The 144,179-nt window shown below is 42.4% G+C and overlaps 1 protein-coding gene across 1 annotated transcript; it reads left to right on the top strand.

Moving 5' to 3' along the window:
• Positions 1-39,612: 39,612 nt before the first annotated feature.
• LOC136392002 (mitochondrial calcium uniporter regulator 1-like) lies at positions 39,613-101,017 on the top strand. The gene is made up of 4 exons (XM_066363961.1): positions 39,613-39,696; positions 63,244-63,348; positions 90,364-90,555; positions 100,191-101,017. The coding sequence occupies exons 1-4, from the start codon at positions 39,613-39,615 to the stop codon at positions 100,980-100,982; spliced, it is 1,173 nt and encodes a 390-aa protein (XP_066220058.1). The 3' UTR covers positions 100,983-101,017.
• Positions 101,018-144,179: the final 43,162 nt, after the last annotated feature.

The raw sequence follows: 144,179 nt of genomic DNA, 5'->3' as shown, positions 1-144,179 counted from the left end.
TCCGTCTCCCCAACTCTCTACAAGGTTACCATTAACTCACACAATTTGGGAAGCTCATCACTTCTCATAATGACATTTCTTCACATTCATTTCTCTGTGTTTAGTAGCATCCACACGTATCACTCAGGTTCCTACTGTTACGGCCATGGCCACCAGCAAACTGTAGATGATTTAAGATGGACAGGACCAGAGAGACTTCCATTTGACTTTTAGGAGACAGGAGCTTCTTTTCTAAACAAAGCGCTTTCTGCTCTGGATAACACTCGCTGGAAAATCCAACAAGCAGTCTGAGAGTAGGAATGAGTCACAGAGAATGAACTATGTTCTCAGTTCCTAACAGAATTCCTTTAAGGCAAATGGGAGCTTCCTAAGATGCAAACCTTTAAAGTGAAGAGATATCTTTTTCTTGCTCGTTGGGGCTTCCTTCCCCATTGTCATTCCCCAAATATCAGCTGACACTCAACGTGTCCAGCAGCCTAAAGCACAAAAGGATCAGGACAGATAGTGTGCAGCTGTAGACTATTTGCTCAACCTTCCTCCTCCCCCCAGAGATGAGCAGGCTACTTCTAGAGAAAAGTGTGCTGGTGATCCCTGTCACCAGTGCTGTCCCTTCCTTGTGTCCATTATCTCAGGGAGAAATGCATGAAAAAAACAACAACAACAGTGTGCCTCAGAGTCCATTTGGAAGAGACTGCTATTTGTCCACCATCCTTTCTGTCTACATCATCAAAATCGGTCAGTTTGATAATGCTTTCTATCTTTTACACATTGTCAGGTAAGATACATTGCAAATGTATGTGGCTTAACAAATACATGGTAAATAAGCATTTTTCCTGTCCTTTCTATTGATAAAAGATTCTGTGGAAAGTCGAAGGCGGAAAGAGAGCAGCTTTGTAAAAATGATAGATATGGTATAAAACGCCATAGCTTATACATCTAACTTGCGGAGTTTTAATGGGCCTGTCATCACTGGACTGTTAGCTTAACTTATGAAAATCAAGAAAATGCCTTTTTGCTGCTTCATAAATCCTGATAAACAATAGTCCGACAACAGAAAACATGCTCTGATTTGGGAATGATTGCTTTTTGTGTATCGCCAGTAATGAAGTATGAAGGAAATCGAAGACTTATTGCTTACAGATATTAGCACAGACCCAGATGGCTCTATTTTTTTTTTACCATAATAGATAATTCTTGAATTATGTGCCTAACAAAGACAAATTCTAAAACTAACGGAAGGCATTTATTATATTAACAAGTGTGTTTTCGATTCCTTCAAAACAGACTGTAATTTAATCTCGGCTTCAGAGACAGATTGGAAATGTTAAATGTCTGCTGTGCAGAAGTGATTTCTGTAGGGAGGAACGTATTCACCATAAGCTCGGGCTCTGTAACTGCAGGGAAGGATGTTCATCTTCACACCACAGAAAGGGAGAAGTTGTGGAATTTCTTCCCATTTTGTTTTTCATTTTTAAAATATAGAGCAGATTGTATATATATATACTAGTTCTTCCCCAGGGCAACTTCTGCCTTGCTAAACATAACATATTCCACTGTGAGAAAGAATAATTATCTGATAGTGATGGGGACCTTTCTTAGTGTTCTGTGCATATAAATGAAACCCCGAGACCTATTTGTTACTCCAGGGACTCACGTGGATGTGGCTAGGGTCAGGACTGGAAGTTTGAGATTTTGGAGGACTACCTCAATTAATAATTATCCTGTAAAGGATGGTTGAAGCTATGGAAGGTTTAGAAACTGCACAGCATGAGAAATAACAGCAGGATCTGAGATTGTTTGACTTAGAGAAGAGAGACCATCTCAGGTGGAAGAGTGTGGGGAGATGAAGGTCATGGTAGGAGTTTGTCTCACATGGATGGGGGCATGTGGTCCAGCAGGCACACCAGGACCAAAGGTCTACATATCACTAGATGAAATTTACCTACTTTAAGGAACATCCCACTCATGTTCTGAAGGAGAGAGCATACAGGGCGTTGTGTTCTATTAAAGGTTCAGGGACTGTGACTGGGTATGGAACAGGGAGGATAGGGTCAATGGAGATGTGAAAGATGGTGTCTGGGGTGAATCTGGAAGTGAAAGTGGGGCAGTCAGGAGTGGGAAGAAGATGGAAATCTGATACAAGGCAGTGGGCTGGAATCAGGGGGCTGCAGGACTAAGCCAATGACTTCGGAAAGGAATCAAGGGATCCCAAGTGTGAAGATTTTCATCTGTGTTTTGAACACAACTTGGGGGTTTATCGCAGACCATCTATAACCTCACCTGTAGGTTGGAAGGGAGCAGTCAGGGTGTTGAGCTAATTAGGATGAGCAGGAACTTGTTAATTGTTAGAAATGCCAAAAGAGATAATTAATGGTCTTATGAAGAGGTAGTGTCTCCATATTTGCTCCTGTTCACATGGGGGCCACTTGCCTATATCTGGGAGGGTTGCCAGGCTTGGGTGAAGGTACTTGTCTGGATGACTTCTGAGGTCCTGCCAATTCCAAGTTGGCACAAAAAACATCTTTCTTACCACCAAAATCAATTCATTCAATATCTTCTTATTAAGCATCTATTATGTTCTAGCCAAAGTGCTAGGTCTTGGAGACATGGGGGTCAATACACAAGCATAAACACTGCTCTCATGGACCCTCCTGCCTAGTGGGACAGAGCAAGAGTGAACAACAGTTACAGGTGTGCTGGCTGTTACGAAGAAGTGCAGGTGCTACGGAATGTGTCGTAGGTGTATCATCTGATACCATGAGAGCAGACTGCGTGGAGGAGGTGATTTTAACACTGACCGAAATGTGAGTAGGAGTTAGTTAAGGAAAAGGAGGAGGGGAGATTGGGGGTGGGGGAGAGAGGAAGGAGAGCAACATGTATGAAAACATTGAGAAAAAGTGGCAAATCCCACCCATGTAATTACTGTATAGCTTTGATGTCTGGACAAAATAAATCAAAGTACTCAGGAAGAACCTTATAAACTTATCTGCACAACTTAATTAGTTGTGTTTAATTAAATGTTGATGAAGGGGAGGGCAGAAAAGGAATGCATGCATTTTGGTGTGGATTAGAGTGATCTGGAAGGGATTAAAAAATGAGGATTGTCTCTTGAAGGCAGAGTTTGAGTGAATAAAGCAGTGGGGTTTGGGGAGGTGGCTAGAGAAGGCTAGCTTGAACCAGGGCATGCTGGGAGATATCCAGAGGGGGTGAGGCACAGAAAGGCAACAGAGAGGTGAAGAGCCCTCTCTCTGTCCTCAGCCAATAAGAAGATGCCAAGACTAGAGTTCCTCCCTCGAGTTCTCTCCAGAGCATAACTCTGTCCTGGGTGCCTTTCAGGCATGGAGCCCCCTACTTGGCCAACCTGCCCTCATGCTTTTACTCAAGAATATTCTAAAGTACAGGTGAATTGGGGATTTTAGGAGGAAAAATCTCCGTGCTTTTTGAAGTATCCCAACACTTTACAGCTTGTAAAGTTTTTCACATACATTTGAAGGGAGTTTGGTTATCTTTGTTCTATAGGGACGATCTGAGATTCAGAGATGGGAAATGACTCACCCCACTCACAAGGTCACTGCTACATACTGTGACAGAATGACAATGTTTTTGGTTAATGATTCTTACTCCAACATCCAATTCCCATTGCCAGTGCGTTAGAAACAATGGTGTTTTTTTTGTTTGTTTGTTTTTTTCCTAAGAAAAAGTCCCTGAAATGGAAATAAGCAGAGTAGAAAGAAAGACTGGAGATAACTTCTCTCCAGTGCCGCCAGATGCCCTTGGAGAGAGTAACAAAGAGTTTTCTGAGTGAAGGAAAAGCAAGGGCCCACCCATAACAATACTTCAGAATGACTGATAAGCATGTGCTCTTTTATTCTGGGTCTTTTTTTCCTTTTCTTCCCTGTTTCTTCATTGCATTGCTTGGTGTTGAAACTGGCTGAATCAGCACTGAATCATTTAGCAGGAAATGATGAAAACTGTCATTTTCCTCTGTCTGCACAGTAACACACAGCGGAGGGAGCCGAAGATGACGGAGGGGCTGCCTGACAATGCCTGCGGCCTCAGATTGGATCGAGGGTGGGAAGAGCCCGTGGTCTAATCAGTAGTCGTTCCCTGGGGTGGGTCGGGAGTGTCAGTGTGCGCTTGTTCCTGCAGCAAGGACACCTCGTTACAGACACACAGAGATGGCCTCGCTGGTATGAGGGGCAAAAAAGACAGTGTACAGATCCCATGGGAAATCTTGCTCCAGATAACAGACATCCTGATGACGAAGCGACCCAGGACCCTTTGGGTGCCCACTGTAGCTATACGCAGGCATGCCAGCCACGAGGGCTTCCGTGATAGGCGGAGTCTTCCTTGGGTTGCAACAAATAACAGGTAGCTTTGCTAAAAGGTTTTTCCATAACCTCATCCAGGGGGTAGATGCAAACTGTTTTCCCCATTTTCTCATTTTACAATGCACTCCGCATTTGTCATAAAGCAATGTGGCTCTGTCATGTTTAGCTGTTTTTCCCTTTGAGCCTCAGTTTCCTCTTTTGTAAAATAGAGCTACAGCAATAGCATTTTGGGGCTGAATAATGACATAATGGTGGCACTTTGGGAAGAGCACATCATTAAATTATTCAGACTCCAGAGCCTCGGGGGCACTGTAGAGCCCTTATTCCAGCACTCATCACAAGCAAGCAGATACACACCTCTCTCTCTCTCTCCTGCCTCCTCGTCCCCAGCCTAATGGTTTTAATGCAACTATGGACATAACCACTGACCTATGTGCTCCAGTTTGGGAGGGGAATTAATGGAAATGAGATAGTCCCCCCCCCCCCAAATCCTGAATTGCTTCTGCTTTCTTTTGAGCTAAGAGAGCTACAGCTATGACTCAGTATCTTTTGGTATCCAAAAGAGAACTGAGGGCCCTGGCCGGTTGGCTCAGCGGTAGAGTGTCGGCCTGGTGTGCGGGGGACCCAGGTTCAATTCCCGGCCAGGGCACATAGGAGAAGCGCCCATTTGCTTCTCCACCCCCCCCCTTCCTCTCTGTCTCTCTCTTCCCCTCCCACAGCCAAGGCTCCATTGGAGCAAAGATGGCCCGGGCGCTGGGGATGGCTCCTTGGCCTCTGCCCCAGGCGCTAGAGTGGCTCTGGTCACGTCAGGGCGATGCCCCGGAGGGGCAGAGCATCGCCCCCTGGTGGGCAGAGTGTCGCCCCTGGTGGGCGTGCCGGGTGGATCCTGGTCGGGCACATGCGGGAGTCTGTCTGACTGTCTCTCCCCGTTTCCAGCTTCAGAAAAATACAAAAAAAAAAAAAAAAAAAAAAAGGAGAGAGAACTGAGCAACATTGTTAACCATCCACATGTTTCTAAATGTCCAGATTTTTGGCAGCATTCATATGACAACTTAGAAACAATGTCCCAGAAGTGAGGGAGGATAAAGCAATGGAAATCATGTTTGCTATTTTTTTTTTAAATTGAGCAGCAGATGTACAGTCAAAGTAGCTACTAAGAAAAGATGATGTGATATTAGAGAACATGGCAGGCCGGTGGAAATTCTGGGTTCTCAGTGGGAGATTATGCAGTTGAAAGATTTTGCTAGAGCGAAGCTACATCCACTCACGATGATCACTCCAGGGGAGTTCTGCCCATCCAATTTTTCTGTCTCATTCATAATTTAACAAATATTTACCCAATTTCTGCTACTTAAAAAAGTTTCTAAAAGATCATTTTAGTTGTTGTGTAAGGAATGAACTTTGAGGAACAGGAATAGAAACAAGGGCCAGCTGGGATGCTACTGTTGTTGAATTCCGATGATGACTTGAATTAGGGTGGTGACAGTGGAAATAGAATTGAGACATCTATTTTTCATTAACAAATAGCTTAGTGTGACTTCTCACAGATGAGATATATGGCGAGAGAGAGAAGGAACCAAAGATGGTGCCTAAGTTTTGGCTTCGGTAAATGGAGGTATCATTTACACAAATGGGGGAGACCAGGGAGGGACAAATTTTGGAGGACAAAGCATAATCAAGAGCTCTATTCTGGATATTGGAGATTTCTGCAAACCATTCAATTGGGGATACCAAGTATGCAGTTGAATATATGTTTGGAATTCTGCTGGGAGAGAAGTCATGGCTAGTCAGCACTTAGGTATCTACATCTAGGGAAGTGAATGGTATCACTTAGTGAATGGGTCTTGATACAGAAGGAGATACATGGGTGTCATTTCAACATTTAGAAGATGAGCAGAAAAAGGGTAACCAGAAAAGAAGTGGAGAAGACATGGCTAGTGCAATAGAAAGAAAACCAGAGGAGTGTGAATAATTGTAAAGGTTCCTTTTAGTGCAAACACTCTGTGATTCTTACTGCTCTTTGCATTACATTTCTCTTCCTGATTGCACAGGTTGATAAGTCCAGGAACTTGGACTTCTGCCTGCCTCTGGAAGGGGGCCCCAGGCTGTACACAGTAACAAATTATCTGTTTATCAGAGTTGACACGACTACCATTCTACTTTATTATTTCTTACTATCGTTCTCTCTGAATTTTGGGAAGCTGGCTGCAGCCTTTTATCTAGAAACTCATGCTCTGTCACCGCGTCACCAATTCCACCACCTCCCTCCCACCTTTCTGCTGTGGCTTCCCTGCCATCTCTGCCCAATGAGTCTTTATTCACCACATCTTGTTTATCTGCTTATAGTTCTCAAGGTTCAGTTGTTTCTCCATTGCTATTTGCAATTTATCTGATTTCAAACCTGACATTATATCTTGCTGCGATATACAGTTATCTGGCTATTGTTTTTCCAGTGTAAGTATATTATTTTGCATCAACCCCCACCACCACCACCCTTTCCAAGTTGAGGACTGTTTTATAACATCACTAAATCTGATGTCTGAAAATGATCCCCAGAACCGCAGAGATAAGACAGAATTCATTTACTATCCAGGTTACCCTCACTTGGGAGAATTTGGTTCAAATTACTTTGCCCTTGGATGACACCTCCCTTTAATTTTAAATCTGTTCTCTCTCTCTCTCTCTCCCTTTCTCTCCCCCCCCCCCATCTGCCTAAGACTCAAACATTTAACCCCACTCCTCACTTCCTGCTTCCCTGATTGGAAGACCTTTTGTGCTGATGGTGGGAATAGTGTAAATATTTTATTTTTGTGATTTGTTCGGCAACGTCTATTTGGAATGAAGACAGAATGCCAGCTCAAGTCCCTGTGTGTGAAGAACACCTTGTTCAGCCTTTTACTCCCAAGGCAAATTATTTGCTTAAGTAAGGGTTTCTTCCTTGATTAAAGCTCTTATTATTGAGATCATGTCTGAATTTCCCAGATGTGTGTTGAATCTCACAATCTTGCACTGTACTCCACAGAATTGGTCTCAGAAAATATATTTGCATATGCTCTCAGAGACAGAGTCCTTACCTTGACAAGTGGCCCTGGGAATATATGCGTAAACAGAATCATGGTAGCTGAGCTTGCTAATTATTTATCCTGGCTGAGGCCATTGGACAGCTGTTAACTATGATAGATACATCTAGTAGGTGTCATGTTTTTTTATTATTATTTTTTAAAGGAGATTGCTTCTCTTGATTTGCAAGATCCTAGAGGAGAATGAAGTGAATAGGTGAAAGTGGAATAAATTATATTTGATTCATTCATCTAAGAAACATACATTGAGTACCCATGGTGTGCCAAGCAAAGTGCTAGGCACGGGGATTCAAAAATGAACAAGAAATGTGCAGACAGCCTTTAAGGAACTCCATGTATAGTCAGAGAGGGAGACATGTAGACAAGCAATTATAACACTCTGATAAGCTCTCTGACAGAAGTCTCTACAAAACACTGTGGGAGCCTCAGAGATGGAGTTACAAATTGCCGAGGGGTACTGGGGACAGTGTGACAAAGACGAGCTTTCTGAGTGACTGGAGTGTGTCAGATAGAGGAGGTGGGGCACGGCACTCCAGGCACAGGCAGCTCGCAAGCGCAGAGCAATGCCAAGCGGCGCTGTGCCAGCAGCAGGGGTGTGAGTGGGGGCCCAGGGAGCGGAAAGTCCTCCTGGAAGGGTAGCTGGGGGCGGGGCCTGACAGCATCAGAGCTTCTTCTATGTGAAGGTCAGATGTCCAGTTCAAGATGCCCTCTGATAAAACAAGGACAGGGGAGATTGTGGACCCTCCAAAGGGGCAGCAGCAAAATATAGTGAATGAGTCATAATTCGTAATCCACATAATTCAGCCACTCTTTACATAGGCTGCTGATTTTCCCTTTTGAAAATATTTTACAGCTGATTCTCAGCTCAGACTTTGTCTCCTAGCTTTGCCATTACCGCTTGCCTGTCACTGATTTGGGACTTAACGATGGGCCTAGCTATTGACTTTGCTCCTCTGGAATATCCCTGTTTTGCTGCAGTGACCCTGCCTTTTTTAAATTAACTAATCTCTGCTGATCTACTTATGTCCTCTCTTGTATCCTCTTCCAGTCATTTGCCCCAGCTCAGCAGTGACCAGCGATGACAGTGCTGGGTTCCCTTCCAGGAACCAAGAATCAGACAGAATCGCCAGAGAGTTAGAGAGAGGGATAGACAGGGACAGACAGACAGGAACGGAGAGAGATGAGAAGCATCAATCATCAGTTTTTTGTTGTGGCACCTTAGCTGTTCATTGATTGCTTTCTGATATGTGCCTTGACCGCAGGCCTTCAGCAGACTGAGTAATTCTTTGCTCAAGCCAGTGACCTTGGGTCCGAGCTGGTGGTGAGCTTTGCTCAAACCAGATGAGCCCGCGCTCAAGCTGGCAACCTTGGGGTCTTGAACCTGGGTCCTCCACATCCCAGTCCGATGCTCTATCCACTGTGCCACCGCCTGGTTAGGCGTCAAAGTATTTCTTAATAGGGCCTATTGATATGTACTCATAAAAGGAAATGAGATGTGGTTTACTTAATTTCCTCAAAGATCATATTATTCTAGGATGAGCAGAAATGAAAGAGGTGAGGTAATTAATAGAAACTACATCTGAAAGGCCAGGTGTATATATTACCATGGACAAACAGCCTGAGACAGGGGGCTATTCCAAATTATAGCAGGTTTTAAAAATTACTGGATATAAATGGTATTCGGAAATTAAGTGGAATCGTTATGAGTAGCATGCAAGAGAAGTGCAAGGGAGGAAAATAATAACTTCGGTGGATTTTGATGCTCAGTTGTTTTTTTCCCTCGGTCATCTTTCCCCTCCTTCCAACCCCACGGTCAGAGCGAATGTATCCAGCGCAGGTATGCAGAGTGCAGGAAGAGGGTGGGACAGTGACACGCTCACTATCCCTGGAACTCAAAGCATGAGAAAATTTTAAACAGCCATTTGTTCACAGAGACAGAAACCAACTGTGGGGTGAAATTGCAACACTCGGGGAAAAGGCTGGGCTCGAGACTGGGGGTTTCAAAACACTAAAATGGCAGGGAGAGCAGGAGATGCCCCTCTGTGGGAATCGTTGAAGAGGACAGAAAACATTGTAGGGAACAGAGTGAATATAATCATGCTTAAGCCCGGAAAACAAGCTGATTTTATTCCCTTTTAAACAATTTTAACTAAAAATTTTATGTGAAGACATTATTAATATTTATTTTCACATAGTTGCAACCACAGAGTACTCTGTATTATGCTTTATCTTATTTTATTTTTACTTAACAGTATAGCATTAGTGTTTCCCACAGTTCTACCTGGTCTTCACAATTTTTTAATTCCTGTATCATATCCTAATATATTGTTGACTTATTAATTTAATATTGTTGGGATTAACTCTGTATGTCTCTTCCTGGACTAAAAGTTTAGTGTTTTGTGGCCTTCTTTAATCCCTCCATTCTATCCTAATTAGCCAACTTTTTCTTTCTTGAACAGTCTTCCGCTGTCCCTTACAACCACCAGCAGCATGCCCACTGAACCTCATTTCTGCTGATCTGTAGGTAGGAAACGTGATACAGTGGTAAAGGATTTCCTGTCGGGCCAGAAATCCACATTTCCAGTTTTTGTCACTAATTAGTTTGGGGATCTTGTGACTTTGACAAGTTACCTAGTTTTGTGAGTCTTAATTTCTTCTCCTGGAAACTGTATACGTGTAACACATACAGTTATTTGTTATATGTATCTTGAAGAATTGGGTAAGGATTAAACATATTTGTAAACTGCTTGCTACAGAATAGATGCCCAGAGACTGATTACTCAGAACCTCGTAGCGAAACCTTTCTTTGAACTTACTGTCCACTTTATACAGCCCTTATCACATCCTGCCTTGTATTCTAAGTCACATTGAGGGCAGGAATCTTATTTACTCCTGTATTTTTCCAGTGGTGCAGAGGGCTTCACACAATCCATGCTTATTGGGTGATCATATAGACCTTTGCTGAATAGCTGAGGTCAAGACCCACGTTGCAGCCTTGTTATATGATGAATGTGGGTGGAGGATGTTAGGAGCAGATGTAGTGCAGGAGCCAGGGCCGTCAGGAAGTGCCTTTCTCAGTTCCTGAGATCTGGCCTCTCCAGCCAGTGGCTAACAGATTCCAGAATGGTGGCAGCCCACGGCTCCACCTGTAAGAAAGATAATTCACAGAGGAAGGAACTGGCAGTTCTTGCAAACAACTACCTGTTATCAGAGGCAGCGTGGGCAGCGAGCATGAATATTCAAGGTGTCTTTCACGCTGTGACAATTATAGAGACCAGGTGCACCAATGATGCACAGGCGGATGGGAAAGGAAGAAGAGAAGGGAAGAGGGAACCACCCACAAACAGAGCCTCTTTCTCGGCTCTGCACAAAACATTAGCCTTTCATGACTACACAGATAAATCCCACAACAGGGAGTGCCGAGAGAGGGAAGCTGGCATACGAAAGCTTGCAGCATCAGCGCGCTGGTCTCAAACCTAAATCTTAAAAAGACCTGTAATCATGCTGCTCAGAATTAACACAAGTCCATTGAGTGTGGAGTGCTGGAGAGAGGGAGGGGCAATGATGGTGGGGAAGAGTCCTTTTTTTAAGTGAATTTATATTATTATAGGACCTGTCGCGTGTGAGTAATAAAAATGGCGATGCTAACTTAAGTCTTGCGTTATCCTGTTCGCTCAGATGCTGCTTATGCCAGCTGTAGCTAGCAGAAAGTACTTTTCAATTTATTTTTATGACTCTTCTCTAAAAGCATTCCATTAAAGGAATATTACCCTGTATGAAGTTTGGAGGCACCAATGGCAGTTTATTTGCTTGTTGTGCCGGGAAGGAATAAACCATTATCTGTGCTTCCTATTAGTTCGGTTTTGTCTTTCTCACACTCCAGTTAAGGGTCAAATACGGTCTCTGCTTTCCACTTTGATATTGAGTGCCCCTCCCCCATCATGTTTGGCTGAGTCTCCACCACATTTCAGTCCAGCCTGATTATCAAAACCGCTGAGTCTCAAGTTTGCAGCGTGCTCGGTTCATTTCCCCTGTCCCATCGGTGAGAAGATTCTTGTGCAGCCAGGCTTTATATTTGGAGGGACAAGCTGAGCAAGGCAGGGGGATAACTCCTAAGATAGCATCTGTTCTGTCTCTCCTACCTCCCTAAACCTGATTATTTGGTTCCTTTGGCAACATATTCCAGAGAGGCTGTGATGTTGAGAGCGCAGGTTTTGAGCCCTGTTGCCCAGGTTTGAAATCTAGCCCTGCCACGTGGTACCTGTGGTCCTAGGCAAGTTACTTAACCTCTGAGCCTCCTAGTTCCCTAAGGTATAAAGTGGAGATATAATGGTTCTCACCTAAGTAGGTTTTTATTTTTGAGTGTTAAACAAAATAATAGATGTAAAGTGCTTAAAGCAGTGCATGTCCCATATTAAATGCTATCTATATAATTATTAGTCATTTTATTACAAATATCATTGCTGAGATCTGAATGACTCTAAGGGGAGACTGGATTTCTGGCTCTGATTTCACTACTAACGGGCATATCAGCTTACACTCATCACTTAACTTCTCTGGGATAATAATTCAAGCTGTTTTCTCATTCATGGAAGGATATGAAGACTAGAAAAGAGCAAAAGTCATAATGTGTTAGTGGCCTTATGACTATTTATGATGTTTTATTAACCTAGATGGATAAGGTGCTAACTTATGGTGTCAGCGTGGTTCTTAATGTTTAAGCATATTTTGAAGATCTATTGTTAGGACATTAATTTCCTGGTATTGTAGATTTTTATTTAAGTAATAGAATCTCAGAGTTGGAAGTGATCTTGGAAGCCATGTACTTTTTATTTTTGGGCAGGAATTCCTTCTACAACCGTGGCTAGTCCCAGCCCGTGCTACAGTCAGCCCTGTGATTGAGTTCCCTTTCTTGTGGGCTCATCTTTCCCACTTCTAAATGACAGAATGCTCACCTTCTCAGGCATCTGAAGTCTTCCTTGCTGTAACTTTCATACAACGGATTTGGTTCTGCCCATGAACTTTTCTCGAAACAAGTCTAACTCCTTTCCACATAACAGCTTCCCAGTATTTGCAGGCAGTAGTTTTTATGTTTTTTCTATTTCTGGCCAAGTTCCTTCAGACATTCCTTTATGTGCCACGATGTCCAGACCCTTTGTCATTCTGGCTCCTCCGCATATTATTGCCACTATCTTTAATAAAATGTCACACCTAAAATTGACCACAGATTTCTGATTATTTCTGAGACTGATGGTGATGTCATCATTCAATCACTGGGACCAAAGATGGTTCTCTGAGTTTGACTGACAACCTTGGTTAAGTCACTGATACTCAGAGAGCACATTTCCCCTTCTACTTAGTGGGAACAGTAAAACCTGCCTGACGCAGTCTTCATAGTTTTGTGTGAGCCTCCAACGTAAATGGGTACATGCGGGTTTGAAATGGCATGTCGAAGAACATTTTGGTTTAATTTCGTCACTATTGTGCTTATATAGTCTGCTACAACCCTTATTTCCCTCCCATCCATACTGCTGTTAACCTGCAGCTTATCACTCCACAGTCATCACTGTACAGTTTCAATTCTTAATGTTCCTGTCATTCCAGTTTATAGAAATATTTCAGAATCTTGATTTTGCTAACCAGTTGACTGGCCACCATACCCTGCTTTGTGTTATCCAGGAGTTGTGAAAGCTTGGCTTCTGTGACTTTACCTAAGTGATAGGTACAGATATTGAAAATTTCCCTGTATGCAACTCCTTAGTCAGCTCCTCTGTACCCACAACATACACAACTAAAATAACACTGCTTCTTTCTTTTAGCTCTCATGGTTCTAAATATACTTTTCTCACAGAAGCTATCTCTCTTTTGTTTGAAAGATACTTGGATAAATACCTCATCTTCTTCTATAGATGATAAACTTCTCAAGAACTGAGAATGCCTTGTATTCACAGTTGTAGCCCCTAAAGACAATGTTTCAACCTGCACATAGTAGGCAATCACTTGTAAGGCAAGAAGATAGAACCAAAGGCAGAGTTTTTGATATTCCTCGAAGAAGGCTGCTAATTTATTATACCATTAGTAAACTCTTATTTATGTAGTTTATTTGATTAATACCCAAGGATATTATAATGATTATTATATTCTGTTAAATCCAAAACTATGATGGGCCTCAGAAGTTACCCTACCTGAAGGCTAATGAGGTAACTTGCTGTGCTGTGCATTGGTATATGTGAGTATACCAATATATATATACATACACACTAACAGAAATATCATACTTCTTTATTAGAAAGCGTATCACTTTTTTAATTCATAGAGCATCTTAGCATTGCTTCCCTGTGTCCCAATCAACCACAGAATAATATGACAAGGGCCTGATGTTACCTGTGCACACAGGAGGGTTTGTACCTGTGATATTGTGATTTAAAGTAAAATATATATATTTGGTCTTCCCCCTTATTTCTGTCACAAAGCTCCTAAAACCCTTGGAATGCCCTAAGTAATGAGAATGACAAAGGTCTTTCTTATAATGTTGATGAGGTGATTTTTGAGCCCTACCTATCCATGAAGACTGTAAGGTATTTTTCCCCCACCGAGAAGGAAGGAAGAAGCCGGAGCCACGAAGTGTGGAATAACAAAAGGCTTTATTGAGTACAGAGCACGCATCTGGGCCTGGCGAGGTTCCCTGGCCCTGAGGAAAGATGGAGGCCAGGGAAGTTGCAAGGATTAAACCGCGTGGGAGATATTTAAAGGGTCCCTAGGGTGGTCGAGCTAATATGACATGGTGAAATCTCACTGGGCTGGCAGACGGTCGCTGTTTTCCATAGGGTTCCTGGGAAGTTTCTTTCAGCGTGCTGGGTTGTGGGCAGTTCTAGCCAAAATCCCCGGGCCTGAGTTTTCCCCATTATCCACCGACCTTACAAAGACTTTCAGTCCCATCCCTCTGACCACTAGGGAGGGGAGAAGCCCTGGAGGCTGAATCAATTACCAAAGGCCATGATTTAATCAACCATTCCTATGTAAGAAAGCCTCCATAAAAACCCAAAAGGACAGGGTTTGGAAAGCTTCTGGGTTGATGAACACATGGAGATTGGGGAAATGGTGCACTCGCAGAGGGCATGGAAAGTCCCTATTCTTTGAGTTATGCATCTCCTGTATCTTACTGTTCCTGAGTTATAGTCTTTCATAATAATCCAGAAATCTAGTCAGTAAAATGTTCCTCAGAGTTCTGTGAGCTGCAAGTTAATCAAATCTCAGGAGAGGGCTGCTGGAGCCTCCTGTCTATAGCTGGTTGCTTAAAAGCCTAGGTGACCACCTTAAAATAGGATATGCTTTAAAATGGCTGTAATTGATAAGGGCTACAAGGACTATCACAGAGATAGTAAAACCAACCCCCAATGAATGTACGGCTTAGAACCAGCAGAGACCAGCTCAATCTAACATGGAGGCTAATTTCACCTTAATCTCTAGCCTCATTATATGCTCACTGTAATATGTTTAATATGTTAGCATACTAAACGACACCCCTGGAGCCCTATGATCAGAAACAAAAAGTCCATTAAAAGGTTACAGAATGACCAGTGGGGTCTTCCAAGAAGTGTCCATCCTTTCCCCAGAAAAATACAGAATATTCTTCCCCCTTATTGAATGCCCTCCTCCTCGATTAAATAAGCATCAATAAAGTAAGTAAAACCCACTAGGGGGAGGCTGCTCCACCTGTGGAGCCTTCTCTCTGTCCCATTGCTTCACTAATAAAGTCTCTTCCACTAAACTCGAGGCTGACTTGTTTTTGACTTCTTTCTTGCACAAAATCAAGAGCCCACAGTGATTGTGAACCCTCAGATCCACAAATCTCAGGAGTGCCTACATCACTTGGTATTGGATTGTTATCTAACATGTTAGGGAACAATAGAATTAAGCCCTTAACTTGTGGTCTCTGATGCTAACTCCAGGTAGGTAGTATTGGGCTATTCCGATGGTGCCACAGAGAATTAGTTGATGCGAGGAAACCCCTCCAACAGTGTTATTGGGTGCAGAAACCTTATTAGCACAGAAGAGGAACCCAAAAATTATGAGACGTGGAGTTTTAGAGGATGTCTGGCACATTTATACTCAGTTTAATCCTGAGAAAGAGAGAAAGGGAAAAGGGAGAGAGAGAGAGCCTCTTTGAGGAGAAGAGAATTAACTATCTACTTCACTTTCTTAGAATTTAAGAAAATAAGAAAAATAGCTATGAGGGAGACGTATCTTTATATCTCTCTGGAGTAATGCATTATCTCTAATTGAATGTTTATCATACAATCATCCTTTTGACCCAAGTTGCAGTACTTTTACTTAGAAACCCTGGACCATGCAGAATGGTGAAAACATTTATAGAGATTTGTCTGCCAATCTCTTCTTCAAAGAGGCCAATTTCAGTGGCCATATACTTACTCACTCTAAAAATATTACCAATGCTCAAAATCTTTCGTGTTCCTGTTTCGGGATGGCCTCAGACCTGCTGTCACATTATTTTTACTTTGGTAGAGGTAAATTCTTTTGCTTGGAGGGAATCACCAGTAGTAATTTTTGAAGTCAACAAATTATTTACCAGTGGGTAAATAAAGCAGCCAGGTTGAGTAAAAAAAACATGTAAGTCAAAAATAACTAATAACAGCCTGACCTGTGGTGGCGCAGTGGATAAAGCATCAATCTGGAATGCTGAGGTCGCTGGTTCGAAGCCCTGGGCTTGCCCGGTCAAGGCACATATGGAAGTTGATGCTTCCTGCTCCTTCCTTCTCTCCCTGCCCCCCACCCTCCTCTTTAAAAATGAATAAATAAAATCTTAAAAAAAGTAACTAATAACAAACATTATAATTGACAGTCGACAGATACATTCTGAAAAAAGAACATAACCAATATTGTCACTTAATGGTACTATTATATAATATTTCTGGTGTCTTGTCCAGCATTCTGTTTGGTAGGTGTTGTGGAAAAAACAAAAGAAACAGTATTACTGGGTCTGTATGACTATTTCAATTCATTTGGGAATGTTACAATATAACAAAGAATATGAAAATAAATTTACGCATAAAATAGAATATGTGACATAATATAGGATATATAGGTTTGGAGAGGGTCAGTGTAAAGAAGGTATCAGGCTGGTTTTACTAGGAAAGAATGACTAATTGGAGACTGAAGGAGCAGGGTGCAGAAGAAACCCATGTTGGGAACCTTTTCCATTTTCCAAGAGAATGAAGAAGGCCTTCATTTCGTATGGCATTACTTTTTCCAAAGTTTCAAGATAGATTTGAGTTTCTACTTTGCCCTGGAGCAAGCTGTTACTGAGACAAGTGGAACATGGAAATTTTGGTATGAGATTAAATAAAGGTTAAAAAAAGCAGAAGGTAGGGGTGATGGGAGGGTCATAGGAGAATAGAGTGAACCATGAAGAAAAGCAAACAGAAAGAATCAGAGAATTGTGGGAACTTCTTTTGCTGAGCCTGGGTGGGACATAAGTAGGCTTACAGTTGTTTGTATAGAAAATAATATAATAATTAATAAACATTAATACAAGAATAAACTATGTTTTGCGTACTCACAACTACAGACCGACTTTTGCCCCATGCTGCCTAAGGTGCTGGTTTGTTCAGATCCAAATAAAAGACTACTTACAGTCCTTGCTGTCCAATAAAAGTTAGGAGTGCATGGAGCAAGTGTTTCTCCCCAAACCTTTCGATCCCTTCATGGTCGATTAGGTTTCGTTGTTGTTGTTGTTGTTGTTGCTGTTCGTCTGCATCGCTGTCACTGTATTTACAAGGAAGCTCACACAATTGGAAAAGGAGTCTGGAGATTCATCTCCTCTGGACTGAAAAGATGACAAATCTCTCTCACCTCTTTGGTTAGAAAACACAATTAAGTGGACTGGAGTGGGCTCTCTCCAAAGAAAATTGGCTGGATTGAGATGTGAGTATCCTAGAAGCTGAACCAATAAAAATCAATCATTCTCATCCCCCGGGGAAATGACACTGGAGGAGAAGTTTGTTTTGATGTCTCTGTGCTGTGGATAAAATGTGTGTGATTCTCAGCCAATCAATAGAAATCTCTAAAATAAAAGATTGAAGCCGTCAGGAGTTGTAACGTCTCTGAGATGAGAAATATTTGTGAGAATTGTCTCTACTCAGTGCCAACCCCTCTCCCTCAGCCCCCATCTCAGTGCTTGCAGAGCTGGGGAGGCAGTGTGTTGTCTATTTGCTCAAGGTAAGAAGGCTCAAGGAATCTCCAAGTCTGTATTAGACACTTTAAAATTGACACTACAGCACGTAGCTAAATGACCTACAGGATCCTAAGGCAGGAAGGGGGATGTAGAGTGATGGCATCTATTCCTTGCTTTTATCTTATCCTAAGATGTGATTCTACCATGTGCCTAAATATTTCCAGACAAGATCATGCAGTTCTTGACGAGCTCAGTGCCAGGATGAAGAACTCGCACTGTGAAGACATTTGTTCTTACTTTTAGTTGTGCTATTTAATTTCTTCATTCCAATTATAGGTGCCTTTTCCTCTGATGTCATGCTGGGACCAGAGGTGGCTATTTGCTGTACTAAATGTGTATTTCTTGGGAGGATGAATGAATTTGCCACCTAATCCATGACATCGTTTTGTTAATCCCCATGTCTTTGTTTCAATAAGGTGTGTCATAGCATAAAAATCAGCAACCACACACCTGTAACTTTTTTTTTTTTCCTAATGCTGACCTCTTTAGAATGATTTTTCAAACTGCACTGAGTGAATTCTAGCTGGGTCTCGTCCACCTCCTCGCAACAAACCCAACACAGAGCAGGAGAGCTTGCATTCAACTTCCAATTTTATGCTTGGCCAACTATGTTTTAAAAAATTGTAGTAAAATAAACATAACATGAAATTTACTATTTAAACCATTTATAATTGTTTTCTGTTATATTTATTATGTTGAAACACTGTAGTTGTTTCCTGTTATCATTTTAACTATTTTTAAGTGTGCAGTTCAGGAGAATTAAGCATATTCACGGTGTTGTGCAAGCATCATCACCATCCATCTCTAGTACTCTTTTATTTTCCCAAATTCAAACTCTGGCCTGACCTGTGGTGGTGCAGTGGATAAAGTGTCGACCTGGAAATGCTGAGGTCGCCGGTTCGAAACCCTGGGCTTGCCTGGTCAAGACACAAATGGGAGTTGATGCTTCCAGCTCCTCCCCTCTGTCTTTCTCTCTCTTTGTCTCTCTCTCTCTCCTCTCTAAAATGAATAAATAAAAAATAAAAAAATAAAAAATAAAAATAAAAAAATAAAAAAAATAAAATGAATAAACAAAAAATAAAAAAAAAATAAAAAAAATTCAAACTCTGTACCCATTAAACATTAATTTTCCATCCACCCACCCTGTCCCTTAAAACCACCATTCTATTCTCTATATCTATGAATTTGACCACTCGAGGGATCTCATATAAGTGAACACATATAATATCCTCTTGTAACTGACTCATTTCTCATGGTATAATGTCTGCAAGGTTCATCCATGTTATAGCATGTGGCAGAATTTTATTTTTTTAAGCTAAATAATATTTTATTATATGTATATGTATCACATTTTGGTTATTTATTCATCTGTTGGTGAAAATTTGGGTTGTTTCTACCTTTTGGCTATTGTGAATAATTATGCTATAAACACTGGTGTACAAATATGTTGGAGTCCCTGCTTTCAACTCTTTTGAGTATATATCCAGGAGCAAAATTCCTAGATCATAATATAATTCCATGTTAAATATATTTGAAGAGCTGCCATAGTGTTTTCCACAGCGACTAACATTTTACACTCCCAGGGGCAATGCACAATACACAAGGATTCTAATTTCTGTACACACTCACCAATACCTATTACTGTACTTTCTATTGTTTTTTTTTTTTTATTATATATTTATAATGGTCATCGTAATGGTCAACTACCCTTTTACTTATGGGAATTCACAAAATCCTACTGTCTTTTTCTTCTTTGATTTTTTTCCTATTTCTTTTTTCTTTATTATTATTATTATTTGAGAGAGACAAGAAGGGAGAGAGAGGAAGGAGAGAGATGAGAAGCATCAATTTATAGTTGTTTCACTATAGTTATTTATTGATTGCTTCTCATATGTGCCTTGACTGGGAGGCTCAAGCTGAGCCAGTGACCCCTTGCTCAAGCAGCACCCTTGGGATCATGTCGATGATCCTGTGTCCAAGCTGATGACCCCTCAGTCAGGTCAACCAGCAACAAGCCTGCACTCTATCTGGTGACCTCAAGTTTCCAAACTGGGGCCCTTAGCATCTCGGACCAAGGCTCAATCCACTGCTTTACCACCGATTAGGCTGGGTTTTTTTTTTTGGGGGGGGGGGTTCTATCAGAGAAATCTTATTTTCTTTGTCAGGTCCATGAAAAGTTCCCCCTAAATTGCCTGTCCAGCCTCAAGCCCTCACCTGGGAACATTGTTTAGGAGCAGCTCTTGGTGGCATCTTCAGGCAACAAGGTCACTGTAATGATACCTCCAGTTAATTTCCTACCCCATTTTTTTCAAGTTTATTTCTGCATTCCTTTTGTGATGTTCCCTTATCATCTCAACATGCTTAACATTGACCTCCTTATTCTGTCGCTGTCACTCACTTACCATCTCTGTGACTTTAGGCAAGTGAATTACCCTGAGTCTTGGTTTTCTTGATTATAAAAGAAAATAATAATGCCTAAAGCACAGGGCTTCTGTGAAGAGTTAATGAGGCAGGGTCTGTAGAGTACTTGATGAAATGATTGACACATAGTGATATTTTAATAAATGATAGCCGTTATTGTTAACTTTTCTCCTGAGTAACTCTCTTTATTTTTTTTCCTTTTTGAAAAGTTGATGATGCCAGCATTCCCTAAGTAATTTAGGCTATACACCTCTGAGTAAACCTTTTAATTCTCGTTCCTAGCCACCCCACCATTTCTTGCTTTATAATAACCTTTTAATGGATTGATACTTTAGCAAGAGTTTGCTGAATCCCTGAGACATGGACTCCAGCCCCTTTCTTCCTTAGTTTATCCTGTACTTCTCTAATAGATGTTTTTTCTAAAGTAGTCTTTTCAACTGACCATTCCTATTTTTAAAAACATTTACTGACCTCTGCTAACCACTATTCTCTGGAAGTAATGCACATAGTCTGTCTCTCCAATCACAGCAGAGGCTTGTTGTTGTTGTTGTTGTTGTTATTGGTTCTCTGATCTTAAGAAAAGAGTTAAGGCCTGACCTGTGGTGGCGCAGTGGATAAAGCGTCGACCTGGAATGCTGAGGTTGCCGGTTCAAAACCCTGGGCTTGCCTGGTCAAGGCACATGTGAGAGTTGATGCTTCCTGCTCCTCCCTTCCCCTTTTCTCTCTCACTCTCTCTCCTCTCTAAAAATTAATTTTAAAAAAGTAAAAAAAAAAAAAAAGAAAGAAAAGAGTTAAGGTTTTCCAGTTCTTCCCCAACCCCCACCTCTCATGCAGATTTAGTGAACTCTGAGTTATTTTCCTGTCATTTGAAGTAGCCAGCCAATCATTTTCTTGGCTTTGTGAAACCATCATTTTAATGATCATCTTTTTGCTTCTGCATCATAGTATCCAGGACTCCGGGGCTCCAGCCTATAGTCACTATCGTGTAATCTCCAGTTATCTTTGGAAACCTAATGCACCTGTGGATGCTGTGTGGCTCCCAGGTTCCCACATCCTTGGAGAGAGATCCTAGGCCCTGAAAAGGAAGTGACAATGCCTTCCACTTCTTATCTTGACCACGCTCTGTTTCCAGGTTGTCCTTAAAGTAGCGGTGCCTATTCTCTTCTTACAGAACTCTGGTTGAACAACACAGTGGGAAAGAGAGGCTGTGTAGTATCCTGCTGAGAGCTTTGTAGTCATGGCCACATAGATCTGGGCTCTTATCTTGATTCCACGACTCACTGACTTTTGACTTTGGGCAAGTTACTTAAACTTTATATTCCTTAGATTCTTCATCTATAAAATAAGGGCAGGATATAAACCTTTTAGAGTTGTCACAGTACAAGAAATAAAAATTAATCAGTCATTGGTTATTGGGAGATAAAGTGCTCCGATAAATTATGTTGTTGCTGACATTGTTATTTGATAGATTTTTCTTCCTGTGTCTTTGGTATGGGTATGGTTGAGGAGGACAAGAATGACAAAATGATGTGAATGACATGAACCTTGTGATGGCTGAGACTGTCCTTTCCTTCCAACTTTCCTTTTGTGAGTGAACCCAGCTTCTGCCCGAACTAAGTGGAGAGAGGTAGTCCTCCAACACAAGGTCAGGGGGATATTTGACCTCCCTTTTTCTACTACATTTTCACCCATGACTAGTTTATTCTAAGTCCAAAGCTGGACTACAACATAAGCCCTTGCATGGTGGACCTCACTATATATATATATTTTTTTAACATTACTGGTAATTTATACTTCGGTGGGTTGATTAAAGTTTGCTTACTTTTACGTTTGAGGAAAAAAAGATGACATTATTGACTGGAAACAAAGCCACTTGATTGAATACTTGAAGAATTGATAATTGCTTAAAGCAGCATGCTGGGCATTGGAAGAGAATATACATTCTGTTTTACCTGAAATGTCATCCTATGTAACTTGAGCCAGTACTCATTTCTTCTTTGCTCAGTTAATGCGAGAAATTCATTATTTGTAGTAGCTCTTTGGTACTTAATTGAATGATTTGTACCACTGTCTATTTGTTTCTCAATAAATTACTTTTGCTTATAGACCCCCAAATAATTATAAGCTTAATGAAGATACTAAGAGTCATACTCCTTTATCCCTGAAGGAGCCAATGTGGTGCCCGACAATTGAGTTTCATTCATTTACAATATATTGAGGGCCTACTATGGAACTATGCCCTATGCTAGACACTGAGGATGCGACGGTGAGTGATATAGAGAAACTTACATTTTAATAGGCTCAGGATAAATAAATTTTTTCTTCTTTTTAAATGAGAGGAGGGGAGATAGTGTGCCTTGACTGGGATCCACTTGGCAACCCCTGCCTGGGGTTGATGCTCTGCCGTAGAGGCAGAGAGACTCCACAAGCCATCCTCAGTGCCCTTGGCTGGTGCATTGAAATCAATCAAGCCATGGCTGTAGGAGGGGAAAAGAGAGAGAGAAAGAGAGAGAAGAGCAGATGTCACTTCTCCTGTGTGCCCTGACCAAGAATCAAACCCAGGACCTCTACACACTGATTCAATGCTCTACCACTGAACCAACCAATTAAGGCCAATAATTCTTAAACTTATAATTGAAAGGGGGTTGTTAACATATCCTCAGAGTAGGTTTGAGGGAGTCACAAAGCTTTCAGGCCCAACAAAAATAGAAACATCTTGAAGCCTGACTATTGCAAACTAAGCCTGAGCTCACTCACCACTTGACTTATTTTCATTAATGGGCTTGGTGATTCTCTTGTCTTAACATATTTGAAAAGCTTTTCTCTCCCAGCTTCATCATATTTCATCATTCATAAAATATATGTGAAAATCAATGACATTAGATCACTGTGTCTTAGTCTTAAGAGTTTTCCCTGTCTCCCTAATGAGGTGGTGAATCAGAAAATAATTAAAAATCATTTAGGTTGCAACCTCCCTTTCTCTTCCTCTGCCTCACTTTTCCCCTGCTTGCACGGAACAGAGAGATTTATGTCTCTTCCTGCACCCTGATTGCCCTAGATAAGTCAGGACCACTTTTTTGGATGGGCACTCTGCCAGAACAAGTGCACCCAGCCTTGCCTGGACTCTCCCTGAGACAGTGTGTGGGTGCACAGTGGCGTGCACTATGAATAATCTTCCACCTTTGAGATCACTGCTTATTTTTCCTAACAGTAAGCAACAACCACAAAAAAACCAGAGATGACACTTTTATAGCAATTTACCATTTGCAGGATGCTTGCCCATCCATTATCTCAGTTGATGCTCACAAAAGCCTTGTGACAGAGACATTACTCTTATCCTGCTGAATATCAGCAAACCATGGCTTAGATAAAGCTGAGGACTTCTCCAAGGTCATTCTTCTTAGGAGAGGGTGGAAATGGGATTGCAAGTCTAAGGCCAATTCCTTTCCCTCCACGCTTCCTTCTCTGCAGAGAGAAGAGGATGGCAGGAGAAATGGAGATCAACAATGGTTAAGGCAACTGGGATAGGTTTCAGTCACATTTGGTGGACTTTTATCCACTTTTGGACAATTAGTAGGATTTTACTGCATTGTCCAGTCCTTTGTTCTATGTGAGCCAAGTGACAATATGAATTAAGATATCTACATTCATGTAAAATTGGCTTAAGCAGTATGAAATTTATTGGCTCAGATATAGCTATAGTTAAGACTAATTTCAGGGATCTCTCCTGACATCTCAGTGACTCATATTAGGGGACATGTGGGGGGTAGGGGTCAAATAACCTTTGGACATCTCAGACCCATACCTGGGGCTGAGAGTAGGGTCAACTTCCCTGAAAGTATTTGGCCTCTGTATTTGGGCTGAAGGTTGGTTTCTACACTAAATGTCCACCAAAATATCCAACACAGAAGACTCAGCCATTACTGACTTCAGCCACAGGAGCAGGACTGTTCATCAGTATTCATCATCAATGATTCCCAATCTTGGCCATGCAAAGAGGTCACCTGGGGAGATTTTAAAAATATTGATGCTTTGGCCCCACCCCTAGAAATTCTAATTTGATTGGTCTGGGATGAGCCTGGCATTGAAATTTTTAAAAGCTTCCCAGATTATTCTAATGTGAGGTCAAGATTGAGAACAGTTTCTATAGATTATTGCTACTCAAAATGTGGTTCATAGACCAGTGGTACTGGTATCACATGGGAATTTGTAAGAAACTCAGAATCTCAGGCTCAACTCTGGACCTACCAAACTGAATCAGAATCTGTAAATTATCAAGCTTCCCAGGTGGTGCCCAGGTGCACTAATGTTTGAGAATCTCGGATATATGTGTTCCTGACGCATGGCTGTACTGATTCTTAAATCCAGTTTGTGAGTCTTTGTTTAATGATATTTTTTGATGGGTAGTCCCCAAATATATGGTCTACTCCTTAGTCATTCCCAAAGGGGACCTTGTAAATCAGTTATTATTAATAATGTGTGTGATTCAAAATCACTTGAGAATTTTATTCTAAATTTACATTCCTGGTTCCTACTATTGAACAAGTGAAATAGAATCTCTGGGGATGGTTTTGAGCACATACATTTTAGAAAAAAAATCTTTGGATTCAGAAGGCTATTGTAGTCTGGAGTATGAGAAAACATTGTGTTTTCCCAAAGTGAAAATCAAAGGGAAATAAGCCAGTTGGGGATTTAATGATAATATAACAAAGAGTGTCCTACTGACCTCAATCTAGATGCTTACTCATTAATCTGCCTGTAGACTTGACCATGGAAGGGCCCCAGCAAAGAGGAGAAATCAGAAGCCCCAGCCCCTGGAAGCTGATCCAGAAGTGGGGTGGTGGGGATGATGGATGGGGTGCTGGTGCCACAGATAGTTGCTGCCTCAGCCCATCCTGCAGCTTACCAGTGTAATAAATCCGGTAGGGGACACCAATACATTCTTGATAGCAAAGAGAAGTCACTCTGTAATGTGGGCCTGATAATGTCACTGAGCCCAGTCTTTCTAAATTTAAATGATTAGTAGTGACCAGGCTCACTTCTGTTTGATGCATCGCTTAACCTGGTAATCGGGAAATCTATTCCACTTGCCTACTTAGATTGATGATGTCACGTTACACGGAGGCTTGCTTGCTCCCCATAATGGGAAAAGACCATGTTAGGATGCTGGCCTTAAGCATTCTGGCCTCAACATCCTGTCATGAATTTGATTAATATCACAGGCTTTATGGGCACATTTCAGAATTGCTGAATCTGGCATCTCCAGGAGGACTTTGTTTAGAAGAGCATTGGGATGTTACTAATGGAGTCTGCATTGGACAATTCTATTCATTTTCTGACTTCTGGACTTTGTGAGACTATCCTTTTCTAAGGAAAAAAAAGAGGTATGGATTTTGGTTGGGTCTTATCAAGTAGGCAGAACACAGGGTCTATTTCCTAAAGTAGAGTTTCCCACCTGTTGTGCTAAAGAGGAAATTCCTAACTAGCAGGCACAGAATGCTTTATAGGTTCTGGGGTATTTTCTGGGGAAGCTCAAAACTGGTGTTACCATAGGTTCCTCCCCTCCCTATGCAGCTACCTAACCCATGGGGAGTATAAAGAACACTGTTACCTTTCTCTTCCCACCTACCCCACTGAAAGATTTCACTGCTCCTTACCCTTTCCTCTCTCTAGTGACTCCAAGGGATATAAAAAACCCAAAAACTATAGCTTTATTTTCAGGTAACCTTTTCTTAGGAAACACCCAAGGGAGTCACTGGCAGTCACAAGGCCAATACAGGAGATGAAAAGAGGGAAGGGGCCTAAGTGACAAGCGATGAGAATGGAAGAATGGAGAAAAGTACCCTAAACGGGGAATGAGAAAAACCAGAAATGATCGTGTCAAAGAAAAGAAAATGCCTAAACTACAGAGGAGAAGGAAAATGGATGTTAGAATGAAATTCTACTTAAACAAATATTTATGATTGCATGCTCTGTATCAGGCACTGTACTAGGTGTTGAGGATACAGCACTGAGTAAGCCTGTTTCTTGCCTTCAAAGATTCACATTTTAAAGGAGAAATATCCATTCAACCAAGAGTGGCAATGCAGGGTGACAAATGCAACCGCAGAAATAGGAACAGGATACAGAGCAGAGAGACAAGGCTTCTTTGATGACATGATATCTCAGTTGAATTCTGTCATATGATCAGTTTCTAAGCGGATATGTAGGCATAGAATGAGAGACCATTGAGTATCTAACTACGAGATTAATTCTGCAAATAAACACTATCCCTTTAAATTTGTTTCTTCCTCGGAATTGCCAGAGAAACAAGTAGATGGCTACATCTGTGTCTTAACTGATGTTTTCCTCCAGACCGTGGACTTTGGAATGGGATTTATTTCATTACGTTCATATAATGCTGAAAACTCAAGCGTATCTTGCTGCCCATTTTTCTTTTAAGGAGTGTGGTTCATACTGATTCGTGGGTTCTCTGACAAGCAGGTTAACCAATACCCAGGGATCATTGCTTGAAGTCTCTTACAGATCCCTATGCCCCAAATATGCACATGACTATGAATAATAATTCTAATATCAGAGGCAACTTGGAGCCTTCCACGGACATAGGCTAAGATTCTTTTCTCTACCTAGAAAGAGGCTATCTTTTGGGACACTTGATCATCAACTCATTTCTCTGATGGCTTTTAAAGTCATTTGTGTATAAACTGTGGCCATTACCATCTTCAGGTGCCAGTGCTCCCCACTGCTCTGCCTGCAGCCCATTCTGGGAGGAGCAGGGTGTCTAGAGGAGAGCTGCTGGGCTCTTCAGGTGAGACAGAGCATCATTTCTGAGTTGTGGAGCGGCACCATTCTCCGAGCAAGGGCAACCCCACTGAGATCCCAGTGCTGTAGATTGAGGTGAACAGAGTGTCATGTAATAATGGAAACCACTGAAAAATACATGGAGGAGAGAAAGGTATATTCCCAGGTCGGAGAAAGATTGAAGGGTTAGAACCCAGGAAAAATATCATTTTAGAGGGGAAGAGTTTTCTTGGCTCCATGAATAAATCATTGGCTGGACAGAGACCACTCTCTTTTCCTTTCTTTATTTCGAAGCTAGCAAATTGCCCCTGATTTGGAACGGCTGTAAGAAGCATGGTGCCTGACTTGCGCTGCAGATAAATGAGGCAGCCATTTTAACTTTTCATGAAGATGTTTATTAAGCTCTGCACTGCTCTGGTCTAATGTTTCTTTGTTTGTGGCAGTTCATTTTTCCCCTTGTGTAAAGCATTGAACAAGTCAGATATAGCCATTCTTACTGTGAACGCTCAATTTTATTAGCAGACTGACCCAGTCTTAACCAAGGAGACGGGTGTCTTATTGATTGTTTTAATCTTATGTTCTGGAAACAAACTGTATCTTAGGACAGCCCCTATGCAGATAAGTGAGTATTAAGGTTCCTATTAGTGACCCAGGTGGCCAGAGATCTGTCGTGCCCCCTCAGAGCCACGAAGACCAGCAGCAACATGGTCAGCTGAGTTCCAACCTTCTTTCTGATCCTCTCCCTTAGGCAATGTCACTGTTTGTCATCAGCAATGAAACTCTGTCTTTGAAGGATGATGTAAATTGAAATATCGCTTTAGTCAACAATTGTTTATGATACATTTTTAATACCGTGTAACAAATGTGTTTGTATCCTTCTTTGTTTTTATATATCTGGCTCATTATTAAATATTTATGAGAATTACTGGTTACATATTTCCTGAGCCAGTGAAATATAGCCCATCACAATCACTAACACATTTCTATATTTCTCTTCTTTGAAGATGATGCAGCCAATTCCTGGTGCTCCCTTTCTCTCTTTAACTGTGAGGTCAGTGTGCAGGTGACTTACTGCTCCCAAGTCTAGCCAGTGTTGTCATTGCCTTTGAAGCCTAGGGTCATTTGAGATATAATGATATAACTCTACACCCTGTGGGGGGATAAATTGTGTTTAATTATATTAACCTAGTACAAAGTATACAGCCCAACAATCAAGCTGACGTGACAAAAAAATTTTTTTTTTTTAAATAAACCTACCATAAGGTCACTGGGACTTATATAACTTACAATTTTCTATTTAAAAAAAAAATAATCCATGCTTGAGTGCACTTAGGCTGAGTCACTACCGAAGTACAGTCCACTGGGTTTACACTAATGAAACTTTTGGGATTATCCTATTTTGTTGTCAGTGAGATAAGAGAAAAATAAATAAATAAATTCTTTCTGGGTATGCTTTACAATGCTAAAGAGCTGTTTATAATTGATTTTGCTGAAAGTCCATTTGAGGGTCAAAAAATGGGTGTGCTGGCTCATGTGAATCAATAGATCGGGACTTAAATGGATTTGCTCTCTGCTCCTCAGGAATACATCGACATGACGGACAGGGTGTATGTCACAACCAAGGTGCATATTGTTCACGCTGCATCTGAAGGTGCACCTTTTATATAGTCTTTGTTTTAAATGATGCCCCCTGGACTTGTTTAATATACAACATGCATGGCCTTTCATGACAATCCCAGTTAGATGATATTTCCTTCCCCCAATCAAGGCAAATGCTACAGCTCATTCAGCTCTGTAACAGCTACTTCCCTGCTGACTTTTAGTACTAGCATACCATGCTATCCACTGTCATCTGAGTTTCTAATCAGATGCCCCAAACTGACAGACAGGCTTTTGGCTACATCCACTCCATAGACATGTTTTTCTTGGCCCACAAAATGTTTTTAAAAAAGCAAACTAGTTGCTGATCCTTTAAAATTAGGAGATTTTATATAAAAATTTCTAGTTTCCAGCTTCATTTAATCAGGTCTGGCAACATGTCACCAGTGGGGCAACTATCAGAGATGAGGATCTGCTGTTCCCTTAAAAAGCCACACCCTTCTCACCCCAACATGCTCTCAATCTCCCTGCTGGCCCGGTTCCCTAACTTATGCTATTTACCTGTCCCCTGCAGCCAGCCTGGTAACCTGTGACCCCTGCATGATTTACCCCAAATTGGGTCCTTACCATTCTAGTCTTGGAACAATTCATTCTCATGGCTGTGGAGCATATGCTGCATTTCTTTAAGCAGCTCTCCATCTTCAGGATTCAAGAGTTCTTACTTGCATCGGCGCAACGGAGATGGAAGTAGCTGGCCTGGATCTACTGCTAATCGGATTCCAGAAAGCACAGCCTCAGCCTCTGGGAAACCTGTCATTGCACCCCAGTAGACTTTGGCTGTCGCATCTCAGCGCTGCTGCTGGTCCATAGAACAGCCTCTCCTGTGGCTTGTGCCTCCCCTCCAAGCATCTATTATCACCAGCTTCTGTTCTGAGTGGAGTGAGGTTTTAGTTTCCAAAATGAGAGTGAGTGGCACCCCCATGGAGAGCGACGCTCTAAGCAGGAAAACCAGTATCATACCTTCTGCTTTAATGAGTTTATCTTTGTGTCTCCTCTTCAAAAAATGAAATGCCCTTACCCCAAATCCCGCTCAGCATTGGCTTTGAGGGGCTCCTCTCCCCCTGTTCTGGTCTCATTAAATTAAGATTTCATTGATAACCTTTGGCCAGACCCATCTTCAGGAAGACTCTAATGCATGTTAATAAGCCAGACTTTAAAGGCGGCAAAGATCTCCCGGCCCATGGTCCCTTTCATGCCTCAGCAGCTTCTATGGCAAAAGGATGACACGACTTTTATCAGGGCTCTGGCTACATTCATTTCTCATGACATAGAATATTTTTAAAGCAGAATTTCAAAGAGTCTTCTTTATCACAATATCTTTAGTCTTCCTTAACAGTTCATATGGATATTTTCTCAGAAGTTGTATAATCAAAGTCATAAAGTCATTTGTACATTTATATAAATTTTTTTTTTATCTTCAGGGACTCACACAGTTGGGAGAATTGCGTCTTTAAAAGCAATTGCTGATATAAAGACCAGCTTCAAATCGGCCCTGACCTTTTTGTTCAACAGCTCCTCCTGTTATAGAACACATTCAAATAGCTATTTAGATATCGGTGGGGAGAAAAGTCCATTGATTTTCCTAGTTAGGGGGATTGGTTGTTTCTACAGAAAGGGGGGGGGGTGCTGTGTGGGGGTCTGGCCCTGGCTTTTCGCAGACCGCAGTCTAATTGAGGTGCCAAGCCATCATATCTGTGGGGTGGCACAGGCGGCTGCCAAGCCCTTTTGGTTCCCTCAGCTCCAGCAGAGGGGCTGGCTTGGAACAAAGTGCCCACAGGTGTATAAATATGCCTGGGCGTAAAAAGGGGACAATTTCAAGAGCTCATTAAACCTGATATGGCTGGGAAATGGGGTAGTATGAAGCATGGACGTTCTTGTATCCTCTTAGGATCCAGGCTGCGTGCTCCCAGGTTCCCACCGAGAAGTATCCACTCCACATTTCCTCCCTCTGCTGTCTAGAATGTGTAATCCAGCAAACTTCATTGAGTTCTTGCTGTGAGCTTGGCACCATGATCTACATTTTTACATGTATTATCTCATTTCATGCTTTACACCTGGCGAGGCAGCTGTCTATCTATATCGTATACTAATGAGCAAGCTGAGATTCAGAGTGGTGGAGAAACTTACCCGCCATCGGTCAGCCTGGGAGTGGCAGACATGAGTTTGTAACTAGGCCTCTTCTGAGTTCAGTTTTCTCACCAGATCATGTTTGGTTCAGTTGTGAAATTAACAAGTATTCTCTCCACATCCAAGACCTAGAGCTATGAACAAGCATATGCTTTGGATTAGTAGAATTTCTTTTGATCAGCTATTCTTGAGGCTGCTCTTCGCCAGAAAACCCTTACTAACATATCTACCAGTCAACAACCTAAGAGGTGTTGATCAAGTGCCGAGAAGAGTGCCCTGTTTCCTAGCTGACACATAATTTCGGTAATTACCACGGCTTTCTGGGTTCGTTGCAGGCACTTACACAAAATATTCACAGTTCCTTTAGCAACTGAGACAAGTTCTAGATACTGATTGGTCCATGATTCTCTGCTTCTTTTTTGCTAGTTAATTCTCATTGATTAGATAAAGCTTTCTTCCACTTAAATTTTTCCACGCGATACTCTTCACATATATTGTGTTATTTAATGCTCACACAACTTGTTAGAAAAGCATTTTTTTTTCTACCTCCATTTTACAGAGTAGAAAACTCAGAGAGCATAATTACCCAGAGTAAGCAGTGGTGCTAGGATTCAAATCGAGTCTGTTCATTCTAAAGACCCTAACCCTCAGTGGTCATCAGCTTTGCCAGGAACATGCTTTTCCCAGGTTCCAGGATTTGCTGTGGGCTTTTCATCTGCCTTAGACTGTGGGCTTGGGTCATAGACCAATGATCCTTAGATTTTGAGGCACATTGGAATCAGCCTGGAAGGTGCAGCTTCAAAAAAATATCATGCCTGACCTGTGGTGGCGCAGTGGATAAAGTGTCGACCTGGAAATGCTGAGGTCGCCGGTTCGAAACCCTGGGCTTGCCTGGTCAAGGCACATATGGGAGTTGATGCTTCCTGCTCCTCCCCCTTCTCTCTCTCTGTTTCTCTTTCTCTCCCTCTCTCTCCTTTCTAAAAAAATTAATAAATAAAATTAAAAAAAATATATCAATGCTCAGAAAATACCTTTCTTAATCCATTTGGGCTGCTTAAAAATAAAAAAAAAGTCACAAAAAACAATAAAAAAACAAACAAACATAGACTGGTTGGTTTTAACAATAGAAATTTACTTCTCATAGTACTGGCGTCTGAGAAGTCCCAGATCAAGGTGCTAGCAGCTTCGGTGTCCGGTGAAGCCCCCAGTCCTGGTTTGTGGATGTCTTCTTCTTGCATCCTCATGTGGCAAAAAAAGAGAGCAAGCAAGCTCTCTCCTGTCTCTTCTTACAAGGGCACCAATCTCATCATGAGGGCTCCACCCTTGTGACCTAATTATCTTCCCAAAGTTGCATCTCAAAATATCATTACTTTGGGGATTAGGATTTTAGCCTGAATTTTGGGGAGAATACAAACATTCAGCCCACAGCATACTGCCTATGGATCAAATGGTGGGGGTGGGAGCCAGGGACTAGTATTTTTAGAAGATCCCCCATTGATTCCAAGGTGTAGCAGACTTTGGGAACTGCTGCCTCAGACTGTCAGGAGTCCCTTACCTCTAGAACCCAAAGTCAGTTTGGACAGTTGTGGTCCAGTTCACACATCTTCAAAGAAGCTGGCCACCATGGACAGAAGAACTGTATTGAATCTAAGAGGAATCCCTCCAATTGGAGTGCAGGCTAATGAATTCATCAGAAGCTCCTAAGCACTCATTGTCTGTCAAAGCTTTCACACTCTACTGGAGGTGACTCTAACTCTGTCAAGCAGAGCCCAGAGGTGTAAGCAACAGCTGTCTGCCAAACAGAAGTGCCCTGCAGTTTGCATGGCAGAAAGGGTGGATCTTTGCTGCCACTGGGGGTGCATATATGAAGAGGCACGTGCACTGCTCCCATCCCTATACTCCAAATTCTCCTTTCTTTTACTGACTGTCACCATATGGCCTTTACAAATGATTTATACATCATACCCTTCATTAACTGATGGGAAAGATCCTCGTGGTAATTTCCTTCCATCAACTCTCATTCCTCCTAAGTTCCCCCATAATTTCACAACGTGTGGCTTTTTTTTGGTTAAGTTGTTAATGAAGCAATTGCTAATTAACATTAGGGGTGTCCTTCATACATACTCTTAGAGAATGGCAACATCTTAAAAAGCTCCATCATCATTAAATTAGTAAATTATTATTGCAGCCGCCTATGTGTGCTCTAACTTTTGATTTAAAAATTATCGTAGTGGGTTGATATGTTGTGTTTATCTTCCGCTAATTGAACACTACCTTGCATTTAATCACAGTAAATTGGCCTTTCCTCTAAATAGATCAAAGGGCTTTCTAACACTTGTTAACTCTCAGCAGCCCTGAGAGTAATGAGGAAGAGTAAGGAGGAGAGAAGGAGGCTCTGAAGGCAGAGTGGGACCCGGCCTAGCACCCTCTGCGCCCAGGCTCTGGGCTCACTGTGCCAGAGATGCCACCAAATGATCCAGCTTTTGGTTCTGGGTTAGATGTAGCCAGGAAATCCAGTAGGGCCTTCAAAAAACACAGGGATAATTTTTACTTTGGATTCGAGAAACAAACAAGAGGGCCCAGGGAGCTGCCAGGCATCAGAGTTGCTCTTGTCAGTGGCTCCTCTGAGAATGCCAGCTTGGAGGGCCTGCTGCCACTTAAGGGGTGACAGGGAATTGACTGGGAAGAGCCGGGCTGGTGGCCGCCACATTGTGTCCAGCGGGAGATGGTTGATTAGAGCTGGAGTGGGAAATGGGATCAGAGTGGAGTTTTCTGATGGGAGAGGACTTCAGAATGAAAATGTTAGTCTTTACCATGTCAAAACAGATTTGATTTTTTTCTCTTTAATGCGGTCCCTAGCTGCCTTGGCTGACTTCCATCTTTCCCTGTTGGCTCCCTTTTGCTGCCATGGCTGCCATTTCTATCTATTCCCCAGCCGCCGCTCCTGTGTGTCTTCCTGGCTGCAAGCTGCTGTTGACTCTGAGCCTGTATCACTCTCGTGCACTTTCAATTTCTTAAAGAAATGGTCACCTTGCCTTTGGGCTTCAGATATCAGCTAACGATGATGATGATGATGATAACAGCTATATTTTACTCAGTGCTTCTATGTGACCAGGCATGTATTATAAGCCTTTACATATATTTTCTCATTTAGATGTTGCTATTAATTTGGCCAAGGTCACACAGAGAATAAGAGCAACAACTAAACTCAGGCCTCCAGATGGAGAATAACCTGCATTTAAGGAGTCTTTTATAAGGACACTTTCTACTGAAGGATGCAATTCCTCTCTGCTCTAACCTGCCCTCTGGCCTGCTAATTCTCTTCCTTATCATTGTTATCACCATCATCAAACGCTTGGTGAGAACCTTTCTAAATAAAAATGCAAAGCTGTGAGATGGGGAGGTGTAGAAATGCATGGCATAATCACACAGTGCAGGAGGCTCTTGTAATTGTGATGAGAGAGAGAGAGAGAGAGAGAGAGAGAGAGAGAGAGAGAAGATGACGTTACATTGAAAAAAATTAAAAAGCCATATACTTTGACCCCACAAATCCACTTCTAAAACTCTATCTTAAAAAAAATATTGCAAACTGCAGCCTGAATTTTATGTACAAAGATTATTATCTAAGTATATTTATGATAGTGAAAACCTGGGAATACTCTAAATATTCTACTATCGGACAAAGGTTAAATCAGTATTTCCCAAACTCATGTAGAAAATGAATCCCATGAGATGCTTGTTTTAAAAAAGAACCAGCTATTAATACATTTGAAAATTACTACTTGCTACACTCCCTTTTTGAATAGTCAAAATCCACATTATTACTTTTTGAAGACTTAGAATTTGGAGGAAAAAAAATTATTTTAACTTGATTAAACCTATTAATAAATCTTTCATTAACATCCCATAGAATTATACTTGGGAAATACTAGGTAAAATTGAGACCTGAGGCACTGGCTGGCTTGCTCAATGGATAGAGCGTCAGCTCAGCATATGGACATCCAGGGTTCGATTTTCAGTCTGGGCACAGAGGAGAAGTGAATAGCTGCTTCTCACCCTGTCCTTCTCCCCCTTCTCTCCCTCTTCACCTCCTGCAGCCAGTGGCTTGACTGGTTCAAGTGTCACCCCGGGCACTGAGGATAGCTTGTTGGTCCAAGCATCAGATTCAGGTGCTAAAAATAGCTCTGTTGGTTTGAGCATTGGCCCTAGGCAGAGGTTGCCGGGTTGATCCTAGTGGAGCACATGTGAAAGTCTATCTCACTATCTCCCCTCCTCTCACTTAAAAAAAAAATGAAATCTATATGTATGTTAAAATATTATGCAACTATTAACAATGTGTTCAAGTAATATTTAGTGATTTGGGTTTGTGCTCATTACACCCTGCAAAGTGACAAAAATAAGATGCAAAATTATATGCAGTCTTATTTCAAATGTGTAAAGAATTATATGCAGTCTTATTTCAAATATATATATATATTTAAGGATCAACCCAAAGCTAACTGTGGTAATAGTCACATGGTATGCTATGACTATCTTTTACATTTTCCTGTCTTTCTATATTTTATAATTAGAAAAAGTTTTATAACGAGAAAAAGCTTTACTTTTAGAAACATATTGATAACATTTCAAAGAAGTGCATAGGCATATGCAAATCTCTTCTCCATGAGCTCTACAGTAACCCAAGCCAATCTGTGCTGCTTCCTATTTCTGTGTTTTCGCCTCATGTCCCACCTCTGTGCCATTGTTCAAACGCCTCCCCTTGCCCAGCCTTTACTTCCCCACTTCACTAATCTTCACCCGATATCTCGTGCCTCCTCCTCTCTCAAATTTTTTTATTGCTTTTCTACTTTACCTCTTTTATGATTGCTGATATACACTATTCATCTCCTTACCCAATTTCAAAGCATCTGGTCGGCGGGAATCACATGTTGCACTTTGTGGTAAAATTGAGGGCATAGAGCCTCACATCAGAGGGTACCCAATACCTGGCTTGAAATATGATGTGTTCAACAGCTGTAACTGGAGTGAGCTTTGAAGAATTAGTAGGGCTTAGGTGGAGACAGAGTGTTTACAGAAGGTGTAGCATGAGCAGGTCCTTGAGGTAGGAACCTGCATGTTATATTTGGGGAGTTGCAAGCACACATGTTAGGGTAGCTATAAGTGATAAGACTTCTGAAGTCATTGAGATAAAGTTGGAAACAAGGAAGAGAGGACAGATTTTTCATAAAGGGTGTTGGACAGGCCAAGTATGCGGACCCTTCTATAACAAAGCTCGCCCCCTTTTAATCACCTGCTGTGCTTTCTAGAAATGGAGAGCTCCAGTTACCCCCCCCCCCCTCAGAAGTTGTGATTTCGGTGTGTGGGTGGGGAGAATTGTCGTCACAGGAGAATCTTCTGTTGGGGCTTGAGCGCCACACCTGGAGAAGCATGGCTCTCTGGTGGCAATGGGAGGTGCAGAGAAATGCTACAGTGAAGACCTTGTTCTCAGAGGAATGGCAGTGTGGACTCCAGTGGGACACACAGGGCAGTGGGCAAAGGGCGATTGTGTAACACAGGCCCCTGGAGTGAGGATTACAGTTTAGACTCCCTGTGTTTCTCCCTCTCTGCTTCCGCCTAACTCCTGCTGGTGCTGGAAGACTCCTGTCTACCCCAGGCCCCGTGGAGGCACCATCGCTAACCTGAACAGACAGGGCTACCTTCCAAGGACAGAGAGGTGGTCATGTGGAGTTTGGTTTTCTTTCTCAGTCTTGCTCTGGGAGACTTGGCATACCCGGTGATGCTTGGGGAGAATTTGTGTCAAATTCTAGTGAAAAAAAAAAATCAAATAATTCTTGGGGTGAATGTTTGCATTCCACTTACTGCAGAATGCCTATCATCCATTTTCTCAAGGCAATGTATATGACATTCTGGACTCATTTGTGCCTATGAGACATATACAGACAGGACGGAGACCTGGCAAAGCGGGCTTCCCTGAGCCTCGTCCAGGAAGTGAGGCAGGTCCAAAAGAGGAGAGGAAAGCCAGTGGAGAAGCAGGTCAGAGGGCAGAGACTTGTTTCAGGTGAAGGTGCTTAGGCTGGTGACTGGAAGAAAGTAATTGATCCTAAGGAGAGCAACGTGGAGAACCTGGTCAGGTTGGAAAGAGAGACAAATTCAAATGACTAAAATTGGAAAAGCATCTAAGGCATCCTTGGGCCATGGAAGGAGTTTCTGGTTACTATTATTAGCCAATATTTATCTGTGTTAAGGGTTTGATTGACCTTTGCAGTTCTCACAGTAACCCTCTCATGCAAGAAGTATTGTTATTATCTGCACTGTGCAGATGAGGCAATGAGGCTTGGAGTGGTTGTTAGATGCACCCCGGTGCCTCGGCTAAGATTCTGGGTGGAAATTGGGGCAGGTAATGGGCATAAAAGGGAGGTTTAAGGACCCTTTAACAAAGACCCAGGGATCTGTGGAGATAACTTTTGCTTGGGACTGTGATGCGAGCCCCCAGCAGACAGGACTGTCAGAGGTACTCGGCCCTGCATGCTGGATACAGGGTCGATGTGAAGCGAAGGAGAGACGGCAAAATACAATGGGGGATGACTGATGGAAAGACCCAGACGCATGAGTTGAGGTGCATCCAATAAAGGCTGTTTGCTTCAACTTACCTACTTGTGTAAAGGAAGTGCCCAGCCATTTGTCACATTGTACAATAATAACATAAACTTGCATCCTTCCTGATTGAGCTGGCTTTATGCTCACCCACCATCCAGGAGCTGAGTGAAGGGGACAAGCTCAAAATTGCTAAGGTGCGGCTTAACTGGCCAACTCCTCAACCCACTAGGAGTGAGGTTTACTTTCATCACAGCCCCTTATTTTCAGAGACTCTTGCCTTCTGCTCCCCACTCAGATCCTCCCTAAGATGGGAGGAAGTGAAGGGAAGCTGTCTTCTCCTGGGTTCACCCGAGATCCCAATAGAGTGTCCTAAACTGCCTTCTCTCATTACGTTTTGCTATTAAATGGCCTTCCAATCACATGATGTTCCTCTCTGCCTCATTTATTGAAAAAAGAGTTAGGTAAGCTTTAAGCACAGTGGAAGACATGAAGATGGATAAAAAATAGTGCCTGCCTCCTGAAGACCCCCCCACAATGAGGCAAGCAGGTTGCAGTGCAGTGTACCCCCCCAATGAGGCAAGCAGGTTGCAGTGCAGTGCACCCCCCAATGAGGCAAGCAGGTTGCAGTGCAGTGCACCCCCCAATGAGGCAAGCAGGTTGCAGTGCAGTGCATCCCCCAATGAGGCAAGCAGGTTGCAGTGCAGTGCACCCCCCCAATGAGGCAAGCAGGTTGCAGTGCCGTGCAGTGCCAATTGTGATGCTACAAGATTCTACGATTCAGAGGAGGGGGCAATGAGCCGTGCACGGAGAAGCTTTGTCCAAGAGGAGGAGGCCACTGGGCAGGGTCTTGAATGACAGAAGATAAGTCCTGAATGACAAGAAGAGCACTTTCTGCAAAAGGACAGGCACATAGAAGCAATGAGGTTTAAGGGAGAAGGACATTTTCCTTTCTGAAAAAAGTTTCTATTTAGAAAATTAAATTTAATGAAGTAACATTGATCAATGAGAGTATATAGGTTTCAGATAAACATCTCTATAGCGTTTGAACTGTTGATTGCATTGTGTATCTATCACCCAAAGTCAAATCATTTTCCGTCATTGTATATTTGTCCCTCTTTATTCCCCTAAGCCCCCAAGCCCCTCCCCCTAGTAACCCCTTTACTTTTATCTCTGCCAATGAGTCTCAGTTTTCTATCTCGCCTATGTGTGGAATTATATAGTTCTTAGCTTTCTATCTTTTACTTATTTCACTTACTATATAATGTTCTTGAGGTCTGACATTTTCCAGATAGCAAGAAGTTAGATGCATCTGACTTTTAAAAATATTATATATTGCATGTGCACATGCCCAGTTTGTTACCTGGGACAGACTAGCTTCTGAACACCTAGCAGCTGTTCCTGCTGTTGTTGTTATGGGGTTGGCTTAGAGCCAGGCTGCCAAAGACCCTGCAGTTTGCCCCCCTTTCTTCGTGGAGACAAGTGAGGGTCGTGAAATTTTTTCCATGGGCTTCATGATTGCAGTTGGGAGTTTTTACAGTCGCATTTGCTTCCGTGGAAAAGCCACGGATGGCTTTTCAAGAGTATGTTTGGCATAGAAAGGCCAACTGAGAGGCTGTGCTAACTTTTCAGAAAAGCATGAGTAGGACTGAGAGGCAGAGGGCAGGGGGGAAAGTGAGTGGATTTTAGAAAACTTTAGGAAACCGAATTAACAGGACTCAGTGACTGCTTGGATAGGGAGTGACGGAAGGAAGTCAAGGACAACTCTCAGCTACTTCAGAAGTCGGGGTCCCCATAACCTGAGTTGAGGAGGAAGAACTGTCCTGTTTCTGGAGAGAGACTCGCCTGAGCAAACGAAAGAACATGAGCCCGGAGCCCCGGCCTGCCTCTGCTGGCTGAAACGCCCTGTTTATACGCGAGGGCTCTGACACTCTCCAAACCATGGTTCCAGCAGGACCACCCACGGGACAGCCAGGCAAGCAGCAGAGGGGGGCTGGGTTAACAGGACAGAGGATCCCAGAGAGCAGTTTGTTTATAGTCCAAATTTGCCCTGGGCTTGATCTAAGGTGCCGCCTGTCTCCATTTGACCTGTACCCCAATTGGACTCCAACCTCATCTCCTAGTCACAACTGACCTTTCCCCTCAGACCAGAATGGGGGGAGGGTATGGGGGAGAATGGAGGTACCCCATCGGTAGGAAACAGTGGGGAGTAAAAGTGATTTTGTACATCAAGTGACAGCCTGACCAAGACCTCCTAAATTGCATTCCCAGTGGACACTGAGAGTCTACTTGAGGCTGCAGATTAATTAACTGTGATGTTCAGATTGTTCCCGGCCGAGTAAGCATGACTGACAGCTCGGACAGCTCAGCTCCACAGGCCCTGGAGAAGGAGCTGAACACGGGGTCATGGGCTCAGCCTGGCACACAGGTGCACGTTAACTGACATATGCCCACATGAGTCAGGGAGGAGAGGGCCCACAAAAGGAGGGCAGATATTTTATTCTTGAAGCCTATTTGGGAGAGGAGAATTGGAAGCAGAGGAAAGAAAGGCAAGCACTTGAAAGTTTTCATGCCTGTGCATGAATTATAACAGAGCTTAGATTTGGAAGGGAACTTGGAGAAAATCTAGTCTAATTCCTTTATTGCACAATGGTCACAAGTTTTTCATTGTTAGAGATAGAACATAAACCCAGGCTTTCTGACTCCAGTGTCCTTAGACTCTAAATATGATACTTGGTCTCCTTCTCGAACTCAGGAAGTGGTGAGTTGAGCAACAGTCTGGTTGATTTCTTCAGAATCATTGTCCAACCCAAATAACAGCCTTCCAAAGCTTCAGAAACAATGCTTTTCCAGTGATAGCTGACTCTCACTCCCCAGCCTTCTGAATCTAGTTTCTCTGCTGGGAATCATTGAAATTATATTCATTATCAGTGACCCAAGCAAAAACATGGAGTCTTATCTCTTAGTCATTCCTTCTGAAGTTCTCCCAACCAGAAGTTATTTCTCTGTCCAATGTCAGGTCCCTGACCAGGTGAGCAACTCCCCATATCTTCTGAATTCATTCCCAGGCAACAGCCCATAGGTGGGCCCTTCCTTTTCATGCCTCATTCATTCCAAATTAACCTGCGCAGGGGTTTCTCTTCTCTGAGATAATCGTAATGGTGGAAAGAGAGATATAACTAATACCTGCCAAGATGTTAATAATGACCAATGATATCTTAGTACAGTAACTTTCAAAAATTTTTAAACAAATTTTAATTGCAAGGTCAAAATAGCCTGAACAGGTGGTGGAGCAGTGGATAGAGCATTGGACTGGGACATGGAGGACCCAGGTTGGAAACCCCGAGGTCACCGGCTTGAGCACGGGCTCATCTGGTTTGAGCAAGGCTCACCAGCTTGAGCTCAAGGTCACTGGCTTGAGCAAGGGGTCACTCAGTCTGCTGTAGCCCCCTCAGGTCAAGGCACATATGAGAAAGCAGTCAATGAGCAACTAAGGTACTGCAATGAAGAATTGATGCTTCTCATCTTTCTCCCATCCTGTCCCTATTGTCCCTCTCTCTGTCTCTCTGTCTTTGTCACAAAAAAATAAATAAATAAATAAATAAAAAAGAAGGGTCAAAATACACTCATGGTAAAAAAAAAAAAAAAAGTGGGTGATAGTACAGAAAAGAATACAGTGAGATGTTAAATGTATGCCCCAAACTCCACGTCTCAGTTCCAGGTAGAATGTTATGAACCTTTCTCAAAGGATTCACGCATACACAGTAGATAAGTGTACATTTTAAACATGTTTAGAACTAGCCCGTAATTCTTTCCTGACTTCTTCATTTAATGATCTATCCGAATGTGTTTCCACATCAGAACATATTGGTCTCTGGTGTTTTAAACAGCTTCCTCAACATTTCATTGTGTGGAAGCAGTATAATTTAGGATGATGGACATTTAAGCTGCTTCCAGTTTTTTCTTACAAATGATGTTTAACTTCTGAAAGTACAGTGCCTTTCCTGTAAAATCTCTGCATGGAGACTCCTAAATTTCTCAGGGAAAAACTAAACGTTCCTGTGACAGCGCTGGATGCATTGGTGAGTCTTGCCCCCTCTGGTGGGCCTGGGAAAATGTTCAGTGGAACTGTTGAGGGGTCCTGGGAACTCAGTGTGAAAAACCTTTGCTGTAATTATTTACTTTGGCACTGGTATTTATTTACATTTAAAAATAAGGTTTCTAAAGAATGAATTGCTAATGGTAGACTTTGAGGTACTACATCAAGCTGTTGTTACTGCTGACTTTGAGTGATGGTACCTTTCCTATGCTTCTTGAATCAAATTACCCATTAGACAGATTGGCCCTTTAGATAATTCTCCAATTCCCATTTCTTAACCACATCAGGGGCACGTAGTTTGCCGGTGGGGGACCCAAATGGAAAGAACCTGGAGTGGGAAAGGGTGTCAGGGCTCACACCTCCGCTTCTCCATGCTGACGGCATGTCCTCTTCCAGCCTCTGTCGCAAGGTGTTTAAAATAGCTCAAAAACCCTTGCCCCTCCACCACAAATCATAGCAAATATAGGCAAACTTTTTCATACTTTATCCCATGACATACAGATAAGAGATTCTTATTTTTGTTCTTGATCCTTGACGAATAGGAATTTAGGAGGGAAAATTAATTTGGAGATGAGAAGAAAGATTATGAATTAGACTTTGTATATCACGTTCTTAAGAGAATTTTTAGGTGTAGCTCCTAGATTCAGGAGTGAGATCATAGTTGGAACAACAGAAGCAGGAATCATGAAGCACTCAATACAGAAATGAATAAATAAATGCCTACTTAAATGAATGAATGGAAGAGAAAAATGGTGCCAGATTCTTCGTTAAAATAATCATTATTTTTCTTCAGCTTAGGGAAAACAAATCAGGCACATTTGACTCATTGTTTTCCCTGAAAGCAACTCTATGCCATCCAGAGTGGCTTTATTCTCCAATAATCAAGAGCCTGGGGGGGGGGGGTTTGCCTTGTTTTCTGAGGCTCAGAATCCTAACAATGCACTAAATGTTTGGACCTGGAGTCTTCCTCTGATTAACCTTCTGAGTGACTTGGTTTCTCTAGTTCTGGGATCGGCCTTGCTGTTGTCTTCTCTCTACATTGAACTTTTTCTCAAGAGTAGTCCTTCTTTGGGTGTTCTGAGACCCTATGTCCTACATAGAGAGAGCTGTTCCCACACCAACAAACAATTCTTATACACCAGCAAAGTTCAGAAACTCAACTCAACGCTGACAATACCTACCAGGAAACCTAGCACGAGGCTCCCCAGTCCTGCAAGACGGCAGCCCCCCCTTCAGACTTCAGTGCAGGTTGTCACCAGCTGCAGGACTCCCTCCTTGGTTTTGATTAATTTGCTAGAGGAGCTAGTAGAATTCAGGAAACATTATCCTTGAGTAGATCACTGGTTTAATATAAAAGGATGTAACTCAGTGACGGTCAGATGGAGGAGGGGCAGAGAGCAAATGCGGGGCGGGGCAGAGAGCTTCCACGCCACTCTCCCTGTGCTTCTGCACGCCCACCAACCTGGACGCTCTCGGACTCTGTCCTTTTGGGTTTTTAAGGAGGCTTCATTACATAGTTATGACTGATTAACTCATTGGTCATTGGCAATTGATTCAACCTCCTACTCTCTTACCCTCCCAGAGGTCAGAGGTGAGACTTACAGTCCTCTAACTACATGATTGGGGCTCCTAGTGACCAACCCCCATCTTTAGGAGCTTCCCAAAAGTCACCTTCTTAATATAACAGAAGACCCTTTTTATCACTCTCAACACATAGGAAATTCCAAGGATTTTGGAAGCCATGAGCCAGGAACTGTGGATGAGGATAAAATATGCACGCAAAATACATTTTGATCATCTGATGACCAAATATATATTTCTTATAAATCACAATATCACAGGTCCTCAAACCATCTACATCTAAATAATCAAAAAAGCTTGTTAAAAGTGTCCTGCCTCAGACTTAATAATTTTAAAAACTCCATTTTTTTAATTGTACTTCATGTAATTCTAGAATTTAGAAACAGCTATTCCATACAGCTGGGGACTAAAATCCTTATCCCTTTCTCAGACTCAAGGCCTTTTTATCATCCCTTTGTTGACTTCCTGTCTACCTACTTCAGGGGTCCCCAAACTACAGCCCTCGGGCCACATGCGGCCCCCTGAGGCCATTTATCCAGCCCCCGCTGCACTTCCAGAAGGGGCACCTCTTTCATTGGTGGTCAGTGACAAGAGCATAGTTCCCATTGAAATACTGGTCAGCTTGTTGATTTAAATTTACTTGTTCTTTATTTTAAATATTGTATTTGTTCCCATTTTGTTTTCTTACTTTAAAATAAGATATGTGCAGTGTGCATAAGGATTTGTTCATAGTTTTTTTATAGTCTGGCCCTCCAATGGTCTGAGGGACAGTGAACTGGCCCCCTGTGTAAAAAGTTTGGGGACCCCTGACCTACTTGCTAGTTTGGATCTTCATCTGTAGCCTGGGGCTGGCTGGCTGTGGCCACTGTTTCCAGGTAAAGGGTGCTGCTATCCAATGGGCTGTACCAGACCTCTTCCCAAGATGAGGAGCTGGATGCGTCCTTCTTTTTGTGGCTGGTTCCGCCTCAGTTAGTTGGCTCTTCTTAGGTTTTGACTCTGTTTAGTTGGCCCATTTCCCAGCCTGCTTATTTAGGACTTTAAAAAAAAAACAACACTATGGTCAACATGTGTTAAATAATTTTTATGTGTTATTATCTCATTTAATCATAACAACCTCACTGAGTTAGACTTTATTTTTACCTTTGGATATATCCTCAGAAGGGTTAGCATATGACCTTCAATTTGCCAAAAATGGTGTGTGACAAAGTGATTTTTCTTGCCGTGTGTTCCCAAATGGTCACATCTGAGTCCCATCTATTTCTTCATAATCAAAAAGCCTGCTTAAAATTGATTTGTAGCTAGCTCAATAAAAATGCTTTTAGAGAGCTTCTTGTAGATAGATAACCAGTGCTGGTCCGGGCAAAAGGCTACTGTCTATGAAATTTGAAATGGGTTGTGGACCAATGAGGATTCCCAGGTTTGGGTGTGGAGGAAATCGAAGCCAGCAGGGCAGCAGGCAGGCAGTCGGCCAGAGGGAAGGGTCCTGAGTTATGGGACTCTGAGCCCTGCCCCGGAATTCGGCAAGTCAATCCTTGTTGATGGACGTGGAGGCCCAAAGCAGTGCAGATTCCAAATTCTATAGAGACCTCGTTAGTCAGATTTCTCTTCTCGGGACAAATGCTTACACCACGGGATGTAACCACCAGAAGAGCAATGCATGACAATGAAGCTTCAGAAATACGTCTGAGTTATCAAACTTCAAGTTCAAGGACACTGCGCAACAGGCACCGAGCGTAACTCAGTGGGATCCTGGAGCGCACGGGGCTAGGGCTCTTTCAATCTCTTCTGAGGCCGGCATTTGGGGAGGCGGTTGGGATGATGGAGCTCGTAGCCGCAGCTATGCGGCATGAGGAGCTTCAAAGACTAGGCAGCCTAGGTTAGAGGCTTTGCAGTTGTAGCAAAGCAGGGCCCTTTGAGTTTTGTAAAAATCCACAGCAATTTCTTGACTTGCTTGGATTTAAAACCAAAATCAATTTGTATTAGATTAGCTGTATGTCAATGTAGGCCAGCTTTCAGGCTCCACCAGTTTTAGGTAAATTGAATTGGCAATTCAGTATCCTTCTCAGGTCTGAGGGTCACGCGGCTGACTCCTGGAAAAACAAAGAAGACAAACAAAACAACATACAGATCCAACAAGCAGGTGATGGAGTCAGAGGGCCCTGCCTTCTGAGGCGCGGACCAGTCGCTCCTTCAAGCGGAGTCCCTCAGAGGCCATCTTGTCCAGTCCCCTGCTTCCAGAAAGGACAGAGGCAGAGAGGTCCAGACAGCGGTGAAGTTAAGCTGTGTTTGCAGTTTGCCGGAAGGGGGCTGCCCTTTGACGCTGATTCAGACGCTTCTTGATACAACTACTGTCAACCGTTCGTGAGCACTTTCACTGTGTGGATGGTGTGCTCCACCTGTGACAGGTGTCACTTCCCGTAAGCGTCACCACACACATGGTAGGTACATCTTATCATCATTACAGGGGCGGAAAGCACGGGTTAGAGAGGGTAAGTATGTTACTCAGGCTTACCACCCAGCTGGGAGGTGGGGAAGCCGCATCTGGGACAGTCCACATCACTTGCCCACATCGCTCTGAAATTCGGACTTGGATACCTGGCTTCCTTTTGTGTCCCCTGTAGACATTCTTTTTTTCCTAGCCCTACCTTTGTCTCTCATTTCATCTTTCCAGAACTCTGGGTTGTTTGGGTTTGTTTGTTTTCTCTAGAAAAATAATATATTTTTCTTGGTTTAAGATTATTTTAACTATGACAAGCAAAGTATTTCCTAAACCAAATTTCCCTCTCTCTCTGAAAATATGGCTGTATCTCATCCCCAGATCCAGGGAGAACCAGCTGAACTAACTGGAGGCCTTTGAGCAGGGATTTCTCTGCAGTAAATAAGAGCACGGGTACATATCCCAGTGCCTCTTTCTTTTTATTCCTACTGTCCCACGCGCTCGGGGAGGCAGGGACTCAGCACCCATGGAGTCCAGAGTCTTCTCCTCCGCACACCGAGCTGCCTCTGAGCCCATCCCCCCTCTGCAAAGACTTCTGTGCCCTCTCATCAATTATTATTTCTCGGGCACCCACTGGGTGCCTGGCACATCAGAGAAAAAATGGATTGGCTCTGCTGTCAACAATCACCCTACAAACAGCCAAACAATTTTGATGTTCTTCAAACATATTATAATTAAAAAATTACATGCTGGGAGAAAAATTATAGGCATTTAATCAGAAGAGAGGGTCAAGCTGATGCAATTAGGGAGGGGGGGCTGGGCTGCCTTTTATCAACAGAGCCCGTTTCATCACTATCCTGGTGAAAGCAATTGAATCCGAGGCTCAGATATTTCCATCAAGTTACTTTTGAATCGAGAAACTATGATATCATTCTGTTTGTTCAGGAGTGTCTTTAACCTCCACACTACTCTTTGAGGTCACTTTCCTATTGCAATCCATTTACGTGGCTATCGCTTGATTCTCACTGTATATCTCCAGCCAGTTGTGGCCTAATACGTAAATGCATTAAAAAGAAACAAAACAAAACAAAACAAAAATCAGTTAGCCCCAGTAAAAAAAAAATTACAAATGCAAGGTAAGTGAAAGCTCCCAGGTGGCAACCACTGAAGTATTTGCCAGAAAGGAAATCTGTTAGTGAGCTGAAGTGCTTTTAAGAGAGTTGAATCATTCACTGACTCAGAAAATTGCCCAGGTCTTGGAGTCATGACTGAAAGACCATGGAAAACCAAAAAGAAAAGAAGCCTTTGTAAGTTCTCCTCCTGCCCCCTTTTACAGATCTCTCTGGGCCGCTGTACAGCAACTTGGTGGGCGAGTCGCAGGTGTTCAGAGAGGTCTGCTGCTTTCTTTTCTCTGGCTCCAGCCAAACGCCTCTCCCATCAGTCACTGAGATGGAGAGAAACTTAGTTGGCTGCTCTCTCCTTGGCGGAGGAAGTCCAGCTCTTCCACCCAGAAGAAACAGGAAGGCGGGTGGGGCTGGGAGAAGGACGTTTTTCCCACGCATGCCCCGATAGGAAGAGTTGCCTCCTGGCCCCTGTCAGTGTCGCTTAGGCAGCAGGACGGGGAGGGAAAGCCCTGGAATGGGAGGTTGGGGACTTGAGTTCTGATCATTAATAACTGTCTCCATTCCTAGAATTCAGCAATTTATTCTATATCATAGTAATACTTTAGTAAGGACAATGTTTATCTCTTTTGGTTTCATAATGCTTCATGAGTTCAAAAACTTCTTTCATCTTTACTCCCTTATTTGAGCTTTATCAAAACTGTGTGAGGTGGTTAGGCATATACTGTTATATATATATACCTGTGGTAACTTAAAAGATAGGAAGGTTAGAGGTATTACTCACCCCTATGTAAGAGGTGGAAGAAACAGAGGATCGGGCAGTAAGTGACTGGCTCCACGGTCACACTAGCAGAGAAGAACTCAAACACAACTAGACCCAACTGCTCTTTTCTAAACCCTAATGTACTTTTAGAGGATGATACCTGCCCTATATTATTACCCTTGTGAGACTCAAATGAAAAAAAAAAGTTTTTGAAATGTTTAAAAGAATGTAAACTCACTGTATAGTTTTAAGTGTTTAGGGTCCCTGACGGTGTGAGAATGTTCTGTTGCTATGTAGCCAGGTTCAGTAGGAACCACTGGCATAAATTTCTTGAGGCATCCTGTTCTCTTTTCTGAAAGCAAATGCTGAGGACAAGGCCTCTTCTAAAGATGAATGCCCAGAGAGAAAAAATACAATAAAAATGACAAATAGATATTGAGCAAAGACATAAATATGGCACAGCAGCAAATTGCTGCTGTCCTCCTCTTAAAAGAGAAAAGATGCTGAACAACAAAAGAGGAGAGGTTGGGAGGGTGGAGACAGATGTCAGGGACGGGGATGGACTCTCAGGCGACACTCTAGATTCGCATGGCTGATATAAAACAAAACAGTTAGGGAGATGATGAGCTAGAACTGTCGACAGCTGAAGGCAACCTCTCCTAGGCTGGCGTATGTTCCACAGCCTAGAGGAGTCTAGCCTAGGGATGAGCATCGAGGAGCAAGAGGGAGTCTGTGTGTGTTTATGCGCATGTGTGTGAGCTACTCTTCTAGCAATAATTTATTCCAGTTATTCCTATCTCTTCATCCTTTCATCATTGCCTCTGTGTGTTGGGCACTGGGCTAGCTACTGGGAATACAAAAATTAAATATAGGAGTCCCTGCCCACCTGAAGCTCTAGTCTAGTGAAGAAAAAAATAAATGAATGATCAGTACACACAGATACGCTGTAAGGTAGATAAGGGCAGGGTGCTATGGGTGCTTAGAGGAAAGCCATCAAAGCCACATTGGGGGAAGAGAAAGGGGATGGAGATAGAAAAAGCTTCCATGAGGGGCATAGATTATTCACTGGTTACTCATAGCATCTAGGGGCTTGCTTTTTTTTTTTTTTTTTTTTTGTATTTTTCTGAAGTGAGAAGCGAGGAGGCAGAGACAGACTCCCACATGCTCCCGACCGGGATCCACCCAGCCGCCCACCAGGGGGCGATGTTCTGCCCATCTGGGCGTCGCTCTGTTGCAACCAGAGCCATTCTAGCACCTGAGGCAGAGGCCACAGAGCCATCCTCAGCGCCCAGGCCAACTTTGCTCCAATGAAGCCTTGGCTGCGAGAGGGAAAGAGAGAGACAGAGAGAAAGGAGAGGGGGAGGGGGAGAGAAGCAGATGTGCACTTCTCCTGTGTGCCCTGGCCAGGAATTGAACCCCAGGAGTTCCATACACCAGGCCAATGCTCTACCATTGAGCCAAGCGGCAAGGGCTTGCTTTTTGAATCAGTGCCATCACCCAAGTATGAATGTGGAGGTTTCTCCAACCCAGACTGTGCTGATGGCCTCTTGCTTCTTAAATAGAAACTGTCCCTACTTTTGCCCCTCCTCCACAGAACTCTGTTTCACCAACAAATTAAAATAAAAATTTTTATTATTATTGATAATTTCAATAATCAGAAGCTTATAACAGCTTTCTCTAAGTGCTCTCTTTACTACTGCCCATTAACTCAAAGGTCTTCTTAAGAAATTTTTATTGAATTTATTGGGGTGACATTGGTTAATAAAATTATGTAGGTTGCAGGTGTACAGTTCTATAATACATCATCTGCATATTTGTGTGTCTGTCACCCAAAGTGAAGTTTCTTTCTGTCACCATTTATCTCCCTTTACCCTCTTCTCCCTCCCTCTACCTCCTCTTCCCTCTGGTGATCATCATACTGTTGTCTGTGTCTGTGAGAGTTTTTTATTTTTTTTGCTTAATCCCGTCATGTTTTTCACCCAGCTCCCCAATCCCTCTCCTCTCTAATAGCTGTCAGTCTGTTGTATCTATGGTTCTGTTTCTGTTGTGTTTGTAGGTTTATTTTGCTTATTAGAGCCCACATATAAGTGAAGTCATACAGTATTTGTTTGTCTCTGCCTGGCTTATTTCACTTAGTGTAAGAGTCTCCAGGTCCATCCATGCTATTGCAAAGGTAAGATGTCCTTCTTTAATACAGCTGAGTAGTATGCCATCAAAGACCTTCTTTTAGGACTCTGGCATTTGAGGCACCCAACCTGCCCACTCTGAGCCAGCCCACTCATCATATCATCATCATGGAATCATGAAGACCACTTAAAATATCTGTTCTGGCCTTGAGGGAAAGAGAACCCTTTCTGTTTTGGCTTTGGACACAATTTTGACATCTGGTCAAAGCCATTTTAAATTTGCAGGCACATTTTCTACCAAATAGCTATAGTCAGTGGCTTTTAGTTCTTCCTCTGCTCCCTAGTCTCTGTTCTTTGTATCTTGTATCAGTGATGTCTCCTGTTCCACCTCTGTCTCCTGCCTGATCCAGGGTACCCTGATGGGCTCTGTCTCTACATTTGGGATCTTCCATCTTAGATCCTTTTTGCTTTCCTGTTATTCTGTTACACATTCATCCTGAATTCTTTGCTACTTGATCCTATTTTACTTTTTCCTCTATATTTTCCCTTTGATCAATAAAAAAATTAAATTTTCTCAATTCTTCCCTTATCTAGTTCAGTCGAAGGACCCCTTTTTTCTCTGGTGTACCTCTTTTCATGATAATCATATATAATATATGACCCTCCATTATACATTAACAAAGCTAGAGCCCAATATTTGCAGCTTAAAAATATATTACTCTTTTCATGTTGAAATAGGATGATGACCAGTTTGCATAAAAAACAATTTGACTGAAACCAGTTCTTTCCATAATCAATTTACCTAGTTTGCCTAAAATTTACCTGTTTTTAAAGTCTCTTTATATTTACTTGAAGATCTCATTTTATAAAAATATTTCTGCTACAGATAGTAGTTTTTAAAGTAAGTTAAACCAATTTTTCAAAAGAGGTCTTTACAAGTTAATTCAATATTTTTGATAAGTATATATCATATTCACATAATTTTTTGAATAATAAAATTATTTTTGAGCTCTTAAGTAGAATTGTACACTGTTTTATTTTTATAAGTCAGAAAGATTTTAACCAGATTTCCTAAAGACTTATTTTTCAAAGTTTTATTTTCTCACAATAAATATAAATATATATTAAATCTGCACAAAACTGATTTTACATCAATTTTTATTAGTGATAAGCCACTGGTAAAGAAGTTCACCTTGCAATCATTTTGGGAAAAAATGTATCATTTTCTCCAGTGTATGGTACCAGGTATCCACTTTGCCACATGTTGTACGGGACCTGAAGTTACTTTACAAAGAGAAACAGACTGTAGTTTATGTGCGTTGGCCCATTTGTGGATTTTGGTCAGAGAGACCTAGACTAAAAGTTTAAGTCTGTTTCTGTGTACAGGAAACCAAATATAGGGACTCACAAAGAACTGTCCATGGTGAATATATAAGTTGACTGTAGAAATTAATCTTGCATTAGAGTAAGGTTAATTAATAAGCTTGAAGATATAGCTAAAGAAATTGGCACAGTGATTTATGGAGAGATAGAGATAAAAAATATGAATGAGAAGTATAAGGAGGAATAATTAAGATAGTATATAATCTGTGTATCAGAAATTCCAGAAGTAAGGAATGGTGGAGATGAAATAATCCAGGAGAAATTTCTAAACCTGAATAAATATGGGAGTTTGCAGATAGGAGAAGAATTTAGAAAAAGTGAGTAAATTAAACATCTCATATCTAAGCATATTGTAAAGGAATTTTAAAACATAATGGAAAACTCTTAAAACCAAATAGACAATGTTAGGTTACCTACAGAAAAATGATGATGTTTTAACAATATCCTATCAACAACAAAAGATGGCTGAAGACAATGAAATAGTGTCTTCACAATGTTGATTACCTTATTAGATACAGAAAACTATCCACATGTACAATGCAAGCTCTAGCAAACAGAATAAAAGGGAACTTCCTAACTTGACAACGGTGTAACAAATAAACAATATATTTTATGGAGAAGTTTTAGACAACACATTTCCTTTGAGATCTGGCATTCATAGGTCACTGCTATTACTAGTGGTCGTGATCAATGAGATATGGAAAGAAAATAAAAGAACTTAAAGAGTTAGAAAAAAAGAATAAAATTATTTATAGACAAGATGATTGCTTATATAGAAATACATTAAATTAACAGACAAAACTTTGTCATTAGGTGGATATTAAGCAAGATCAGTGTATAAAAAATCAGCTCATAACAGTATGTCTAGAAAATATTAAAATAAAATACATTCATAATAAAATATGAAGAAATCAATAATAAGTACACAAGATATTGATATGGAAAATAAAACTGTATTAAAGAACATGGAGTTCTAAAAATGCAGAAATTTATACTTTTGAATGAGATGTGATGAAAATTTTTTTCTTCACATTTTATTAATTTTAATGGGGTGACATTGATAAATCAGGGTACATATGTTCAGAGAAAACATCACCAGATTATTTTGACATTTGATTATGTTGCATACACCTCACCCAAAGTCAAATTGTCTTTTGTCACCTTCTATCTGGTTTTCTTTGTGCTCCTCCCCTCCCCCCACCCCCTCTCTCTCCTTCCTAGATGTGATGAAAATTTTAAGATACTAATTTTAAGTTCATTTATAAATTTAATTTAATGTTAATAAAAATTCAAACTGCATTGTTTAAGAATTAGATATATTTATTTGGAAATCTCACAAAGAGCTAAGGAAACTTTAAAAACAGCAAGAAAAAGAGATTTTTCTTGCAAGATATCTTGTAAGCACCTTGTACAGTAGTTATAATTGTTTTAAAGTCTTGTTTTTCAGTTGATTTTCATTGGACTGATTCTCTTTCTCTTTTGGCTTGCATTTTCTTGCTTATCATGCTTAATGACTTCCTTTTTCTTGCATACCAGGTACTACATACACATTTGACCTTGGACCCTAGATATTTTTGCACTCCTAAAATAGTACTGAGCTTTGTTCTTGAATACATTAAGTTACCTTGAAACGATTTGGTCCTTTTGGATTTTACTTTTAATCTTGGTTAGGAGCGACTGCAGCAATGCTGGTCTGGCATTCAATTTTCACCACTAAGAAAAGACCCTTTATGATACTTTACCAGAAGACTCAAGAATTAAGACATTTTCCAGTCTGGTTGGTGGAAAAAGGAACTATCTTGTATCATTGTGATTTTTGGTCACTGTTCCTTCCAGTCCTTTCTGGGTAGGTCTTTCCCCAGCCTTAGGGATTTTTCTCACATTCTGGCACATATCAGTATTCAGCTGAATACTCAAGAGGAACCCTCTAAGATCTGTGGAGTTCCTTTCTTGTCTAGTCCCCTCCTTTTTAGTATTCTGTAAAGTGAACTCTGGCCACCTTGCTCTCCCCCGACTTGTTTGCTTTACTCAGTCTGCTGAACTCTCCCTGGGTCCCACCTCCCTGTACCACCCCTGGGACTCGCAAGTCAGTGAGCTCCACAGATTTCTCACTTCATTCGTTTTCTATCAGGGATAACCATTCTTCATTACTGGCTGTCTAGTGGTTTGAAATAATGTTTCTTTTCGTTGTTGTTGTTTTCAGGGGGAAAGGTAAATCCAGTTATTGTTGTTCCATCTTGGTTGGAGGTAGAATTTGTGATATAATAGTATTAATATAATCAGATATAAGCTATAAGACCCTCTTTGAGGAAAGCATTCAGGAAGTGGTTTGGAAAATGAGGATTTTTTTTTAAGTGCTTCTTGACTTTTCCAAAAAAATTAAAAAACAAAACTAGGCTATAATAAAATTAAGTATTATTTAGACTGAGTAAGGTCATTACATAAACATTAAAGAAGCAATATACCAAGAAGTATGAAATCCAGAATATCAAGGAATTTCTGTCATAGATGATAAATTCCACAAAACAATACATTTTAAAAATTATTGACAAAAAATAGCCTCACAGAATCACCTAAAATATTGGTGCACGATCTGGGAATTTGAAGATAAAGACGGATGTTTGAAGATCAAAGGATTAATATTAAAAATATTTAAAAATTTGCATAAATGGATATTAATACCATATAGGACAATAAGCACAGAATTTAACAGACATTTCAAAAAAGAAGAAACCTAAATGACCAGTAAATGTGAAAATATGTTTGGTTTTATGTTAAAAAATGTAAATTAGAGCAACATGGTTCTCTGGTGTACCTAGCATATCTGACATGTGAAATAAAATTTTTAATACTCTCCTCTGTACAACATAATTATTTTCAGTAATAATCATGAAATAAAATGATATGTGATGTTGAAGGCACTATATATACTGCTCACAAAAGTTAGGATATATTTTATTGCTTCATATTCATTTTGAAATGTCCTTTAATTTTTGTGAGCAGTATATTTCAAAATAGATACAGATGTTGATTCACTGTCCCTTCTTTGTTTTTTTTCCTATTGTTATTTGTTTCTGTCATTTTATGTTAGTTCCCCACTTCCAATTTCTTTACATGATTCAAAATAATTATGAGCAAATACTGTCAGCATTTCTAGTTCTTTCTGTCATTATTTCTAGGTCTTTCATGTTCTTGCCAGACAATAAAGCACCACATTTATTCTATATATCTACCTAGTATTTTCAAATTTGTTTTAATGTATACAAATCTAGAATAAGTTAATTTTAATAAATCTATTATTCTTAATGCATATTTTAGTTTTAAAAACAGTTAACAATTAAAATGGATACATTTCACTGTGAAGATGTTAATCAAATTGAGTAAGTCACCCCATGTTTGAAATAAAGTTTGTACTTACCAAGCAAAAATATTAGCCCTCAGAGTTTATACTGCTTCATTGTTTTAAATATTAAGCATAAATAAATACTTTAAGTCGTCACATAGAATAATAACAAAACTGAAATTGCTCAAATTCTTTCTCTTTGCTTTTTCTGTCACTGGGCTATCCCTGTTTATTTCAAATATACTGTTTAAACATGAAACTATGTAGCCCCACAGGGTTTGGAGATATGATTGGTGCAGTAGCCAGGGCCAACATTCAGGCCAGTATAAATTTACTCTTGGAAGGAAGCTGGGTACTTGAATCCATGTGTATTCATTCAGGACAGACAGTGTAACTGAGACTTTTCCAAATTAACTTTCATGTAAAATACTATATAATGTTTATTAAAAGACAAGAATTACAAATGTGCCGATTCTAAGCTTACATAATATATTATTCAATTTTAACAATAGTTGTCACAGGGCAAGTTTCCTTGCCTGGAAAATAGAGTGGATATTGGTCATTCTCCGGAAACGATCCAAAGCTGACGCTTTGAACGTCTGTGGATACCAGGAGTTGGGTGGATGTCTTGTCTGTCTGAGAAAAGTAGGTCCATGGCCAAAGGGGAAAGGCATAGCTGGTCATTGGGCACGGGTGTCAGCGAGCATATGGCTATGATGAGAGAATGGATGAGGCTGCTCTGGTAGAGATGGCTGTAAAGTAATTAGTGCATCTAAAAAGCATCTAAAAAGCACTAACTAGTGCTTTTTAGATGCACTAAAGGCTTCCAGTTATATGACATCTCCAGATGGGGGAGACCAGTATTCTCATTCTAAAGAACACATATTTTAAGTAAATTAAGAAAGAAAAAATTTTAAATGTTAGAAGGTATAATTAGCCTGAGTACCCTGGCTACAGCAAGATATTGTGGAGGGGAATGACTTAAAGAAACTCAAACACATTTGGTGGAAGGCTGCAAAAACACGGCAGCCCCATCTTTGTGAGAGTATGGCTGTGAATAAATTTCAGTTTGTGGCACAACAAAGTATTGTGGAGGCTGTGCCCAAGGCAGGCGCGTGCTTTTTCAGATGAGGACTTAATAAATAAAAGCACTACCAGTATGTGTATGCACAGGAAATGGCTATTTCTTTGCTTGAAGATATTTGAAAATAATCCTTTCCACTTGGATACTAGAGACAGACGCCAGAGCAAGCTTGGTGTGAGCAGCAGTCGCAGACTTCTGTTGGAATTCTACTGCTGGGTGTGGAAGAAGCAGAATGAAGGGAACCCTTTCCTGGGATGTTCAGGGACTATCAGATTCAAGGGGTAGGCTTGGGCATGGACTGGACGACACGACCAGGACAGTTGGGAACCAGAGACACTCGTGCGCAGGACCATGTAGGAGAGCTCAAGGGTTGGAGAAGAGTGAGAGATACTGGATGTAGAGCAAGGAAGTGGACACCGGGAAGAAGGGAGGAAACTGGGTATGTAGCTGGACACCTTGGTCCAAGAATATGGACACAGCTGAGTTCAGTGAAGTCCTCTTAGAGGTGATGATTTCTGAGCTGAGTTACAGCTGTCTATGGCCAAGAGCATTCTAGAAAAGATAGCAGTCAATGAGGAGGAGGGCAAACAGAGAGGCAGAAATTGGACAGGGTCCAGAGGGGTAGTTTCTTCCTCTATTGACTACATTGTGAACTTTTCTCCACTTTCACTTCATCATTGTGCTTGTCATCACCCGACCTGTTGTTTTTATCTTTTTTTTTTTTTTTTACCTAGCAAAGTGAGTGGTGATTTTTGGTCAATGTTGTTTACTATTATATCTTCAACACCTAATGGAATAGTGTTTGGCATTTGCTGAATGAATAAACGAACACATATCGCACCAACTGGAGATGCCTCGTAGTTCAGCTGAGGGAGAGTTGAACAGATAGAACTATAGTTCACTTCAATATCGTTTGCTCCTACTTTCTCTCCTTCTTACCCTCAAACAGCAGGAGACCTGGGCAAAGCCTGAAGTGCTCTGTTTCTGAGGTTGCCCCAATCTTGTTTTTAGATGAACAGCTAGACCAGGTCACGCCAGTTACAATGGGAAAAGCTCTTCTACAAATCTCAGGAGGCATATATACTAGAAATCTAAGAACACCTAAGGAAAGCTCAGAGCTGTTTGGATCTGGCATGGTAGTTGAGGAGGCAATGTTATTTTGTCTTGTCCATATTCCTGACAAAGAATCTCAATTTGGACAGTAAAAAGGCAGAAGAAACCAGGAAGAGTTTAAGAAGTGGGGGAGACACCAGTCCCTGCATTGAAATAGAAACTTTCTCCAGGACTGGTAGCATGGGTTTAACTTTATTTCTTGGCCTTTGATTCTTAGTCTTTTCGTTTCCTTGACTCAGCAGGGTATCCAATGTGGTGCAAGCAATAGTAGTAATTAGAATCTGTACGACACAAACCCAAGTCCCAGCTCTGCCAGCTCAATAGCTGAGTGACCTCAGGTAAATCACATAGGCCCTCTGGGCCTCAGTTCTTTTATTTGATCATTTAAGGTTTTGCACCAAGTGACCTGTAAGGTCATTTCTTTCTCCAGTGAAGAGAACTTTGTCTTGTGTATTAGCCCTGAGGTTGTTGTTATTATTATTATTATTATTATTATTATTAATTGATTGATTTTAGAAAGAGAGGAAGGGAAGGAGAGAGAAAGAGGGGAACATTGATCTGTTTCTGTATGTGCCCTGACTGGGAATCAAACTGGCAATCTCTGTGCTCGGGCCAACACTCTATCAACTGAGCTATTTGGCCAGGGCTGTTAGCCCTGTTTTCCTGAAACAAAATTAGATGGCAATTTAAAAGCAGTGGGATGAAGAGGAAAATGGTAAGTTTTGGAGTCATAAGACCTGGATTCAAATTCTGACTCTACTTCTTAGCTGGGTCATCTTTATGACTGAGAAAAGGATGGGGACACTATCTAAGTCACATGGTGATTGTGAGGACCAGCTGAGACCAAATGCACTGTCACAAATAAAAGTACCTAGCATAGGGCTTGACTTAATGTAGGGGTCTAACAAATAGACAAGGAACAGATTGTCAAGGAAATGAGGCGTGTTGGTGCAGGCCCATCAGGCAGAGCGACTATGCTGTGACTGCTGCTCCAAAGCCAGGGGCTGGCCGACGCAGGCCTGGCTCAGGGCATAGATGTGGCATGCCCTGGCAGCAGGCGTGCACTCCAGAGACTCCTCTGAGACCTCTGGCCAGGGACTATTCACAGTCAATAAGAAGCAACTCTCTGGAATGTTGCACTTCAAACCCAATCTTTAAATAATTCTTCACCATGTAAAAAAAGTGTTCTAGGCTCTGGCTAGGTAACTCAGTTGGTTGATTTTCAACCTTTTTTGAGCCGCGGTGCATTTTTTACATTTACAAAATCCTGGGCACACCACCTACCAAAATGACACAAAATGACACTCTAACACAGTACATATTATAATACATATAGTTAATAATATAGTTTCTAAATGTATTTATACTCACACCTGACCATGTCTCATGGCACACTAGTGTGCCGCGGCACGCTGGTTGAAAAGCACTGGCTCTGCCAACGTTGCAGGTTCGATCCCTGGTCAGGTCACATACAAGAGGCAACCTATGAATGTCTAAGTGTAACAACAAATCAATGCGCTCTCTCTTTCTTTCTTTCTTTCTAAAATAATCAATACATTTTTTAAAATTCACAAAAAAAGAGAAAGTGTTCTGGGGGAGAAATATTGGTAGGGAAAGAGAGAGAGACAAGAAAAGCACCTTTGAGATCATGTTGAATAGAAAGTAAATTTCTGTCAAAAGCTATTTGAGAAACATGATGTGAATTGGCTACATCTCGTTTTGTTTCTTGTTCAGTCGAAAAGTTGATCAAATCACCGCTTCTGTCTAATCGACAACAAGACATACACCTGAGAAAAAGGAACAGCCTGCTGGTGAGCAAAGTGTTCTGAATGGGGGTTTGAGTTCGATTAGTGTGTCTTGCAGTGCATCGGGGTGAGTGTATGCCTTCCCCCTACCAGGGCCAGGGCTCCCCTGGGCTCCCCTAGCATGACTAATATTTGAGGTCAGAGTCCGGTCTGTGGAATGCTAACTCAGTTTCATATTGGCAATATTAAGACTTCCAGGCAAATGAATACTCATGTGCACGCAAGGGTTAGATATGCACACGAGTACTCCAGAAATGAAGGTTAAAGCATCATGAAGGATTGATGTTTGTAACCTAAGTCAAGGGTATTCAAAGCTAAGCCCCAAAGAGCTGTGCTGAGTCACTGGGGCTGCACAGGATTAAGATACATAAGAGAATTTTGTATTCACCCGGGAATACAAAATAGCACTTTCAAGCTTAAGCAACCAAGGAAAAATTTATGCTGGAATGAGATGATCCCAGCTGATTCTCTCCAGGCATCCCAACAAATAGGAGCGGCATTCACCCAAGTAGAAATTTATTCTGCAAGTAGCAGGTAGCTGGATGCAGGGAGTTTCTAGTGGAGATCATTTTTCAGTCTCACAATTCAGGTTATCGGCCTCAATAGTAGTGATATTTTCTTCTCTTCTCTAGAAATGCTTTCCTTTTTAAACAAAGCCTCTTTTAATCAGAACTTCAGATCACACATGGCAATCAATTGAAACTGTTTAGGGCATTTACAGTAATTGATCTACTATAAGTTCTTCACAAGTGGATTGCAATACATATACATATGTACTTTTCAAAGAATTCAAAAGCCATTAGGCTGTTCTCAACTCCTATCTGATCGTCTGAGGGCCATTGACTTGATATGATAATCAAAAATGAGTTGGGCTAGCAGCAGGGGGAATTCTGATTAGAAATAAAGAAGTTCCTCTGCTTGAGAGCTGTGTATCCTGGAAACAGTGGTAGAGAAAGGCTGAGTGAGCTCCACCATCATAATCAGGAAGGTTGCCACAATGTACCAGATATTTCACATACAGTCATTATATCACTTAATTCTCACAAAACCAAGTAAAGATTCTAATATTCTTCACTCTGAGATTGGAAAACCGAGGCTAAACAGTTAAGTGTTTTGCCTAGGGTAGCACAGTAAAAGCCAGACTTATGATTTGAATCCAAGTCTCAGTCCAAAACCCATGTGTTCCCATTCCCACACACCATGCCACATCTCCTCACATCTAGGTAGTTGGATGTCTGTTTTCCTGGAGATTTTAGGATAGGCCTGCCTGGAGGCTAGGGACATGCAAGATAAACATTTTGATCATAGTTACCATGAATTTATAAGTCTCCCTTCCTGGGTTGTGATGTATCAGACAAAATCAGATAGGTTCTCCTTAAAAATAGAGGAGGAGAGATGGAGAAGCTGGTCAGGTAGAGAACAGATAAAGCTATGGCACAGCTAACTGAATGTGTATTTGTGTACTAAGAAGAACGTAAGAGAAGCATTTATCCAGATTGACTCAGATCCAGGGAGAACAGGGAGAAAGCCCAAGAAGAAAGTGGCTATGGGCAATGTGGGGGATACTAGTAGCTTGATCTTATAAACTTCATTGTTTCTTTCTTCTTATTATTATTAAGTGAGAGGTGGGGAGGCAGAAACAGATGTGCCCCAACTGGGATCTACCCAGCAAGTCCCCTACCAGGTGATACTCTACCTGGCTGGGCCACAGCTCCGTAGCTCAGCAACCAAACTACTCTAGTGCCCAAGGCTTAGCCTTAGGCCATGGAGCCATTCTCAGCACCTGGGGCTAACCTTGTTATAATCATCAGAGTCATGGCTATGGGAAGGGAAGAAAGAGAGAGAAAGATAGAGTAGAGGGAAGGTGAAGAAGCAGATGGTTGCTTCTCCTGTGTGCCCTGGCCAAGAATTGAACCTGGGACTTTCACACGCCCAGCCAAAACTCCACCACTAAACAAACTGGCCAGGGCTAGACTTTGTTGTTTCTTTCAGTATTTAGTGTAAACCCACCCTTGGCTACCTTTCCTAGACTATTTAGAACTGTCTTCCCCACTCAGAATCAATGCTATAACCCGGGTACTAATAGTAGCATTACTGATTAATAACCTATTTAATTGAGGATCAGGAAGTATAATTAATCACCCTATATTACAATTTAGGGTATAGAAAACTGATTTAAATTCAAGGCACCTGATGCTAGAGTCGAAGGTTTAGCCCAGGCGTGGCCAACAGTTTTTGTCCCCGGGCCAGATTAGAAAGAAAACTTTTTTAATAGGCCAGACGAAATATTAAAATTAAAAAATGTTAGCCTGACCAGGCGGTGGCTCAGTGGATAGAGTGTCGGACTGGGATGTGGAGGACCCAGGTTTGAGACCCGAGGTCTCCAGCTTGAGCGCGGGCTCATCTGGTTTGAGCAAAGCTCACCAGCTTGGACCCAAGGTCACTGGCTTGAGCAAGGGGTTACTCGGTCTGCTGAAGGCCCACGGTCAAGGCACGTATGAGAAAGCAATCAATGAACAACTAAGATGTCGCAGTGAAAAACTGATGATTGATGCTTCTCATCTATCTCCATTCCTGTTGGCTGTCCCTATCTATCCCTCTCTCTGTCTCTGTAAAAAAGAAAAAAAAAAGTTAAATGCAAAAACGATTCATTTAAGTAAACAAAATTTTATTATATAATTTGTTTATGAATAAATGTAAGTGAGTAAAAAAATTTTAATATACAATATTATTTTAATAAAAATATAATTTAATAAAAATATAATTACATATCATATAAATATCCAAACTGTATCGCAATCAATCAAAACAATATTTAATTAATAGAATGAGCTTGAAGGGGTTATACAGCAAATAAAACAATTATTTCATTTTACAAACAGCCTGGACACGTTTTCAGTTATCAACTGCAGCTATTGTCTATGCCACAATGCCACTTGATTCAGCACACTTGACCACAAAAATAACAAATTGTTTGACCTTGGGTGCGCACTGGCAAACTCCGCCTAAAAGAATGTGGATTTCACATTGCTGCTAAACGTCAAACAGTTCGTATCGAGTACAGACGAGTTCAAAAGTTGTAAATCTTTATAATGGAATTTTTTTTAAAAAATAAAGAAGTATTGTAAATCCATTCAACCAATTATTGGAAGTTAACCCTAGATTAGTCACAGGTGGAATTCTTTTCCACATATCACTATCTTCTTAAATATCTTGATTTCCAATAATCAAAGACGCTTCCGCTTCTGAGTAGCTGAGATTTTAAAGTAGCGGAGAATATTAAAAATTTAATCGAAGGCTACATAAACTCATTACGCAGGCCAGATCCAGCCCACGGGTCATATGTTGGCCATGCCTGGTTTAGCCACTACATTATGGCAGTGGCTTCCCCTGCAGTAATGGAAGTAATGGGCTGACTGTTGTAAAAGACCAGCTTCTCACAAGGGTTAAGTCACATCTCTCTTTCTGCCTTGGTGACTCTGTCTTTAAAAGACAACCAACTGAGAAAGAAGCATGAAACTCAAAATGAACCATACACTTAAATATATAACTTTAAACTGTTTAATTCCTAGAGGAAACTGGAGAAAATCTCTGTGACCTTGGGTTAAACAAAGCTTTGTTAGATACAGCATCAAAAGCAGCATCTGTGAAAGAAAACATTGATATATTGGACCTTATAAAAATGGAAAACTTCTATTCTTCATGAGAAACTGTTAAGAGAATGAGAGCACAAGCCACAGGATGGAAAAAAATATTTGCAAAACACTAAGGTTTTTGAATCCAGAATATATAAAAGCTTTCCAAGCTCAAAAATAAGAAAACAAACTACCCAATAATAAAATGGGTAAAATATTTTAAAACTTTACCAACAAGCTACGCAGATGGCAAATAAGCAGATAAGATGCTTGACATTATTAGTCATTAGGGAAAATAAAACCACAGCTGAACAATGCATAACTGTAGAATAATTTAAATCTAAACTGGAGAACAGACTATTCCAGGTGCTAGTGAGGATGCAGAGCAGGGGTCCTCGAACTTTTTACACAGGGGGCCAGTTCACTGTCCCTCAAACTGTTGGAGGGCCAGACTATAAAAAAAAACAACTATGAACAAATCCCTATGCACACTGCACATATCTTATTTTAAAGTAAAAAAACAAAATGGGAACAAATACAATATTTAAAATAAAGAATGAGTAAATTTAAATCAACAAACTGACCAGTATTTCAATGGGAACTATGGACCTGCTTTTGGCTAATGAGATGGTCAATGTCCGGTTCCATATTTGTCACTGCTATCCGTAACAAGTGACATGACACACTTCCGGAGCCGTGACGCGTGCATCCTGTGTCACCAGAAGTAGTACTGTATGTGAGCGAAGCCGTGCTTTGTGGTGCTACCACATACAGTACTCCAGGAGCACAGGATGCGAATCACCAATGAAAGAGGTGCCCCTTCCGGAAGTGCGGCGGGGGCCAGATAAATGGCCTCAGAGGGCCACATGCAGCCCGCGGGCTGTAGTTTGGGGACCCCTGATGCAGAGCAACTGGAACTCACATACATCACTGGTGTGACTGCAAACCAATATACCTATTGTGGAAAATAGTTTCGCAAAAAGGAGACAGACACATACTATAGGACCCAGGAAGCCCACATTTAGGCAGTTACCTAAGAAAATGAAAACTTAGGTTAACACAAAAACTTATATGTGAACATTATTTTAGTTTTATTACTAAAATCCTCAAACTCGAAATGAACCAAACTCCTTTTAACTGGTGAATAAACTATGATATATACATGCACTAGAGTACAATTCAGCATAAAAAGGACAAGCTACTGACACATACAACAATATAGATAAATACATACAACACCGTGAGTGAATTGCAGATGCACTATGCCAAGAGAAAGGAGTCAAAATTTAAAAGCTACTTGTGATGTAATTCTAATTATTTGACATCCTGGAAAAGGCAAGCCCACAGAAACAGAAGAGATCGGTGGTTGGGGGCCTGAGGTAGGGCGCAGTGTCGACTACAAAAGGACATGGAGGAATATTCTGTCCTTATGAAAGTGTTCATTATGTTGATTGTGGTGATGGTTACACAACTGTCAAACTATAGACTGGTAGACAAAAAGCGAATTATATTCAGGATGAGAAGAAAAAGGAGGAGGAGCAGCAGCATGGAACCAGGAAGTATTCCGAGCAGAGTGAGACACCATCGCAGGTTAGATCTGGAGACAATCCGGTTGGGGACTGAGCTAGCATCCCACACGGATGAGGTAGGCATCTCCTCACCAGGATTTCCTTTGTCTGACTCCAAAGTCTTAATTCATTTAGGTTGTCAATATGGAGAATTTCAGAGGAAATGCAGAGAGAAACCAAGCTAATTCAAGGCATTAGTGCTCCACTTCCTGAATTAATGGCTGGTCATGGAGGGAGAGCTACCGCCTCCCTGACATTTGCTTTATAGGTAGAACTGGGGTTTCTAGGACCTGCGTTGGCAAGGGAATGAGATAAATGTCCACTGGCCTGGCCTAATAGATTCCCTGTAACTTAAAGCAATAAACTGTAAATGATCCATCCTCTTTGCTAGGCAAATGTCATTTCTTTTTCTTTTATAGCTTTTGCCTTTTCTGCTTAAAGGATACTTGGTGTGTTTTCCTTCCCAGTTACTATGTGAGAAGGGAACTGAGAGAGGAGATACTTCTCAGTATTGCTGATGGACAAGGTAGACAGACAGGGAAACATCTTTGCAGCCATTGGAAAGGCTGCGAGATCATAGAGAACAGAGGAACAGCATGGGTGGTAAATGAAACATGTACATTTGCTTTGGAACTAGAGGAGAAAGTGGCTCAGGTCCAGAGTAATGTGGCCCGAGGCTCTGAGGTTTGCCTAAGTACTCTAAGGTAAACTTCCTGGATGTCCCTGCCAATTAGATCATTTGTTGTCCTTTGGGGGTTGGGGGTGGAAATCATACTTTTAAGAGAAACAGCTTAAGTAGCTAAAAGTTGGGTCTCTATAGTCAGAAAGAAAGGAGTTCAAGTCCTGACTTCACTGCTCTGAGCTTTGCTTTCTTCACTGCTTGATGGGAATCCAGACTATGTACTTTCTAGAGCTCTTGTGGGGTAGACTTTATGAGTAAAGAAATCTTGCCACAGAACCAGGCACGCGGCAAGGCTCAATGTCCATTTCAAATACTTGTAATGCCCAATTTTATCTTGCTGTGTCTATTCCTATGCATAAAATGTTGAGCTGCACCATCACTCAGGTAATTTAGATCATATACCTGATTAACTTATACCACAGCCTCTTTTTTTTTTTTTTTTTCCTGTCCCCTGCATATCTAGGATTTTACCTATCCATGCACACCTTTGGGAAACACAGTATCTAAATTGCCGAAGTATGACCTATGACCTATAACTTCTAGTTTTCAAATCAGACTGTCCTAAGAAACTTTTCTAAAGGCCAAAGTGACCAGCTTCTCTAAATCTTCCTTGAGATCAGGGTGGCCAGTCATACAATAAGCATGAGTGCCCACTGAGTGTCTCTTGGAGGTTACGGTGAACAGGAGGTTTAAATATGAGTTTAGGAAATAAGACTTTAGGGCCCCAATTCCAAAACCCTGTGCCAAGGTGCTCTAGAGTACTGCAGTAAACTCACAGAGATGCCATAAGACATTTCTAAATTTCTAGGCAGACACAGAAATTGTCAACACCTATAGACACTGCAAAATGATGACTCACGGTAGTCTACAGCTCCAACATTTCTAGTTCCGTTAGATCATATTTAGTGACTAAGTACTTAATAAACAGATTTGCTAGGTATTTCCTTTGGCCTATGGGTATTGTGAAAACACTTACTAAGACTTTAAAGATGCCTAAGACGAATAGCAAAAGCTTAAGAACCTCTGCTCTAAAGTATCCTAAAGCTGCTGCAGCACGTAGCAGCTGATGGCTATTCCTGGCCCAACGCCTGGGAACAGCCAAGTGTGAGTAAGCTGGAGAACCTCCACAGGTTAGAGGTGGGAGGGATCTTTAAACCCATTCAGGTTACAAGTAGACAGCATGAGACCTTGAGAGGACTTGCCCAATCCTATTTTTCTTGCATCTGGGTTGCAGGGGGAGGGAGTGAGGAAGAGCAGATGTGTGTGAAGGGGACAGTGGTGGAGAGGAATACTCACTAAAGAAGCAAAGCAATGGACTCAACAAGAAGAGGATACATTGACTCAATAAAACCAAACACCTGCTCACTCCCATCTACAGTTCGGGTGGGTGGGCAGTGCACAAAGCGTACCCTAAGGGAGCTTGAAGGGTGTCTTAACAGAGACACTCCTTCATTCTTTACAAGAGACAGAGGAAGGCAGGGCAGTGGCAGGACTCTGGGTTGTGGGGACCGCGTGGTGTGTTCCAGCGTCTGGCTCTGAGGCCCTTGCCTTGTTTGTTCCTCAGGGATAGGCTGGAACATCCACATTGCTAAAAATCATCTCTATCTAAATTAAATCTCCCCAGTCTGAAAGAGTCAGGGCTGGGATCTGGGAGGGGAGTGGTTTGGGCTTTGTGTTCCTGCGTGCTTCGCATGAAGTCAGCATCAACATCATCAGCGCCTCCCTGAACAAAGTTGAGAAAGGGGAGGTGAGCAGGGTGCATGGCCAGCGAGGCGAAGGATTCAGAGCCCTGGGGCAGGTGGTCTGGGTCAGGTGGGAGGCTGCAATTTACCTAAATGTTATAAGATGGCTACCTTTCAGATAATGCAAACTCAATTATATCTGAAGGGATTCTAGAGGTCAACTGAGCTCCGGCTGTTATCTGTCTATAAGATAAAAGCAACATCTAGATGAATTGGTAATAAAAGGGAGCTATGTAGGGCTCTCCACAGCCACACAGAGATGGTACATGGGACAGAAGCCCTATGGAAGTCCAGGGCTTGCAGGGGTCCCCCAACTTTTTACACAGGGGGCCAGTTCATTGTCCCTCAGACCATTGGAGGTGGCCACATACAGTGCTCCTCTCATTGACCACCAATGAAAGAGATGCCCCTTCCAGAAGTGTGGCGGGGGGCCGGATAAATGGCCTCAGGGGGCCACAGTTTGGGGACGCCTTGCTTAGAGGATGTAACCTGGTGTGGTGGAAATAGTGTTAGATTAGGATTTAGGCATTCTGGATGTTAGTCCTGCCGGACTGCTGATTAGCTGTGACCTCTGGTAACTCATTTTGCTTTTCTAGACATCAGCTCCCCCTTTGTACATGCAGAAAGCTGCTGAGAGGCCAGGATGCCATAATAAATGCAATCACTTTTTCAAGTGCTTTTTAAGTGCCAAGGACTGTTTTAAGCATCACACATACTTTATCTCACTTAACCCTTACAGTCCCTATCTGAGGTAGAGATTAATATAATCTATACTCAAAGGTACATATGAGGAGACCAAGGTCATATTGGCGTGGATGAGTTCACAGCTTGGGCTTCTATCCACCGTGGCAGAGTTAGGAGACTTGAGGTTTCAAAAGATTGTAATAGTAGACCTGGTGTAGGGTCCACACACTTGAAGATTTAATAAATGCCTGGGTAGTTTTGATGTGGATTGTCTACAAACTTCAGCCTAAACAATACCTCCCTGAGCCATAGTGTCCCTCCCCGTCCACTCCAGAGACCATAAAGTGGCATGCACATATGAAAGGAGATGTTGATAAGAGGGTACCTTGAATTTCAGAGATAGCTGAATGCAAGTTGTAAGAGAAATATTAAAGGAATGGGTGGTTGCCTGACCAGTGGTGGCACAGTGGATAGAGTGTCAAACTGAAACACAGAGGACCCAGGTTCGAAACCCCAAGGTCACTGGCTTGAGCACGGGCTCACCAGCTTGAGCGTGGGGTCTCTTGCTTGAGAGTGGGATCATAGACATGACCCATGGTCTCTGCTTGAACCCAAGGTTGTGGGCTTGAGCAAGGGATCACTAGCTCTGCTATAGCCCCCCAGTCAAGGCACATATGAGGAAGTGATCAATGGTGCCACAAAGAAGACTTAATGCTTCTCATCTCTCTCCCTTCCTGTCTGTCCCTCTCTCTGTCTTTCTCTCTATCTCTGTCACACACACACACACACACACACACACACACACACACACACACACACAGGAATGGGTGGTCTTCTAACTCTTGAAGGTCACCTCTAGCAGCCTGCAAACTGTGAGTTAAATCTAAAATGATAGCCTGGTGGTTGGGTAATTCTGAACAGGAAGGTAAGTAGAAGACTGTGTTTGGTGAAGACCAGACCCATTATCCCTACCCACTCTATGTATCAATAACCAGTGCTGTTCAACATTTTTACACTTGGGACCAGTGAAAATAGGAGAATTATTTCAGGGACCGCAAAGGCAGAAATTACCCTGAGCATAAATGAATTCAACTTAGATCATTGGGTCCATAATCTTCATACAACAGCAGTGTTACAGATCAACATGAAATTTCTGGTGTTTGGGTTTGTGGACCAGTGGTTGGAAAACACTAGCAGGCACAGCATTCTAGAAATTTTGCCTGTGATATCTTATTCAATCTTTTCACAAAAACTTTATAAGACACTTATCGTTTTCCTTTTTTATATGCAGAAAACAGGAGCCCAGAAAAATCCTGTGCCTAAGCCAGAGGTTTCACAGCTGCTGAGTGGCAGCAACTGTAGTCTGAAAGTCTGATCCCTTTGCATTAAGTCAAGTGCTTTTTCAGTACCTCATGGCTATTGGCCATGACCTAGTGGGTATTCAGCACCACCACAGGCACAACGGACAACAGAAGGCATGAAGACAGCATCCTTGACCCTGAGTGGTTTACCACTATGTTGAATGACCAGAGTAACAGGGTTAGAGGGTAATATCCAGTGGTATTACCGACCAAAAGAGAAAAGGACAACCTCAGCCATAACCTTGCACTACAGGGTCTATGTCTGTGTCCGTGATTCAGAAACAATTCCCAAAAGTCTGGGCTGCACCGCACCCAAGGCAACATTCCTTTAAGCTAGGTCCTTTCATGGATCTCTCTGCTCTTAAGATCAAGTCCAGCACCCACCCCTCTCTCTAGCCCCATCTCCTGCTATATACTGCCCATGTCCTGCTCCTGCTTCCCTAGAATAATCCTCCCCTGCCGCACACCTGTGATCCCCATCTCCTCTCACTGAGATACTCTTACCCACCCTCTAGATCTCAATATAGCCTTCCTCCCCCAGAAAGTCTTTCACTGCCTCCCCATCTTATTGGATGCCCACATAGCATCCTGGGCTTTTTCTTTGAAGCACTCATTGAAAATCTAATTGGTATTTAATATTTGTCTTTCCTACGATGTTATAATCTCCATGGGTCAGATGTACCTATTACATTTACCATTATATTCCCAGCACCCAGTTACCAACACCTAGTAGGATTCAAATATCCAATTGCACAAATAAGTGAACTAATAAGTAGATGAGCACACCATTAGTTTAAAAATGGAATGAGTGATCCTTGGCCAGGCGCTTCAGGGGAGAGAGCATTGTCCTGGAGTTGAGGTTGCAGGTTTGACCCCTGGTCAGGGCACATACAAGAAGCGATCAATGAGTACACACTAGTGGAATGAGTTGATGCTTCTCTCTCTCTCTCTCTCTCTCTCTCTCTCTCTCTTCCCCTTTCTCTCCCTTCCTTTCTCTCTCTCTCTCTCAAATCAATGGAAATTTTTTTTAAAATGAAAATAGAATGAATAATAGGAATGATGAGAGCTGTATTTCATGGTTGCAGGCCGGTATACCATGCTCATTTCAGTTCAGTGGGTTTTTACTGGCACTGTGCTAGATTAGGAACAGAAAAATCCAGAGTAAGATCTGGATTCTTACTGTCATGCTAAGCCAAAGGAATGTACAAACAAAAATAGCAGCACATGTGGCTTCCTTTTAAAAAACTGCTATATATTTCACTTTCCCAAAGACAGCCCAGAGCCATGTCCCCATGGCTAAGAGTTCTTTCCAATGGCCTTTAGAATATATGGGGAAAGGGAAGATGAGGTTCAGGTAAGGAGGGTGTCAAAGCCTCCAAAGCTAAAGGAAATTTGCATGATATTTGGTACCTAGTAATCATGTGCTAGCAGCATCTGTACCACCTGGGAATTTGCTGAAAGTCTGCATACTCAGGCCCCACAGTAGATCTGTCAAATTAGAGACAATGGTGTGGGGGCTGGTTGGAATAAACTTGAGAGCAGATTGCGCCTCTCTTCACAATTTCACAGTAGCTTGCAATGAACTATTTTAGGAGTATTTACACCATAGAAATTGGCAAATGCAACTCTTTTTCTTCCGCAAGATTGCTAAGCAGTTATCAGGGCACCATTTGCCCCAGAAACCCATGTTTTAACAAACCCTCCAGGGTATTTTGATACTTCTAGTTCTCCCCCATGCAAAGCCACCAAAATTCAGATCTGGGTATTCATGAGGCTGTGCTTGGATGGCTCCAAGGATTGTTTGTTCCTGGTTGTGACAAGAGTGTCAGCAAGGGAACAACTGTTCCTCCTCCAGATCCCATCCCTGCCACGTAGCAGGAGGAGGAGACTGAGGGTGTGAAGTGACTGTAGAATTGCTATTTTGGTCCCCACACCCAGCATTGTTGAAAAGCTGATTTGCAAACAAAGATTTCATAGCTGTGAACCTTAACAGGCTAAAAACAACCCCATTCTGACTACAAAGCAAATCGAGGTCTTTTTTTTTTTGACACAGTTCAGAGCCACTCTGGTTGACAGTGATGTACTGAAATAGCCAAATCTGGATTTCTGCATGTGTCAGCACAGTACGCATCACACACCTGCATGCGGTCCCTCAGGATACACTCACAGGCATTAAGGGGGAAGAGAGGAGCACAGAAGTAAACAAAGCTGCTCTGAGCAGTTACATCTCCCACTCCTGTGGGGGGTGCAGGTGGAGGGTGGAAAGACGTCCAGTTTTTTAAAGAAATAATGCTTCACATGGTTAATCTGATATATTATCCACTGAACCAGGTATATTGGCTAATGAACCAGGTAGTTCTCCTAATGTGTCCAGCATATCACCTGCTGAAAACACTAATTCATTCCTTAGCTGTGCTCCAATCTCCTGAAGGCAAGGCTTTAACCTGGGCCTTGGTTCCAGCCCCAACCAAGGCTTCTGGGAACGTGATTGACCACATGTCAGCTACTTTTTATTCACTCGCTGCCATAAATAATAGTTCGTTACCAGGAAATAGAAAAGCGGGTTAGTTTCATTGATTGTTGTGCTTTAATATCTGGCACTTAGTTCAACCTTGAGAAATGTTTGTTAGATAAATGGCTAGAAAAGGTGGATAAATGTATGAAAGTGTGAATGAATGAACAAGGGTTTTTAAAGTCTGGGCTTGTAGATTTCACTTTTATTGGCAAGTCTTACTTAGATTTTCTGTCAAGGCCAACTCTACCTTGTCTCCCTTACACAACTACGGAAGTTTGCTGCTTACTTCCTCAACCCCAGGGAGCCATTATGGTCACTGCTGTTTCTAACAGCTTCATTAACTGCCGTTGATTTATCAGGCTGAGGGTTGGAAATACACAGGGCATGGGCTTTCCATTTTTGTCCCCGAGGAGACAAAGATGGAAGTTCACTGAGTTGGGGAAGATGGTCTCGCCCATTCAATTACACGAGTCGTCCAGGCTCCATTGCTTCCAGTTGTGAAAAGACGCCCATAGTGCATCTCCTGACCCACAAGGACAGACAGGGTATCCACTATGTTTCCTGAGATGCCTAAAGTATCCTCATTTGTCATAGGAATTTTGGAGAACAGGGCTCATACTGAGCACATACTCTATGCCAAATATTACACTGTGTGCTACACATAAATGAGCTCATTTAATCTTCTTAACAAACTTGTGTGAAATAAGGATTTTATAAACCCATTTTATAGAAGAGGAAATGAGGAAGGGATTAATAATTTGCCCACAATTACACAGTTCAAAGCTGGGATTTGACCATAGTCTGGCTTCACGTTCTTTTGCCTTTTCCAAATTTCTCTTTGACTCTGGAGAATTCCAACAGTAGCAAAAACAAACACCAATATAAAAAGCTGTGTGTATGTAAGGATGAGAGAAAGCTAAACTTGAATGCTTTGTTGAGTCTTAGAAAAGACATGTTCCTACTGGCTAAGAAGAGGGGTTTCTAGGAGTTGCAAGAGGTTACCAGCAAACTGTACCAATTCCCAAGTTTATGGGCGCCTGCTGACAGGCCGAGGGCCCACCTGCTGTTGGGCTTTCCTCCTTGCTTTATACCAGCTGTGAGCAATCTCCCTAGGTACCTGATGGCTGCAAATCCTATTATACTTACTCTGAGTAGGAGCTCAGGTTCACTGAGTGCTCAGCTATGTCAAGAACTCTGCTTCCACTTCCCTTTGGTTAGTGTTTTCATTGTGTCCCTGTTACCATCCTTTTACTTTTAACATGTCTATGTTAAAAGTTTATATTTGATGTGGGTTTTTGTAAGTAGCATATATTTGGATCTTTTTCTTTTTGTCCAATCTGACAATTTCTGTCTTTCAGCAGAGATTTTAAACTTTTCACATTTGCTGTAAATATAAAATAATTATATTTAAATGTGTAGCCTTGCTAGTTGTTTTTTTATTTATCCATCTGTTGTTACTCCCCCTCTATTTTTCTAATTTTGAATTGAGTAATTACTACAGTTCCATTTTATTTCTACTCTTTGCTTTTTAGTTATACTTGTGTTTCTTTTAACTTAGTGCTTTCTTAAGGATGTGCAATGTATCTTTAACTTCTCCCAGTCTATCTTAAAATAATATTGTGCCACTTCACATATAATTAAGAACTTTTCGATAGTCTTCCGTTTTCTCTTTCTAAATCTTTGTTCTATTGTTTTCATTCAGTGTATTTCTATATATGCTATAACCCCTGAAAAGACACTGTTTTTACCCATCAACTTTCTTTTTTTTTTTTCCTGAAGTTGGAAACAGGGAGGTGGTCAGACAGACTCCCGCATGCACCTGACCGGGATCCACCCAGCATGCCCACCAGGGTGCGATGTTCTGCCCATCTGAGGCGTTGCTCTGTTGCAACCAGAGCCTTTCTAGCACCTGAGGCAGAGGCCACAGAGCCATCCTCACTGCCCGGGCCAACTTTGCTCCAATGGAGCCTCGGCTGTGAGAGGGGAAGAGAGAGACAGAGAGGAAGGAGATGGGGAGGGGTGGAGAAACAGATGGCCGCTTCTCCTGTGTGCCCTGGCCGGGAATCCTGCATGCCAGGCCGATGCTCTACCACTGAGCCAACCAGCCAGGGCCTCAACTTTCTTTTAAAGTGATTAAATAAGGAAAATACAGCCTTGCATTTTTACTTTTATTCTTACCATTTATGAAACTCTTCATTTATTTGCGCAGATCCAAATTTTCCACTTGATATCATGATCATCCTGTGGAAGAAAGTCTTTTAAATTTCTTATAGTGCAATTCCATTTCCAATGCATTTGTTCTGTTTTTGTTTGCCTTAAAAAAGTCTAGTTTGCATTCACTTTTAAGAGTTTTTGCTGGGTATATCATTATTCACTGATTATTTTGGTTATTTGGTCAATTCTTTAATGAAAAAATGTTAATATTTTTAATGGTTGTGAACTTGTCTATTTCTATTTAATTCCGCCACTTTCTTTTTATTTCATGTATTTGCAAAATGTGTTATTAGCTGCACACACATTTAAGATTGCTCTGTCTTATAGTAAATTAAGGTCATATATATTTGAAAGTTGCTGAGTATAGATCCTAAGTGTTCTCATCACAGGAAAAAAGATTTTGTAACTATATGATGTGATGGATGTTAGCTAAACTTATTGTGGTAATTATCTCACAATATAAATATATCATTATACTCATTAAAGTTATAAAGTGCTATATGTCAATTATATCTCAATTAAACTAAAAATACTTATAAATTGACCCTTTTATCTTAAAAAAACATTTTTATCTGTCTGTGGTAATTTCAACTTAAAAGCTACTTTTTTGATATTAATATAACCAAACAGCTTTAAATGCTTAGTGTTTGCATGGTATATTAGCTTTTTATTGCTGCATAATAATATTACCACACACTTAGTTACTTAAAACAAAACACCAATTTTTCACTTTCTGTGAGTCAAGAGTCTGGGCATGGCTTAGAACAGTTCTCTGTAAAGTTATAATGACCATTATTGCCCAAGGCTGTCCTCTCATCTCAAGGCTTGACCAAAAAAGGACCCACTTCCAAGCTTGTGTGGTTATTAACAGAATTCAGTTATTGATATCATGTTGGACTGAGAAACTCAGTTTTCAGCTGACTGTTGACTGAAGGCCACTTTTAGTTCCTAACAGATTGCTGAAAGCGACTCCCAGTCTTTTGTGCTACATGCCTCCCCAATATGCCTGCCTGCTTGCTTCATCAGAGCAAACAAGGGAGAGAGTCTCTTGCAAGAGAAGTGTTACAATATTATGTAATATAATCATGGAAGTGACATACATCACAATTGCCAAATTCTGTGGGATAGAAGCAAGTCACTAGACCTGCCAACAATAGAGATGAAGGGCTTACACAAAAGTGTAAATATCAGGATTAGAAATCATGAGAGCCACCTTAGAGCCTGTCCATCATAAATGGTATAGATTTCTTAATCTTTTTACTTTTAACCTGTATCTCTGTTTAAAGTATACTACTTATAAATAGCATATGGTTTACTTCTGCTTTATTACAATCTGGCAATCTCTACCTTTAATTGAGGTGTTTAGTCCAATTAAATTTAATATAATTATTGATATGTTCATATTTAAGTTTGTCAACTGTGTGTTTTTATTTATTTATTTCCTTTGAGGTTAAATTTTCATTAAAATTTTATTGAACTTCTAGGTCTGACAATGGTTAATAAAATTATATAGGTTTCCAGTGTACAATTCTACAGTACATCATCTGTATATTTTATTGTGTGTTCCCCACTCGAAGTCAAGTCTCCTATCACCATGTACTCCCCTTTATCTTCTTTTACCCCTCCCCCCTCTTTCCCTCCGGTAATGACCATACTGTTGATGTGTCTATGAGTCATTTTATTCCAGTTAATCCCTTCACCTTTTTCACTTAGGCCCCCAACCCCTTCCCTCTGACAGCTGTCAGGTTTTTTATTTCTATATCTATGAGTCATTTTTTATTTCATTTGCTAGCTTATTTTTTTTCATTAGATTTCACATATAAGTGAAATCATATGGTACTTGTTTTTCTCTGAATGGCTTATTTCACTTAGCATCATACTCTCCAGATCCATCCATGTTGTCACAAAAGAGTTCTTTCTTTCTTATGGCTATGTAGTATTCCATTGTGTAAATGTTCCAAAGCTTTTTTTATCCACTTATATACTGATGGACACTGGGCTGATTCCAAGCATTGGCTATTGTATATAATGCTACTCTGAACATAGGGGTGTGCATATATTCTTTTGAATTGGTGCTTCAGATTTCTTTGGGTATATTCCCAGAGTGGAATCGCTGGTGCTTAGGCAGGTCCATTTTTAAAAGTTTGAACTCACTGCATACTGCTTCCCACAGTGGCTGCACCAATCTGCATTCTCACCAGGAGTGCACAAGGGTTCTTTTTTCTCAGCATCCTCATCAACACTTGTTGTTTGTTGATTTACTGATGATAGCCATTCTGACAAGTGTGAAGTGGTTTTAATTTACATTTCTCTGATGATTAGTGACACTGAGCATCTTTTTATATGTGTATTGGCCATCTGTGTGTCTTCTTCAGAGAAGTGGCCAGCATTATCCTAATTTCAACTACGTGTTTTAAAAATGTGTCTCGTGCTTTTTGTTATTCAGTTCTCCAGTTCCTGCTTTGTTGGAAATAAAGTGACTTTTTTAGTAATCTATTTTATCTCCTCTATTAATGTACATTGTTTGTGTGTATATATTTAGAATTGCATAAAAAATTATATCTTTTTAATGTATCATAGTCTATCTCTAAAACATCTTCTACTACTTTTTAAACAATGTAAAAACCTTGGAACAATAAGCTTCCAATTAGATCTCGCTGTCTTTTGTGCTTCCCTTGTCATATATTTTACTTTTACAAACACTAAAATTCTATAATGTGTCATTATTTTTACTTTAAACAGCCAGCCGTCTGACTTACTGTTATATTTACCTTTTCCAGTGTTCTTTATTTCTCCTTCAAGAACAAGATTTTAATTTAATATCCTTTCCCTTTAGCTTGAATTGTTCTTTAAAATCAGTTTTTATTATGCACATCTGTTGAAGCCAAATTTTCTAAATATTTATCGGTTGAAACTTGTCTTTATTTTACCTATACAGGGGTGGGCAAAAGTAGGTTTACAATTGTGAGTGCACTGTACCATTGAGTGAATAAAGCTATTGTAATAATCATAACCTGCATGTCTTTTTCCATACAAAACACCAGTAAGCCTACTTTTACCCACCTCTGTATTTTTGAAGAGTGTTTTCTATGGGTATGGAATTCTTGGTTGATAACTTTGTTTTATCATTTTATTTCAGTCCTCTAAACTGTTATCCCACCATCTTCTGGCCTTTATTATCTCAGATGAAAAGGCAGCTGTTACTCTCATAATATTTGTCCCATATGAATTTTGTGTCTTTTTATTTTCTGTCTGCTTTTAAAATGTGTTTAAATGTAGTTTTCTTTGTATTTATTCTGCTTAGGTTCACTAAGCTACTTATAACTATGTTTTCTGTCTTTTATTCATTTTGGAAATTTTCAGTCTCTAATCATTTCTTCTGCCTCATTTTTTTCTCTCTTTTCCTTCTGGGGCTCCAATTACATAAATGTTAGTTCATTTTATAATGTTCCACAGAGATCAGATCCCCTGTTCTTATTTTTTTACACTCTTTTTTTCTTTATGTTTCAGTTTGTATAGTTTCTGTTGACCTGGCATCAGGTTCACTGATTCCTTTCTTTGGTCTTATTGATAATCCATTGAATAAATTCTTCATATATTCTATTATATTTTTCATTCCTAACATTTCCATTTGGCCTTTTTCTTTCATAGAAAGTAGAAATGTTCTTGCTGAATATCCTCTTCTGTATTTTATGCTGTCCATCTTTTACATAAAATTGTGTAACCTATTGGTCATAGTGATTTTAAAGTTATTCTCATCATTTTAATATCTGGACCATCTCTGTGACTATTTCTATTCACTTTCTTCATATTATATTGTACCTTCTTGTTTTCTGTGCATCTCATAATGTTATTTTTTAATTTTGAAATAATTGAAAATTTATGGAGAGTTGCAATAATAATATAGAAAGGTTCAGTCTACTCTTCACCCAAATTTTCCCATTGTTAATATCTTAAGTAACCATACAGTACAAGGATCAAAACTAAAAAATTAACATTGGTGCAATACTCTTCATTAAATTATAGCTTTTACTCAAGTTTCCCTAGTATTTCTACTGATGTCATTTCTGTGTTGCAGGATCCAATACCACATTGCATTACATTTGCCATGGCCCCTAGTCTCCTCCAATCTGAGAAAGTTCCTAAATCTTCCCTTGTCTTTCACAACCTTGACATTTTGTCTCATGGTTTTTGATTGAATGTCAAATGTGGATAAATATACAGTAGAAGTTGAAGTAAATAATATTTACTTCAGTAATAGGACATCTTTTTCTGTCAGGTTTCTGGTTTGGGGTGTTGAGTGAGTCTAGTTTGTAGATGAGCTGAATCAGGTCTTGATTGTGCTCTCACTAGATTCAGTTTGTCATAGCTTCAAATGATTTGAGGACAGGATAGAACCTTCCCTTTAGCAGGGCTTGGGAGTTGAATTCCTGGAGGGTTTGTCTCAATTCTTCTGCTCTTTAGTTTTCAGCAGATTTCACATGTCTGCATTTCAAGAAGACTTTTACGCTTTTATTTTCCTGTTATTCCCAATATTTCTTGTGAGTCTTAACAAAAGACAATGGAAAAGAGTTAGTGAGTGGGTTCAGGCTTTTTATTTCCAGGACTCCTACAGATTCTATATGTTCATTTCTTACAAATTCATTGAAAGCTTATCTATTTTCTTTCTTATGTGAGTCTGATAGTTTTGTCCTTCCTCCATTATTCTAGAATGCTAAAAACCATCATTGGTCCCTTCTCTCCTAGGAGGATTATAAAGTTTTCAAAATTTTAGTTTATGAAGGTTTTTTTTTGTGTGTGTATGTGTATGTGAGTATCTGTGCATTCGGCTCTTTAATTTGCTCAAAAATTATGATTGTACAGGTTATATAGCGTGTTCTTATTGTTAAAGTAACAGCTATATTTTCTTATGACTTTTATATAGAAGTTGAAGTCACCATTTGTTGTTTCAAGGCTCTGAAAATTTTAATCACATAATTACCTGGAATATCTTGAATAATACATTAGAGGTTTATATTTATAGGCCATATATACCTTTAATTCCTTTATCCCCAAATGTAATTTCTCTTCTTTGTCATATTAACAAAAATCAATTATTTTACTGGTTTCAAGAAATCATATCACATCACACCTTTAAGAGGTAGGACTTAATTAATATTTTAAGTGGTCACTGGGAAGAGGGTCATTTTATAGAACTCTGTCTTTTTATTGTATTTTCTTCTCCATTCTCCTTTGAGCCTCTCTCTGTTCTTCACCCCCTTCCTGTTGACCTCACCATTGTGTTGCCCTTATTTTCTTTGTTATACTGAGCAATCTCTATTAGCTCATATTCCCAAACTTGCATCATAAGGTATTCAGTAAAACAAAATATATTTCATAGAAGAGGATCTGTCCTCTTAAGGAAGCAGTTGGGTTTATAATTACAAAATCTTGTTTTATTATAAAAAGAATGGATGCCTATGTGGTATAAAGGATTGGATTACATGACTCCTAAGACTTTTTTAACTTTGAGGGCCATAGAAAAATATAGAGGTGGGGTGAGAAAAGCTGAGAGTTGAAAAGGAAACCAATATTTTCTGCATGCTAATGACAGTAGTAATATTTCTGAATATTTATTTAATGTTTGTTATTTTCCAAGTACTCTACCTAGCATTTACATACATTATGTAATTTAATCTTATCTATCAGCTAGGTCCTGATATCATCCCATTTTATAGATGAGGAAAACAAAGCTTGGAAAGGTTAGATTACTTTTTCAAAGTTATTCACTAAGTAATTGGTAGAGTGTTGAGCAAGAATGGAGCTCTGGATAGACTGACTCAAGGACCTACTTGCTTATCACTACCCAAAATGCCAACCACATTTGTATACTCTCTCACAATTCTAATGACCCTCCCTGTAAGGTAGGTATTTATACCTTCTCATTTTATAACTGAGAAAGCTCAGAGATGATAAAACTGATTTGCCTTTGGTTGTACATCAAGTAAATGGCAGAGAGCCAGGCTGAATATGAAACCTGATTATGCATAACTCTGAGGTTCTTCTCTTTGCATGGTACCCCGGACACTCCAGGTGGGTGACACTGCCAAGCCAGGAGGGAAGTCAGTTTACCAAGCAATTGTTTCATGATGGAAAACATCAGAGCTTCTGGGCTAGAACCCACTCCTGTGGCTCCCTGTTTCTGTCATTTTAATTTCTTCCAGAATAGCAGTTTCTTTCCTGTATCTCAAAGCTGGCTGGCAGTTCTCACTTTCTTGTGCCTCCCTTGGGACAGATCATTTGTTGACAGTGGCCTTGGCTGCAGGTGCAAGAAGCAGGAGACGTAAGAGCATTGACTAAGTCAATACCAGGCGTGTTCAGGCTAATGTAACCCTGAACCAGATCAGTGACTGTGGAATCAGCGGCTGAGTCTGCAGCAGCAGTGAGTGGAGAAACAGCTGCACCTTGACTGGAGTCAGCACCACATCTGGCGAACATGTCCCATTGCTTCATAATTAATCTTGGTGTTGAATCTAGTGACAGGATAGGATTGAGAAATTGAGCGATTTGATTGGATACATTTTGATAGTTTAATTTTCAATAACACATGGTCAGAGCTTGTTCACATAATTACTAGATAGATTAATATGCCAATATTTCTGACCAGCTGGAAGGGAAAGATTTAGGCCTTCCAAGATCTTTGATGGGCCTTTAAATTAAAGTTGATGTTCTGGAGAGAATGGAGGTACAGACTCCATTTATGTAGTCCTGAGACTATCAAGTCAAACAGGGCTAAGGATGAAGGCCTTGAAAAATAGCAATTTTATCATTACCCTGAAAAATTAACCGTGAGGTTGCTGCATGTAGAATGTCAGTTTGTTTGCAGAGATACTGTGCCATGAGTTTCAAGACTGTTGGGAAACCTGTGATCCATTCTTAAGGTCTTTGAAGTCATTAGTAGCATGCTTATAACAGAGGTCAAGAAAAACCATACAAATTAATCAACAAGTTCATAGAACATGGAATGGCACCAATTGTCCCTAAGATTGGTGGGCTCTTCCTTTAGGCTCAGTATCTCAGACACAATCCTGTTGCAGTTGTCTACAAGAACAGAAGTGGGGAAACTAAGTGTCTGCACTCTTATTTATTTATTTTTTTGTGACAGAGACAGAGAGAGGGACAGATAGGGACAGACACACAGGAAGGGAGAGAGATGAGAAGCATTAGTTCTTCGTTGAGGCACCTTAGTTTCTCATTGATTGCTTTCTCATATGTGCCTTGACCGGGGGGCTACAGCAGACCAAGTGACCCCTTGCTCAAGCCAGCGACTTTGAGCCTTGCTCAAACCAGATGAGCCCATGTTCAAGCTGGTGACCTCGGGGTTTTGAACCTGGGTCCTCTGCATCCCAGTCTGATGCTTTATCCACTTTGCCACTGCCTAGTCAGGCAAGTGTCTGCACTCTTATAATCTTCAATCTGTGGTTTGTAGCACACAGGAGTCAGGAAACTGATGTTATTTTCCCTTGTGGAAAAAAAGAGGGAAAAGTTTTGTCACTCAGAAGGTTCAGAACCAGGACCAATGTAGGTTCGGTGAGACAGAAAAAGCAGGCAAGTGGATTCTGTAGCTAGATGGCCTGGGTTCGTGATCAATAAGAATAAGTTATATAACAATGATAAGCCTTAGTCTTCTCATCTATAAAATGGAATATTTGTAGTACCTATATAATAAGGCCCATAAAATGCTTAGAGCAGCAAATGACACACACAACACCTTAATAAATGTTAGGCAGGTTAAAGGGACATGGATCCACAAGAGCTATGGACAGTTTTGGTTTAGGAACTAGGGGAAGGTAATGGGAGATGGGGGTGATGTATTTTAGAGGGGAGGTGGGGTGGGGTGGTATTTCTGTGCGAGCAGAAATTTATTTCAGAGAAAGCTGAGAGACTTTTGCCTATTTGCCATGGTTCAGCGTCATGTAATTAACACTCAGATTCCTCCAACTTTAGTTGGAACATATGCTCACTGACAGTTCTGGTCATTGAAGCTGACAAGGGCAAGAAGAGGCAGTGGCCTCCTGAAGGAGAGAAGCTGGGTCTCATTTATGTAACTAGTGACTGGGACATAGCATAGTGTCGATGTCTTTGGTTGTATGAATGAGACTTCCTAGTTGTTTATTACACCCTGGCTTTATTCCCCTTCCCTTTTCACTGGAAGAAGGAGCCAGCCCCAGGTGAATGACTATTATTGGTTTAGACAAATAGACTGTCCGAGCACCACTGCTGGGGATGGTGCTCAGGCCTGGTGGCTCTCTCTGCACACCCAGGAAAAAAGTATGAACATGAACAACCCAGCCTCAGGAAAAAAGGTTCTTGCTTTGACTGGGTGGTACCTGTTGGCATCAGGGGGGAGAGCGAGGATGTCCCATAGCATGTGGCCCCCCTCGGGATCCATGGGAAGTGCTGAAGACAGTCCTCTCCTACCAACATCAAGCTGTCTGTAGAAGATAAGACTGTTTTCTCTGCCTCTTTCCTCTTGGCCCTCGGGGCTGGAGCTGCTCTGCACTCAGACTGTTGTGGACATTTGAAAAAGCTTTCAGGAGAAAATGGCAAAAAATAAAAGTGAAAACAAAATTAGATAGAAAATGAGGCTACCAAAAGAGAAAGACACGACACCATCCACTCCTGCCTGCAGCCCCCCCCCTCCCCGCCTTCCTGCCCCTGCCCCTGCCCCTGGCCTCCCCTACTCCTGCCTGCAGCCCCCCCCCCCCGCCTTCCTGCCCCTGCCCCTGGCCTCCCCTGCTCCTGCTTTCTCACACATGCCTCAGAAATCAGGGACTGTCATCAAGGCCATTAGCAACATCTATTCTGGGGATGTACAGCACAAAGCTTAGACCTGGTATTCACTGCTGACTGACAAGTGAAACGTTTTAGCTGTCACTGGGTGGGGACATGACAGAAGCTGGAGAGAGCCTGCTCCTGTTCTTCCATTTGTTAATTAAAAAAAAAATGTTTTAAGTCAATTTGGTGCTTGGGGATAGGGGTATGATTGGCAGCCCCTGGGGGGTCCCGTTTTGAAAGAAACGGGCTGAAGTGGGGGCTGTCTCTTAAGAACCACTTATTGTCTGCCAAGTCTTTCATTTCGGCCTCACCTGTTCAAGGCCTTGGCAGCCATATAATAATAATAATAACGATTGGGAGAATGATATCCTGTGTCGGCCTCCGAGGTTATCACGCTGTGTGGGTTCTGTCCCAGGAGAAAGGCTTATTTTGTGGATTCCTACCTATCTACGAGAAGAGGGAATGAAATTCAATCCAATTGAACAAACATTTATTGATTTATTGAGCACCTACTATGTGAGAAGCCATCCCCCATGCTAAGTCAATGGAGGGCTCACTCCAAGCACGAAGATGTGGCTCAAAGCCTAGAAAATGTGCAGGAAAGGGGGAAATGTGTTGAGGAGTAGTATAGGGTAGTGTTAGACTTTACAGTCAAAAGGGTCCTGAGTTTGAATCCCATTTTGCCACTTAACCAGAAATGTAACATGGGGCACATGGATTTCTCCAAGCCTCAGTCTCCTCAATTAGGAATGGGCATCATAAGAGCTACTTGGTAAAGATAATATATATGCAGCATCTGCAGAGAGGCCTTGCTCAGTAAATGCAGTGCTGATGTTATGTATACCATATGTCAGTGCCAACGCACCCCAGGAAGTTGGCTAGGAAGTACAGCCTTCCGCTCAAAGATGCGTCCCTCTCCTGCAGCTCTGAGGGGTCTCTAAGTGCTGCCGCTGCACATGTGGGTGAGTGACCCCGCCGCTGAGGTCCACGTCCTCTGCTCTATGAAATATTCAGAGTTGATGTTATCTGCTGACAGAGTCATTAACTCTGCCTCACGTTCCTCTCACCAGAGAGGAGGCAATTCATTAATATTTATTCATCTTGATTTGCTTTGTTTTTCTTTTTCTTTTTTTTTTTTTTTAAAAAAAACCCATTTCAGGATTTATAGGATAATTCTGTGGAATGCTTCGTTCATGTTCTGTGGGTCTGGGCAGTCTACATTGCCTGAAGCTAAATCCTTCCAGAGGTGAAGTGGGTCAGAGTTATTACATGTCCAGCCAGCCTCTGTTACAGCAAAGCCCTTTGCAAAGGCATTTAGGAAAAATCTTTGGCCCTTTGCATTATGAGCCTCTGTCTTCTCTCACAGTGGCTGGGAATAACCAACCTAGCCCCACATTCTCCCAAAGTTTTCTCCTGGGTCCCAGAGTCCCTGACAGAGAGTCACAGCAGTCCCTTTGCTTATACAAGACACATGCAACGTCCTTCTCCTGGGCCCCAGAGTCCCTGACAGAGAGTCACAGTAGTCCCTTTGCTTATACAAGACACATGCAACGTCCTTTGGTTCCACTTGCTTCCAGGAGCTGAGAGGTTTTTGCCATTATTGGAGGCGCTGGCCCTGCAGAGACCGGTTCCCCATGCACTTGGCCTGCAAACGGCATCCACGCAGCCAGAGGGGCAGCACATTGAAAGATGGGTTCCAGCCTCTAGGAGAGCGCTTTCCTCTCTCCTTTAGGCTCTGAACCTCTGAGTCAGAGTCTGATCTTTCTGTGAGGCCAACCCACAGGCATGGGGCACATCAGCCAAGAGCACTCCCCCTTCCTTTCCAGGCCCAGCTCCCCTCTTCCCAAAGAGCTGCCTCTGTGGTTGCTGCTTCCACGCGGCGGCATCACGTCTGGCTCTGACCTTCTATGCTGCATCTTAAGTTAGATGAGAAAGAGTCAGATTTGGGGGAGAGAGAGCACACCTGGCGTTAACTGGACAGATGCTTTTCAACTGACTTTTGCACGTCCCTGGTCACTGAGTGTGCTGCACCAGCACCGTGCCTGGGCGAGGTTCACTGGAGGGACACTAAGGTGAGGTCTGCCAGCGCGTACAAACAGACGGAAGGAAGTCTGGTGTCCCTATGCCAGTTGTGAGGGGAGCAATTGCTGACACAAATCAAGCCTGAAAACGTGGAGCTGCTTTTTCCCACTTTCAGATAGAAAAGGGAGACACTTTGCTCAGCGTTTTATTGAGGGTTTTCTGAAAAAGGAGGCAAACTGACGGACAGACAGAGATAGTCACAGAAAGACAGAAGGACAGGCAGAGACAGTCACAGAGACACAGAAGGACAGGCAGAGACAGTCACAGACACAGAAGGAGAGGCAGAGACAGACACAGAGACACAGAAGGACAGGCAGAGACAGACACAGACACAGAAGGAGAGGCAGAGACAAACACAGAGACACAGAAGGACAGGCAGAGACAGACACAGAGACACAGAAGGACAGGCAGAGACAGTCACAGAGACACAGAAGGACAGGCAGAGACAGTCACAGAGACACAGAAGGACAGGCAGAGACAGTCACAAAAGGACAGGCAGAGACAGGCACAGAGAGACACAGAAGGACAGGCAGAGACAGACACAGAGAGACACAGAAGGACAGGCAGAGACAGATACAGAGACACAGAAGGACAGACAGAGACAGAGACAGAAGGACAGGCAGAGACAGACACAGAGAGACACAGAAGGACAGGCAGAGACAGACACAGAGAGACACAGAAGGAGAGGCAGAGACAGATACAGAGACACAGAAGGACAGACAGAGACAGAGACAGAAGGACAGTCAGAGACAGACACAGAGATACAGAAGGACAGGCAGAGACAGACACAGAGACACAGAAGGACAGACAGAGACAGAGACAGAAGGACAGTCAGAGACAGACACAGAGATACAGAAGGACAGTCAGAGACAGACACAGAGATACAGAAGGACAGGCAGAGACAGACACAGACACAGAAGGAGAGGCAGAGACAGATACAGAGAGACAGAAGGACAGACAGAGACAGAGACAGAAGGACAGTCAGAGACAGACACAGAGACACAGAAGGACAGGCAGAGACAGACACAGAGACACAGAAGGACAGGCAGAGACAGAGACAGAAGGACAGGCAGAGACAGACACAGAGAGACACAGAAGGACAGGCAGAGACAGACACAGAGACACAGAAGGACAGGCAGAGACAGACACAGAGACACAGAAGGACAGGCAGAGACAGTCACAGAGACACAGAAGGACAGGCAGAGACAGACACAGAGACACAGAAGGACAGGCAGAGACAGACACAGAGACACAGAAGGACAGGCAGAGACAGTCACAGAGACACAGAAGGACAGGCAGAGACAGTCACAGAGACACAGAAGGACAGGCAGAGACAGTCACAGAAGGACAGGCAGAGACAGGCACAGAGAGACACAGAAGGACAGGCAGAGACAGACACAGAGAGACACAGAAGGACAGGCAGAGACAGACACAGAGAGATACAGAAGGACAGGCAGAGACAGACACAGAGACACAGGAGACTTGGAGGTCAGAAAGAGAAAGAAAATTACGAATGGGTGGTGATTTCAGATACTGCAGAATTTTTTTGTAACTTATTTAGGGAGTTTGCAGTCTAGCCCTCCTTTGTCTCTCCACCCCCTCACTAGAGGGTGGGGTGAGAGGGTGGCTGGATATGGCTGGCCCAGTGTCCCATGGCACGGCTCATCTTCTTTTCTAACAAGTGAAATCCCTAGAACCGTCATAACAGGTCCCAAAGGTGGTGTCCCTAAAGGCAACATGCTGGAACTGCTCCCCAGGATGAGCACAGCAAGGGGTGCCAGGTGGGACCCAGGTGAGGAGGGACACGGTTCTGCACTTCCCCCCAGCTGGTATTCCCAGAGCTGCTGCAGGCAGGAGGGAGAGCCCTTGTCTGCTTTAAATATTCTGTATTCCATCAGCAAGCCCTGAGGAAATAGTTTCCCTAATGTGTTGAGTACACTGTGAGCAATAGGCAAGGACAAGGTATACTTATCTTAAGGGAATTTCCTGGCTAGTAGTATTGTCATTATCTAAACAAGATTACAGATGTGGTAGAAGTTGAGATGGGCAGAAAATGAGGAAGGCTGGAGCATGCAAGAAAGGCTTCACAGAGAGCGGAGGGTCCTGACTGGGGTAGGGGAGGGGAAATAGAACTTAGAAAGGCAGGAAAACACCGCTAGTGCAAGAGGCAGCACATGCACGGCCTCCAGGCAGGAATGAAGGGAAGAGGCCATGAGACAGGAAGACCAGGCTTCCTGAAGGGGCTGGGCGATGGGTCTTACACTGTGGGAAAGATATGACTGAGAGGTAACACGGCCTGAAGAAGTGTTTCCTAAGTGTTTCCTGAGTTCCCCAGTCTGGCACGTGACACTGTGATGGAGAAGAGGAATTCCACATTTAAATAAGCTTCAGCCTTCTTTCTGAGATTCACAATTCATATCTGCATATTCAGGGAGGGCTTTGAGATCAGATCAGCTCTGTTCCTAACTTGGCACTTATTAGGTGGGGACAATGGTGCAATCACTTAACCTCATTGAGCTAGCCAGTGCATGGTTCTAGAGACTGAACAAAGAGCGAGGTAGGTCTGCAAAGTCTTACTCCACAGCAAGCTGGCTGTTCTGTGCCACCAAGGACTATGGGGGTATGCAGAAGGGCTTGCTCTAAAGTGATGGGAACCAGGAGGCTGCTGAAAAGTCTCAACTAAAGAGCCACACAACAAAGCAGCTGTTGCTAGATGTGTCTAGCAGGAGTGGCAGGATGAATTGGGAGAGTGAGGAAGAATTTTTTTTTTTAAATAATTCTTTTTTTTTACTTTTTACAATTTATTTATTTATTTATTTTACATTTTATTTATTCATTTTTTTAGAGAGAGGAGACACAGAGAGAGAAAGAGACAGAGAGAGGAAAGAGATAGAGAGAACAGAGGGAGGAGCAGGAAGCATCAACTCCCATATGTGCCTTGACCAGGCAAGCCTGGGGTTTCGAACCGGTGACCTCAGCGTTCCAGGTCGACGCTTTTACCCACTGCGCCACCGCAGGTCAGAGAGGAAGAACTTTTTAAGGCTGAATCCCGTGCACATGATTATAAAAGCACGTCCTTCACTAGCATACTCCCCACTCTTTCTCAGGGTCCTCAGTTGGACAAAGTTGGAGGCTCAATGCTATAGGTAGAGAACTTAGGATCCAGCCAAACCTGTGCACTGATCTTTCCAAAGTGGAGGCTGGAGGGGCGGGGCCTGGAGGGACTCACGTCCCCAACCCCAGAAGGCAAAACAATTATGGTGCAGCTGCATCTGACTACTGGAGATTGGGGAAGTGTGACTTTGACATGATAAGAGCCCCAGCTCCCCAGGGGCTGATGCATTAAGATCCAGCACAGATTGGTGCCGTCTGGGCTTTCACAAGTCATCAACTTGGAGAGTGATTGACATCAGATTGGGGAATGATTGACAGGAACTAAAGGGTAGGTTTATCTGCCTATCTTGACATGCCCAGCCTTGCCTCTGTCTCCCCAGTCCCCTCCTATCTTGCTGCCTACCCCCACCCCATTTGAGGGGCTGTAGGCATCTGGGCCACCTTGGTAGTGTGTCTCTCTTCACTGGAGCTCATGCATATTCTCTCTCTCTCTCTTTCTTTCTCCAGTTTTATCTTATTGACTTCCAAATTCAAAATCAACACACATTTACTGAGCACATGCTTTATTTTACACTTGTCACTCTGCTGGGAGCTTTATTTATTTAGCAAATGCTCATGTAGCATTTAAAATATTCCAGAAACTATTCTGAATACCTTTGAAATATCAATTCAATCCTCCTTACAATGCTTGAAGTATTACTATATACTATTATTACCATTTTACACATAAAGAAACTGAAGGTCAAGGAGATTAAGTATCTTGTGCAATGTCACTTATCCCAGGGACCTGGCTTTGCAACTTTATGCTTTTAACTACACTTACACACTCACACACACACAACATTATATCATCCGTATATTAGCACAGGTACCTTTACAATTGGGAAAACTGCAGCTCAGGCAAAGGATGACTTGTCTAGGGCCACACAGCAGTAAGTCATCAATTAGAACCCAGGTCTTGCACTTCAAGGCCAGGCCTGATTCCCCATCGGGAGACCGGCTATCTTTTCCTTGGACCACCTTCCCCTACAGTCCTGTATCCAAGAGGCTGGTCCTGGGGAAGGCGGTTGGCAGCCTCAAAAGTCACCAATCTCAGAATAAAACCACACTTGCCAAGCCAGTGAGAATGGGAGAGAAAGGGGCTGTCATGACAGGCCAGCTAGGGCTTGAGCGTGGGATCATAGACATGACCCTATGGTTGCTGGCTTGAAGCTCAAGGTTGCTGGCTTGAAGCTCAAGGTTGCTGGCTTGAGACCAAGGTCACTGGCTTGAGCAAGGGGTCACTTGCTCTGTTGTACCTCCCCCGCCATCAAGGCACATATAAGAAAGCAATCAATGGTCAACTAAGGTGCCGCAACGAAGAATTGATGCTTCTCATTTCCCTTCCTGTCTGTTTCTATCTGTCCCTCTCTCTGTCTCTGTCATACACACAGACACAAAAAAAACATGATCAGCCAGCTGGGGAAAGGCAGGCCCAGCCCTCTGGTGTGCTGAGATTTCCTGGCTGGCACTGGAAACTCTGAAGTCTCTGGTCAGGACCACTCTCTCCACCAGGTGGGGAAGGCAGGGACAAAGACAGGCCTGGAGCCTAGAGGAGGGAATTGAGGAGTCTGGGTCTGCTCCAGCTCTAAAACGCATATGAATCTCCCGGCTCTTTGTGAAGCAGATTCTGATTCTGTAGGTATGGAGTGCTGAAGTTCTGCATTTCTAATAAGCTCACAGATGCTGTTGGCACTGCTGATCCAGGGAGCACACTGACCGAATCTCTTGGGACGGTGTTGTCTGTGTTTTTCAGGCCTATGTTTGCTGTCGGTAAGGGGTTGTGGTTTCCAGAGGTCTGATTGGTGACACCTCTTGTTTGTTCTGGGAGGGTGGGAAGGAAGGGAAGGGATTGGGTCTGGGAAGAAGCAAACGCTTAACTCTGCCAACTTCCTAGGACAGCTTTGCCCTCTGCTCCATTAGAAGCCTCAGTGCCCGGCTCCATTAGAAGCCATGCCTGAGGCCCCCCTCTCTCAAGTCCTTTCTGACCAGGCCAAGCCCCCAGATATCTCTCTCCATAGCAACACACTGCCTTTAATCTCCCATCATCTATTCTTAGATTTGTTCTATAATGGCCTCATATACATATGTCCTTCTTCTCCAACGACACAGCATGAGCTCCTTATCGTCTATCCTCAGGCCTGACGTCCAGGATGTGCTCCAAAATATTAAGGAAATGAATTAATAAATGAAATGAGACCTCTTTCAATCTCTTTCAAAACTTGTATTTCTATTGAGACTTCCTCAGAGGAATGTTTAGCAATCGCTTCAAGTGTTAGGCAAACATTTCTAATCTGCCTCATATTTCAGAGGTCTTTCCCAGGGGCCTGAATTTTGGGGGAAAGAAAGCAGAGGGGGCTGGCTCGAGAAACTTCAGGGGCACGGGGAGCAGCAGAGGAGGCTTGTGAATTTACCCGGTTAATCAGAGGATGAGAAGTAGGAATCCAGGAAGCGTTCCCGGACCAGACCAGAGCCTGCAGCCTGCTCTCCCCGCGGCTTCTCAGAGCTCATATTTCAGCCTCAACAAATTCCATCATCCCTCCTCAGGCTCCCCTTTTATTCCAAGCCTGTGATCTCAGATTCCCAATAGCATTTATCAAATCCCTGAAAACGTCCTCCTCCTGTCCCCTGAGGGGGACTTTACTAGAGGGAAATTGGGGAGCTCATAAGCTTTCTTGCTGCTTAATCCATTGCCTGAGGCAAACACTAGCTCCCAGATCACAGGGCAATAGATGCTGGCCAGGATGCTGCTCACAGCAGAGCCTGTGCTCAGAATGCAATGGGCAAATTGCATTTTGCTTGCTTGGTGTCTCTGGGCAGTGTTTCTCCAAGACTCCTGGGACTTAGGTGGCTCTAGCCCCGTACCCATGAAGGAGATCCAGATCTTATTCTGGTTAATTTTATTTTCAAAGACCACCTGTTGGAGGGGGAGGGTAGAGCTAGATTTTCTTTAGACCCTCCTGCTTTTCCTGTTGCCCCTGTCATCTTTCCTCCAGAGCAGAGGAGGTGAGGGCATCTGCGGGAATGCTGGACACTCTATGCATGGACTGAGTTCCAGTTTTGGCCACAGGGGTTTGTGTTGTGATAAACACTAGGAAAACCTGGGGTCTCATTTTGCTGTAGGGGTTTAGGGAATGGTCACTCCTTTCTGCGCTGACGCTGGGTTGAAGAAATGCTCAAGATTCTATTCTAGTGGTAGAGCGTCGGCCTAGCGTGCGGAGGACCCGGGTTCGATTCCCGGCAAGGGCACACAGGAGAAGCGCCCATTTGCTTCTCCACCCCTCCGCCGCGCCTTCCTCTCTGTCTCTCTCTTCCCCTCCCGCAGCCAAGGCTCCATTGGAGCAAAGATGGCCCGGGCGCTGGGGATGGCTCTGTGGCCTCTGCCTCAGGCGCTGGAGTGGCTCTGGTCGCAACATGGCGACGCCCAGGATGGGCAGAGCATCGCCCCCTGGTGGGCAGAGCATCGCCCCATGGTGGGCGTGCCAGGTGGATCCTGGTCGGGCGCATGCGGGAGTCTGTCTGACTGTCTCTCCCTGTTTCCAGCTTCAGAAAAATGCAAAAAAAAAAAAAAAAAAAAGATTCTATTCTAAAGCACAGAATGTGGGGTTGGAAATTGCCTATCCCATCCCTGATCTTCCTCTTGACCACGCGGACCCCGGCCCCTCCCTGGGCTCTGCAGCAGGCCAGCTTCCTCGCTGCCAGCCGCCCAACGTGGATCCCTGTCTGCAGGTACTGCTGAGCTCACGCGTGTCTTTTGAACCGTCTCCTCGCATTCATCTCCTCCCAGCTCTCCAGGCTGACGAAGGCGCAGATAGAGAGCTCCAGAGAACAGATGGGAGGCTGTCATTCCACGTTACTGATCCGCAGAGCCGCCGCAGCCTCTCGCACGCACGCCAGTGCGCTCAGCCACACTCGTAATTCTTCCTCTGTTCTCCGGCCTGCGCCAGGAGCTCAGCCAGTTTTGGCGAGGAGTGCAAGTGTGAGCTTTCGAGGGGCGTTTATATAAAACATGCTAGGATTGATGATGAACCAGGGAACAAAATCGTCCCTTTATTTGGGGAGGAAGATGCTATTTTCCTCCAATTCCTTCGCAAGAACTAGAATCAGAAAGTGAAAATTTTGTTAGTCCGACTTGGTGCCATTGCAGTGGGTTCGTGCAGGAAACTTCTAGAGACGGGCTTCTTTGTCTGGTCGGCGAGCTGCCCAATGACCATGGAAGGTACTTGGTAAAGAGCGTTCTGGTTGCTCCAGTGAAGTCACCGGACTGTAAAAATAAAAGAGAGCCACAGAGACCTTACATTTCAACGTCTCTTATTTGACCCAGGAGCACAAACGTTGGCTAGAAATGATAAATGACTATTCAATGGCTACTTAGTGAAAAAACTGGGAATTGAACTCAGGCCTAGTTCAATCATTTTCCAGGAAAGGACAAAGACCCTGAGTTTTATAGTGAGGGCTGCTTTTCTAGAGGTAAGGGGGTGAAGAGGGCTTCTTTACAAATTTTACATCAAGGCCCAGAATTTTTCTTTAAGTCTGACGTGGTTTAATAATCTCACATTGGGACAAGACATCAGTTATCTTTTGGAAAATTTAATTCTTTTAATAAAAAATTCACTTTGCCTCTCTTCAAGTGGTCTGAAGATAAAGGAAGAAACAAGAAAGAAAAATTTTTCCTTAAGCTTTATTTTTGTATGACACTTGGTCCCAAGGCCTTTGAAACCTTGATAGCAATAAGCTTGAAATCCTCACTTGAAAGCTGGCCCAATGTCTGGGTTTTTCCTTTTCCAATCCTGTGAGAAACAGAGACTTGAGGATACAGTGTTCCAGGAAATCCACCACCTGGCAGGGAAATCTGAAACCCAAGCATGAATCGGCATGTATGTCGATGCTTGAGAAGTGTTTGCTCGAAGGAGCTAGATCGTTCTTCAGGATCTAGCAGGAGGTTTGCCTGTATGGTAAGCAGAGCTGAAGCTCCTTAGATTCTTTGCTGTGAAAGAATGCTTCTTTCCTAGCTTTGACTTTAGACTGAACTGTGGCCACAAACCAATGCTTGTTCTTCTGTAGTCGTCTGTGTTCTCTCTTGAAGTGATGCTCATGGAAGAGGGGGCACTCAGGCTGGGGAGACAACAGGAGGCAGCTGTAGGCACAGCCTTCACCCGAGGCTGGAGGCACCACCGTTCATGGGAAATGACGAGGAATTGGAGAACTCAACCTGTACTGTTTTGGCGTTCATCTACCACAGTGTGACAGGAAATTGAACAAACTCAACTCAAGGAAGATTGAGAATGAAGAGTAGCAGGTAAAACAGCTAGAAGGCTGGTGAGGAAGGCCTGGGATGGGCATGACTGAATGCGACAGATGATTACCAGGGCAGAGATGGTTTCCAGGGAAGAATAGGTTGGACCTGGTGTCAGACATCACTTAGGGAAGTGAGGAAAAGGAGTGATCGATACTATCTCCGAGAGTTAGAGCTTGCTTTACTGTAGATCTGTGATGCCACTAACTGAATAAGGAACTCTGTGAAGAGGCTCCTTTGGAGTCTGCCTCTGCTCTCAGCAGTGATAGAAACCCTTGTTCCAAACACACAATAGTCACTCCAGCAGGCTGTCAAGCCCTCCTCCAAACTCGTGAAGGCGGATATTAACTGATTTGCTGCCTCAGAGTATTTATATATTTCTCTGTGAGCTTACCTTTGATTTCCTAAGGACTTTTCCATGCTTTGTAAAGTAGCCACGCAGAGACAGAAAGTACGTAGACTGGTGTGTAGGGCAGAAAATGTAGTGATACGGCAACGGTGGATGACACAAATCCAAACACAAGAGAAAGGAGAGACGTACTTCTCTTTATGGAGCAGATAGCTTCTTGATAAATTTACATATATTGATTTTTTAAAGTTTGAAACCTTTTCTTCCCATTATTCTTATTTTCCTCTGCAATCAATGAAAGCATCTCGGTTTGATTTTCTATAATCAGTGCCTTGCCATAAGCATTTTATGGCAATTGAAAGACCTGTAGATAAACACTTGAGTGCACCCAGGGGAATGGATGCTTGAATGTATTCTTTGAGGATGCATGTGATCAACTTTTTACAGGTCCCCATTTTCATGTACACAAGTCTTTCTAAATGGAGCTTTATTTTAGGTGGAGGACTGATCCTTCTGGACGCCCCTGTTCAGCACCAGACTCGGGTACAAGGCTGGTTCGGCTTTGCCTCCATGGCTTCGTGACAAGCATAGGCTCTCTCCCCACTGGGCACTGATCAGACTCTGGGAACAGTGTCAGGAGTCACTCAGTTCTCCTTTTGACCTTGTCTTTCAAAAGCTGACCCTTTTCAACCATCAGGAGGGGGTAGAGAGTGGCTAAGACTACCCTTGGCAGCAAGGTGACCTCAGAGTTGTGTCTGCTCTGAGACATTGTAACCCCAGAGCTTCAGGGCTGTGAGGATAGTGATTTAACAAATCATATGTTTAAACAATGAGACGGCACACTGCTGTTTGAGGGGTCTTTGAAACACATTTTTAAATAATGGGGGAAATAATGAGTACCTCTCACAAGTGTATTTAAATGACACACGCGTCAGGAGGTGGTCATAGTGGGGGCTCTCCTGTTCCTGCATAATGAGTATTTTCCCCTGTTCTTTCATCCTGCTTTCAATCATGCTTCAAAAAATGGTCGCTGAATGAGCAGACCTCTGGGCACTTCGTAAACAGAAGGCAAAAGGTAGCTGATCGCCCATCACCAGCCTCTTAGAGAGCTCCAGCTGATGCCCAGACCCAGGGAGAAGGGGGTAGTGCACAGCCCAGAGCCTCCCTGCTCCCACATCTCGTCCTCACTCCAAACATGTTCCCTTATCAAAAGCACTGCTCTCCGCAGAGGAAGTGGCCCAGCCAGCTGCTCATGAGCAGTAACACTGGGGCACATATTTGGTGCCCAGATTATGTTCTAGGGAAAATATTAGCTGGGAGAGAATGAGGCACAGGATTAGCAGGTTTTGATTTAGATTAACTGATTAATTCAGAGTATGGAAGAGAATAGTCTCACAGTATCATGGTGGTTGTAGGCCCCCGGCTGTTGGAACCTTGTGTAACCCTGTGTACTTATTTTCCCATTTCAGTTACAGGAAAAGAGGAAGAGAGCTAGGATAACAAAAACCCACCAGAGCTGGCCTGAACCAAGATGGTGCTAAATCTGACCTCCAGGGGACCCTGAACTTCTTATACCCTGATTATAATACATTAGCATGCTAAATGGCATATCTGCCTGAGCTGAGACAGATCCCACTCAAATCATATAAAGGAAGAAAAGGGGTAGTACCCTAATTCTGAGTAGAGACTGGCTCATTCTTCAAAACTAATGCCCATGACTCCCACTCATTATGTTGCTTCCATAATAATCCTCTAGATTTTTCTAGAAAGATAAGTTGATTTGTGAGTTAGATTCCTGCTTCTCAAATGCTCAGCTTTGGGGTGTGTGTGTGTGTATATATATATATATATTTAATTCAGTGAGAGGAGGGGAGGCAGAGTGACAGACTCCTACATGCACCCCAACCAGGATCCACCTGGCCAGCCCACTAGGAGGTGATACTCTGCCCGTCTGGGGTGTTGCTTCATTGCTCAGCAACCAAACTCTTCTTAGCACCTGAGGTGGAGGCCATGGAGCCATCCTCAGTGCTGAGGCCAACTCTTTCCAATCGAGCCATGCTGCAGGAAGAGAAAAGAGAGAGAGAGAGAGAGAGAGAGAGAGAAGAGAGAAGGGGAGGAATGGAGAAACAGATGGGCACTTCTTCTATGTGCCCTGACTGGGAATTATACCTGGGACATCCAAATGCCGGGCTGATGCTCTACCACTTAGCCAACTGACCAGAGCCTCAGCTTAGGTTTTATTTTGGCTTGGTGACACAAAGCAGAGAAAGGACCCTTGGAAGGACAGAAGGTCTTTTCAGGGGACCTAGAAGATCAAAACTGGTAATAATAGAACTAACCAGGTCCTTATGTAATGCATAAGGCTCTCTCTCTACCACCTCTCTGCCTTTACGGCTCACAGCTTACAAGTTGTTCCCTAGCATCACTGGGTTGCTGGAAATGACATAGGCTTAGGCTTGTCCCTCTACTAACAGGTCCACTCCACTCTTCCCGCATTTCCAAGGTATCTTCTATTCTGCCCTGAAGTTACACGGTCTAGGCAGGACCATCTCAGCACTTTCATTAGCCCTAAGGCAATACAGTCTCTGGATGTGTTTTCCAAAAAATAATTATAAACTATATTTTAAAACTGTGTTGCTATAAAGGCTGGATTTAGTTGTATATATTTATAATAATTACTATTATATTTATTTATTTTTGTTCTGATTTTAAAAGAACTTAAAAATAAAAATTTTTTCATGGGAACGTATCTTGAGCCCAGGCATGAGCCTCTTGGGTCTAAGAGGTAAGTCACCCCTGCATACAAGAGGCCTTTCCTGGTTCCCTAGCTGGTTAGGGAACCTTCCTCTGCTGTCCCCACAAACTTCCCTCTAAGACTGCCACACCACTAAACAGGCTGCTACTGGAGAAGAAAGAGCCAGGCTTTCTTCATTGTGAATTCCACACAAATCTCAGGGACAACCCACCATGTGGCCAGTCCTGCTATGCATGCTGAGCCGGGTGACTGAGGGAGAGGGAGCTATAGGGTGTGCTGTCCCAGGGGGTCGGCCCCGGCGAAGAAGGAACTGGGCGGCACTGGTCAGCAGAGGCGGTTCCCCGGGGGTGAGTGGGTGGGACAGTCTTGTAGATTTGCCTGGTCTGTTCCAGCCATTTGCTGAAGGCCTGATCTGCCCACAGATGGTGACAGAGCAGAGACAATGGTCAAAACTACCACCGGGGACCCCAGGGTCTGACGGAAGGCTCAGTGGATGTGGCGTCCGAACCCTAAAGGAGGCCACCACCTCTTTGGTCACAGCAAAGCACCTTGCCCGTGAAGAGGGCTCTGTGTGCTCCCACAAAGCATAGAAACAGAAACAAAGTAATAAATAAATTTGAGTGATTTTGTAAGTGCAGCTTGGGGTCAGTGTGGCCGGAGGGGAGAATTTAATTGCAAAGCTCCTATATCTCAACTGCCTGAGGCTAGAAATTGGAGCAGGAAGGCTGGGAGACTCAAATGTCGATTACAAGCAGGAATTGACAGTAGGGGGGTGTAGACAGGCCTGCGGAGGACAGACAGAGGAGGGAGGTTAAAATGATGGGGATGGAGGCACATTAGGTGAGTGCTTTGAATTTAGGTGTCAGCTCCAAACGGCCCCCAACTGCAAGTAAATGATGATCTGCATCATATTGCAAATTTGTTCTTACAAACATTAAAAGCCCTATAGGGTACTGTGCTAGCAACCTCCTAGAATACCATTTGGATGTAAAAGAAAAGCAAGTTTAAGATGTACTCCCTACCGTCAAATAGCTTGTGGTCCAAACAGGGCAAGACAGGTTATGTATAAATCTCTCATTGGTGATGAAAGAACAGCGTCAACAAACCAGGTTGACATTGCAAGGGGAAAAAAGCAGGCGAGCCAGAGAAGTGAGAGAACCCGGGCCCTACTGCACGCAGGGGCCCATGCCTGAGCTTCCCCGGGGACCTCCCCTGCGGGTGCAAGGCTGGGACTATCTGTGTAAGGGATGATTCCTAAATCTGTGTTTTAAGAACGTGTCTCATTTCTGAGCCCCAAATCCATCCCAATCAAACACTGGGATATGATTTCCATAAAAGTCCTCAACTTCTGTCACCTAGACAGAACCCCACCATTTCCCAACCACTCCTACTGATGTGGAATCCCCACCATTCAATCAGAACCAACATTTCAGAGGTTTTCAGGACTCCATTCTTTCCCTTGTGCTCTGGTTTAATTGGTACTGTGGCCTTACAGGTTTTTTTCTTCACAATCTCACCTGGGTCACATCCTGTCTTGTCTTTTCTGCCCATGGGCCACCCCCTTAATTTCATCATTTGGCAACTTTTTTGAACCATTGAAATAGTCTCCCAATTGTTTCTCCTTAGAATTATTTCAACAAACGTACAGGCGTTTCAACAGTTTTACCCTCACTGTCCTGCCCCAGTATCTCCGGAAGCTTTTCACTGTCTCCTAAAGAAAGAGTCTTTGCTCAGGCGTTCTAGAGAAGCCGGTAAGAAGAAAGGGCTTTGATGTCAAACAGACTGAGTTTGAGCCCTGGTTCTATCGTTTATTAACTGTGTGACATTTGCCGAGTTAGCCACTCTAACCCTGATCATTAAAATACGGGTAATAATTGTATCTACATCGCTGCGTTCCTGAAAAGATAGGAGGTACGGAGCACGGAGCACAGGGCCTGGCACACGTGAGTGCCGAGTACAGGAACTGTTATTGTGAGCACTGATGACAGTTTTATTTCTCATCAGTCGGACTACATCTGTCTTTAAAAAGCAGCTGACATTAATACCACTCTGCTTGCTATGCGCCTAACAAGGGAGACTCTTCACTTGGATCTTGCAAGGGTCTGCTACCATGGGCCTGGGCCTGGCGTCCTGGTGGGGGGTAAGCATTCAGTATCAACTAGCCCTGGAGCACTGACCCTCAGACCTGGTCTCATTTCTGAGCCCCAAAGCCATTCCAAAACATACTTACCCCATGTTTCCCAAGCCACAAAATCAGGTGGCTTCTTCAGCCCCTGATTAGCTCTGATTCTTTCTTCAGCATCTGGCCCTTCTCCTGAATCCCCATCTGCTGGGCTGCTCTTAAAAACCTTCTTCACTGGTGGCCTGGGGTTTTCTCTGCTCCCAACAGGAAGGACCATCCAGACTGGAAACATTGCACCTGCCAGATTCTGAGTAGAGGCAATAAAGTAGAGCAGTTAAGGTCGCGGTTGCTGCCATCAGATAAACCTCGGTCTTATTTCTGATTCCAGTGTGATCTTGCATAATTTATTTACACTCTTACTTCCTTGTCTATAAAATAAGGATAGTCATATCGTCTAATCCTGTATTCCTCTTGAAGTAGTGCCTACTAAATATACTTATTTAGGAATGTGACCTTAGGCAGAAGGTCCACATGCCCCGGGGAGCAAAGCAGGGTAGAAGGGAGAAGGAAGAGTTTTGGAATTGGATACTATGCCAGAGGCTGGTGCTCAATCCCACTGGAATTTCAAAGGAGAATTACAAAATCCAAATCAGAACCGGCTGTCCAGGAGAATAACAGGGGAAGCATTTATCCACCATTTTTAGTTACCTTTGGGTCAAGGGCAACCCCACTGGGTGTTGACTGCTGGCACTTCCAGATCAGACTCATGGATACCAAGCTGGGAATCGGAGAAGCTCCAGGCCGGATGGGAAGGTACATGGTGAGGCTGAGAGGCAGTGCTGTCTGGTGATGCCTGAGCAAGCTGGGCAGGGCGTTGTGAGACCGGCCCTGCAGAAGGCGCTGGAGTAAGAGGTAGACCCCAAAGATCCCTATGTCTCAAAGGTGTAACTTTGCGTGAATATAAATAGATATATATTTGTATGAATATATATATATATATGTGTATGTGTATATATATATATATATATATATATATATATATATATATATAGTTATACTCCTTCAAGCTCATAATAAACTTTCTTTCCTCAAAACTTTCCCATGACTTTCCACCAAATTAGAATAAAAATCAAAGTCCCTGACCTTGACCCCCAGGTCTGTACTTGACCTGGCCTTGGGCTACCTTGCATACATTATTTCTCTTGCTCTCACTTTAGCTCGTTCCTCTGCAGCGATGCCCTGCATGGGGGCGAGGCTCTACTCTATACTCTCTAAAACAAAATACTCCAAGCTCATTTGGGCCTCAGGGCCTTCGAACTTTCCATTGCCTTTGTGCATAGATTCACCCTTCCTTTATTCCAGGCTCTGATTAAATATCACCCGCCCTTGGAGGGACTTCCCTGACCACCACATCTAAACCAGCACCCCTAGTGCTATGATTACACTGTATCTCTTCACCACTCCCCAGACCAGTCACTATTCTTGAAATTATGTGCAATTTATTTGTTATTATCTCTATACCTTTTTAGAATATACACACTCTGAAGAAAATAACTTTGGGCCCTGGCCTGTTGGCTCAGTGGATAGAGCGTCAGTCAGCCTGACATGCAGAAGTCCCAGGTTCAATCCCTGGTCAGGGCACACATAAGAAGTTACTATTTGCTTCTCTCCTCTTCCCTCTCCTCCATTCTCTCTCTTCCCTCTTACAGACAGTGGCTCGATTGGTTTGAGCTTTGGCTCTGGGCACTGAGGATAGTTTGGTTGATTTGGGTATAGACTACAGACGGGGGTTGCTGGGTGAATCCCGGTCAGGGTGTATGTGGGAGTCTATCTCTCTATCTCCCCTCCTCTCACTTAAAAAAAAGAAAAGAGAGAGAGAGAACTTTGTCTATTTACTTCACTGCTGTATATCTAATACCTAAAACAATATCTGGTACATAATAAGTAAGCAACAAATGTTTGTTACACAAATGAATGAATGAATAATAAGTACTATCATCACCATATCTCCCTTTGGATATTGCCATGTGGACAAATGACCATGGTCTCCTGACCCTGCAGGGGCCAGCTCCACGGCCACTCATCCTCCACCTCACAGTGCAGTTCCTCTGCTTCTGAAGACCCATAATACCTTTCAGCAGATTTGGTTGAATTATAACAGGTGCTGCAGGCAAAAGCCACCTTCCATTGTGCTGTGTCGAACATACACGTTTTCTTTTAGAGACAAAGTTAACTTGAAACTGTACATTCTTTCACACTGCTGGACAAAAGTGACTACTATCTAATTTATATATGAAAATATGTAATAACCTAAACAGAACTAACTGGTGCTATAGGCATCTTGGAGCTCAGTGATTCTCACATGTATGAGTTTTGGAACATACCTGTGCACATGAAAACACACACACATCTGCTCAGCGCCCCTCAACTTCAACTGTCCTCACTCCTACTTGTCAGTTTTCCTTTGTCCTCTATGGCTTGTCAATACAAAATAGTTCTTAAAGCAAACATTTTATGAGATGTTGGGTGATACAATACTGGATTTGTGGGGTGGTCTAGTCCTTAGAAAGTTGATGTGAACAGAATAGAAAGCCCAGAAATAAAAACCACACCTTGATGTCAATTTATATTTAATAAAGGAAACAAGAACATACAATGGAGTAAAGATAGTCTATTCAATAAATGATGTTGAAAAAATTAGATAGATTGGTACAAAAAAAAATAAAACTGAACCGCATTCTTATACCATACACAAGAATAAACTCAAAATGGGTTAAAGACTTAAATGTTAGACTCAAAACCATAAAAATTATAGAAGAAAACAAGCAGTAAAATCTTGGACATGTCTCATAGCAATATTTTTTCTGATATATTATCTCAGGCAAGGGAAATACAAGAAAAAAATAAACAAATGAGGCTATATCAAACTATAAAGTTTTTCCACAGCAAAGGAAACAATCAACAAAATAAAAAGACAACCCACCTGGTGATTATTATTCTAAGTGAAGTAAGCCAGTCAAAAAAAGACAAGCACCATATAATTTCACTTATATGTAAAATCTATGAACAAAATAAATTAATAAACAAAATAGAAACAGACTCAAAGATACGAAGAACAGACTGACAGCTTCAGAGGGGATGGGATTGGAGCCTGGGTAAAAACAGTGAAGGGATCAGAAGATGAGAGCCCAGCTGGAAGGAGCATCTACTATGGCCCTGAACTAAGCCTCTCTGCTGGATGCCGACAGCTGGAGCGCAAACAGAGAAATTTCACTTCAGCTGGGAGCAGGAAGCTCTACTTTGACACACATGCCTTAGTGTGTTTGCTCGAAGAAAATGGGTTTACTACTCAACAAGCGGAAATCATTGTATTTGCATTGGTCAAGATCACGGAGGCCAACATGGATATCGTCTACAAAGACATGGTCACCAAGATGCAACAGGAGATCACTCTTCAGCAAATAATGTCTCAGATTGCTAGTGTGAAAAAAGATATGTTTATTTTGGAGAAGAGTGAATTTTCAGCCCTCAGAGCAGAAAATGAGAAAGTAAAACTTGAACTACATCGATTAAAACAACAAATAATGGATGAAGTGGTCAAAGTCCAAACAGATACCAAATTAGACTTCAATCTAGAAAAGAGCAGAGTAAAAGAATTGTACTCATTAAACGAAAGGAAGCTGCTGGAAATGAGGACAGAAATGGTGGCATTGCATGCCCAGCAAGATCGGGCCGTCACCCAGACAGACAGGAAGATAGATACTGAGGTTGCTGGCCTCAAAACCATGCTCGAGTCACACAAGCTTGATAATATTAAATATCTAGCAGGGTCTGTATTTACATGCCTAACAGTAGCACTGGGATTTTATCGACTGTGGATATAATAAAATGTCTACTTTAATAAAAAAAAAAAAAAAAACAGTGAAGGGATCAAGCAAAGAAAAGGAAGTTACAGAGAGGGACGATAGCATGGGGACTGCAGGAGGGAAAGAGGTGGGGAGAGGTGCAGGAGGGTAGGGGGGAGAGAGGATGTGATGGAGAGAGACTTGACTTGGGGTGGTGAACACACCATGCAATATTTAGGTGATGTATTATAGAGTTGTACACCTGAAACCTGTATGATTTTATTAATCAACATCACCTTAATAAATTCAATAAAAATTTTAAAAATTTAACTAAATTTATAAAAAATAAAGAAAGTTGATGTGAATTCCTGACTTCAGGGGCAACATGCATTCCAAGGTCATCTCCCCCTTTCAGCTCAGGTGCTGAGAGGGTGCTATGGTCTGAATGTTTGTGTCCCTCTCAAAATCCATGTGTTGAAATCTTACCTTCCAAAGATAATGGTATTAGGAGGTATGGCCTCTGGGAAGTGATTAGGTCATAGGGTGAAGCCTTCATGAATGGCAATAAGGTGGTTCCTAGTCTACAGTGGGGGGTTAGGTTCCAGAATGCACCCCCCCCCCCGCAGTGATAGGCGAAAATTCACAAAGTAGTGACTTTATATTTATTTTATTTATATATATTTTAAGGATTTATAAACCCTCCCCACACTCTTGTAAACCTTTCCCACAGTTATTAACCTTTCTCACATTTATTTTGCCAAAAAATAATTAAAATAGTAAATATAAAAACATCTATATTCCACAAAATCCTGCAATATAGAAAAATTTGCAATGCAAAATTAGATATATACAATTTAAAAATCTGTGATACAGTGAGACCAAAGTGAACTGCAACGAGGTGAGGGATGACTGTAGTGCCCTCATAAAACAGGCTCCAGGGAATGCTTTACCCCTCCTACATGTGAGGGCACAGAGAAAGGCACTGGCTATGAGCCAGGAAGAGAGCTTTCACCAGACCATGTTGCTACCTTGATCTTAGACTTTGCAGCTTATAGAATGTGAGAAATAAATTTCTTTTGTTTACAAGCTACCCAGTCTGTGGTGTTTTGTTATGGCAGCTTTAAAGAACTAAGACAGGAACTTCCTAGTCATCCCATTGGCCAGCAACTCCCAAATTCCAGCTATTATGAGTCACAATGTAGGGACTCGATAAGAAAATTCTGTTTATTTTTAATATTTAAAGTATAATAGCCAGGTTAATGTGTTCTAATTTTTTATGTTTCTATATCCCTTACCATCCAATTTGCCTTGGAGGGCCTGTCCAGTCTTTTGGATAGATAGTTAGGGTAGTGATGGGAGGTAGTGGGGGGGGAGGAGGTGGTGATGGTGGTGGAGGTGGAGGTGGAGGTGGAGGTGGTGGTGGAGGTGGTGGTGGAGGTGGTGGTGGAGGTGGTGATGGTGGTGGAAGTGGAGGTGGTGATGGTGGTGGAGGTGGAGGTGGAGGTGGCGATCGTGGTGGAGGTGGAGGTGGTGATGGAGGTGGTGATGGTGGTGAAAGTGGAGGTGGAGTTTGAGGTGGAGGTGGTGACGAAGGTGGTGATGGTGGTGGAGGTGGAGGTGGAATTTGAGGTGGAGGTGGAGGTGGAGGTGGAGGTGGAGGTGGAGGTGGAGTTTGAGGTGGAGGTGGAGGTGGAGTTGGAGGTGGAGGTGGAGGTGGTGATGGTGGTGGAGGTGGAGGTGAAGGTGGAGGTGGTGATGGTGGTGGAGGTGGAGGTGAAGGTGGAGGTGGTGATGGTGGTGGAGGTGGAAGTGGAGGTGGAGGTGGAGGTGGTGATGGAGGTGGAGGTGGAGTTTGAGGTGGAGGTAGAGGTCATGATGGTAGTGGAGGTGGCGGTGGAGGTGGTGATGATGGTGGAGGTGAAGGTGGTGATGGTAGAGATAGATGTTGGAGATGGTGATTGAGGTGATTCGTGTTGGAAGTGATGAAGTTAATGGTGGTAGAGATGGAGGTGATGCTAGAGATAGATATGGTAATTTTGTCAATCAAGGAATGGGTTGTCAACATATTCAAAATGGAAACACCAAAAATATTCTCTTACCTTGTCTGAGATATAGGATATTACCTACTTAAAAAAAAAAAAAAAAAAAAAAAAAAAAGCTGTCTCTTCTCTATCAACTGGGAATTTCCTGAATATTAAAATTTTATTACCCTTGTTATAAATTAGTTTCTCCACCCTCACCCATGCTTACTTTTTTTTTTTTTTTATGATGTTATATTTAAAAAATACTGTTTGGAAATGTGGCACTTTGATAAGTTGTTGTAGTTTTAATAAGGTTTGCGTTTTCCCTTTATAGTATGAACCATCTTTTAGAAAATTTGAAAAAAATAAAATATTCTAAAGAAGAAAATAGATAAATAAAAAATAGGCAGAACTATGCCAAGATCACCACCATTTACATGCTGCTGCATTTCTCTCCATTAGTTCACGACCCCTCCCTCCCCTCTTCCTTTCTTATTTCCTTTTTTCTATTATGTTTCTATATTTATATTATTACAATGAAATTACATATCATATTTATATAAAAGTCATAGATATGAAGCAAGTTTATATAGTGACATTTTCTCATGTCTCTGAAATTTCCTTCAAAATGTTTTTAAGATATGAGTAACATTAAATCACAAGGATATCCCATAATGTATTTATAAGGTTGAGTACTGAGGTTATTTCCAATTTATTTTTCTTATAGAAAGGTCATTTTTCCCGGGGCCATCTGAGATTTGTACTTCAGGCAGACGCATCCATTTCTCCAGCCGGTTCTATGCACTCAGTTATGCATAAGCGATCAGAGGGGGTGAAAGTGGAAAGCAGAATCACTGCTTTGGGGAGTTTTCATCCAGTTTGGAGAGAGATGGAAATGAAGTCACAACATTTATAAACTAACATATCATCAAGGGAGAGCTGCTGTGCAGTTGGAGCTATATTATAAAGCTGGCACCTGGGGAAGAATCGAGATCAAAGTTAGTGGCAAACTCTTGGGCATCCAGGAGGGATGTCAGGGATCAAGGTTTATCCCACAGATATCCAAGGATGAGGTGGATTTACTGTGACAGTATAAGAGTAGAGGAAGGTGTATTTTCAAGCTAAACTTTGAAGAGCAGTGAGGGGCATGGATTAGTCAAGAGGAAGGGGGAGAACATTTTAGATCAGGGGCATGACATATAAAAGTTATGAAAGGAAATCATATGCAGGGTTTGAGAAGCCAATAAGCTTAGCTGCAGTGGAGGGGGGCTATGAGGAATAAGGAGATGTGGGTGGGATTGGGGAGGCAGGAGGCAGGAGGAAACCAGAGGTGCCATAGACCCTTGAGATGGGAGATGATGTGACAACAACATGGCCTAAGGAAGATTTTTCTGACAGCTGTGCAGGATGCATTGGAGGTGGTAGACCCTGGAGACAGGGACATCTGCGTGGAAGGTGCTGAATTAAATCAGGCATGAGCTGACGAGGGCTGGATGTAGAACGTTGGCGGTGGAACTGAAATAGAAAGGGAAGGCAAAAGGAACATTTAGCAGAAGCAAAGGCTCAATGTATAATGAACTGATTAGGTAATGGGAAGTGAAAGAAAGAACACTTCAAATGGGTTCTGTTGGGCTGAGACTGTTGGTTGGAGGAGGTGAGAAAACTCACTTTTTTTGCTTCTCCTTCTGCCACTTGTGTTTCTTACATCTCACAGGGCCCATGACCCCATGATGGAGGAGACGGATGGCCATGCAAATCCCCATTAGGTACTGGTGAAAATCCCTCACAAGAGAGCCAGATATTTAAAATCTTTAGTGCACGCATTCTTAATCTGACCTGCCTGTGTTCTCCCAAGGACGGAAAGTTGAAATTCTTTTTGTTGTTGTTGTAGACTCTGACTGCACATGTTCCTGTCCTTCACTTCCTTTGGTCTATTGGGCCCTGAATTCACTTCTGATTTCTCCTACTGCTAGAAGATCTGTCTGGTGGCCCTGAACCAGGGCAGGGCTGAGGTGAAATCAATGTGAAGGCGGCCCATCCACAGGAAGGGCTCAAACCTCTTCCTCCCAAGCTCATTGATGACAATAATTTTAGTACTGTTATTACTCCTAACTTTTATTGAGAACAATTTACATTCCTAGTTACTATATGCATTAATTTTCATCTTCAATGTTAATATTATTTATTCTATTTTATAGAAAGGAAACAGTGATTCAGGGGAGTGATGTAGATATTGTTCATCTGAGGTCCAATGACTGATAAGAGTTGGAGCTAGGAGTTGACAGTAAATCTGTCTGATAACAGTTTTGTTCTATTGCTTTAAAAAAATTACATCACAGGGCCTTTAAAAGTTGACCAAGTCTTTACTAAAAAATGTACCTGGGACCCTAGGATGCTGTTAACTTGGGGAAGCAGCTGGACTAGTTCATCTTACAAATACTGTTCTTTCCTGCCTCATTCACAAGTCCTGGAACTGGGAGGCACTATGAACACAGGCTGAGAACATTAGATTCTGACTCTTCCTTTCTGAGTCAGAACCAGGAATCAGACATTGATCTCCAAATCTAAATGGCTTAGCAATTTTATAATAGCTCCCTTTTGTTCCATGTGCTGTTCCAGCCATTTGCTTTAGGAAATGTTGGTGAAAACCTATATTTTTCAGCATGTATAGTATTTAACTAGCCTCTTTTCTGATGTGCAAAATTAAGATCACTTGGAATCTTCAAAGCACAAGGTCTAAAATCAGAATGGTTTCATGGAATGCCAAAGCAGGAAGTGAGTTCTGAGAGGCTCCAACACCAGAAGCTTTCCCCCCTGGTCTCCATATTAATGAAACGTGTGTTGTCATGGTGATGGGAAAGTAAGTGGAATTGGGACAAGATTTGAGAAAATATTGTAACACTGGGAGCTATAAAATCCATATGACAGTGTGTATCTTGTGATAAGCTTGGGACATCACATCGTTCTCTCCCATGACATGTCTTAGACATTATAAGATCAATATAATATCCTGGGATTATTTGAACTAGTGGGCTCTCTCCCTCCCCTTTGCTGGCTTGAACCCTAAGAGGCCACAGTCAGGACAAGGGATTCTGATATCTAGTATTGATAATAGATTACATTTATTTAAATTAGCTACAAAATCTGAATAGGAGACACACTGAAGAATCTTAGGTGGGAATATTTGTGTTGATTTAGCATTTGTTTCTGTACTTTTATATACTATGCTCTTATATTCCCTTTGCTCTTCTCCTAACAGAGGAAAAGGAAAAGTGTAGACATATTAAGTAGATATAGACATAGATCACAAGATTTAGTTGGACGATGACCATATGTCTTAGTCTGCCCAAGGTAGACCTGATTTATACCTGTTGTGCTGATATAATTGTTAGGAGTGACTTCTTTTGGTAAAACAAGTGTCCAAATTTGGATGCTACGTGGTAACCCTTGTTGAGCTGGTGGCGTGCTTATGGGATGTGCCTGGGGAAGATTGGTGCATCTGCAAGAAAGAGGAGTGCAGACAGCCCTTCACAAAGGCCTGTGATGCCTGTGTGCTGCACTCATGGCAAAGTGAAGTCAGCTGGCCAACAGGAGACAGCCTGAGGGCTCACTCTCTGCAGGGGCCCAGGGAGCCACCACCACCCAGGGGCTGAATACAATTCTAAAAGATGGTAATGATTCCAGAGGTTGGGGCTTGGAAAAAGGCCATTTCCAGTAGAAGAAAAAAAAAAAACAACAGGCAAATTCATGGTGGCTAGAACATTTGGAAATACTAGTTTCCAGTTAGTTTGTCTCTGGAATAGGATATGGATTAAACACAAGAGGAAGACACAGACAGTAACTAGTTGACTGTTGACTGTTGAAAACTGCTCCTGAGATAATAAGATCAAAACTAGCTTTAAATGTTTTCATTATTAAAAAGAGGCAACAAAAAAGAATAAACAAATTAAGCAGTCAACTCAACAGATTAAAATCAAACCCAATTAAAAGGGGAAAAAAAGAAATCAGTAAAAATAAGATAAACATTAAATTTATAAATATATTCAATTGATAGTTTTTTGAGAAAAATAAATGTAAAAAGTTTCAATTTATAAGTGAGAAACAAAAAATGCAAACATACAAAAATTGGAATGAGAAGAGGGATACAAGACCAGCATAAAGGACTTTTTAAAATCCATATACTAAACTATATTTGTCAATGGTAATAAATTTGAAGTTGTTAATGAAACTAATGATGGGCTGGAGACAGTACATACACTAAATTTGATTTAAAGTGAAAAGAAAAGAAAATCTAATAACTCACCTTAAGAGGTTTTCCCCTGAAAATAAATAAATAAGCTGTAGATTATTTTATAGTTGTCCTCGGTCAATTTTTTAAGCATCAACTTCCATAGTGTGTAATTGATTTGTCTGCCTAGAAAAACAGAAATCTTCTGAATTCATTTTGAAAAGCCAGCATTACCATGATACTAAAACTTGACAGAGTGCCACCCTCATGAAACGAAACAGAGCAGAATGCTGGCAGGACCATCTGAGTTATAAATATTGATGGAGAAATCCGAAACAAAAGATCAGCAAATCACATTCACAGGTATATTAGAAGAAGTACAGTATCATAAAAAAAAAGAGTACAATTTATCTCAAGATTGAAACACAATAAATATGACAAATCAAGGGCTAAAACCTTAATAGAACTCATTTGAATTAATAAGAAAACCCCTAAAATCCCAGTAGGAAAATGGGCAGGATATGAATGGATGACTCACATAAAAAATAAAAAAGACTAATAAGCATATGAAAAAGTATTAACCCTGTTAGTTATCAAAGAAATGCAAATGAGGCATCACTTTTTGTAAATCAAATTAGCAAAGCTTAAAAATAAATAATAGTAACACAAATGCCAATAAACATGAAAATATGTTCAACCTCATTAAATCAGGAAAATGCAAATTAAAGCCATAATAAAATGCCATTTTAAACCTACTAGCTTGGCAAAAATAGAAGACTCCAGCAACCCTCTGTATTTGGGAGGATGTGTGCCACTTTGGGCTTCTGTAGCTCTGATGGGGCAGGACAACTTAAAAAACAAGGTGATATTTTCTAGAAATATTGTAGATTTCATACTATTTGATATGACAATCCCATACCCGGGTGTATACCCTTGACTAGAGTTGTCAAATATTTTCATCTGCACACGTAAAAGAATTCTGAAAAGCTACACACTATTTGCACAACTTTAAATTCCTGTCTAAACTTTTCACTGGCAACAAATATAATTTTCTGCATATTGACTTTAAATTAAAAAAATATATGATCAAGTTCATCTTTAATGGTTTAAGATTTTAATCACTGCTTTTCTCCTCAGCCCTGTATTTTTTATTCCATATTTCCCTAAATAACTTTATCCAAATTCAATATAGTTTTATGCCTGAAATACTTTAATTGATCACCCTACCATACATCTTTAAAGCAAAAATACATGCACATATTAAACTTTTCAAAGATTTTCTATATAACCACAGGGCTCTAAGCATCAAAAATTTCTTCTGGAATGAGTTATTATAGTTAGTAATAATATACAGTTGATTAAAATGATAGAGATAAATTACAAGTTTTGTTAGATAATTATTAATTATGAAATTAATATTTCATTGGAAATGTACATTTTATTGAAATGGATAGAGATTTTTCTTCAATTGGTTTCATATATAAAAGGATAAATATTATTTACAGCTTGAATGAGAGAATAGAGCATCAATTTTGGTCCTATTCATTGTTTTTATGGCTACAAGTATGTGAATACTTGTTCTTGTAAATACACAGCATAGAAGTTTTGTTTAGCAGTATGACTCAGTTCTCTGAATTCATATCCAGCTATATGCTAAATATTACCTAGTGATTTATGATTGATGATTTTATCATTGGAAACTATTCTTAACAATCTAGCAGCTGAAAACTTGTTTTTTTAGACAACAAAGAATTAGAATGCATCTGACTTCCAAAATGATTTGTTATCCATTCATTAAAGTCATTCGCTTTCTCAACATCATCATAAAATTTCTAAATGTCCCTTTGTTTGTCATCCTGGAGTTTTTTATATTCTAATTTAATGCACCAGAACAAGAATCTCGATGAGTGAGAGGTGTGCTTTTCTTTTGTAAAGTGGGAAAAGAGCTATTAAATATGAGAGGTTAGAAAGGATTGGTTTAAGAAAAATGGATGAGCAAAAATTGCTGATTTGTAAACTGATTCCCTGAAAACTGTTGACGCCCATGTGCCTATAGGAGCCTCGTGTTTCCCCAGGGGCCATGTCTACTGCAGTCTGTAAATCACTGCCCAAGGTTGGGAGCAGAAGGCACAGATAACCTGCATGGCAGCGTTGTCTAAAAATAGACCCAAACTAGAAACACCCAAATATCTATCAACGGGAGGGAGGACAAAGCATTTTACATTCACACAATGTATAAATACATAATGCATGTATAATTTGTACAATAAAATATTATATAGCAGTGAAATAAATGAGCAAAACTAGGAAGTTGCTGAAAATACATATATTATTGTATTTATAAAGTTCAAAACCAAGTTAAATCACATTACAGATTCTTTAGGTTATGCACATATATGGCTAAACTATAAAGAAAAGAGCTGACAAAATATTCAATGTTGGCCCTGGCCAGTTGGCTCAGTGGTAGAGCGTCGGCCTGGCGTGCGGGGGCCCGGGGTTCGATTACCGGCCAGGGCACATAGGAGAAGCACCCATTTGCTTCTCCACCACCACCCCCTCCTTCCTCTCTGTCTCTCTCTTCCCCTCCCGCAGCCAAAGCTCCATTGGAGCAAAGATGGCCCGGGCGCTGGGGATGGCTCCTTGGCCTCTGCCCCAGGCGCTAGAGTGGCTCTGGTCGCAGCAGAGCAATGCCCCAGAGGGGCAGAGCAACACCCCCTGGTGGGCAGAGCTTCGCCCCTGGTGGGCGTGCCAGGTGGATCCTGGTCGGGCGCATGTGGGAGTCTGTCTGACTGTCTCTCCCCGTTTCCAGCTTCAGAAAAAAAAAAAAAAAATATATATATATATATATATATATATATATATTCAATGTTGTGTTGACTTCTTGGAGGTAGGTAGGCCATGGGCTATATGGGGAAGAATTGAATAAGAAGCTTCAGCACTCTTGTTTATATTTCCTTTATTAACCTGGGTGGCAGGTTTTAACATGTTTTTTTATGCTTTAAAACTTCCATAAATTACTTTAAAATTATGTGAATATTTGATAGTTGTAAAGAATATTATAGTCCTTTGTATATATAAATTTTTTTTTTTAATTTTAAATGGAAAAAAATTGTGTAATAGTCCATGTTTGAGGTGGTTTTAGTAAAACCAATACATTTTTTTTTTTTTTTGCACTGCTTCTAAAAATAAGAATGTGGTACCATGTTTTGGGAAAGCAATTTAGAACTATTTATAAAGAGTTTTAAACTGTTTGGACTCAGTGATTCAATAATACTACTTTTAGAAATATCTCTTAAAAATCATTAAATATGTTATCAAAGATTAATATTAAAGGGTATTTATCACAGTACTATTTGTAACAGAAAAAAATGAAAATAATATGAACAGGCAATAATAAAAGAATGTTTAAATATATTGTGGCAAAGCAATCTGATAGCTCATTCAGCCATTAAATTATACTATAAAATAATATTTAATTATCAGCATAGCCCCAAAGCTCATGCTTTATTAAAGGAGTAAAATTTAAAAACTGTATGTACATCGTGATTCCAATTATTATTGTGTATGTGTGTGTCTGAGTGCTCAGTAAGCATGCTTTTATATTACACAACAACTGAGACCAAGATATGCCAGTTTTCTTTGTCTTGCTAAGAGTCTGCTGTGTCATCCCCGACCTAAGGAAGAGGAAATTGACTCTGAGCTGAATTGCCTCTTCTACCCTCTCAAGCATATCACCTCTCTGGCCATGGAGCCTGACTTACTTAGGCCCTGAGAGTATGTGAAACCTCTATATTGGTAAGAGAGCCACAGTGTGGGTGGCGCATGCAGGAAAGAGTCAGACCATTTTAAATGGAGTCCTCACTGTCTAATTGTCACAAACATCATTAATAAATAATGGATCTTCTTCTTGCTTGAAATGACTTTCCTTGCCTGCTGCTATCCACATTCAACCCAATTTCCAGGTCCCTATCTCCCCACTCCTCTTCTGTGAAGACCTGTTCTTACTACATCTAGCTTTCAGGACCCCTCCCTCACTCACCTGAAGCCTCCTCGATGTCCTATACCAATTAATTCTATTAATAGAATGTTTCTTTTTTTAAAAAAAATTCTTTTTAGTCTGAGTTAACCAAAGTATTTAGTATAGTGCTGGAAACCAGGCATTGCCCACCCCTTAGTGGTTAATTGATTAACTGATTGACTAATCTGAAGTTAAACCTAGCTTTCATGTGACTTTGGTTTTAGATCTAAAATCCAGATCCTTAAGTATCCGCTGTCCCATCTCCCTTCTAACATGCTACCATCTTTTCAATCAGAGTTTGGGCTAAAGACAGTCAGGTACTGAGAAGGGAAAAGAAAAAGCAGAGAAAGTCAGGTCCTTTGATGTACCTGCTACACAGAGAACTAAAGAAAAATGCAAATGTTCCCTTCAACTAAGAGAAGCTTATCAATATTAAGAAGTACACGGGAAGAAGAAAGAGGGAAGGAAAATATACAATACTTAACAAGAGGATAATTTAGCTTGTTGGCAAGCACTTAGGAGTCTGGTTCATGAAAAATTACTCACACAATTGCATGGCAGGTTTCTCTGGGCTTTGGAGCTTGGATCATGGTATTGATTTCATGTAAACGATCACGTTTTGTTGGGTGTTAGGCTGTGGAAGGATGGGGGAGAGAGGGAGGGGTAGTTGAGAGGAAAATCAAAGAGAGTGGGGGAAGAGAAGCTCTCACTCCCCCAGCGCTTGCTGGGTGACCAGCCGCTGAGGGCACACACACTGCCGGGTGAGCCCCAGGTAAGCGACAGAAGCTGCTCCTGTCACCTCCTCTTCTCAAGGGTGACTCCAGAGAGACACTTGCCAAACACAGCCTTTTATATCTCTGTTTTGGTTGGGATTGAATTATTGGAAGAAAGAAGAAAGGAAGATTGTGGCCATACCTCGGGGATAAGAATAAACTTGATTTTCATGGAAAAAACAACCTATGTCTACAGCCACGGCAAAATGTGGTAGGGACTTTTTGGCTGAGAAAAATCTACTGGTTTGTTTGCCAGCTAGCCTGTTGTGGTGTCATTCCAGACATGATAAAGTTTGTTTTTTTTAATTAAAAAAAAAAACAGAATTAGTTTGTCTCTAACAGCTAATAGAGAGGGACACAGGAGAGTCCAGGTTGAGATAACGAGGTGATAGTAGCAAAAATATTTCAGATTTATTGGATGCTCACCATTTGCCACACACTGTTATAAGCACTTTACATATTTTTATTCCCGTGGTTCTCATACCAATCCTATGAGGTAAGGAGTGAACCAATGAGGAAATGCTAATATTCCAGCATTACAAAGGACAGGCCACAGAGCTTACTTCTGTTCATATGCGTCTTGAATCTAGAAAGGGGCTCATGATTCTAATCACAGGTGAGAAGGCAGTACATCCGCATAGAGTAAGTATTGCTAAGCAGGAACTGAGGGTGGTACCCAAAAGTGAAAGCTCCCAAAGGAACCAAAGATAGAGTGAGGGAGGAAAAAACAAACAAACATTGTATCCAGAAGTCATAGGCTCAGATCCCAGACCCAGAGTCTCAGATCCCAGGACCCAGACTAGGTTGTGATGTTCAGAGTTCAGAATGAGACAGCTCAACTCAGCAGGGAATGAAGCTTGGCCGGGCACAGGTGGAGCTCGGGAGAATACAAGGGGCCCTGACACGGAGCAGTGGGCCCACAGATGGATGCTGTGTCATCCCTTACAAGTCTAACCCTCAACACTGAACACTGCCAACAAAAATCAGTAGACGGAATCAAACATTTCAGCCCCCATCTGAGATGATTCTGGGGCTATTTAAGTCTCTAGTTAGCTCAGGGGAAGCAAAGCAAAACATAACAGGGGGGAGCTCTCTTCCTAAGTCGGGTGCTCGTCTGAGATGGAATTGTTGCTCAGAATAAAGAAATGATTCTTTTCTCTTTCCTTGAGAACCGCTGTTATATGGCTACAGGCTCTTTTATTTCATTTTGGGGATAAGTTGTTCAAATCAGAGACACACTTCTCTCTCCTTTTCCGCGTGTTTGCCAATGCTTTCCTTCCCGCTGGGCCCCTTGGAAATGCATTTCCTTATGCTTGTTTGATGGTCAGTGTTTTGAAGATAGGCTAGCTACATGGTTAACTCAGGCCACCAGTCCACGTCGCACTGCCTGCACTGTTCGGCTGGGAAGAAGGAGCGGGCTTGGTGAAGTTGTGACAAAGTTCCTTCGGGCTTTGAACAAATGGCTCTAATATAAGAAGTCACCACTCTGCTTCCCAGTGTCATTAAGGAACCCCATGTGAAGGAACAATATTAGTTTTCACTTAGAGAGCGAAGGCCACCGACAACTGGAGAAAAGAAAACTGAAATGTGGTTAATGGGCCAATTTGGTGACTCAATTGGGAACCCAGACATTTTGCCTCCTGCCAAGCTCCCTTGGATCTGTATGATATCGAAACAGACCGGGAAGAAACTTACAGGGCTTGGCAGGAGGAAGAGATCAATGCATTTGCTCATTCTATTAAAGGGGAGAAAGAAAAAGGCATAGTTTTCATTTCTTTCTTTCAAAACCAATCACTCCACCTCATGGGCATGAGAATTACTTAGCGCTATGTTCTGTTCAGAAAGCTGGAAAGTGTCCCAGTAGGGGAATATCGAGTTTTATGTAAGGAAATTTGAACCAATAATCAGCCTTTCAATTCTGTGATGTCTGTTGTACCTAAAACTTAGTAAATATTAATCACATTAATAAGGTGAATCTCACCTGCATCATTATTAAATCTAAAAAAAAAATAAAGGACCATTTTTATATTATAAGAAATCCTGTAGTATGAGCTGGCTTTCAGTTTATTTTGTGTTTTCTTTCTAATTCGGAAGTTGCAACAAAATTTGACTACATTTTAATATCTGCCTGAACTGATTTCTTTTCCCCATGGACAGTGAATGAAAGCAGACCTGATAGGGAAGCAGAGCGCATGCAAAGAGTGGACTTCTGCCAGACCTAGTGTCTTCTTTCACTATAGGAGAAAAGGAAAATGCACATATCAGCCAACATCTCGTCTTCACTTGTCCAGTTGGACTCGCTTTCTCTCCATAGTACGCTACCTTACCCTATAGTGATAAAGCAGGGAATTGCCTCCTATAACAGGCATCTGACCACATTTGTTATTTTCACTATCCAGCATCCGTTCTCCTTTCTTCTGATAACAAACCATAATTTACATGAGGAAAAACCTTTTCTCAGCCTTAGTTCCTGTCGTTTGAGTGGTGGCATTGGGAGTAGGCCAATGACCCAGGCCTGCGAGGACAGAGCGTCACATGCCCTCCCCTTACTGATGGACTCAGGGATGAACGTGTGGACCCACTCCAGCCGGTCAGCACCATCCCCATTTTGGAGGCCATGATGAATAGCTTAAGGATGGGTGTTCAACTAGGTTAGTTCAATAAAAGTAAATTCCACAGTAATCATTTGAAAGGAAATTTCTCTTTCTGATAGGTCCAGAGAGACCTCACAGAGAGGTCATGCCTGAGAGGAAAGCCAACATGAAGGAGAACAGAGTCGAGTGGGAAACTTAGTTCTGATGACCCTTGAACCCAACCATGTCATAGGTCAATTTTATCTCTGGAACTCCCAGATGTTAATCAGCAAATGCTCTCCTTACCTTTTAGTTTGAGTTGTGTTTTTGTCAGTTGAGGATATTAATACAGAACACTCCTCCAAAATATGATGAATCTATTCAATAAGGATTCATTTTTATAGCTCTTATTTTCAAGGTATTACACCTGACAATTTGGAGACTTTAACAAAGTCTGGTTTGTTAACTTGTTTAACATGTATTTACAGAATAAGATATGAGACAACTGGAATATATATGGCAAAAAAACACATACTCATAAACATAGGAGTAAGTGTCTCAATAAATATGCAGAGAGAGCTCCAACTGAAAGAATGCTGAAGGGGAGAAGTGATCTGGAAAAGCCTCATTCAGGCAATGAGGTTGGGGTTAGACCTATGAGGGAGTATAGAATATGGATTGGTGAAGAGGGAGAAAAGTGAAAGAAACAACATTGGTGGACACCTGAGAAGTAGAAAGTTGTGGTGAGTGGCTACAGCTTTGCATGAAGATAAGTATAATTGGACAGATAAAGAATATAATTGGGAGCCTTGTGCCAATCATACAGAAAGTGGTATGCAAAATGGGAGCCAACTGTGCAGAGGAAAACAAGGAGTCTGCGCACAGATCTAAGGATGTATTGATAAGGTTGTGTTGGCTGAGAACTTGATGAGCAAGAGAAACTGAGATTTGGAAAAAGACTGGCAATTCTCAGGGACTGCTGAGAAATGTTGGAGGACAGAAATAAAATGGTGATGCCATGGTTTTAATAAATTTGGGGCCCTGGCCAGTTTGCTCAGTGGTAGAGCATTGGCCCAGCATATGGATGTCTTGGGTTCGATTCCCGGTCAAAGCACACAGGAGAAGTGCCCATCTGCTTCTCCACCCCTCCACCTCTCACTTCTCTCTCTCTCTCTTTCCCTTCCCCTCCTGCAGCCATGGCTTGATTGGAGCAAGTTGGTTCTGGGCACTGAGGATGGCTTCATGGCCTCACCTTAGGTACTAAGAAGAGCTGAGTTGCTGAGCAACAGAGCCACACCCCAAATGGGCAGAGCATCACCCCTATTGGGCTTGCCTGCGGATCCCAGCCAAGGTGCATGCAGAATTCTGTCTCTGCCTCCCCTCCTCTCACTGAATAAAAAAATAAATTAATTAAATAAATAAATTTGGGATGTGAGAAATAAAGATTAAAAATCAGTTTGAAAGGAAAACATATCAGGCTTGATGTTAAACAGTAACTTTGGGGCAAATTTCAGTTAAAAAAAATCTGTGTGCATAGCTGCAGATGTGGTTACCACAGGTGAAGGGTTAAGTTCAAGGTTAAAATGGAGATCTGAGGAGTGTTGTCATGGTGTCTTTGGTTGAAGTCCTCAAGAGGAAGATTTTCTGAGGAAATGATGAGAGGCAAAAAACAAACAAACAAACAACCCAGAGTAAAGCCTTGAGTCTCAGGGGTACACACAGCAGGGCTGAAAAGTGAAAGAGAGAATGGTAACCAGACTTGAATTTGGGGAAGGAAGGTTAAATATTCCAGTATTCTACAAAGTTGCAGCAAAGGTCTTGTCCAGATAGAGGAGGCTAAGGTGTAATTACACACCAAAGGCTTGTGTACCAGTGAGAGAGGGCGAGTAAAATCTGCAAATAGGATTAACTTGCTGTGAAAAAGGCTTTTCCTTGGGAAAATGGCCACACATGTATGCAGGAAAGAATTTATATGGGCAAAAAAAAGAAATTAAAATCAGTCTGATTATATAGAACACTGCACTCCAGATACATTTCCCCCAAAGAGAAGGGGAGATTTATTTTATAATTTTATAGCTTGCAGACGTGTAGACACACAGACACAAATGCATCAGGAGGGTGTCTGTGTGGGGAACAGAGGGAAGGTGACACTATAAAAGCTATCTCGACAGAACTGCTCAGCATAAATGACAGCAGGTGTGGCTTGTTGCCATTGCAGCACGGTGTGTGTTGAAAACCAAATCAAATCTTTGTTTCGGTTTTTTTTTTTTTCTCTGATCTCGGAAGAAACACACTGAGAAACCTGCATTTCCTGCTCAAACACACCCCAAGACATCCACCGAGACGTCTGTGGAGCAGAGTTTGCCTGCGCTTAGACCCTCAAAGTCAGCACTGTGCTTTCTGAAGAGGGGGTGGAAGGCGCAGAAGTCGATCTTAGACATTCGTGGCAGGATGACTTCACAGAATTTGAGAAGGATAAAAACATCTAGACACATATTCCCATACACTGCCTACTCACACACACATGGAGAGCGTCAAGTCTAATAAGATCCAGACTGATTTGACTTTAAAAATATATCGGTGCTTTTAAAAATAATCCATGCTGGCTTTAGTTCAACCCTTCATATAGTAACTAAAGGCAGCCAGCCCATCTCCCATATGCATCTGTTTTTGCTCCCCCGAAATAGAGTCCTGCAGTCTCCTACAATGGAAGGGTCTGTGGAGCTGAAGCTATGCGATAGTGTTTCCAGCATCCCGGAAGCAACAACCCAGTTAGAAAGTGGTGGAGTTTCCTGTCTTCTTCGGTGTGGCTTATCCCTGCAGCCTTGTCTCAAGGAAGCCAGTTAAAGGGACACATTTCTTGCCATTTAGGTACAGTAATCCTCTGGGCCCAAAGCAGGATAGATATGATTCTGAGACCCTGGGGTGTGCTAAGAGGACTTTTGGATTCCAGCCCACATTTTAGAAGAAAGAGTCTTAATGCTTTTTTGTGTCCCCTTCTTGCCAAGACTCAACTAAATGGAAATGGACCTTAAGAAATAAGCCAGAAGAAGGAAAAGGGAAAGATAAGGAAGACAAATGAGAAAAAGGAAAACAAAGTAGGAAGGGAGAGAGAACTGAGGGATGAAAAGAAGGAAGGAAAGAAGGGAGAGAGGGAAGAAAGGAAGAAAGGAAAGAAGTCAAGGAGAAGGGAAGGATTTTATGAGACAGACACAAAAAGGGAGCCTGAAAGTGAGGGTCATGGAGGAAGGGGGAGGAGAGGCGATCTGGATTGGCTCACCTGAACAAAATCAGATTTCCCAGAGGCACCCCCAGGTGACCTGGTCCATCATTCACATCAGGCTCCATGGTCAATGGGCAAGTCAGTCATTTGACCACCCTTGTAACATCAGAATCATTATGAACCAAACACCAGAGAGCAGCATATTGAATTCCATGAACTGCTTGCACCAGAGGTAAGAAATGCTGAACCCACAGGCTCCAATAGCTGCACTTCAGGGGTGATGTGCTTGGGTCACTTTGGGGGGCAGAGAAGGGCGATGAAAAGTCCAAAGACAAATCAACTTTTTAAGAGATGGCTTTTTTTCTAGTCATTCTCCTGCTAAAAATAGTGACTTCAATGACGTCCTACAGTATGTCAAGTCAAGCCGAGGACCTATAGCATGACATGTTTTTCCTTAATCTGTGTCCAGTGACCTCCTAATGGCCAACTCAGTAGGCACTTTCAGGTTGTATCGTCTTGCATTTGATGCTGCTGATCATTCTGTCTCTGTGGAGATTCACTTCTTTTCACTGTAGGAAAGTGTACCCTTCTGGTTCTTTTTATTATAGGGACCAACAATCCTGGTTTGGGAGGAGATGTTCTGGGACTCAGGACTTTTAGTGCTATGATCAGAAAGTGCTAGACCAACTGGTAAAGGTTGCCCAACCCAACCCAGCTCTGCTCAGCACCCAGTATGAATTCCTCTTTGCTTCCCAGCTTTTGGAAGTGAAATTCTAACCTCCTTTCCTTAGACAACACATTTTCTGGCTTATCTTATTCATCGGTGTCCAACTGTTCCTCGGAACTGATGTGCAGCCATACCTCAGATTCCACGGTTCCTTACCGGGTCACACCTGTGTGCAATATATTCCCATTTGCTGGTCTCCTGATGCCTTTCTCAGTTGTCCTCTTTCCTTTTCCAGGTCTGACTTAAGTTTTCTCTTCTCCACATACAGAAATGTCATCCAGAGAGTCTCTGACTTTCAGCAAAGTGACTTAAAACAAACCCAGTTTTGGACCTGGCAGATTGGCTCAGTGGTAGAGCATCCACCTGGCATGTGGAAGTCCTGGACTCAATTCCTGATCAGGGCACACAGGAGAAGTGCCCATCTGCTTCTCTACCCTTCCCCTTCTCCTTTCTCTCTATCTTTCTCTTCCCCTCCCACAGCCAAGGCTCCATTGCAGCAGAGTTGGCCGGGGCGCTGAGGACAGCTCTATGGCCTCTGCCTCATGTGCTAGAATGGCTCCGGGCTCAAAGGAGCAATGGCCCAGATAGGCACAGCATCACCCCCTGGTGGTATGCCAGGTAGATCCTGGTTGGGCGCATGCGGGAGTCTGTCTGACTGCTTCCCTGCTTCTAACTTTGAAAGAATACACACACACACACACAAAAATACAACACCTCCCCCCCCCCAGTTTTACCAGGGGCTAATTGGTATAAACAAGACTTAAGTTCCTATGGCATCTAATTGACATTAAAACTTCGAATAAAATGTTATTCAAGGACCTGCTGTGGTGCCACCTGGTTTCTCAGGCCATTTCTGGTTTCTCTTTATGCAGATTTGCTTTAATAGAGACACTCTCTATACCCCAACATTTAATTATGCCATGTCTTCAAATGTTATCTGATTTTGTACACAGAGCATGTAAGTCTTTGAAATTATGGTTAAAGACAAATAGATCTGGGTTTTGAGTCCCAGGTTGACCAATATTTCCTAACTTCTATTGAGCACTGACTATGGGGAGCCGATATTTCAACTTCTTTACATTGTGTCTCATTTATGGTTCGTTCACCACCTCATGCCCTCATTTTACAGATGAGGAAGATGGGATTCACAGACATTGAATGACATGCTGTGGAAATAGCAGCCAGGGTTCTACTTTAGCTGCTTCTGAGCCAGAACCATGCTCGTTGTTGCTAATTGTTGGTTTCCGAAAAGCAAGATTAAATATGCTGTGACTATTTTCAAGAAAATCTTTCAATACTCTATACAACTATTGACTGAATCTTTCCATAAATTCCTTTATTCACTCATAATCTTTCCAGAATGTCTGAACAAAAGCCTTTCTAGCCTTGAGCGACACCAGGTCCATTAAAGCTTGGTGCTAATGTATCCTATATCACTCCTGCCCTATACCACACTTCCAAACTCCCCCCACCCTTGGCCTCAAACCGTGTGCAACCAGCCCCCTCCCCCTAGTAAATATTTTATCTTCACAAGCAGCTGGAAAGAGAGAGGTGCACTAGCAGCAGGCTCGGTCAATCCTGTTTAAATATTGATCACAAGCATCGTTAAAATAAAAGTCTATCGACTCAGCTGGTGACTTTGCAGCTTCAACACTTTGCAGAGTGCAGTTTTCCATGTGCGGCAACCCCAAGCAACTTGCTTGAGTTATGATGTTAATAAGTGAGGCGCCTCCTTCGGGAGAGCTCTGGTGTCCTAGAGACAGCTGCAGAAAGGAACCAGCCCTTTGGTTTGAGGCAATTACAAAGTCCTTCCCCTAATTTTCCCTATAGGTCAGTGTTCTGGGGGCTGGCTTTTCACCTTTGGAGGCTGAGTTGACATGCATCTGGGAGTTGGAAATGTGTGTCATTTGTAGCCTTGAAAACACAAGAGTAACATGATGGGAAGGGGTATTGTAAGGGATCCAGATATGCTGGGTTGAGTTTATTCCTCCATGGAAGTAGTCTTAAAATTTTAGCATCTATCAGAATCACTTGTAGGACTTGTAAAAACATAGACTAACAGGTGCCCACACCCAGGGTTTCTGAGTCAGTAAATCTAGAGGAATCTGCATGTCTAACCAGTTCCTAGGTGGTGATGATGCCGCTGGCTCAGGGACCACACTTTGAGAACTGTACCATCACACACACCTGTGCAAAGATAGCAACTGGTCATGAAAACCAGCGTGCTCTCAGGAGCTAGACCTCCTCAAATTGTTCAGCTTAGAGCTCGTCATCAAGCCTCATGGTTTTCCAACTCTTTTTTTTTTTTTTTTTTTTTTTTTTTTACACAGAGACAGAGAGAGAGTCAGAGGGATAGATAGAGACAGACAGACAGGAATGGAGAGAGATGAGAAGCATCAATCATCAGCTTTTCGTTGCGACACCTTAGTTGTTCATTGATTGCTTTCTCATATGTGCCTTGACCATGGGCCTTCAGCAGACTGAGTAACCCCTTGCTCAAGCCAGTGACCTTGGGCTCAAACCAGATAAGCCCGTGCTCAAATTGGCGACCTTGGGATCTCAAACCTGGGTCCTCTGCATCCCAGTCCAACACTCTATCCACTGTGTCACCGCCTGGTCAGGCGGTTTTCCAACTCTTTTAATGAATCTCTTTATAATTAAAAATTCCATGTGTAGGTCCAAAATTAAGAACAATAGACAGGCCCTGGCTGGTTGGCTTAGTGGTAGAACGTCGGCCCTGGTTGTGGATATCCCAGGTTTGATTCCCTGTCAGGACACACAGAAGAAGCGACCATCTGCTTCTCCACCCTCCCCCCTTTTCCTTCTCTCTTTCTCTCTTCTCCTCCTGCAGCCATGCCTCAATTGGTTCAAGTGCATCAGCCCTGGGTGCTGAGGATGCTCAGCTCCATGGACCCTCCACCTCAGGTGCTAAAAATAGCTTGGTTGCAAGTGTGGCCCCAGATGGGCAGAACATCAGCCCCAGATGAGGGTTGCTGGGTTGATCCCAGTCAAGGCACAGGTGGGAGTCTGTCTCTCTATCTCCAACCCTCTCACTTGAAAAAGAAAAGAAAAAAGAAGAGGGATAGCTTGCCCTGGCCGAAGCGAGAGCAGAAAACCAAGAGCTCCCCGGCACAGCCCTATGGCTCTGAGGAGAATGACTTGCTACAAATGCCCTTATTTTACAAATGAGGCAACTGAGACCCCAGATGAAGACATGATTCACCTGTGAAGAGCTAGGACTGGAGCTTAAATTTTCTTTTTTTCCCAGAACAGCTACTACCACTCCTAGGAGAATGGTGACAGCGGAGGAAGGTACCATCAAGGGGAAAATTCATCTAGTGATCACTCCTGTCAGAGAATCTGAATCTTTCATACTCACTGGGTAGAAGAAAGGACATTCAGAGTTTCTGAAGGCCTTTCCAAGTGGCCTGGCTGTGGGAATTATGTCTGTTTCAAGAGTGTGTCCAATTTATGCATGACTCTGAACTCTGGACAGACAGAAACTATGGCAAAGGGGGTATCTAAAGGGCGGAGGAGGAAAGCAGGTGTACCATATGCAGAGCACATTGCCCTAACTGACAGAAAGGTGATAACAGACGAGTCCAACGAAGAGACAATTACAAGTTGGTGTGCTTTGTAAACCTTCCTGTGTGAAAATGTAAGTCATTGGGCTGATTGGCTAAGAGTGGTGAAAAGGAATAAATACAGACAGATCCCAAGGAGAGGAACAGAACAAGAGGAGAGACTGTCCATCTCCTCTTCTCGCTCTGCTCTGTTGCCCCTTTCCTGACTTCCTGGCGTCCTGGCAAACCCAGGGGTCCTGAGTAAGGGCATTCGGTTAGTTCCCAAGAGGAAAAGCAAATAGACTCTCATGCATGACGGTTTTCATCTAACATGGCATGTGAGGACAATAGAAGGATCTCCATTAACTGGTTTAACATGGAAGCAGTCACAAGGAACTTTCGAAACTGTTTCTGCTGCTCTGGTGCTGGGTGGCCCTGAGCTGGGGACTTGGGAAGCAGAAAAAAGCAAGGAGAGCTTGAACTTCATTTCGGAAGCACAGCTGGTCGTTTACAAAGCTCTCACACACACACCCTTCCGTGCCCGCAGGGAGAGATGAGCTGAGCGATTGGATTGCCCTTATCCGGCTTGGATGGGGTCTGCATATGAAAGGCTCTACATGTTCCCCCCTCAGCCCAGCAAAGCCTATCCATTTTGTCTGTAGCCAGCTCTTCCACTGTTGGCTTTTTTCAGGAGTCCTGTGGTGTGGTGATGGGGCCTTCTGTGGCTCCTTCCACCACAGCCTTTAAAGGACCAACTGCTTCTTCTCACTTCACTCTGAAGATGACCAGGGAGCGTGGAGGCTACAGGAGGTCTGATTGGGACAAACAGTCCCAAATGCTCTTTCAGGATTTGGGGGCCTTATTTGAAACAGCTGACATGCTGAACTCAGCCAGTTTGGACTGGAAATTCTATTCCACTTGAAGGCCAAGTTTCTGTTGCTGCTGTGTCACCCATAAGAGTGAAAAAATAATAATTAAAAGACTTACTTTCTTACAGGAAGACAGGAAATGCTGGAAAGGCTCTTGAGAAAGCCTTTAGCCTAAGCAGGGGTGGGTCTGGACTGTCCTCACACAACTGAACTAGACTGCTTTTGCATTTATTTTCATTTTAGAACAATTTCCCCCAAATCCATATATTTATATATATGTATGCAAATAAAATTCCTCTTTTCCTTTATGAAAATCTCTGTTGAAATGTCAATGCCTCAGAAAGCCCTTCCCTCTCCATCCTCTTTAAAGTGGTGCCCCATAGTTACTCTCTCTAGTATAGTGTCTATAATTTTATTTTCCCATTTTATTTTTCTGATAGCACCTGACATTCTATTTTCACTTTTTCAAATTCTTTCTAGAGTGTCTCTTAGGGGTATGTAAGTTCCATAAAGACAGGGTTTGCTTGCTTTCTATACTATACCCTGAGGGCCTCAACAGTGATTTGCACGTGGTGGATGTTCAGTAAAGATTTTTGAGGGAATGAATTCTAGAGTTGTTGCTGCCAACTCTACTGTTAGAGAACAATAACCAGCCCTTGTAAATTGTAGCGTGCCATATGGATGTATATTATTCCTAACGTATTAGTCTACATTTTCAAGCCCTCTGTGTTGAAAAGTAATCTCCATTAACTGAAAATTAGTTTTCCTTTATTTCAAATGAGAAACCAAGAGTGATATTTAGTCACTTTCTTCAAAGAGCACAAAAACATACTCCCGTTTTCTTATGAGAGTTGGCATATTTGCTAGCATGCCCCTCAGTATGGAGGGTGAGAGAAAGGAGCCAAATATCCCCTCACATCCCCAGAATTACCAATCATAGGAAAGTTCTAATGCCATTGTGTTTAATTATCAATTAGACACCATGTGTCCCAATTTCCATTGTGTCCAATTCATTGTGTCATGGAAATGGTCTAATTCCATTTGTGAATTACCAAGTGATTCTATTTACTGAGACTTTTCCAGGGAGGACTTCTTGTGGGCTTCTATCAGCTCTGAGAGAGGAACTGTTATTGTCCCTATTTACTAGGGGAGAAAACAGACTCAGAGGGCTTAAGCAAGTGGCCCAAGGTCGCAGAACCTTGACAGCTAGAAACAGAACCAATTACTGGAAACAAGCAGTCTTCAAACTTGGAAGTTCAGGTGCAAGTTCAGGGTGATTTCTTCTCAGCCGTGCTGCCTCCTCTGGAGAGTGTGATTTCTCTCTGTTTCCTACCTGGACATTCATCTCCTAAACTCCTATGCCTTTTTGTAGCTGCCCTGGGGAGGAGGAACCAAGTAAACATTTTTGTCTCCTTGAACAGCCTCTGCAGCCAAGTTCCAGCCATCCAGAAGGGAAAATGCCTCCAGATATCAATCAGAGAGCATTAACAGACTGTGCTTGTTAATAGTCTAATGCTAAACAGTAAATCCTCCTTTAGGCCCAGACTCACCATGCTGGCCCAGCAGGGTGGATTCCTGGGGGTAAATGCGAGACAGCGAGCAGTGATCCTGGGAAGAAAGCCAGGCACAGCCTCAGAGAGCCCAACAGCAACAGGGATGCCTCCCCGGCAAAGGTGCCCTTCCAGCCCAGTGAGCTTTCTTCGGGGCGGGAGTGAATTACCCAGGTGAGTAGCACAGGATTCATCTCTGCTCTGCTGGGGGCAAAGCTACTGCCCTGTAATTACCTGACTCAGAGCTTGAGGCCAAGGAGGAGGTCAGTGGTCCCAGGCCTTCTGTAGCTAAAAGCACAGTTATCACAGGCAGCTGTTGCTTTCCTGGTGGGTGATTCTCCTCTTAGGAAATGGTTGATCTAGTGATAACCCAAACAGTCAGCATGGCGCTGTTATCCCCCGCCATGTCTCCAATATTAATCAGGCAGGTGGAGCTGGGTGATGGCTCAGACCCCAGAAGGGACTCACAGGATTCCAATAGGGGGCAGACCAATTACCGAGGAGACTGCTTTCAGAGGGTAAAATCCATAAAGTGGAAAGTGAACACCATGTATTTTGAATGAGAATCAGTGAGTTAAGACCTCTAAAGACCCCTCACCTGTCCAGCAAAACGTGTTACATACAATGGGGAACACAAATAAGGCTGATATGATGTGTCCCTGCCCTCAGGGAGTTTGAAGGAGAGGTGGAGAGAGACATAGAAACCATAGGTAAGCAAAATAGACTGGAAGTAAGTTCTAAATTGAATTAGTAATGAGTGTCAAATTAACATTTGATAAATGGACATTTGCACATTTAATAAGTGCTAAAAGGATTTAATGAGCGATCAGAGAAAGGATGCTTCACACGCACAGTGGAGCCTGAACCACGCACCTTGAAATGTCGTGGATGCAGTGTGAGCAGAAGTGGGAGGGAGAGAGCACTCAGGGGAGGGGAGGTGACAATAAATAAGACAAGCAGAAGCTGACCCAGTGATGACATTAATAAATATGTTTATGACTCTTCATAGTTTACAACGCACTTTATATCATATATTTAGCCCTCATAACTAAATTTGAGGTTAGCAGGTTTGATTAGATGAGAAGTCTCAGGTTCAGACAGTTTAGGGAAAAAAATAAACCCTATGATTACTCAGTTATTGGGTATCAGAACTGGGGCAAGAATCCAGATCCTTGCCTTTTCTTTTAGAGTTCAGAGGACTAGCAAACTTTTTTTAACTACAACCCAGAATAAAAAGTACATTTTACCCCATGACATAATTCACACATGATATTGTTTCATAAAACAGTACTTTTCCTCCTCAGTGACATGTTCTCAGCTCGACCTCATTCTATATCAGATAGTTTCAGTTGCATAACAGACAACCTCGAAACTAATGGCTTAATTAACAATCGTTCATTTTGCTCATGATTTTGTTGGGTGATTTTTCTAGATCAGTAGTTCTCAACTGGGAGTGGTTTTGCCCTTTGGAGAACATGTGGGCACATCCGAAGATATTTTGCTTTTAAAACTGGGCTGATGTTGCTACTGGCATCTAGTGGGTAGAAACCAGGCATGCTGCTAAACATTCTACAATTCATAGAGCAGCCTCTAAACAAAGAAATATCTGGCCCCAAATGTCAATAATGCCAACGTTAAGAAACCCTATTCTGGTCTGGGCTAGGCTCAACTGACTTCAGCAGGCACACTCACTTATCTGTGGTCAGCCGGTGGATTGGCTAGAGAGGTAGGATGGTTCTGAATGGGCTTCCCTCGTGCATCCGGTCGTCAGTTTTCAGTCTGGGGTACAGGTAATGGAGTACTGCTTCTTTCTTCTTCCATAGGCTTCTTCCAGGTTCATTCACATTTTGATGGTCTCAGAGCTCCCAATAGCAGCAAGAGAGGGCAAGTCTCAATGCTCAAGTATTTTTGAAGTCCTTGCTTATGGCATGCTTGCTATTGCTCCATTAGCCAGTGAGTCACACCGATGCGAGAAGAAATTGAGGGCCATGACTGCAGCAGTCTACCACAATTTCATTAAATGGAAATGCTGGTAATAGCCTACTAAATTCATCTTAGGAACCACCAGCAACTCAATGACACTACTTTATAACAGATCTTTGCAAGCTATTCAATGTGATTGTTCTTTTATTCCCAGAATATTGGACCATGTCATATGCATAACAATTTTATGAATGGGCATGAGAAATTGGAGGTGTCAGTAAAGAAACTTGTCTGACCTGGGATGGAGACTTTGCAAGAGAAGGTTGGCTGTTTGAAGTGGAGCCAGGGTGTGGCCCCCCTAAACTGCCAGGCAAGGAAACATTTTTTATTCAGACATTAGGGTAAAGACAGAAGCTACCAGATTCACAGTAGGATCTCAGTAGGATCCTACTTCTCCAGATTTGTAAGATCTCTCACAACTACATTACCCCTCTAGTTGCTTCATTCATTATGTACTAAGTTTAAACTCTGAAGTCTTTCCTACCTGATATGACGAAAGGGAGGTTGTATACTATAGTGCTTAAAGACGGTTATGAGAAAAAAAAATCATGGGACATGAAGTTGTGAACCTGTCAAATTTCTGAAAGGAAAATTTTGCTTCTTGGAGAAAACATGAAAAGCACATGAATGTAAAATCAAAGAACACCTTTTAATTAAAAGTCCAGGAAAGCTGGTTTTGCATAATGAAACAAAGCAGGATGTACTTTGTTGCCACTGAGAAATCGAGAGGTGAGGGGTCGGGGAACCAGTCTTCTGCATTCTAATCTATCCCTGGTCTGCTGTGTCTTACAGGACAAGCGCTATCCCTTTCTGGGCCTCGATTTCCTCCTCTGTAAAGTGATGTGGTGGGATTGAATGATTGTGAAGGTCCCTTCCAGAGAGCAAGTTTAAATGGCCTGTGCCCCATCTAGCTGTGTGTCCTGAGGCTGTGAGAAATTCTGACCCACCTCCTGCCTGACTGCATTCTTTCAGGCACCATCTGTCTGTCCTACCTTGGGAGCAGAAATGAACTCTTGATGTCAATCACAGGGTGACAGAATGGGAGCCTTCCTGTCTGTCCCCTGTGGGAAATTACAGGCAGAGAGTGAATCCAGATCTTTACACCAGATCCCCTCCCAACAACATCTGACAGGCAAGGCCCCTCGCCTCCCTTCCAGCTCCCACATGTCAGCAGAACCTGTTGCCTCATGATCCAATCCTCCATTCCCATTAAAGTTAACCATCCCCTTGAAAATGAATGCACAGTTAACAAAGTGATAAGTTGATGCTTAAACTTCAAGCAGATTGCTTTCAGCTAATCTCAGTTAAGTGGCAGACAAAATCATAGGCACTCGCTGCTCTATATAAGCCCCAGCGCCCAAGAAAATGAGTGGGCTCCTAAGGGAAAATCCTTGTAAAGTTTCTTTTTCCAGAAGCTGAAATGGAGTGGGCACGGGGTGGTGACAGGGCAGAAGGACAACAGGAGTGGATATCCTGCTACATTGAGAACCAAGTTAGCTGTGTAGACTTAGAAACATCACTTAACCACTCTGAGAGTGAATGTCGCTGTCAGTAAATGGGGATAATGATATAGCTCTGTGCAGGACTCTTGCTCAGAAGTAGAGCAGGTGAGTAAAGTGCTTTACCCAATCCTTGCACACCCGAGGCTGTATAGGTAGTAGGGGGTGGGAAGCGCTGGAATTTGCCCAGTCAGTCCCTTATCATCAGTGGAGATCTAAGAGGAGACTCCCCTCCCCCCAACTGCTGCTGAAGATCTTTCTGCATGGATATTAACACAGAGAGGAGGCAGGGGCTTATTTATATACCCTGGGAGAAGGTGGGAGAAGGACTAAACTTTTTGCTTGTCCAAAAACACTTTTTAAATATACAAATTGTCATCTTTTTTTTGCCTAAGATAGAAAAACTCTGTTCTTTTTCCCTTTAAATCACCAAAGCAGAATGACTCTCCTTATCAAACTAAAACTCTGTACCAATTAAAAGAACAAAACAAAACAGAAACAAATGAACAAAAAATCCCCTGCCCATTCTCCCCTCCCTCTTGTACTGTCTGTTTCTATGGATTTGACTACTGTAGGTAATGCACAGAAGTAGACTTATGCTATAGTTGTCCTTTTGTGTCTGGTTTGTTTCCCTTGGCATTATGTCTTCAAGGTTTATCCATGTTCCAGTGTGTGTCCGAATTTCCTTCTTTTTTAAGGCTGAATAACATCCCATTGTATGTAGATAGATACCGCATTTTCTCTACTCATCTGTCCACGAACACTTGGGTGGTTTCCACATTTTGACTCTTGTGAATATGTTACTATGAACATTGTAATCAAGTATCTGTTCAAATCCCTGCTTTCAATTATTTTGGGTCTATACCCAGAAGTGAAACTGCAGGTTCATGGAATTCTGTGTTTAATTCTTTTGAGGAACCCCCGTATTGTTTCCTGCAGTGGCTGCCCACTTTCCATTCCCACCAGCAACGTACCATCATATCATTGCGAACCTGTGTGCTTGGTAGTTACTAAGAGAAAAGGCAAGCACTGCATTACAATTCATGCGGAACCGGAAATAAGAGTGGCAATGTTGAATCTGATTTCAAGGTTTTATATCCCATTTGAAAGTAATTGTGTTTGTTTAAGAATAAAATATAAATAGTTTTTCTTTCAATTAATGTTTATTATTTTTTTCAAAAGGCTGGTATGTTGTTAGAACATAAATAGTATTATATATATAACCTAATTTTAGCTAGATATGTATTTAGCAAATGGAACAACTAGGTATTTCCTTTGGCTTAGAGATGCCATGGACTCAGTGACTGAAACACTAAGGGTACCATAAACTGGGAATGTTTGGAAACTTTCAGCCCAGAGGGTGAATATAATGGAGAAAGTTCTAGAAACCCTGAGGCTTTCTTCACTCTTTTTTTTTGCAATGGTTTCTGAAGAGGTGCTGCTGCCAGAATCGTCCAGAACAGAAACGATTTCTTTCCCATTTCTTTCACTTTTCCCAAAGTGGTATGAAATTGAGCGATGAGTTACCCAACCTCAAATTGGGGGTGAGTAACTCAGTGTACTTTATTTATCAATTAGGTAGTATAAGTTAATAATAACTATTACATTAGCTCATAGCACAAACAAGTGCATCTTAAAAATAGCCAATCTCTGGGTTAGTAACGCTAGCTTTAAGTACCGTATCTCAGCAGCTCAGACTTGCTCAGAAACAATATCTCTCTCCCCAAAATAAAGTGTCAAATTAAACCAATAAAACATAATTCAGAAGTCACTTCTTCTGTGACCTTGGCCTTTACTCTCAGCAGAAGTGGTTGTTTCTTAACGTGGTCACACAGATTTTGCTCATACTGCTTTAAATTAAAACATTTTCCTGATTGCATTTTGTGTATTTGTGTGTGGTTATTCCATCTCCCTCTAGAATGTAAACTGAGGACGGGGACTTAAACTTATTTAGCACTGAGGTCCTAGAACCAGCAAGTATTAGCTTAATTATCGAGGCAGGAGGAACAGTAAAAAATTAGTAACTTAAGATCTACGAATTCTACTTTTTAATTTTATTACAAGGGAATGGGAGTAAACAAGTTTTATGGACAAAAATGTTCTTAGTAGCATCGTTTCTAATCCAAAAAATTTATATATAACTTTAAGTGTTCAACCATGGGGAAATGTTTAATTAAGCTATCATACATCTGTTTAATGATCGGGGCCATTAAAATAACGTTTACAAATAGTTTACAACAAGAACATGCTTATGTTAGTATACAAGTTTAAAAAAGGAGGATTCAAAATTGTGCATACAATATGATCTCAATTTTGGAAAAAAAACAGCTTTTAGAAAGGAAGAAAAAAAACTTTGGAGGAAATAGTTTAAGACTATTTTAACAATCATTGTCTCTGAAAAATTAATACATTTCTTCCATCGTTGGTGTTATCTATGACTTATCGAAGCGTGACCTTAGTTTATGCTATGTCCCCTCTGGGGATGCCTTTCTTTTTCCTTTGTATTTGTGAACCACTGATTCTCAGGCAAGCACATATCTTAGCTTCTTCATGTCTTTCTCTGACCTACTTCTCTGACCTCCTACCTAGACTTTTTATACAATAATATTTTGAGCTAAAAAAAAAAATGGTGGTCTGAATCTGGAGGCAGGATACCTAAATCTGAATATTTTTTTCTTTTTTTCCAAGTGAAAAGAGGAGAGAAAGTGAGACAGACACCCACATGCGCACTGACCAACCCATTGACCTCTGTCTGGGGCCAATTCTCAAATTAACTGAGCTATTTTTAGTGCCTGAGGCAGGCAGTCAGACCAACTGAGCTATCCCTCAGTGCCTGGGGCTGACATTCAGACCAGACCAGTTGAGCCACAAGCTGTGAGAGGGGAAGAGGGAAAAAAGAGGAAGAGGAGGAGAAGAGGGAGAGAGAAGAGAAGAGAAGTATATAGTTGCTTCTCTTGTGTGCCCTGATCGGGAGTCAAACCTGGGACATCCATACACCAGGCTGATAATCTATCCACTGAACCAACTGGCCAGGTCCCCAAATTTGAATCTTGATTCTACTATTTATCCTCTGGGTGACCTTGTATAAATTATTCTCTCAGTGCCTTATTTTCATTATCTGTAAAATAGAATCCTATCTTGTATCTAGAGATAAGCTTCTTAGAGGTAGAGGCCATGTCTTATCCTTAGGCTTTGCAGTATAGAAAAAGAAAGAAACATGAAGTTTGTTTAATTACGTGTGATTTACATAGGGAGCATCATAACATTGTTAGTAGACATAGTCATAGACACAAACTACTTTGCAATAAAGTAGAGCAGTAGTAATCGTTATTGACTAGACTTGGAACGGTCTTATATTTTAAAGGCTGTTATTTTTTATTTACCTATTGTAACTCATATAATTCCAGGAAGGCTCTCTATTGTTTTTTTCCTAGATAGACTTTCTATTGAATTCACATTGTGCAACAGTCACTGTTCTGGAGTCTGGGAATGCAAGAAGTACAAAATAGTTTTTGTTGCCTGACCTGTGGTGGCGCAGTGGATAAAGCGTAGACCTGGAAATGCTGAGGTCGCCGGTTTGAAACCCTGGGCTTGCCTGGTCAAGGCACATATGGGAGTTGATGCTTCCAGCTCCTCTCCCCTTCTCTCTCTCTCTCTCTCTCTCTCTCTCTCTCTCTCTCTCTGTTTCTCTCTCTCTCTCTCTCCTCTCTAAAAATGAGTAAATAAAATTAAAAAAAACAACAAAAAAACAAACAAAATAGTTTTTGCTTTCAAGGAACTTTTAAAATTTAGTGGTTGTGGTGGTGATGGATACAGGTGAGAGAACAAATAGTTATTACAGTACAGTGTGAGAGGATACAGTAGAACTATGTGTAAGGCACATTGGAAGCACACAGGCAAGACAGCTAGGTATAAGGAAGAAGCAAGAAAGAGCAAAACTTTTGCAGAGAAAGGCGTGTTGTCTGAGCTGAATCTCAAAGAATGATGAGGAATTATCCAGGTGAATTGGGTTTGAAAACACCATTCAAGGAAAAGAAAGCAGCGAGTTCAAAGGCCTGCCATTTATTTTCTCTCTGACACTGTTTTGGGGAGACAATTGTTATTTCTGGTGGAGTCAGAGCTATCGAGATATTTGACAGTAGTGGTGCTGACCCAGAAGAAGAAGGCTCAGAGATTGTATATATTTAAGATCGATTCTCAATGTGAAATTGAAGGTAATTCAAAATGTCTAGAACATAAATTACAATCTGAAGTGGAATGAAAAGTGGACCTGCAGGGGTGTGTCTGTGTGCCGCGCGGGGGCCTGAAGCCGGGAGGTGAGCGTGTGTCCTGTGCTACAAGGACCGGTGCTGTGGAGGGAGCACGTGACCCACAGGAAGAGTCCTGACACTCAGGAGGTGAGCATGTCTGCATATTCTGCTCTGTAACCTAAGTCTGAGGACGTGAGCTTGAGTTCCACACTGAAAGGTCTAAAGCCAGAGCAGTGACCATGTGTATCATGCTAAAGGGGCCTGAATCTATCCTTACAATGAGAACAAACCTGGGAAGAATTTTAATAAGCAAGTGACACCGTTGGGTTAATTTGAAGGAATAGATTAGAGAAAGGGGAACTTACTAAGGGGCGTTGCAGAGATAAAGGTAGATGTAGGACATAGATGGTGGAAAAGTTTTTTGAGAAGTTGTTGAGTCAAGGTCAACAGAGTGGTCAAAAAGAAGGAGGTGTGTGAAGTTTTCCCAAATATGTGGCTTGGGAAAGTGAGTGAAGTAGGTGACTTGCAGCAAGACAGAAGTGCAGGGTGATTTGTCTGCTTTAGAAGGAAAACTAAAAGCATGATTTTGAATGTAGTCTTTTTTAGTATATGTGCTGCCAAAGCGAGCACAAACATAGTCTTTTTTTTATTATTAATTAAAAATTTTTAATTACATTTTACATTTAACATTATTTTGTATTAGTTTCAGTTGTACAGCACACTGGTTAGATAATCATAAACTTTACAAAGTGTTCCCCCTTGACATTTCCAGTATCCACCTGGCACTGTACAAAGATAGCTATTACAATACTATAGACTATATTTCCTATGCTGTACTTAACTATTCTGTAACTACCAATTAGTACTTCTTAGTCTCTACAACCTTGTCACCCAGTCCCAACCTTCTCTCCTCTCTGACAACCATCAGTCCTTTTTAAAAATTTTTTTATTTTTTATTTTTGTATTTTTCTGAAGCTGGAAACGGGGAGAGACAGTCAGACAGACTCCCGCAGACGCCCGATTGGGATCCACCCGGCACGCCCACCAGGGGGCGACGCTCTGCCCACCAGGGGGGACGCTCTGCCCACCAGGGGGCGATGCTCTGCCCCTCCGGGGCGTCGCTCTGTCGCGACCAGAGCCACTCTAGTGCCTGGGGCAGAGGCCTAGGAGCCATCTCCAGCGCCCGCCTGGGCCATCCTTGCTCCAATGGAGCCTTGCTGTGGGAGGGAAAGAGAGAGACAGAGAGGAAGGAGAGGGGGAGGGATGGAGAAGCAGCTGGGCGCTTCTCCTGTGTGCCCTAGCCGGGAATCGAACCTGGGACTCCCACATGCCAGGCTGACGCTCTACCACTGAGCCAACCGGCCAGGGCCTACCATCAGTCCTTTTTTCTGTATCTGTGAGGCTTTTTCTGTTTTGTTGTTTGTTGATGTTGTTCTTTAGGTTCCACAGATAAGTTAAAATCATGTGGTATTTGTCTTACTCTGTCTGACTTATTTCACTGAGAAAAATACCCTGTAGGTCCATCCATGCTATTGCAAATGGTATGATTTTATTCTTTTTTATGGTCAAATAATATGGTGTTATATGTATGTACCAGCACTTTTTTTATTCACTCATCTATTGATGGGCACGTGGGTTGCTTCTATTGCATGGCTATTGTAAATAATGCTACAATAAACATAGGAGTACATATATTCTTTTGAACTAGAGCTTCAGGTTTCTTTGGATATATACCCAGAATGTGGTCTTGAGTTTGAGTTTCTGTGAGCTATCTAGGAAGAGCAACATAATAAACAACTAGATAAATGGAGTTTGGAGCTCAGGAAAGATATCTAAGACATACGTTAGAGAGCTAATGACAAAATAAGACTCTAAGAATAGAAGTGGAAAACAAAAATGACAAAAAAAATAGAGGAAGCAAAAATCCTAATAATTATTGAAGTTGAACTTTTAATTCAGCTTGGAGCTTCCTGGAAGTCTGGCCAAAACGGAAGCTACTATTCTGTCCCACATTATGTTTCCATTTTGTAAGAGTTGATGAAAAATGAGAGTTTGCTTAATAGAATATATTTAAAAAATTGGGGGAAATGGGAGAGTTCTAATAATACTCTGTGAAGTATTTATAAAAAGACAAAATAGTACAATTTAAGGACTCTGCATTTGCTCCATTGGCACGGAAGATATTTCCCATTAAAAGACAAATATTTGACACTGGCAGAAGCCATAGAGAAACATCAATATGTTGCTTAAATATTTGTGAGGATTTGATATTCTAGGAGGAAAAAGCAATTCCTTAAAAAATGTCTTCTCAAATAGCACTTGGAATAACCCTTGTAATTCTCACAAGATTGGTTGGCCTAAGCTACTGATGTTTTATCAGGAATCCAATGAGAAACACTCAGGTTCACCTACCATGCTGTCCCCATTTCCAGGTATCTCTCCCGTGCCAGCTGCTGAACACCATAGTCACAATTGAAGTCTACACTCAGCAAAGTGTTCCTGTGGAAGAAACACTTGGCCCACACCTCCACTATCACTTGGTTGTGTATATTTGTTGAAGAGATTAGAACATCTCAACTATTACAAATATATGCCATCCCCCTTAACCTTATCTGAGGCGAGATGAGTGTTGCCCTCCTAGGAAGGTAGCTCATTAGAGCTGGTTAATTTTTCAAACATGGTTTGCTTTGAGCTTAAATAAATAAATAAATAAATAAATCCGGAATCTCAGCATAGTTTATTATGATTTCCTTAAATAGGAAAAAGATGGCATCCCAGCTTTGATGCCATCTGTTTACTGAGTTCTAGCTACAGACCAGGCCTTTGTCAAAACTGAGGTACAATACTGTTAGTTTCTTTGCAGATGTGGTGATTAGTTTCCCAAAGCTGCTGTAACAAAGTATCTCAAAATGAGTGGTTTAAACAATAAAATTTAAGCCCTGGCTGGTTGGGTCAGTGGATAGAACATTGGCCTGGTGTGCAGACATCCCAGGTTTGATCCGGGGTTAGGGCACACATGAAAAGTGACCATCTACTTCTCTCTCTCCGTTCTCTCTCTCTTTCCCCTCTTGCAGTCAATGGCTTGATTGGTTTGAGCATTGGCCCTGGACACTGAGAATAGCTTGGTTGGTCCAAGCATTGGCCCAAGATGGGGGTTGCTGGGTAGATCCTGGTCAGGGTGCATGTGGGAGTCTGTCTCTCTATCTCCCCTCCTCTCACTTAAAAAATAAATTTATTGTCTCACAGTTCTGGAGGCTAGAAGTCCTCGGTTAACGTGTCAACAGGGTCGGCTCCTACTGTGGCTGTGAGGGAGAATCCGTCCAATGTCTCTCCCCTAGTGTCCAGTGGTTTGCTGGCAACCTCTGGCGCATAGATGCAGCACCCTGATCTCTGCCTCCATCTTCCCACAGCATGTTCCCAAGTGTCTGTCTTTTTCTGCGCTTGTCTAAATTTCCCCTTTTATAAGAACACCAGTCATATTGGATTGGGGCCCATTCTAATGACTTCATTTTTACTTGATTACCTCTACAAAGACCCCCATTTCCAAACAAGGTCATATTTGAAGTACTGGTAGTTAAGGATTCAATGTATCTTTTGGGGCAGAACACATTTTCACCCATAATGTGTGATCTGCACTTTCTATGAAACGGTGGGGTTCCCAAACTTTGGTATGCATCAGACTCACCTGAGGACATGTTCTTGGACTGCATTCTCTTACTGCCAGGGCAGCCTGACCTTCTCTTTTCTTCACATCACTATACTTCATACAACAGCCAAGAATTGTATGAACAATTTCTTATTTTTCTATAGAGAAGCATTTCCCAAAGTATTCTCTGCAACTTTAGTCATGCAAGATACTCTGCGATAAAAGATTCCACAGTCAATTTAGTACCGGAAAGATAGTCACACATTCCACAGTTAGAACAACAACAACAACTCTTTAACTTTATTGCTTTTTTTTTTTTTTGACTTGAGAATCTCACTCACATCCCATGGAATTAATGTTCTACAGAGAACATTACAGGGAATGCTAGTTTAATGCTTTACCATTTACAAAACATATTCACAGTTATTATCTCATTTGATTCTCAAAACAGGCTCTGGTAGAGGCAGATGGTTATTACGGTTTTTACTGTGGAGAAACCACGGTGCACAGCAGCCCGGTCAAAGGCCAGGAGCAGGTGGCCAAAAGCAACATGATAGAACTTGCATCTGTGCCTCTTGATTTTCAGTCCAGTGCTATATCCCTGGCGCTAAGTTTCCCAAGGTTGGAAGAATGTTATGTAATCTGTCCCTCTCTCCCTTTTTTGCTACCACAGTTGAATTCAAGGTAATGCTTTGACCTTTACTGAGAAGCAACACATCATTTCTGGGTGAGTGTGAGAAGAAGGACAAAGAGGAGAGTAGGGTGCTCCCACACGCAGAACCCCCTGCCTCCTGCTGCCTCTCCCCACTTCCTGTTTTATATTCAGGACTTCCTGTGCTCTCTCCCTCTGGTTTACCTCTGCCCTTTTGGGAGATGCTATATAAGCATCTACATAACCTGCCTTCAAACGCAGCACCCAGTGCCCCTACTCCAATGTCATCCCTCCCTCTCCAATCCCCACCCCTGTTGTTTAAGAGACCCTACTTTATTGGCTCCTGAGATACTAGTGACCTTCAGAACACAACTGTCATCCCTTGGATGCTGTCTGTTGCCGTAGAAATTTGTCTGATAGGAGTCTTCCGGTTGCCGGAACATGCCTTGTGGGGGCCACAGAAGCTCTCAGGCACTGATGCGGCTGGGTGACCCATTGTCCCCTGAACTATGAATGGAGAACTGCTCCGCCACTCTGCCCGCATCCTTCAGAGGGCTGCTGCTCAAAGGCTGGGTGAGGGCCAGATACTCCATCTGCAAGGGGGAAAGGTGATTTAACTGGAAGAACATCTGGGGTGCTTTTACTACTTAAGGGGATCATCTGGGGGTGCTCTTACTATATATTTAAGGGGCTTGAAGGATGTTTCTCAATCATTTGGGAAGTGAAAGGGGAATTTATATAACAGAAATTGTGAGGATAGATTCTGTGCTACAGGACCGTGAGAATTGCTGCATGAACTACACTCTGATCTTGCTATGGTGTGAAAGATGTGGATAACCTTCTTGGTAACAACCTCAACATCATCCTGGGGATTGGGGGGATTCAGCAGTTAGCCATCCTGGGGAAGGATAGGGAGCTGGGGCTGATCTTGGTTGCAGGTGCTGAGATACTCCATGATGAGAGGCAAGTACTACAAAATTCAGTCTCTAAAGGAGTCTGTGCGCTCCAGCCTTTGTGGAGCCATTCCAGGCTGAGGGGGTCCTGGGCAGTGGGTATGCAGGGCAGTAGGACTGTAGACAGTGAGCAGACCCCAACATCTGGTTACAGAGCCTTGAGGGTTTGTCTACTAACAGGAGACCTCAGGCGCTGTCTGGGGTTCCTGGGAAAGAGACCGTGCTGATGAGGGACTGACACACTGAGGAAACACTTGCCTTCTGTTTCCTTTCCTGCTTCCCCCTACTCTGCCTTCTTCCTGGCATTTGGTGCACTATTTTCATTCTGTATTGCTTACCTTCTAGAGCAACGTTTCTCTACCTCAGTGCTATTGATATTTGGGGCTGGGCATTCTTTGTTGGGGGGCTGTCCTCTGCACAGCAGGATGTCTAACAGCATCCTTGGCTCCTACCTACTAGATGCCAGTAGCACCTCTCCCAAGTTGTGTCAATCAAAAATGTACCCAGACATTGCCAAATGTTCCCTGGGGGAGGGGGAATTACCCCCACCATCACCATCACCATCACTCCCGTTGAGAGCCACTGCTCCAGAGGAAGGAACTTCAGGGGAGTTGGAAGGATCTGACAGAGCTAAGCCCTAAGCAGAGAGCCTGGGTTGGAGGGCTGCTCCAGCCATGACTGGGAACCGATGTCAGAGAGAGGCCTGGGGCTCTTGCATCTCAGTCATACAAATAGCATCTATTCAGAGGGCTCCATGGACCTTACCTTGGGGCACAGCTGGTGGGTAGTGCTTGTGGGTCTCAATCACTCTGGGCTCACTATGTATTGCAGTGGTCCTAAAACTCCGGGCCGCGGACTGGTACCGGTCCGTGGACCATTTGGTACCAGTCCACAGAGAAAGAATAAATAACTAACATTATTTCCATTTTATTTATTTTTAAGTCTGAAAGATGTTTTATTTTTTAAAAATGACCAGATTCCCTCTGTTACATCCGTCTAAGACTCACTCTTGATGCTTGTCTCGGTCACATGATACATTTATCCATCCCACCCTAAAGGCCTGTCCGTGAAAATATTTTCTGATATTAAACTGGTCCGTGACTCAAAAAAGGTTGGGGACCACTGATGTATTGAACCCACAATGTTGTTTCCTTGGCCTTTTTCAGGACTAATTATCTATAAGTCTCATCCATTTCTGAAATCTTCCCTGCCTTTCCCACTGTAGCCCCAGTGGGCATGTGGCCAGCTTGGTTTTCTCAGCTTCAGGTTTGGGGTGGGCAAAGAGTGCTTCAGGGTTTGGGAGCATTTCACCCTTAGTCTGACAACATAAAAAGGATGAAAACAAACAGATGGGCTGCTGTCCTCCTGAAATGCGGCTGAAGGGTTTCTCTCTGGAGTCCCCGGCCTCCCCCTTTCCAGCTGCCCTCACTCTGAAAGGTCATTTAGCACCTTGTCCTCAGTTTGGAAGATCTGTTTCCTATTTTCATACCAATCTCCCCTCCTTCCCCCCCCCCCCTGGGTTGGTAATCCCTGTAAGCACCGTCCCCTTGGGGTCCCAGCGGCCTCCACATCCCCTGGATCTGTCCTCTGCTTCTGACAGAGGAGACGCCAAGGGGTGGGTGCCCAGAGAGTGAGGCAGGTTGAAGACTTTATCTGCTCTTTGCAGCTGCATCTTTTGTGAGTTGCATTCTCCGGCTCGTCAATACCATTTCCCATTAAATTAAATAGCTTATTGACTGGTGTGCCACATGGCAATGGGGTTGATGGGATTCGCGGAGACTCCTCACTCTCCTGCCCTCCCCCCGACAATCACAGGTCACTGCTCGGTAAATCAGCTGGTAATGGAGTTTGAACTCTCAGAATCAGCTCAGTGTACCCTTTTTATTTGTTTTTAATTTGTACCAATGGTAATTCTGTCTGTTTCAATTTACATCATGGTACAGGCTGAAGAGCTGAGAAAGTGTCCATTTTTACCCCATTAACCACAGAGGGGCAATATCCTTTTTTGGCCTTTCTTTTTTTGGATGGCAGACCTGCTCCGGTAGGCACGAAATGTTCCCCTTTAAAGGAAGGCCCCCTTTGTGGGGCTCACTGAGCATCTCCATTTCCATCAATTCCGGACTGAGCACTACATTTGTTTTCCCCAGGGCATAGCCGCGTGTACTTCTTCATCCAGATGGACTATAACAGGAGCATAGGACGGAAGCAATGGAGGGAGAAGCTTGCACCCATAACCTCCAGGACCCCATGGCTGGCAAGCCCCTTTCCGCCATGCTGGTTCTTCCAGCAGGAGTGATTTTGCACGTCGCTCCTGCTGGAAAGTGAGTCTGCTTCTGCAGCCTGGCTCTGCCCGGTCATCAGTCGGCAGCTGAATGCCGTTCCCAGTGTGTTAGTGTCAGGAGTTTGCTGCCGCGCCCGCCCTCTCACTTCCCGCCCTGGTCCTTGTCTCTCCTCGCTGGCCCGGGAAGAGACGGAGACACAGAGGGAGAATGGAAACGCGTGTGAGAATGACTGAAATGGGATGGAGAGGGAAACCCCACTGGGATTCCCCAAGATGTGGCCAATGTTGGGAACCGTTTGGGGCTATGACAGGTAAACCAACTTGACTTGGCTACTCCCAGGAGAGAACCAGATGGGGCCACGTGCCATGGGAAGGGTCGTGTATTGATTCCGTGGGTTTCTGAAAGAAGTAGAGCAAAGGGCAGGAAGGGGTCCACACTGAAAAGAGAAAAAGCAGAGTAGAAGCCACTGTGAACTGTGACCCCACCCCCAGCCCCCAAATGATCCCACAAATCTTCAAAGAAAGTTTTTTTATTTTTTTTAAGTGAAATAGGTGACATTGAGCTCCAAGCAAGAGACAAAACCAAGAATGGCTGCCCAGGATGCAGAGGGCCAGGAGGAATGAGGCCCTTTGGGTAATCATGCCCACTCCCAGGGGCTCCGAAGCACAGTTGCCCAAAGCTCGGAGGAGACTGGAGCACCAGCTGACATTGAAATGACTTTGCCAGTTTACACAGAGTAAGATTCTGCTCCCACAAGAGCCTTCATGTCCTGGGGGCTCTGTGGCGCCCCTGTCTTTGGGTCCTGCCACGCCAACACCACCTCCGTGTCCTCGGGTTCCTCCTGTCCCTCCTGTTCGTAGGGTCATTAGACTCTGTCTTATCTCACAAGCACTGGGAGCTGAACGGCCGTGGTGTGCAGGCGGCATGTGGGAACTCTGCCTTCCTTTCAGTTTGCTGCGAGCTACTCTGAAAAAACTGAAAAAGACAAAAAAATTTTCTGTGCTGCTCCAGCCAAGGACAAACTTTTAATTGTTTAATTTGAAAATCCAAGCACACTCCTGTGCCAGCCCTCTCAGAGTTCTGGGACTTCTCACTATCTTTTGGTCTGAGGGGCACCTGTTATAGAATTCCTTTGCTGGCTTGTGGCAAGTGAAACCCCATTAATCCTAAAATTTAATTGTTTAATTAGATCTAGTTTTTTTGGCCCCCAAACTATTGTTTTCTCCCATTTCTGGTCAGTTTATAAAAACGGACTCAGGGGGCCAGACTCCTACAATGTGCCCATTTCATGAATCTGATACCAAGAAGATTACTGATTTGATAATGGGATTTAGAGAGAAAATTATGGGTAGAGTCTCTGGCCAGTTGGCTCAGTGGATAGAGTGTCAGCCTGGTGTGCAGATGTCCCAGGTTCAATACCTAGTCAAGGCACACATGAGAAGCAATTATCTGCTTCTCTTTCACTCCCTTGCCTCCTTCTTTCTCCCTGTTCCTCTCCTGCAGCCAGTGGCTCGATTGGTTCAAACATCACCCCGGGTTCTGAGGATGGCTCAGTTGGTACCAGTGTCGGCCTCAGGCACTAAGGATAGCTTGGTTGATTTGAGCATCAGCCCTAGACAGAGGTTGTTGGGTGGATTCCTGTAGGGCACATGCAGAAGTCTATTTCCCCTCCTCTCACTTAATAAAAAGAAAAGTCTGGGTAGATGGAGCAAAAATTTTGGACAGAGGAAACTTCCCACTGAGGACTATCTCAGTGTAGGCTAAAATAATCTGTGGAGAGCGCTGACCCAGTGTGGGCTTTCATAGGCACTATTGTGTTTACTGCTCCCATAACCTTATGAAGCTAAATGGGTGAAAGTCTCCTTTTCCTTATCTGTCAAATGGGGATAATAATAGTGTTTACCTTATTGGATGCTTTTGAAGATCAAATACAATATAGTATATGTGATAAGAATTTGTAAGTCACACATTTTACAAATGTTAGTTGATACAATTATTATCCTTCAAATCAAACCCCACAGGCAAGTGGTAATTTCAGGTCTCTGAATAGTTTCCCTGCCTCCCTCAGACCTAAACTACTCAGCTCTACAGCCAGAGTTGTGAATTTGATTACATGTCATGGCTTTGCTCTTAGGCACCAACATTTCTTTTCCACATTAAAGAAAGATGTAATCGGGCTGGAATTTCTCTGTTAACTCAAAGCCTGGAGTCCAACTTAGCTTCTGAAAGGAACAGTTTCACCAGTCCTTGGACCAGCCGGCTGGATGACCCTCAGGTAGAACTGAGTCATCCCTCTAGCTGATGAGGTCAGCCGTGCTGGAAGTGGCACATGTTTGCCCATTTGATGCTCTTGCATCTGACTCCTGGAAGCCTCTAGCTGCTTAATGGATTCATTTAAGTGATAATATGAGCCGATCATCTGTCAGGTTGTTAAAATGGTGATAACATATTGCACTAGCAGAGCATTATCTACAGTAACTGCATTATAATGGTTAGGGAATGTCGACAGAAGTCCATATGATATTCCCATAAACACCAAATGAATTCAGAGTGCTGAAGCTATTCATTGCAAGTGTGGTCAAGGCAAGAGGTAACACTTCATATTCCAGGCCCTCGCTTTCCAACATTGCAAAAGGAGACACGCAGACAAGTGTTAACACATCAAAGTCAAACAAATGCACATGCTTCTCTGATTCAGAACCACTCTGGAAATCCACTTACCCAGGCTGCGGGGAGTATGTAAGCTTGCAAAATGTCCTCTTGCAAGGAACCAAGTAAATGAGAAGGAACAGAGAAAGTAGGGCTTTGGAGCACAGAGGGCGCAGGAGCCAGGTTCTACTTCACTAGCCTAGAGAATTAAAGGGGGTAGCAGGCTACACAGTCAAGCATGAGAAACCGGTCAAAGCACAGCGAAAACAATGGTTAAGTCAGTAAAATTTATCTTTGTCACCTCCAGTCCCCAAGTTTCAGTCCTCTTTGGTAATTTAGTATCTTTCCAAAACTCAACTATACTACCTCTGCTCCGATGTTCCAACCTTAAGGTATTATCCTTCCTCAGGCATTTACATTTTAAGAGAGGGTACTAAGAGAGCAGAGGGCTTCTTTAAAAATGCAGATGTGACTTTTAGCTTTGAACTTCAATCTGGCAGTAATAATAGTTACCTTCCACGCAGCACTTATAATTAGCCAAGCAATGTATTTACATTATCTATAAATCTCAGAAACCTCTGCAAGGCAGAGTTTACAATTCCCATTGTAGAGATAAAATAACTGTGGCTCAGTTAAATGGCAGCAAGCAAGAAGAGATAGTTGAAATGCAGTGTTGCAAAGCTCTTGCTTAGGGCTGGTTTGCCCGGCATCTCTGAGTTTGTCTCCTTATTTGTTAGGTTCTAAAGTGGTGCCTGCCTACAGAGGCTATTAGGAACGTCATTTGGGACAACACATGTGAATGCCCTTTGTGAAATGCAAACCACTCCACCAATGTCTATGAGCACCTGTGCCAAGAGTGCTGCTGGGGCCTTGGGTTCAAGTGCCTTATTGAATAATGTCTGTCCCTCAGGAAATGACTTTATGTCTTTATAGGCTTAAGTCCCATCTTCTTCCTACATAAGGGATTTTGAGCCCCGGAATCTTTACTGTCTGCCTACTGGGTGTCCTTCGGTGCACTGGGTCTAGAAGCTCTGTAGCAGCTCATAGTCTAAAGGGGCAAACAGACTCTCACAGAGGTAAGGTAAGGGTCTTTGGAGCACCAGCAAGGCAAAGTGCCCCATCCTCAACATGTCCTTACAAGGCAGCAAACAGTGCTCGATCAGAACGAACAGCATGAGAATCTTTGCAAAGGTCGTAACTACCCGAGCATTTGGTAAACTAAAGTGTAAACACATGGAGGGAAAGTTTATGATTCGTCCAAAGAATTGCCATCTGAAGAATCCCTGTGCTGGCACGGGAATATTGTCAGGAGACATCTTTCCGGTGGCTTCTATATGAGATGCTTAGGAGGTTGTCTGGCCCCTTGGCCCTGCTATAAGCCCCAAGTCTCAGCCTCAAGCTGAGGCCCTCTTCTGTTTATTATAACCTCTCCATTATAAAGGGCAGAGAATTATGACCTGAAATGCTTGTAGGCCCGAGGCTTTCCCATAACCTGGAGCACTGAGCCCCAGGGAATCCCCCAGAGCCTAAAGGAATGGCCTTTATGCTTTCAGAAAGTGATGAGTTAGGGAGCTCTGAAACCCTGATCCCTCGGCCCCAGGAAAGCCTAAGGCCACGGGCGTTTCTGGCAGTCCCTGAATGCTACAATTCTATCCGCTTACCTTGCTCCAATTTGGGGTCAGAGCTATTGTTTTTCCCACTTCTTGCTAAGGAAAAACTTAGCAAAAAAAAAGAAAAAAGAAAAGGAAAAAAGAAAATAATACATTTCTTTGCTAAG

This window comes from Saccopteryx leptura, chromosome 2, assembly GCF_036850995.1.
Source record: "Saccopteryx leptura isolate mSacLep1 chromosome 2, mSacLep1_pri_phased_curated, whole genome shotgun sequence".
NCBI lineage: Eukaryota > Metazoa > Chordata > Mammalia > Chiroptera > Emballonuridae > Saccopteryx > Saccopteryx leptura.
The sequence above is the reverse complement of the archived record's forward strand: the minus strand, read 5'-3'. Positions and strand labels throughout refer to the sequence as shown.

Bases quoted from the DNA above. Each gene is read 5' to 3' on its own strand.
- LOC136392002 (XM_066363961.1), top strand. From the start codon at position 39,613: ATGACTGACAGCTCGGACAGCTCAGCTCCACAGGCCCTGGAGAAGGAG. The intron at 63,349-90,363 runs GTTAGATCTGGA...ATCTCCTCCCAG, and splicing joins AGAGTGAGACACCATCGCAG to CTCTCCAGGCTGACGAAGGC. The intron at 90,556-100,190 runs GTGAGCTTTCGA...TAAACAAAATAG, and splicing joins TTTTGGCGAGGAGTGCAAGT to AAACAGACTCAAAGATACGA.